The sequence below is a fragment of the Phascolarctos cinereus genome, unplaced genomic scaffold, assembly GCF_003287225.1.
Source record: "Phascolarctos cinereus isolate Bilbo 61053 unplaced genomic scaffold, phaCin_HiC Scaffold_4;HRSCAF=312, whole genome shotgun sequence".
NCBI lineage: Eukaryota > Metazoa > Chordata > Mammalia > Diprotodontia > Phascolarctidae > Phascolarctos > Phascolarctos cinereus.
In genome coordinates, this window is record NW_027555847.1 from 683,576,367 (window position 1) to 683,715,238 (window position 138,872).

Sequence of the window (138,872 nt, forward strand, 5' to 3'; positions counted from 1 at the left end):
AAGGCCTGGCTGGGCTGCGGTCTGCAGGTTCTCTTCCTCTGGGTGTGTTCCATCTCCACAGCCCGCCTGGTGTGCTCCTCAGGCAGGCCGTGGGCTCATAACTCTCCCCTGTGCTCCCAAACCCCTGGGGACACCACCTCAATCGGTGGCCATGGACTGGCTCAATGGTGGAGAAGCGTGGCCCCCTGGTGGCCATTCGGGTGAACAACCACCCAGTGCCTGCCTGAAAGGGTATTCAGTTACTCCACAGTCCTTGGGTCCAGGAGGCAGCAAGCAAGCGTAGAAGAAGCTAGGAGCATTTATTTGGGGGTTGGGGGGGAATAGGGGTCAATTCAGTGCAGGCCCCCCCCACCCCAAGGCAGCTCAGTCCAGTGCCAGGTCAGTGCAGGTGCTGAGGAGTGGTGGGGCGGGGCTGGTGCTTGGGGGCCCCACCCCCACCCTGGGCTACAGCCTTCCCTCAGCTGGGGCCCGATTGGCCCTGGAGTCACTCCCAAGACAGGAGGATGAGACCCCCTCCGGAGACGGCTCAGGCCTCTGCAGTAGAACCAGGGGGGTCCTGGGGGCGGCCTCTCCGATGCCTCAGACTCTTCTCCTCATCCTGTAATAGCAACAGCCCTATATAGGTCCTGGCCATGGCCAGCCCATAACAGAGCTGGGACAGGGTGGAGGGGAGACGAGGGACAGCTTGGGAGCAAGAGGCTCAGAAGTCTGAACAGAGCTGGGAGAGCTTAAGGGGAAACTTCGGAGGGAAACACTGGCTATTTCTACTCACAGTCTCAAAGGTGCTGCTGGGGGTCCCCCCTCCAGGGGAGCCCCCTTCATCTCGGGCTCCATCAGGGCCCCCGTCCTCTTCATACTCTGTCAGACAATCTGATTCCTCTCCTAGGATTTAGGGCCAGAGAAAGTCACAGGCTGACTGGACCTCCTCCGGCTCCCCACCCCCCAACCTTGTCCCTAGTCCCCCCAGGTCCCAGGTCTTAGTTTCCCCTCCCTCACCATCAGCATAGCTGTCAGACACATAGCTTTTGGTTGGCTCAATCCGGGACACGATCTCTGCTAAGTCAGTAAAGCCCGCACTGGGACAGGTCAGCACCTGAGGAATGACCATGGGAGTCAGTGTGTAAGTGGGGGCAGGGGATGGGGAGAGTCCACCATGGGCGTCAGTGTGTATGTGGGGGTGGGAAGGGTCCACCATGGGTGTCAGTGTGTAAGTGGCGACGGGGGATGGGTGGGAGTTCATCATGAGAGTCAGTGTGTAAGTGGGGGCGGGGGATGGGGGAGGTCCACCATGGGAGTCAGCTGCAGTAGTCTACCATTGGGGTGGAGTCCAGTGACTCACATCAGTGGTACGCCGACTCTCATTAAGGTCAGCAGAACGCCTGTCCCTCAACATCTTCTCAATGATGTCCCCACGGCTCCAGCCCCCAAACACCACCTTTCCATGCTGATAACCCACGTCCTGCAGGACCAAGGGAAGGCTGGGGGCAGGGGTTCAACCTGAGATCTTCCCCTCCTGAATCTACCCCCCAACCTTGACCCCATTCCTACCCACTGTTCCCACCCTCACCCCCCACCCTGACCCTCCCATACTCACATATATCTGGTCAAATTTGCCGAAGTCCATGGTTTTGAAGCAGTCTATAGGTGGGCGCAGATACTCACAGTACGAACTTGATTTCACTATCTCTAGCTGCCTCACACAAGACACATAGGCCAGGCGAGACTGGATCTCTGCCATGTCAGGCACCTACAAAGTAAGAGGGCCTCACTTAGCCCAGCCCAGCCCAGCCCCGATCCCCTGCCCCCAGGCTCTGAGTCAGGAGGCCCCACTCACCTTGACCTTCTCAGCCCAGGGGTTGAGACGTTTCCAGAGAAGCCACCAACCTGACAGACTGTCCCCATAGTTGCTCAGGTCAGTTTCATCCTGACTGCCTACATCAATGGCTATCACCGTCTTCGCCCCCATGTTCCGGGCAATGTCAGCTGTAGGGCAGAGATGGGGGAGTCAGCTAGTATAATGGAGGGCTGAGGGAGGACAAAGGGGCTTTTACAGGAGACAGAGTGTGTGTGTGTGTGTGTGTGTGTGTGTGTGTGTGTGTGTGTGTGTGTGCACGCGCACACACGCGCACACCTTGGTGTATGAACATTCAACACTTCTTTTTGAGGGGCTGGGAAGAAAAAAAGTGTACCCAGGAAATGGGGTCCCTCTACCAGACTGCTTCTGAACCCTACCCCAGGCCCACTGTCTCCAGGAGGGGCTACTCGAGGCTGGGGCCACAGGACAGGCAGGGAAGGAGCACCTTCCCTCCCACCCTGCCCCAAGCAGCCACCACAAAGGGCAAAGAACGCGGAGAAAGACCGAGATGGAGAGGAATCAGAGATGACAAGGCAGAGGAGGCAGCATGCCGCCACACCATTCACAGTCTTCCGGGACGCTTTTCTTTCCTTTGCACTCTGTGTGCCTGTGTGGCGTATGTGGAGCCACAGGTGACCTGCATGAGCCCCATGAGTCCAGCTCCTCAGGACATAAAGGGGGCAAACTGATGCGCCTGCACTTGGGGGAGAAGAGGTGAGGGCATGAGGCCGGTTATGAGGGAGGGAGCCCTGGGCTCAGCCTCAGAGGCCCAGGAGGGAAGAGAAAGGTCACTAGGTCTGGTCCGGAGTCACGGGTGCTGGAAGACTGAAGTTGATGGAAGACCGTCGCGACGTCCTCTGTGTTTCCGGGTCCCCAGGTGCCTCTCATGCGCACATCTGTGCCCACATACGTGCATGCCCATGCCCATTTGCACCTGCATGCGATGCCCTGCACCCACCCCCAGCCCGCCACTTGCCTGGCAGGTTGTTGATGTAGCCGCCGTCCATGAGCAGGTGGCCATCCTTCGGGTCACAGAGTGGGGGCAGGTAGCCCGAGAGCGTCATGCTCGCCCGGACATACCGCCACAGAGACCCTGCCCAGGGAGGGGGGACACCACGTCAGGCCCCCCACCCAAGGGCCCCCCCTCACCTGAGGGGGGGCCAAGAGCAGCGTCCCCCCGGTGCTGACCTGGGACATTGTTAACATAGCACCCATCCACCAGGTGGTGCCCATCCGAGGGGTCACACAGGGGGGGCAGGTACGGGCTGTAGGAAGAGCTGGCCCGGACATACCGCCACACGCTGCCTGCGGGGGACAGAGTGGGAGGGGAGTGTGAGAGGATAAGGGGATAAGGAAGTGACAGAGTGGGGCAGGGGTGAGGGAGAAAGGGGCAGCAGGAAAGGGATGGAGGTAGCACAGATAGGGAAGGCACTGGACCGAGCCACATGCTGCCTTCAGAGAAGAGACAAACCATGAGAGACAGAGCAGAAAGAAACAGGCTGCAGGAAGCACTAGGCCAGATGGGCCCACACTCCTTCCAAGGGGACAGAGAGGAATGGGAGCATGAAGGGGGAGGGAGTGGCGAGGGACCAGGGGTCGGGGGGCAGGCGGGGGTGCCTTCAGATACATGGAAAAGATGAGGGGAAGGAAGAAGGGACCAGGGACCTGAGAGGAAATAGGATAAGAACAAGGAGGGTGAAAGATGGCAAGAAGAGGACCATCCTGGGGGAATGGGGAAAGTGAGAAAGGAGGAAGAGTAGAAGAGGATAGCAAGGTGAACTTCCATCCTGGGGAAAGTAGGGACCTGTGGTGGGACCCCCATATCTGCTCCCAGCTCAGGGCCTGGGAGGCCAAACCGTCCAGAGGGTCCCTGGTGGGTTAGCAGGTTAGAGGTTAAAGGTCACTGAGGCTGGGGAACCCTGGCCAGCACCCCAAGGCAGACAGGCAGCTCAGCTGTTAACAATGTCCCAGACAGCACAGCCCCGGCCTCCCCTGCACCCAGGCCCCCAGCAACCATGGCCCCTTGAAGCTGAAAGCCATCAACACTCCCCCTAGTCCCTGAGAATCCACTCCAAAAAGAAGTACAGTCCAGCCCTCCTACACAAGAGCCCTCAAGTTACCCCAATGAGGGGGAACTTGCATAGGGACAGTGCCAAGGTTACCATCAAAGGGTTAGTGAGTGAGTGTTCCATCTGAGCAGGCCCAGGCACTGACACCCTCCCCACTCCCCCCACTTCCTTAGTGGCCAGGCCCCCTGAAGGGCAGTGAAGACGTGGGCCTTAGGAAAAAGAGTGGGGGGGGGGCCTACCGTCCTTGTGCACACGCATGGCTGAGGCAGTGATATCTGTGGTCACATTGAAGTAAGGCAGCCACAGATCCTGGGGGGAAGAGAGACAGTGATTGGTGGACAAAGATGGCAGACAGGGCACAGGGATGGCAACGGGAGGACAGTGATCAGGGAAGACTGAAGGGAATGCTGCTAAAGCCTCACTTTTCTCTTGGTAGGAATTACATCGAAAGAGTTTAAGAAGCATCATAATAATAGCTAACTACAGCACAGTAAGGCTTAACAACACTTTACAAACGTTTTCTCATATTTGATGCTCATAACAACTGTACCTTTAGAAGGCGCCTCTTCCTCTCCCTCCCTGTGCCCCCAGGAATAGAACCCCAATGGATAAGGTCCTTGGCTTACATTTCAGGAAGGACATTTACTCTCAGATAAACACCCAGACAATGAACGTCTTTATATGCTTTTTGTCTCCCCCAGCTCCCCTTAGAAAACAAGCTCCCTATGGGCAAGGACTGGTTTGTTCTTTGTACTTGTATCCCTAGAGCCTGGCACATAGCAGGTACTCAACAAATGCTTGTAGATTAATGGACAGACGGATAGCCGGATGGATGGATGGATGGGTGGATGGACAGATGTGGAGAAGCTGTTGGTATTCCCAGGGGTCCTTAACCTGTTTGGCCATCACTTTTGGGAAGCCTAGGGACCTCTTCTCAGAATCATGTTTTCAAATGCACACAATAAAACACACAGGATTACAAAGGAAACCAATGATGTTAAAATATAGTTATCAAAATATTTTTAAAAGACATGTTCACAGACCCCAGGTTAAGAACCCCCAATCTAACTAATGCATTGTTGGTACAGTTTTGAACTGATCCAATTATTCTGGAGGCCAATTTGGAACTATGCCCAAAGGGCTATAAAACTGGGCATGCTCTTTGATCTGGAAGTACCAATACTAGGTCTGTATCACAAAGAGATCAAAGAAAAGGGAAAAGAACCTATCTGTACAAAAATATTTATAGCAGCTCTTTTTGTGGTGGCCAAGAATTGGAATCTGAAGGGATGCTCATTAATTGGGGAATGGCTGAACAAGTTGTGGTATGTGATTGTGATGGAATACAACTGTGCTGTAAGAAACGATGAGCAGGATGGTTTCCAAAAAACCTGGGAAGACTTCCATGAACTGATGCTGTGAAGTGATGCCACAGTAATGGCAATAGTGTACAATAATCAACTGTGAAAGACTTTTATATTCTGGCCAAGACAATGACCCAAGACAATTCCAAAGGACCCATGATGACAAAATGCTATCCCCCTCCAGAGAGAACTGATGAACTCTTGAGTATAGAAGGAAACATACTTTTTTTTACTTTCTCTATTTTTCGTGTGTGTGTGTGTGTGTGTGTGTGTGTGTGTGTGTGTTTTCTTTTGCAACATGACTAATATGGAAATGTTTTATATGACTTCACATGTATAACATATATTGCTTGCCTTCTCAATGAGTAAGGGAGGGGCAGAAGGAAGGGAGAGAATTTGGAACACAAAATTTAAAAAAAATGAATGTTAAATTTTTTTTACATGTAGTCGAGGAATATTTAATGAAATAAATTAAATTATACTTAAGAAAAAAAAAACAACCACCTCAGTCTAAGCTGAATGGGCATAATCAGGGGAAGGATCGTCACCTCTGAAGCATGGGAGGTATTAGATAGAGAGTGGGCAATGTATAAGAGATCTGAGAGCCTCAAGACAAGAAATAGCAGAGATACTAAAAAGGAACTTGGGGAAGGGGAGGTGGGGGGAGGGGAGGTGGAGGAGCCCTCCAATTTCAGAACAGAAAGGATGCCTCTTCTCCTCTGGAGACAAGCAAGCACTGGTGGGAATATTCAAGGAGAAACCATGGGGAAAAGGGCTAAAATGGCAGCTGGGCTCCAGGAACTGGCTTGGTCTGATACATAGGGCAGCTATCTGGTACTTACGGGGAAATCAAGTGAAAGCTCCTGCCATGAGCAAGATGACAGTGTTGAATGAGAATGTAAAGATGAGAATGCACAAAGGATGGAAAAAAGAGTGGAGAAAATAGGCTGAGAATCAGAGGATATGCCAAAGAAGAGACAGGAGTAGCAATGTCCAAGTTGAGACAAGAGGGTCTGAAGTCAGAGTGAGAAAACATCTTCCATTCTCATGAAGGCTCACGTCCTCACTGCTCTCCAGGTAACCCAGCCTCATCTGGAGGGGAGGTGTCTGCTTCTCTGGGAATCAGGTGGGAGGCTCAAAAAATCTTAGCAGGAACCGCAGGCTAATTGTGGCATAACCTTAAGCCCATGCCCAAAGCCTCAGGGTACAAGATTGGGCCAGGGCTAAGGATGCTAGGCTGATATATCCTGATAAGAAGTTAATGACCACGATCCACAGGGTCAGATGAATGGTGGGCCCATGAAAGCCAGAGAAGACAGAAGAAGGGCAGGAGAGGAGGGGGAGGAGAACAGGAGCGGAGACAGTTTCTGGGGCTGGAGCAGCCTGCAGAGGAAGAGACTCCTCCCATAAGATGAAAACTGCTCCAGTCCCAATCACCTGGAGCTGTGCGCCTGGCTCACAGTGCCCAGACCCTTGCTCCCTTGGGGCCTGCTGCAAATTCTGCCAAGTTGGGGCCAGGAAATGAGTAGGGGCCATTTGCCAAATCCTCTTTCCCAGACAGAGAAAAGGAAAAACAGGGAGCGCACCCTCTACTAGGCCCTTGTGGCAATGGTAGAATGGGATGGGTGAAGAGGCCAGTCCCTGGACTCAAACCATGAAGCCAAATGCCTGAGGGTTTGATCCAAAGAAGGAGGTAAGGGAGAGAGCAGGCAAAGATGTCAGAGCATGGCAGGGGGGACAGAAGAGAAGAAAGAGGTCTGAGGATCAGGATGAAGGGAATGTGAGAGGTGGAGGGGATCCCGGAAGAAGAGCAGCACCTCGATCTGCCTGTCCTGGAAAACCCGGTGGATACTTCGGTTGAAGGCAGAGCCTGAGAACATGGAGGTGACAGGGTACGTGAGGTCCAGCACCGGCTCAAACACTGATGTCATGCTCTGTGGGAGACATGGAGAGAAGGCCAGGGAGCTTGACGCCAGGTGGTAGGGAGCATGGTTGCTGCTAAGATTCACAGGAGGATGCCAAGGGGGCCTGAGAGGTTTGGAGGGGGACACCAAGGGGGCCTGAGGGGTTTGTAGGGGGACACCAAGGGGGCCTGAGGGGTTCACAGGAAGTCACTGAGGTTTATTGGGGGGAACCAAGGGACCTGAGGCACTCTCACAAGGGAACACCAAGGGAGTCTGGAGGGTTCACAGGGGCCACCGAGGTTTGTAATAGGCATGAGGGATTCAAAGAGGGATCTCAGGGCACAGTGGGGAGGGGGGGGCAGGGAGAAGGTCCCGGGAGTACCTTGGCCCATTCCCGAGCACGCTGCTTAGTACGACTTGCACTGCGTTCTTCTGCATAAAGGGCCCCAATGAAGGAGCCAATGGACGTGCCACCCACCATGTCCACGGGCACACCAGCCTCCTCCAGCGCCTTCAGCACCCCAATATGGGAGCAGCCCCTGGAGGCCAAGGATCAATGATCAGCAGTCCCCAATCAGAAGCTGGCCTTTCTCTAGCCCCTTTCCCCACCACCTGCCTATGTCTGGAGCCATCGTTTACCTGGCCCCACCCCCTCCCAGGACGAGGGCGATGGTGTTTCCCGTCAGCACCCGGGCCAAGCGGGAGAAGTCACTGTGGCGGTCAGCATGGCGAGAGAAGACCTTCTCGTAGAGCTCTCGCTGGGAAGGCAAGGTGGGAACGTGCACTTGGCAGGGGGAGCGGGGGCCACGATCCTCAGTTCCATCTGCTTCCCCCATCCTCCCCGAGTCCCCCCCCCCCGCCCCGAGCCCAGCGGTACCAGCTTGGCAGGACTGCGGCGGGAGAAGAGCCGGCGTGGGCAGCGCAGGTGCAAGTGGCCTGAGCACCAGCTACGCATGTTGAGCCACTCAACGGTGCGGGCGGGCCCCGGGCCCTCCTCCCGGTGCAGCAGGACCAGCTGCTTCAGGGCCCGCACCGCCGTGCTCTCCAGCCTCTGCTCCAGCTGCGCAGGAAGCAGATCGGGTCAGACCAGGGCCGGGAGGCCAACATTCTGGGACGGGAGGGGCTGAAGGTCAGGGGTCAGCACCTGGCCAAGAGTGGGCTCCTGGTCCCCCAGGCCCACGATGAGGATGCAGTCAGCCTGGCGCAGGCAGCGCACAGTCCAGGGGGTGAGGGAGCCGTCTGTTTGGTAGAGCACGATGCGGTGTGTGTCCTCTTGCTGGGCCAGCCAACCGGACAGCCGGAACTCCTGGATGCTGCACGAGGTTTGAAGGAATGAGCAGCAGTGCCAGCGAAGGACCCTGGCCCCTAATCCCTCCCAGCTCCTTGTGCCTTCCCAGCCTCCCACCTGTCCAGCGCCGAAGCCCCGAGCCGCGCCCGGATGATGTCGCTGTTGAGGAGCAGAGTTGGGCCTGGAGGAAACAAGGGAGGGAATCTTAGGGGACATCCCCTGTAACTCCCCCCACCCCACCCTGCTCCATTCCATGGGTTGACAGGCCCAGGGACCCCTCCCCAATGCTGACCAAGGCACTCCTTCTTCCACACTGACCAATGGCTCTCAGAGCATGTTGCAACTCCAGGGTGAAGGCTACCATGGGCACCTCTGCACACACAGGCAGCACAGCCACTGTGGCCAGGTTACTGGCTGGGTTGGTAAGTTCCGAAGGAGGCGGCACACCAAGCCCTGAACCTAGGGAGAGACCAGGATACACCCTGACCCATCCAGAACCTCTACCATCCAATCCCTTTAACCCTCTGCCCTGTCCCCAGAGTGCCCCCAACCTTCCAACCCTCTGCTTGTCCCTGAAGTCCCCCCTTACCTTCCAACCCTCTGCCCTGTCCCCAGAGTACCCCCTCAACCTTCCAACCCTCTGCCCTGTCCCCAGAGTGCCCCCAACTTTCCAACCCTCTGCTTGTCCCTGAAGTACCCCTTACCTTCCAACCCTCTGCCCTGTCCCCAGAGTAGCCCCTCAACCTTCCAACCCTCTGCCCTGTCCCCAGAGTACCCCCAACCTTCCAACCCTCTGCCCTGTCCCCAGAGTGCCCCCTACTTCCAACCCTCTGCCCTGTCCCCAGAGTGCCCCCAACCTTCCAACCCTCTGCTTGTCCCTGAAGTCCCCCCTTACCTTCCAACCCTCTGCCCTATCTCCCTTCAGACTCTGCCCTGTCTCTAGACTCCACCCCATATCTCCAGACTGTCCCCGAACCCATAAGAGGTGGTGAATGCAAAGTGGGAAGCAAACAGGCCAGCTTCTTGGAGTCCAAGGAGAAAAAAGAAAGAGGCTAAAACAGGAGCACAATCAGCACCCAAAGTCTCCCAGTGACCCAAGTCAGAAGACTTGGCATCATGGCGAGACCCTATGCCACCGTGCTAGCTGGCTGTCGGCATTAAGGGGATCTGAAGATGCATGCACATAAGAGGTGCGTGCAAAAGCCCAAGCTGCTACACACCGGATGGGTCTCGGGCTGTTAAAGGCATGTCAGGTGCCTCTGAGACCGAGCAGCGAGGCTGAAAGCACCTCAAAACCCAGAGAGAGAGAATAAAACAACAAAATTCACGATGAAAGCACCGAGCCAAGGTAAGTTGGAAGAGAGGACAGACAGCAAAGGGCTTTGGATGGAAATCTAAAGACAGCAGCAGAGCAGACTGTGTCGATGGGTGAGAGAAGGGAGTCCCCTATTTCTATTGCCAGAGCCTGACAGACTGAAAAAACGACAATTGTGGGGGGCCAAGGCAGCCCAGAGAGTGCCAGGAAGAAGCCCTGAGGAGGAAACTAAAGGTTAGAGAAAGATCAGAGATTTAGGGTTAGCAGGGACCTTGGCAGCCATCTGCTACAAACTGCTCATTTTACAGATGAAGAAACAGGCCCACAGAAGGTGCCTTGCCCAAGATCGCACAGCCAATAAAATCGCAGAGCTGAGATTGGACCCCATGTCCCCAAACTCCAACTTCAGTTTTTTCTCCAACACTGCATGTGTCCAGGGATGTCCTGGGAAAACAGGATCCCTCTCTGTGACTCCTTCTCCATAGGGAGTGGAACCTGTGGTCTGGAACCTTGCTCATCCTGCTGCCCGGAATGCAGACAAACTGCTAAAGCAGCCCCAAGAGATGTCCGGCCCAAATCCCTAGAGCTGCCCAAACCACCCAGGTTGGGGGGAGCATCCAAGAAGAAATGAGGACGCAAGGGCTAGGAGCCTGGGAGTCCTGAAGATGGCTGGCAAGAGCTGCAGGAGCCTTCGCCCCAAGGCCAATCAAGACAAGAACTCTGAAACCAGAAGCATCGTGAGGAGACCAAGTCTGGAAGAAGGCACAGAGGGCCGACATTCAGGGAACTGGCTGCACCAGATGCCGGCGACTGCTGGAGAGATTAGGGAAGAGTGATCACCCTGCCCTTCCTTCCCCTCTCTGGGCTTGTGTTTTCCCATTTGGACTATGTTACCACTAAAGACCCTCTGGTCCACTGACTACCTCTCTTCATGACAACAGTTTTCCAGGACAGCAGAAAGGGAACATGGGGGCTCACTAGCAGAAGCTGCTGGAATACGTGATCAGAAAGACAGTGAAACTCACATTCATGGGAACTTGAGACTCCCCCAAAGCAGGAAATCAACACGACAGCTTGGTGTGGCCCTGGATCAGTCTCAGAGCTAACAAAGCCAAGCCCCATGAGAAGGAGCTTTGTTAGAAGGATAAGGCCAAGAATGCTGCTGCCTCCTTCACTGCTAAGCCCTTGGACTAAAGCTCATGCAAAGGCATTCAGGATGCTATTGCCAAGTCCTGGGAAGGCCCAGCCAGAGCCAACTGAAAGGCAATGTGGCATAATGTTAGATTTGAAGTCAGGAAGAGCTGGGTTCAAATCCTGCCTGAGATTAGCTGTGTGTAAGGGACACTCATTGGCAAAATGAGCATCCTCACTGTAGTGAGAAGGATCAACCGAAATGACTCCTAGAGCTCTTTTAAGGTTTACAAAGTGCTTCTCATCCAAATCAGTTAAATGAGTGATGAGACAAGAAAGTCACGACCATGCTGACTTGGGCTATCATCCATATGGTTCTACTGGAACCACATTATCAGGAGAGACCAAGGATAAAGAAAAGATCTGTCTGGGTCTGTTTCAGTCACCTGCAAAAGGGAGATGAGAACAAATTAAGAACACACCATACTATAGAGGCTTCAGTTATGGTCCTGGCAACAGACTGCATCTACTCTTTGAAAGCCAAGCTATGGTCAAAGCACGGAAATGCTCAGCACCAGGGAGCTGTCCACCAGACAATGAATTCTTGAGCCCAGGCAACCCAAGAAAGCAGAGAAAAACACAAAATGGTCCTCAGGTCTCAGTTGCCCCCATCAGCTCTGCAGTGATGGTAACAGAGGGGGCATAAGGGGTGGAGGACCAGTTTTAAGGCTATCAATCAGCATTAACTTAATTGTTCATGCCCGAACATAAGATGTTTGCCCAGTGAGTCAACATGCTGCTACAGGAAATGAATGGTGTCAATATTGACTTTATGGCATAAACCGAAACCAGAAGATAGGAGGAAAGTACAGTTTAACGCAAGGAGGGCTCACGAGTCCTCTTAAGAGAGACAAATAAAGGAACTGGGGGAGTTGTTTTTGTCACAGGCCCAAAAGGAACAAGAAAGAAACATCACTGAAGGGGCCATAGTGTGATCCCCCTTTGCAGTACTTGGGATGAGAACAAGCCAAAAAGCCCACCAAGAAGATAAGAGCAGCTTGTACAAGGAGGACATGGGCAGAGCAGCTCCCTCCACCTCAGGAAAGTCCTTCTAAACTGATGAAACACATCTCTGTCCTCTTGGGGGTGGGACGGGGTGGGGGTGGGGGGGCGGAAGAGATAACCATGGGCGTGGAATTCTCTATCAGATGTGGTTGCTTGGTCAGCAAGCATTGCTTAACTGTTTTTCTTTGCTACAAGGGAAGGTTCGGTAGGGAAGAGAGAGTACATAAGAAAATCACTGTAATGTAAAAAAAAATCCCCAATGTCATCCAATTTTTTAATGGGGGTGCGAAGAATCCTCCACATTAAATCAATATGGAAGCATGGATCTAGAGCTGGAAAAGACCTCATTTTTCAGATGAGGCTCAGTGACATATAGTAAAAACAAGCGACTTTAGTGCAAAAGTGGGTACAAGGAAAGATGGTGAAAAAAATACTGAAAAAAGTAATCATCCAGTTTCTGCATAAAGTCCTCCAAAGAGGCAAGCCCACCACCTCCAGAGATAACCTATTTAATTTTTCTACAGCTTTGGAAAGGTGGGAAGTTTTTTGTGACATCAAGCCTAAATCTGGCTCTTTGCAACTTGGCAATTGGTTGCTCCTGGTTCTGCAAGATGGGGCCAAACAGCGTAAGTTTAGTCCTTCTTGCATATGACCACCCTTCAAATGCCTGGACGTGGCAATCTTGTCTCTCCACTGTCATCTTCCCCCCCCCAAGATTCTGCTATTCTTTCAATACATTCTGCAGACCCCCAGCAAGCTCACACGTGGACCCAAGATCTCAACCGACTACACATGAAGCCTCACACTTTTGTAGCTTTCCATTTATTAAAAACTGGTGAAAGCCTCACCAATGAGTGCCAACGTTGTCCAATGCTTTTGGACAATCAATCTGAGTCTTGTTGTTTACAGTCGTCATCACTGACTTGTATGAACTGAGGCAGAGTGAAATGAGAAGAACCAGAAGACGTGCAGTAACAACCGTATCATAAAGACAAAAAAAAACTTTGAAAGAGTTGAGAACTCTGATCAATGCAATGACCAACCCTGTCTCCAGAGGACTGATGATGATGATGATGCACGTTACCTCTGCCTCCTGATGGAGATGGGGATGGACTCAGGGTGAGGAATGAGACATTTCCAAGGCCATTCTCCACAAAGCTGTCAAATGGATCTTCCTAAAGTCTGACCATGTCACGCTCCTACTCAATAAACTCCAAGGGCTCCCTATCACTTGCGAGATCAAATACAAAACCCTCTGGCATTTGAAGCCCTGACCCCTTTCTCCCTTTTCTGTCCTTTTACACTTTCCTCCTTTCATTCCCTTTTCCCAAACCCTGAATGTACTCATCGATCCAGTGACGTGGGCCTCCTGGCTGGTCCTTGAACAAGAGTCTCCATTTCCCAACTCCGGGCATTTTCACCAGCTGCCCCCCGTACCTGAAACTCTCTCCCTCCTCACTTCTGTCTCCTGGCTTCCCTTCACATCTCAGCTAAAATCTCCCCTTTTACAGGAAGCTTTCCCTAATCCCTGTAATTCTCGTGCCCTCGCTCTACTGATTATGTCCAATTTTGCCTGCACAGATTTTGTTTGTACATAGCTCTTAGCATATTGTCTCCCCCATTAAGTTGTGAGCTCCTTTAGAGTAGGGACTGATGATCTTTTGCCCTTCTTTGTATCCCCAGAGCTCAGCCCAGTGCCTGGCACACAGTAGGCCCTTAATAAATGTTCACTGACTGACTGATTGCTGAGTGTCTGCCTCCCTAGGTCATCACAGGGATCCATGGAAGGGAGCGGAGCGTCGTGGCTGTAGTCCACACACTGATGACAACAATCAGCTCTACTCCCACGGATCACCAGACCAGTGTTCTCTGGGTCCTCCTGGATGTCATCACCAAGGTTACGTTCCTGTTCTTCGATGCTGCTGCCTTCCCTTTTGCTTTCCCCCACATCTCCACTCGCTACAATGCCATCCCTCATTCAAGGTCTTTATCCAAAGCTCTCTCTTCTCTCCACAGTCTTCTTTGATCACCCCAACCTATCTTCAGAACCCCTACTCCTCTTTACAAAATCATATACACATGGTAGCTACAAAGCAAAATGGCGAATTAATGAACGGCTTATGTTTATTTTAACCTAATTTTAAATGCATTTCAGGGGAAAACCAAGCACCTATGAATGTGATTCAGGGAGTTCCAGTTTTCCCACGTAGTAAAAGGGATGAGAAGCATAAGACATCCTCTAATAGGTAAATGGTTAAAGGAATGGTCAAAAAGTCCTTCAGGAAAAAAAATACAAATTATTAACTACCATTGAAAGATCGCTCCCACATCACTAGTAATCAACTGCCCAGAAGCAAGGCCTCAGATGACCCACTTCCTTTGGGGCTCAGATGTGCTCCTGTATCACTCCACTGGAGGATAAGCCATTCAGGGTTAAAAATGAATGGCTGTGTTTAATTGCAAACACAGAGTCAGAGTTCAGGCTGTGCTTACACGAGGCAGGCCAGGCTCCTAATGTCCCGAAGCGATAGTCTTGGGGACTGAGAGAAGAGAAGGTGGAGCTCCAGAGTGGGAAAGGAGAATTCTCCCTCTGAACTGACACCGTGCCAAAAGGGCAGATGCCAAAGACAAAAAGCCTACAGATCGAGAGAGCAAGAAGGAACCTTAGAGACCATCTAGGCTGGGATTCTCATTTTATAAGGGGGGGGGAAACTGAGTCCCAGAGAGGAGAAGAGCCTTACTCAAGGCCACACAAAGAGTCAGGGGCAAGAAGAAGCAGAACTCAAACCCAAAGTGCTCCTCAGCTCAGTGCACCTCGCAGGGTCAGGCGTGGGCCTTCCTGGGAGTCCTGGTCACACTACAGGCTTACACACTCGTCAGTGTCCAACTCCTTCCCCCCATCTTCTAGATGAAGAAACTGAGGCTCACCCAGATAGTAACAGAACCTGGATTTGAACCCAGATCCTCTGGCTCTAAGGCCAGTGCTTCCCCCTGTCCTATGCTGCCTTCACTGACCTTTCCAGACTAACAAGGATAAAAAAAACCAGGCTTCTGAGCGCCTGCAGCTGTTTGGCCAACGCAGATCCAGCACATCAGGAAACTCTGTCCAGAGCACCCTTGAAATCCTGCAGAGCCTAGCCCTGGTCATGCCCAGGCAGGGCCCAAGGAAAGGACTGACAGCCTGAGAAGAAGAGAAGCTGGCAACAGTCCATCCACAAAAGCCTTGGACACAAGACATGCACCCCTGTGGTGCTTGTTGGGGGGAGCCCTGTGCTGGCTACCATGGCCAGCTCGGATTTCAGGAAGGGGAGAAGCAGGGGAGCAGAGGGGAAGGAAAGGCCCTCAGCACAGCACAGCACAAGACAGCACTGTCTCTGTCACAGGACCAGAGATTCAGGGAGGTCCTCTAGTCTCCTTCATTTTTACAGAGGAGGAAACGGAGGCCCAGAGAAGGGAGGTGACTTGCCAGGATCACACACATCTGAAGCAATATTTAGAATCAGATTTTCCTGAGTCTAGGGCTCTGCCCACTATAACACCTGGCTGTTTAGGACATTCTGCCCAAACTCTCAGCCAAGTAGGGAGGCTGTTAAAAATACAGGATATGTACCAAATGGTATAGCACCTAAATTTCTGAAAAAACTAAATGAGTTACAGGAGGAAACAGACAATAAATCTATACTAGTGGGGGACTTCAACTTTCCCCTCTCAGAACTAGACAATTTAATCAAAAAATAAATAAGAAAGAAGTTAAGGAGGTGAATAAAATTTTGGAAAAGCTAGATATGATAGATCTCTAGAGAAAACTGAATGGGAATAGAAAGGAATATACCTTTTCTCTGCAGTACATGCATGGCACCTACACAAAAATTGGCCATGTATTAGGACATAAAAACCTCACAACCAAATGCAGAAAAGCAAAAATATTAAGTGCATCCTTTTCAGATCATAATGCAATAAGAATTATATTCAATAATGGGCAATGAAAAATAGATTAAAAATTAATTGGAAACTGAACAATCTATTCCTAAAAAATAAATGGGTTAAAGAACAAATCATAGAAACAATTGATAATTTCATTAAAGAAAATGATAACAATGAGACAACATACCAAAATCTATGGGATGCAGCCAGAGTGGTACTCAGGGGAAAATTTATACCGTAATTGCTTACATCAATAAAACAGAGAAGGAGCAAATCAATGAACCGAGTGTACAACTAAAAAAACTAGAAAAAGAACAAATTAAAAATCCCTAATTAAACACCAAATTGGAAATTCTGAAAATCAGAGGAGAGATTAATAAAATTGAAAGTAAGAAAACCATTGAACTAATAAATAAAACTAGAAGCTGGTTTTATGAAAGAAAAAAAAACAATAAAACAGATAAACCATTGGTTAATTCGATTAAGAAAAGGAAAGAAGAAAACCAAATTACTAATATCAAAAATGAAAAAGGTGAATTCACCACCAATGAAGAGGAAATTAAGACAACTATTAGGAGATATTTTGCCCAATTATATGCCAATAAATTTGACAGTCTAAATGAAATGGATGAATATCTACAAAAATATAAATTACCCAGATTAACAGAAGAAATAGAATACTTAAATAAACCAATCTTAGAAAAAGAAATTAAACAAACCATCAATGAACTTTTGAAGAAAAAATCTCCAGGGACAGATGGATTCACAAGCAAATTTTATCAAACATTTAAAAAACAATTAATCCCAATACTACATAAATTATTTGGAAAAAATAGGCAAAGGAGTCCTACCAAATCCCTTTCACAACACAAATATCATGCTGATACCTAAATCAGGAAGAGCCAAAATAGGGGAAGAAAATTCTAGACCAATTTCCCTAATGAATATTGATGCAAAAATCTGAAATAAAGTACTAGCAAGGAGACCACAGAAATCAGTCACAAAGCTCATACACTGTGACCAGGTGGGATTTATAACGGGAACGCAAGGCTGGTTCAATGTTAGAAAGACTACCCGCATGACTGATCATATCAATACCAAAACCAACAGAAATCCCAGGATCATCTCAACAGATGCAGAAAAGGCCTCCAACAAAATACAACACCCACTTCTATTAAGAACACTAGAGTGCGTGGGAATGAATGGCGCTTACCTTAAAACGATAAACAATACTTATCTAAAGCTATCAGCAAGCACTATCTGTAACGGCGATAAGCTAGAAAACCTTCCCAATACAATCAGGACGAAGCAAGGATGCCCATTACCACCTCTATCATTCAATATTATACCAGAAATGTAAGCTATAACAATAAGAAAAGAAAAAGAAATTGAAGGAATTAGAAGAAGCAATGTGGAAACAAAACTATCGCTCACTGCAGATGATACGATGGTGTACTTAGAGAATCCTAGAGAATCAGCTAAAAAACCAGTTGAAACAATTACCTATAGCAAAGTTACAGCAGACAAAATAAACCCACACAAATCATCAGCATTTCTATATGTTACAAACAAAGTCCAGCAGCAAGAGATAGAAAGAGAAATTCCATGTAAAATAACTGCAGACAATATAAAATGCCTGGGAGTCTATCTGCCAAGACAAACCCAGAAACTATATGGACACAACTACAAAACACTTGTCACACAAATAAAGTCAGATCTAAACAACTGGAAAAATATTAATTACTTATGGGTAGGCCAAATCAATATAACAAACATGACAATTCTACCTAAATTAATCTGTTTATTCAGTGCCGTACCAATCAAACTACCAAAAAAAGTATCTTGTGGAGCTAGAGAAAATAATAAGGAAATTCATGTGGAAGAACAAAAGGTCAAGGATATCAAAGCATTCGATGAAAAAAAAGTGAAGGAAAGGGGTCTAGCTGTATAAGATGTAAAATTGTATTATAAAGCAGTAATTATCAAAACAATCTGGTACTGCCTAAGAAATAGAGTGGGGGATCAAAGGAATACATTAGGTACAGATTACATTATAGTAAATGACCATAGTAATCTAGCATACGATAAACCCAAAGATCCAAGCTTTTGGAACAAAAATTCAGTATTTGACAAAAACTGTGGAGAAAATTAGAAAATACTATGACAAAAACTAGGTATATGGGCAGCTAGGTGGTGCACTGGATAGAGTATCAGCCCTGGATTCAGGAGGACCTGAGTTCAAATCCGACCTCAGACACATAACACTTACTAGCCGTGTGACCCTGGGCAAGCCACTTAACCCCACTGCCTAGCCCAAAAAACCAAACCAAAACAAAAGGGTACATGATTTACACATAAAGGGTGATACCACAAGCAAATTAGGAGAGCATGGAATACATTATTTATCAGATCTATAGGTAAGGGAAGAATTTAAAAGGAAGGAAAATTAAAAGAGCATCACAAAATGTAAAATTGATAATTTTGATTATATTAAATTGAAAAGTTTTTGCACAAATAAAACCAGTGAAACCAAAATTAAAAGGAAAGCAGAAAATTGGGGAGGGAGGAAATTTGCAACAAGTATCTCTGATAAAGGCCTCATTTCTCAAATATACAGAGAACTGAGTCTAATTTATATAAATGCAAGTCATTCCCGAATTGATAAATGGTCAAAGGACATGAACAGGCAGTTTTCAGACAAAGAAATCAAAGCTATCCATAGTCATATGAAAAAATGCTCTAAATCACTACTGATCAGAGAAATGCAAATTAAAACAACTCTGAGGTACCTCCCACACCCATCGGATTGGCTAATATGGCAGAAAAGTAAAATGTTGAATGTTGGAGGGGATGTGGGAAAACTGGGACACTAATGCACCACTGGTGGAGCTGTGAACTGATCCAAGCATTCTGGAGAGCAATTTGGAACTATGCCCAAAGGGCTATCAAACTCTGCATACCCTTTGTTTTTTTTTCATTTTGTCTTTTGTTTGTTTGTTTTCATTTTGTTTTTTGTTTGTTTGTTTTGCTAGGCAATGGGGTTAAGTGACTTGCCCAGGGTCATAAAGCTAGTAAGTGTCAAGTGTCTGAGGCTGGATCTGAACTCAGGTCCTCCTGACTCCAGAGCTGGTGCTCCATCCACTGCGCCACCTAGCTGCCCCTCTGCATACGCTTTGATCCAGTAATTATCACCGCTATGTCTGTATCCCAAAGAGATCAAAGGAAAGGGGAAAGGACCTACATGTACAAAAATATTTATAGCAGCTATTTTTGTGGTGGTTAAGAACTGGAAATCAAGGGGATGCTCATCAATTGGGGAATGGCTGAACAAGCTGTAGTATATGATTGTGATGGAATATTACTGTGCTACAAGGAATGACAAGCAGGATGCTCCCAGAAAAACCTGGAAAGACTTACATGAACTGATGCCAAGCAAAGGTGAGCAGAACCAGTAGAAAGTGGTACCCACTAACAGCAATATTGTACAATGAAGAACTGTGAATGACTTAGCCATTTTCAGCAATACAATGATCCAAGACAATCCCAAAGAACTAATTATGAAGCATCCTATCTGTCTCCAGAAAAAGAACTGATATTGTCTGAATACAGAATGAAGCATGCTATTTTTCACTTTCTTTCATTTTTTAAAAATTTGAGTCTTCTTGTACAAAATGACTAATATGGAAATGTTTTACATGACTGCACATTTATAACCTATATATGATTGCTTACCGTCTCAAGGAGGGGAAAGGGGAAGGGGGAAAGGAGGGATAATTTGGAACTCAAAATTCTAAAAACAAATGTTAACAAATTGTTTTAACACACAATTAGGGAAAAAATTAAATATATTTAATTTTTTTTAAAAATACAGAATTAAGTTGGAGAAGACGTGTGCCTTCTTCCTAAAACTGAGCCTGGGCTGTCCTGGGAGACTCTATTACTTGTTGTTCAGCTGTTTTAATGTCTGTGTCAGACTCTCTGTGACCCCATTTGGGGTTTTCTTTGCAAAGATACTGGAGTGGTTTGTCATTTCCACCTCCAGCTCATTTTGCAGATGAGGAAACTGAGGCCAACAGGGTTAAGTGACTTGCTCAGGGTCACACAGCTAGTAAGTGTCTGAGGCCAGATTTGAACTCACGAAGATGAGTCTTCCTGACTCTCAGACCAATGCTCTATGCAGTATGGCGCCACCTAGCTGCCCAACTTTTACTTCCTTCCTAATAATCAGAGCTGTCCAACACTCTCAAAGGCTTCCTTGGACAGCAGGAGTTTCCCCCTTAGAAGTCTTCTAGGCAAGCTGAGATGACCATTTCCAGACAGTGTGGGAGCAGACAATCTGCAGGTAGGGATGGACTAGACTGCATGTCATCCAAGATTCTGCCATTCTGTGATTTTTAGGTGTCTGAACCCCAAAGGCTATTGAGAGCATCTAGGGAGATCCTCAATCTCCCTGGGAGGCCAGGGGCAAAAGGAAGCATGGACAAGGAAGAGAGAGAACCCCCTCAGAGACAGGAAGGCTGGGGGACACGGAAGAGTGGCAGGGTAGGCAGACATGGCCACTGAGAGCTGGGAAAGAGGATGCTCTGGGGCCGTGCTCCTTGACAATTTAAGAGGTATCACCCTGGTCTTTGGGAAGGAATTCTGTGTCACCGTGACTCTTCTTTTCTGTCTGGTCCCTCTGGCCCCTACCCCATCCCAAACAGCTGCAAGCATGGCTGCTCCAGAGAACGGGAGGGAGGGGCAGAGAGACAACCCCTGCATAGCTCTGGGCAGCAGCAGAGGTAAGGGAAGCGAAGGCCAGGCCTGCAACAAAGGGAGGCGAGAGAAGGGGGCCTGGGGCTCGTGACTACAAGGAATGAGGGGCTGTCTGACCCAGGACTGGAGGAGAAAAGAGGCAGCGACAGCAGAGGCCAACGAGGGCTCCTGGGACACACAGACGCTGACCTCACCCCGCAGCCCCAGGCTGCCCTAGGGCACCCCAGCTTCACTCCTTACCTGGGAAAGGTCCCTGCAGCTGCTGTAGATTCCCCAGGATCTTCTGGCTCAACAGGTGGATCAGCCGGGTCACAACCTGTGAGTGTTGTGAACCAGAGGTCACATCAGGCAAAAGAACCCCCACACCCACACCCACTCTGGCCTGGAGCATCTCACTAGAGGACGCCAGATCACCCGAGAAGTACCTGGAACCCCAATTCTCCACCTCATAACTAAGAGCCCAAAGGCGCCATCCTCCACCCTGAGGGATCCCTGGAATCCCCATTCCCCATCCCTGGGTCCCTTCCTAGAGCCCCCATACCTGCGGGTACCTCCTCTTAATGTGGCTCAGGGTCCCCTCAGGCAGCTTGGCAAGCTCCGTGTCCCGCACTGCATGCACTGTCGTGGCCCGGGGCTGCCGGGTCAGGGCCTCCACCTAAGTCCAACCAGGACAGGGGAGTAAGCTGCCTGCCCCCCAGGGGGCACAAGGCTGAAAGGCACATGGGTTAGATCACTACAGGCAGGGCCCAAGCGTTAGCAAGGGGGTTAGGATGCTGGAAGAGGAAAGGTAAACTGGGAAGTTAAAGCTGGAGGAAGCTCAAGGACAGGACGGGGACTCAGGATGGGAAACGGGGCATATCCAGAGCCAGGCTTAGGCAGGGCTGGGTCCTGGACAGGTAGCTCACCACCCCGATGAGATCCCCACGGCCATATTCCCCGACCAATTCTTTCTTGCCGCTGCCCCTCTGGATGACAGAGCGCAGGCGCCCATTGAGTACAATGTAGGTACAGTCTGAGCGGTCACCCTGTCTGGAGGATAGGGACACAGGGGGTGGGGAAGATTAGAAAGTGGCTGGTTCTCACCCAGAGAACTTCAATGATAAAACCAGGGTGGGGCTGGGAGAACACGGGGATTCATGAAAGGGTGGAGGGAGGGGGAGAGGAACACACAAAGAACCATCCATCACAGGGACCTTTGGGAAAAGCTGGGCTAATAAATAGCCTGAAACTGGGAGATCGGAGTTGAAGGATTCCAGGATTTGGGGCCTCTAATCAGAGGGAATGTGGATGGGGAAGTGGGTCACAAAGCGGGAGGATACCTAGGTTTAAGGTTCCAGGGATTAGGTCCCATTACCTATAGAGGGCGCGTCCAGCCTCCACAGACGTCCAGTCAATTGCAAAGTCCATCTGGCGTACAAATGGTGACATGCGGGCAGCCACAGTGTGGGCAGCACTCAGAACCACACTCGGCTGCTCCCGCATGATCCTGGGATGGGAAGAGGAAAACAGGGCAGCATGGAGACCCTGCTGGTCCCTCCTCACCTCTCCCTGAAGACTCCCCCAGCCCTGCTTGGCCAGCCTGGGCGTCCATACTCACTCATAGAAGCCCGACTTGGAAATACGCAGGAAAGTGCAGTCCCGCTGTGCCCGCAGGGTGAAGATGAGCGGCTCCCCCGTCAGCACAGCCAGCTGACCCACCAGCTCTCCAGGCTGGGCTACAAACAGACACACGTCTTCCGCCTTGTCGATCATGCGCTGGTACACGTGCAAACAGCCCCAGAGCACAAAGTGCAGGCTGGCATCCTAGGGGCAGAGCCAGGAGGGAGGGAGAGAAGGAGTGTGAGGTTGGAAAGATGCCTCCTTTTGGGGGGGCAGCTTCCACATGACCCTGAAAGGCCCTCAGGCTGAAGTGGCCACTGACCTAAACACCTGGGAATGGGGGTGTGGCTGCATGGCCGTGACCACAGAGAAGGGTAAAAGGACCTGAGAGGCAGGGGGCCCAGGCTCAAATCCCAATTCTACTAGAACAAATTCCTTCACTTTTCTGGGCCTCAGTCTGTCTCCTCATTTGTAAAATAAGAGGGTTAGACTGGATGATATCTTAGGCTCCTGCCAATTCTAAAACTTTGCTCTTCAGACTTAGTCGTGTCCATCAAATCTCCCTCAAAACAAAGCATCAATTGATAGAAACAGATGGGAATGAGGAAGACATGAGGTCTAGCACGGAAAGAAGGGCCCATCTTTTTGGGGTGGGGACAAGACAAGGTGAAAAGCAGATCTCCTGAAGAGAGACAAGACAGCAGTCTCTTGGTGGGGCCACCTGAAGCTGAATCTAAGTCACTTTCCTGCTGACAGAGCAAGAAGGAAGAACGCAATTAGCCTAAGAACCAGAAAATGACCAAGAACAAATTTTTTTAAAGACCCAGAAAAAGAACCAGGACACAGAAAGGAACTATGTTTGCATCAGAAAGAAAACAGGTAGCATACACCATAGATTTTGCTGAGGTTAGAAATAATAATAATATTAAACAATAAACAGGACTTACAATTACAAAAACACTTTACATATATAACTTCATCTGGGCCTCACAACATTGTAAAGTAGGTATTATATCCCTTAAAGAGGGGGAAACTGAGGCTGATGGGTGATGACTTGCCCAGGGTCACACAACTAGTAAGTGTGTGAGACAGGATTTGAATGCAGCTTTTCCTGACTCCAAGGCCAGTATTCCATCCCCTATGACACCTAGCCACCGAAGGAAGTGAAGTGAGAGGTGATCGAGTCTACTTCAAAGTCAGGGAAGGCAGCCTAAAACCAATGGTGTGGGAGGACACGAAGGTCCCTCAAGGGGGTGGAGTGGAAAGAGGGTTATGTCTGAAGCTAAAGGACCTGGGTTCAAATCCTATTTCAACCACTTGCTGCCTATGTGACTTTAGGTGAGTTCTTTAACCTCTCCAGGCCTCAGTCTCAACATCTGTAAAATGAAGGAGATGGACTAGAAAACCTCTCAAGTCCCTCTCTAGTCTTAAATCAAATGATCCTAAGGTGAAGACAGATGCCTAGTGAATGCCAACAGGGCTTAAACCAGTGAGAAGACCTGGGCCTTCTCGCTAAGTGCCAGAGGCAGGGATTGACAGGAGCTAGCCATGACCAGGGCTAGGGCCAAGAAGAGCTGACAAGAGGCTAAGGCCAGGTCAGGATGGGCCCGAGCTGCCAGAGACTCAAAGTGTACTAACAGGAAAAGCAGAAGCCCACGGCTGGCCACTTGAAGACATTTCCTCTGCTGGTTACGCCAGTCCCCTGGCTTATGCTGAGGGCCGCTGAAGCCCCAACAAGACTGCCTGTGAGGTCTTCAGCACCACAGAAGGGACAGTGAGCTCCTCCTACCAATTCTCCTTGGTAAGAGAGAAAGAGAGAGACACAGAGAGAGAGAGAGAGAGAGAGAGAGAGAGAGAGAGAGAGAGAGAGAGAGCAGATGCCCACCTCCTGAACACTGAGAAGGCCGACCAAGAAGCTGGCTAGGACCCAAGGCAGTTCATTCCACTGCAGAATGGCTCTAATTGTTGGGAAATTGATTCTCCTGTGAAAGGTGGAATCACGTAATGGAAAGAACTCAAGACATCGAGTCAGGAAAGACCCGGATTTGAATCTCACCTCTAACACGAGCAGGGTAACATGGACAACTCAATTACCTCCTCTAAACTGATTTTCTCATCTACAAAATGGGCATGATACTATCTATAGTATTTACCTCACAGAGCTATGAGGAGTAAATAGAATAACATACAGAGATTTGCAAACCTTAAAGCACTATTAAAAGCACAGCTATAATTTTTTTTAATTCAGCAGATATCTGTCTTCCTGTAACTTCTACCCATTGGTCCCAAGTGATACAGAACAAATTTAATTCTTTTCCTACATGGAACTCCTTTAGATTTGAGTTATAGTCTTCAAATCCAATACAGTCTTCTCATCCCTAGGCCAAGGCTCTGAATCTCCTTCCTGCATCCTCACTGCCCAGCTTGTCGACGCCTTTCCTAAAATGAAGTTCCCAGAATGTAATTTAACGCTCCAATTTTTATGATCTGGGCAGGGCAGAGCTTCATGAGACTGCCCTCACCCTTGTTTTAGAGCCCAGACTCCTGCATAAATGCAGCCTAAAATCACATTAGCTTTTTAGCTGCCCTGTAACTGGTGACTGATGACCCATTAAAAGTCTTAGGTCAAGAATAAAACAAAATAAAAGTCCTAGGTACTTTTCACATGAATGGACTAGCCGAGTCTCTCCTATCCTATATTTAGACAATCAATTAGGCAAAACTGGCCTTTCTGACCAGACAGAAAGATTTTATATTAACCCCTATTCAAAAGAAGAAGGGGATGGCAGAGGGTGAGATGGATAGATAGTGTCATGGAGGCAACAGACACCAGCATGGATAGACTTGGAGAGAGAGGGAAGGACAGAAAGAAGGGCCTGGCATGCTATCTTTGTCCATGGCATCACAGAAGAAACAAACACAACTGAACAACAAATTCAATTTCACCTAATTAGATTCTGGTTTGAAATCTGGTCTATCATTTTAGTTGTCAAGCTTACAACCCTGTCATCTAATAAGAGAATAAGAGACATTTATGTTGAACTTTCAAGTTTTTAAAGCACTTTACATGCCCTTTATCTCATAAAGCTTAAAACAACCCATGACATGGGCATTCTAGGTAACACTATCCTCATTCTATAGACAAAGAGGTTGAGGAGAAGGCTGTAATTCTCCTAGGGTCACACAGAGTGTCAGAAGCAGGATCTGAACTAAGGTCTTCCTGGCTCCAAGTCTAGCATTCCATTCGCTACACCAAGGGTGGGGAACCTGCGGCCTTGAGGCCATGTGTGGCCTTCTACGTCCTTGAGTACAGCCTTTTGACTGAATCCAAGTTTTACAGAACAAATCTTTTTATTAAGGATATTTGTTCTGTGAAGTTTGGATTCAGTTAAAGGACCACACGCGAGGGCCTGGAAGGCCACATGTGGCCTCGAGGCTGCAGGTTCCACACCCCTGCACTATACTTATATCCCTGCCAATTTTTAATCCATCACAAATTTGTTAAGCATGCTGGCTAAGCCTTCATTTGAGTCCCCAATAAAAATGTTCCAAGGATCTAGGAGAGAGTCCTGCGGCCATCACTAGGGACTTCCCTCCAGACTGGCACTGACCTATTAATTAACATTCTTTTGATCCAGTAATTCAGCAAACTTTGAACATTCTCCCTAGCCATAGCTACCCATTTGGTGCACAAGCATATCACAGGAAACTTTATAAAACCTCCTGCTGTAACACAAATGCATGAATGATGCCAATAATCCCCTGCTCTACCAGTTCAGTAACCCTGCCCAAAAAGGGAAATGAGGTTAGTGTGGCATAACCGGCTCTAGATGAACCCATGGTGACTCTCAGGAATCATTATTTCCCTTTCTAAGTGATCACAACTCACCGGTTTAATTACTTATCTTAGAATTATTCCTAGAGATCAAAGCTCATTGGCCAGTAGTTTCTGAAACCCACCCTTTTCCCTTCAGAACACACCTAACAGGAGGAGATGTCCAAGTCAATTCATCTTGATAAAGTGAGTCCACATCCACTTGGCTAAAGGCATAACTACTCTGCAATCACCATCTACAAAACGGACTTTCAGTCATGCAGAGACCAAGACAGCGGAAGGAATGCAGCCCAACCACGGCACGTTCTCACCCACTACTGCCCCCCAAGGGAGACAGTGATATTGAGCCCAGAAGAACAGCAGAAGCTTCTCTAGCCTTGGTGATCTTACCCAACTCCATAGTTCAGCCTGAGAAAAGTTATGGAAGAACAGGAACCCAGCAGTTTCACAGATGGAATGTTCAGAGAGAACTCTGTGAACAGAAATTCCCTGCCTTCAGCATCTGGGACCCCTCTTCCTCAGGTAGAGAGAGGGAGGGAGGTAGAGAGAGGGGGAGGGGGAGGGGGAGAGAGAGATCGAGAGAGACTGTGTGTATGTACTTTCAGGTCAAACACTGGCATCAGGAACACATTCACTGAGATGGAGCTGGCAAAACTGTGTACCCTCTGGCCCAGCAGTACCACTACCTAGTCTAGACTCCAAAGAGATTAAAGAAACAGGAAAAGGACCCATACGTACCAAGACAGATATAGCAGCTCTTTTTTCAATGGCAAAGAATTGGAAACTGAGATTGTGCCCATCAACTGGGAAATGGCTGAACAAATTATGGTACCTGAATACTATCTTGCTATAAAAAATGATGAAGGGGATGGTTTCAGAGAGTCCTGGGAAGACCTGAATGAACTGAAGAAGAGCAAAGGGAGCAGAACCAGGAGAACAATTTTCACAATAACAACACTGTGAAGCCAAACAACTCTGAAAGACTCAAGAACTCTGATCGACGAAATGACCAGCTGGGTTTCCTGAGGACTCAAAATACGTTACTCACCTCCTGACAGAGCAGATGGACTTAAAGGGCAGAACAAGACATACATTTTTGGACACAGCCTATGCAGAATTAGTGCTTATTGGTGACAAGGGTTTTCTTTTTCTTTCTTCTTCAATGGGGAGGGTTCAAGAGCAGGCTCATGAGATTCTTGTCTGCCTGGCAAGATTTCTTCCCGTTCCTACTTCCAAGGACTGCTGTGTGGACATAAAGCTGGTGCCCCACAAACTCAGTAACCTCTTAGGCTTTAGTCTCCCCTTAACCATGTTTTTCTGTGCTTTCTAGTTAGAAGATCATTTTCCTTAATAGGGAAGACTGAAGTAAAATAGTTAATAGAGGTTCTATTCATTCTGCATTCATCACTGTTGCACCAGCCAGCCTCAGTAACAAGCTTCTCTCTTCCTTGTCTTTTCCTGCCCTTGAAGCATCTAAACAAGGCCTCCATTTATTGAAAGCTTTAATTCATGCAGCCTGATGCTCTTCTCATATGATCCCCCTTTCAAGGCCTACTTGGCCTCAGTTATGTGCCCTCACTTGCTTCATTTTAAAATCTACCTCAACAGAGAGCTCTCGGAAAAAACACACTGCTCCCTTGAGATGCTCCTCTCTCCCTTTGCTTTCCCAGCAGAATGATTGATGATTAGGTCATCAGAATTTCCTTCTTGAGAGTCTCCCATCCCTCGGTAGACTTTGTTTTTAGCACTTCAGACCATGGGAGGAGACGTATCTTTACTCTGACCTTTCTGAAATCCATTTGTCTAGATTTCAGGGGACATGTGAGACTCTGTCCCACCCCCCCATATAATATGAACTCTAAAATGGGGGGGGCACTGCTTCCTAAGACTCCTGTCACTTTCACCAACCCTCCCCATCGTGGGCCAAGATGAAATCGAGGACAATACCTCCCATCACTGCTTCCTCTGAACACAGCAGCAAGACAATTTAAGAATTGACCAACAGTTTTGCTTTTAGGAGAAAGGGACTGTTCAGGGGTCCATATAGCCAATGCCTCGGTTGGTCACTCTTCCCTGTGGCTGCTGCATCGGCTTTGTGACCTATACTGAGGGCTCTTGTCTGCAGAGGTCCTCATGCCAAGTGCATCAAGCCCTAGAAACACTGCCTCTCCCTCAGCAGGTCTGTTATCACTCAGAAGAAAGAGCTCAGCTTAATTTTCCTCACACAAAAACCCAGATGGACAAAAAGAGAACACCCACTGTTCAGACTGTGAGATAGACACACAGGATGGACAGCCCAGAGAGCAGGCCCCACGGTGGCTAGATCTCACACAGCCGTGGAACCGGGCCCAGAAGAGAATTGGAGAGAAATCACCGAGTGTTTTAAAAGGCTTCAAGCGTCTCTCTGAAATAAGGCCCCATCTTTTAACAACATTATTCTTCCTCCAATGATGCTCGATAGCTGAGTCATGAAATGAATACAAATGTCTAAAGGATGAAAGTTGTGGGTCACCCAAAGGACAAAGAGAATGAAGGGACTGCAGAATATTACCAAAGAATCATTCAGGAGGAGTTGTGCAAAGGATGCTATCAGAAAGATTCTGGCTGTAGAGGGGGCAGGCTGGTCACAGTTTAAGAGAGGGATCATTTCGCGTCCCCTTGCTTCCATGGGAGATCAAAGGATCTAGATCAGGTATCCTCACTTGGAGTCTGTGAACCTGAGCTTTTTAAATATTCTGATAACTATATTTCAGCACATTTGGTTTCCCTTGTTTTGTTTTTTGGTTTGTTTTTTTTTTTTTTAGATAATTGGGGTTAAGTGACTTGCCCAGGGTCACACAGCTAGTAAGTGTCAAATGTTTGATCTGAGGCCAGATTTGAACTCAGGTCCTCCTGACTTCAGGGCCGGTACTCTATCATTGCGCCACCTAGCTGCCCTTATTTGGTTTCCTTTGTAATCCTATGTATCTTATTTTCCATACTTAAGAACCTCATTCTAAGGCTGATGATATGCAAAAAAGATTGAGAAGCCCTGATGTGGAGGAAGGACACTGAGGGGACCCTCCCATGTTCCCACAGATGACAAAACTGCCCAAAAAGAAAGGGTGCCCCCTGAGGGTGGGCTGTCCTCAGCACTGGATGGTGCACTTACACTGACGAGCTTCCTTGAGCCAAGCCAACAAAGGCGGCAAAGCAGGAAGAATGCAGGCACCACTCTCCCTTTTTGTATTGTCTGTCTTTTTGCTTTTCTGTGGCCTCCCAGTAAGAATTAGGTGCTTGTCAGTGCCTGCATCCTGACGATGCAGGAAGGCGAGCTGCTGGATCCCAAGTGGTCAGCAGTGTCAGCACCTGGGCCAGCACCAGGCCATGGGATAAGAATGGGGACCCTGGGAGATGATGAATGAGAACCACTTTGAACAGGGGCTCATGGCTGAAGTCAGGCTACTATCTTTCTAATGTCTCCTGGAAAAACCAGCGTCCTCCCTGTCTCCCTGGGGAGGGGCTGCAGGAAGATCAAAGGGGAGACAAGCCCCAGCATCTGGGCTTGAGGAGCTGAAAAATGTTACAGAAATCACTAAGGGACAGACCTGTGATGGGAGGAGAGGAGAGGAAGGCCAGGCTAGGGCTCACCTGGTCACCCTGGCGGGCAATGACCGTGCCAGCCTTGGCATGATGTAGCAGCACTCGGCTATTCAGCAGCGTGGGGTCCTGGAACAGGGAAGGACAAGAGGGTTTTCAGGATGGGGTCCCATGGCCTTCCTTCAAACCTCCTTGCCTCTTCTCCCCTCTCTGCCTACCTCAATCTTCATCAGCTTCACCAGCTCCCGCTTGGCCGCCTCAATGATGCTACTGGTCTGACGGCCTTGGTAGGGCCCAAAGGGGCAGTCACCCCCAGCTGACTCATCTTCACAAAAGCTGTACTCACAGGCCCCCGCCGGCTGTTCCCGAGGCTCCTGAGACATTGACTGGGTGGAACCAGGAAGTCAGGGAGCCCCCAGCTCAGACTTCCCTCCCCCCAACAACATTCTACACACGCAGCCTCACAAACTCAGAGAAGACTGCTTAGACCTAGCTGCCTGGACAAAAGCGTAAAGCCTCAGGTGGGCTTGGGGGTTGGAGCAAAGATGGAGGTAGGGCCTCACCCGGGGCATGTTGGGTAGTGGGCTCCCTGAGCTCTCCTCCTGAAGAGACACAGAAATCCGGCCTCGCTCATAGGCCATGTCAAAATCAGAACGTGGACCCCGCTGCAGCCCTGGAAAGGGATGGAAGAAGGGAGGCCTTGGGGTCAGTCCCCCATCCCTATCCAGATCTTCTCCTCTTCCTTGACCCTTACCAGAGATGTCCACAGGCATGGAGATACACCTACTCAGCAGGGGGGCAGGAGGGGGCTCCAGAGAGGCCGGGGGCTTCACAGGATCCCCTGGAGAGGGAAGGAGGTGTGGTCAACCCTGACGGCCCCTCCTCTGCAACTCTACCATATCTGTACCTATGTCTGGGGAATCAAGGAAGTACAGGCCAGAACAGGTGGAGGGTTCTAGAAGGAGCAGGTAGAGTGAGGGGCATCACAACAAATTCCTTCCAGCTTGGGACACAGGCTGCCTTGACCTCCAGCCACCACTGGGGGAAACGGCGGTGGGGGGGGGGGAATTGGAAAGCCAATCAGAAAGGCCACAGTGGGAACAGAAGGCTAGGTGTACACACAAGGTATACTGAGAGCCCACCAGGAATTCAGGCTAGGAGAGTACGGAAAGGAACCTGGGGGGCCAGGAAGGGGGGCTCCGGTAGGGTCCAGGGGCCGGGCAAGAGGATCCCGGGGTTCTTCAGCGGTAGAGGCACCGATGACACGTTTGGGACCCCTAACGGGGCTGGTTCGGGTTGGGAGGCCAGGGCTCGGGAACAGGCGCAGAGGCTGCATCTCCTGAGGGTGTGCGGAAATGCTCCTTTCAGAAACAACCCTGCCCAAGCTTGGTCCCACAGCAGCTCCCCCTCATCCCTCTCATCACTCACATGACTGAAGAGCTCATTGGTCAGGCCCAGGTAGTTGTGAAGAGCCAAGAACGTCACTCGCTGCAGTCGAACCATGATGATCTGCAGATAAGCAACAGAACCAGTGTCAGGGCCCTCAGACAGGGACTGAGAAGGGGGCAATGAGGGGCCCCAAAGTAGGAAGGGAGCCGCTCTCAAGCCCCGGAAGGCCTCGGGGAGAAGGAACAGACCTGCACAACTCGCACGAGGCTCTCGGGGTACTTTGCAAAGACAGCAGAGAAGGCTTCGACCGGCAGCCGTAACACGGTAGAGTCTCGGGAAGCCCGGGCGGAGACCGTCCTGTACGGCCGCTGGTGACCCTGCAGGGAGAGGTAAGGGAGTGAGGAAGGCGGGCACACCCTCCGGGCCAGCTTCCTTCCCCTCTGAGCCCCTAGAACTCACCGTGATGACATCGAGGATGCTCAGCAGGCTGTTGACACTGTCCCCAGGGAAGACCTCCTTCACCACACACTCCTTCCCATCCTAGAAAATGATAGCTGCTAGCCTCCAAATGCCAACACTTGACCACTGACCCCGACCCACTGAGCCCCTGATGGCCCCTCTTCCCTGACCCTCTAACACCGATACCCACCATCCCACAACCACTGCCCTTGTCTCCCGGTCACCTCCCCCACTCTGACCAGCCCTGCTCACGGGGCCTGGGAGACAGAGCTCCAGCTGCCCATCCTGGACCACGTAGATGCTGGCGTCTGGTTGGCCTGGGCGGAACACATAGTCACCCTGGCTCAGCCGCTGGAACACCATGTGGCGACAGAGCTCCAGGAACAGCGGCTTCTCAAAGTGGCCAAGCACCCTGTGGAGGGGGGGGTGTCAGAGCAGCCCCCAGCTCTGAGCCCCGACCCGCCTCCCCAACCCCACTCACCGCACATTCTTCAGCATGTAGAGCACCTCGGAGGGTAGGTGCGAATTGGCCACATCAAACTCAGTGAGGTCGGCCTCCAACACAGAGGGAGGAGGCTCTTTTCGCTGCAGGGTCGGCGTCTCTTTCTGGATCCGAAGGATCCTGGGGGTGCAGGCATCACGTGTTGAGGGATGACAGACCAGAACAGCCCCCCCACCCTCCACTCCCCACCCTGCCCCAGGAGGCCTGGGCTCGTGGGGAGAGAGGGAATCCTTACTTCTTGGCAATGTTCAGCATCTTGAGTTTCTTCTTCATTCGGGGCCGAGAGGCTGTGGAGATCGTGGTGTCCACCAGGGAGGAGGTGGACTGAGAGACCTGAAGCAGGGAAGGGGTCTGTCAGTAGGCCCTAAGTATCCATACGCCCTCCCACCAGGCCAGACCAGCAGGAAGGGAGAGAAAGCAAGGAAGGAGGGAGGAGAAGAGACAAGAGGGCAGTGAGTGGACTTCAGGAAGGGCAGAACGCACAGGGAAGGCTCAAACCTTGCGCATGATCTTGCGTCCATAGAAAAGGACCTTGTCCCTCTTGCGGAATCGATACTTGGGAGTCTCCTGGGCCTGAACCTCTGGGAAGTACAAGCACAGACCCACAGTGACCCCACACTCTCTCCATGAGGTCCATAGCCCATCCAAAGGGCTCAGCCCAGGGTCTCTCAGAACTCCAGCCCACATCCCACACGTGCCCAGCCCCTCCGCTCCTTCTGCCCCCGGAGATGCCAACAGAGGGCCCCAACTCCTGCTGCCCCGAGAGAACCCTGGGAGGTAGCCTCACTCTTTGCACGCAGTCTCCGGACCAGTACGAGGATGAGGGTGGCCATGAGTAGCACGGCGGCCCCTATACCAATCATCATTCCCATCACCTGCAAAGAGAAACACCAGCTGTCCAGTCACACCACAAGATTCCAGGGAAGGGGAGCAGGAGAGGAACGAAACAGTTCACCCTCAGAGACCTTTGCCAACAAGAACCCTCCCCTACTCACTCCATCTCCATAACACCCTTCACCTTGCAAACTCTCTCTTCTGTAGCTATCCAAATCTCTTCTGGGCTTCAAGGCTCAGCTAGCCTCACCTCCCTCTCAGAGCCTTCCATCACCAACCCAGCCCACAAGGATCTTCAACATGGACCAATTCAGCACCTACCACCCCCACGTGGCATTAGTGGGGTTCCCCTCATTCTCACGAGGCTCACTCTCCCACCAGATTGAGTTCACTGAGGGCTGGGGCCACCCTGACTCTCTCTGGACACATGCTAACCCAGAGGACTCCATCACTCCTATGGCACAGCTGGCTAACAGTCACCCCAAAGGAGGCTCTGTGAAACCTGGCTGGCTGATCAATAACACTGACGATCCCACTTCCCTCTGAGAGAAGATGGTCTTTGAGGACCTTGCCAGCTCTGTACTTCTGTTCATTTGCTTCCAGGCCCCTGCACCAGAGTTCAAGCAGCCAAGACTTCGAATCCCCAGCAGAGCCAGACTGAAGGGAGCCAGGCATGCTGGAAGCTGTAGTTCCTACTGAGGCCGGCTAGGAGCAGTGTACTTGGGAGTCAGGGCCACTGACGCCTTGGAGCTGTCAGACTCACCAGGCTGGTCTGCAGTGGGTCCTCCACCAGCAGCTTGATATTGGGTAGCATGTCTGTCAGCGCCGCATCCTGGAGGGCAGAGCAGGGACAGATCCTGGGGGAAGACAGCCTGAGCCTCTTCCCGTGCCCAGGAGCCACCCCACAGCCAGGAGGGCAATGATAAACACCTGCCCTCGTCCCCCCAAATCCTCCAAGTCCACCAAACCACCTACCTGGGGCGGGGGCTGGGGCAGCTCAGATTCATTCTGGCCCATGTCTGCAGCTGGCTCTGGGGCTGCCTCTGAGGCCCGGCTGTGGCCCTGTGGGGCCCTGGGAGTCCAGGGGACAGGACAGGTGAGACGGGGAAGCTGGGGCTGGCCCCCCATGGCTGCCCTAAGCCCTGACACATAGCTAGAGGAGCAGCCCCAGGATGTGTGGATGGGGAGGGTGAGGACAAAGGCCAAGCAAGTTAAACGGAGGGTGGGGCTGCCCAATACGAGTCCTAGAAACCAGAGGCAACACGCCAGCACATGCGTGAATCTGTCTCAGCTGCAATTCAAGTTACCCTACACTCCTCCCACCCCTCCACTAGTCCTAGCAGCTAGGGGCCTGCTCTAAGATCTCTAATCACCCTAAGACATTTCCCTCTCCTAGAACACAGGACAATGGAGGCAAGGAAATTGGAGGAAGGAAAAGGAACCCTGGCACTCAACCTCCCAACACTGCTCCTTCCAGACATCCCCAGCTCTCGAGGCCCACGAGGAACAAAGGGGCACAGGATGACACTGCTACAGGGCTGAGGTAAGAAGTCACTTCCTCCCAGCCCCACACTTCTTCTGATCCACCCCAGGACAGCCCCAGGACGGCTGTGGAAAATTCCCAGAGCCCAGAGCTTCACAGAAACATGGGGGAAAATTCCACCGGGGCCAGAACCCCAACTAGCCTCTCCTGCTCTCCCCAACAAGCAGGCTAGCCCTCCAGGAGAGAGGCCATAGGAGACTCTTTCTACATTTTATATAGTTTATATTTTACCCCAATCCTGACCCGTCACAAGAAAAACCAGCACAACACACACACACCCCTCCTTCCCCAGCGAAGAGGCGGCCTCAGGTGAAGAACAATCTGGCCTCCGCCCTAGCTTGTACCCAACCCCCACCCTTTGTAGGGCTCCGCCCCTTTCCCCTTCCCCTTGTCAGGAAGACAACCCAAGCAAATTACTGGGGGACACTGGAATATCACTGACAGACACTAGGATGTAAACAGGGGTCACTGGTGGATCCTGGGAGACATTAGACCATTACAGGGAAGCACTGGGGCAATACTGGGGTCACTGAGGACCACTGGGATGTTTCTGAAGAACAACAGAACATGCTTCTTGAAGGGCATAATCCAACAGTCATCATAGCTAGCATTTCTACGGCCCTTTAAGGTTTGCAAATGACTTTACATGTGTTAACTTATTTGACTGATCTTCACAACTCTGTGAAGAAGGTGTTATTAGTATTTCCATTTTACAGATGAGGAAAATGAGGTGAAAGGTAGCAAGTGACTCATCCAGGGTCACACAACTAGGCAGTGTCTGAGGCAGGCCTCCTATTTGGGTCTTCCTGAATTCAAGTCCACTTTCTCTCCACTGGGTTACCTGGTTGATCACTTATTCAAAAGAACAATTAAAAAACAGATGAAAAGGGGTGTGGAAATAGCAATCTATATTAAGAAGATGAGCTCAGTGTGAGGAAATTCAGGAGACAGAATGGAGAAACATGGTGGAGAACAGATGGGTGAAGATCAAAGGAGAGACAAGAAAGCAATATTGTCACTGGGTCCCGCTGCCCAGGAACTCAGGAAACCCATCACAGATGGGCCCCAGAAATGGCGTCATGATGGCGAGGGGTTGGATTGCAACCATCCACACATTTGCCCTCTTTGCCAAAAGCCGGGCAGCTGACAAATTCTTCACTTGTCCTAATGATAATTTCATTCTTCAAAAAGTAAAGGAATCAAAAGGAGGAATTACTATAATGGCCCTGACCGACCTAACAAGATGAACCAGTTGCTAAAGAAGCACCAGACCTGTTCCAGCTTGCAGTTTATGTCTGAGGAGGAAAAGGAGGGTAAAGCAGAACAGGCAGCCTAGACTTGGAGACAGCGGCTTTCCAAGAGGTCAGAGAAGGACAAGCAGGTTCCTCCAGAATACAAATGCTATGAGGGAAATCGGCCTGAAAGCAATGGGAAGTGACTAGGAATAACATTGACAGGATGCAAACACAAATGATTCCTGTCTAAAGGACAGAAGCAAATGGACATGGCACTAACTCATCAACCCAAATGCTTCAACAGAGACCTGACAGCAAAAAGCTAATGAATCTTAGGCAGCAGGGAGGGAGATGGTGGCTCTCAGGAGCAAAATGATGATCCTGTTGTACTGTGCATGGTCCTAAGGTGGGAGGCCCACACTTTAGGACGGATCATCGATAAGCTAGGCTGGGTTAAGAGGAGGATGACCAGGACGGTGACAAGACCAGAGGGCACGCCACATGAGGACTGGCTAAAGTAACAATGGATGTTCAGTCCAGAAAGGGAAATCTTGGGGGACACTATTTAAAGGGCTGTTGTAGAAGGAGGGTGGGAACGGGAAGAAGTGGACAAGAGGCAGGTTTGGGGCTTCAAATAAAGCCTAGAACAAATGAATGAATAAAATAAACAAAGCCTCCCTCCTCATCTCAGCCTTCTGGCTTCCTTCAGGTGCCACTTTACAAGAAGACTTTCTGGACTGCCCTCAACGCTGGTGCCTTCACTGCACTGATTACGTCCGGTGTATCTGTAGAGGTCTTATTTGTACATAGCTGTTTACCTATTGTCTCCACCATTAGACTAGGAGCTGCTGCTGCTTTTCTTTGTATCTACAGTGCTTAGCACAGTGCCCTGTGCCTGGCACATGGAGACGTTCAACCAGCAGAGCGGTCACAAAAGAGAGTCTGCTTTTAAAAAGAGTCTGCTTTTGGAAATGGTAGATTCCCCCTCCCTTGAGGTCGTGCCAAATAGAGATTTGGGGACCACTTGTCAACGGTTTCATAGAGGGAATTCTCGTTTGAATACCAGTTGGACTACAGGGCTTTGGGAGGTCAACATACAATTTTGATATTCTAGGATTCTCAGAAAGGGGCTAGGAAAGCTCCAGGACTTAACGATGGCTAGGAGGGACTGAAGGTGCTTAAGACACCAAGGGTAGTCAGGCGGTTGGGCCAAGGAGATGGACAGAATGGGGAGCTAGAGGGAAGGATACAAGGCAGAGAAACTAGGTGTTACGAGGCCTGGGGAGCTGGAAGACTGAGGATCTGAGGAACTGAGAAGCAGAATTCAGCAGACTGAGAGGGCTGGAGAGACAGATGGGACCATGAGATGAGGGAAGTTGAGAGGACCAGGGGCACTGTTCCTGGTCCCTTTCTTCCTCCTTTTTTTTTTTCCATGACCCTCCTCTCCTGGTTCTCCTCATAGAATCACAGCATCTTAGAGTTGGAAGCAACCTGCAACTAGAGGTCAGACTAGAGGTCATGTAACCCAACCTGTACCCAGACAGAAATCTCTTCTACAACATCCTCCTGCCTGTCTGACCATCCCTTCTCTGGATCATCAATCCCTGTTCCAAACCTCCTAAATGTAGTTAGTTACCTCACAAAGCACTAGCCCTAGTTTTTCTTCATACTTTATATGTAATTTGTTAGTGATCTCATTCACTTCCACAGATTCAATTTGACCACCTCTAACCAGACAAATCCCAGATCTACGCATCTTGTCCTGATCGCTTGTCTGAGCTCCAGTCCTACTCGATCCATTCATTACCTACGGGACATTCCCACCAGGATCTTCTGTAGAAATCTCAAACTCACCAGTTCAAAACAGAACTTGTTATCTCCATCGGCCCCACCCTCCAAATTCCCCTAATTTACCACCATCTCTCACGTCGCTCAGGTTCACAAGCGGAATCATCTTAGTCTCTTACCAGTTGTTGTGTTTTTGTTGATTCTATTTCCACATCCTTTCTCAAATTCATACCTTCTTCTCTGCTCACACAGCCACCAAACCCCTTATCCTCTCTTTTGTGGATTTTTTTTGGGGGGTAAGTATGTAGGAGGGAGGGCGAGACCAAAAATGGCTATTAGAGAGCTGACATCCCTAGATAACTATGAAAAAGCAAAAGCACACCAGCTGTCCTTGAGGACCTCAAGGAACCCACCCCAGGTGAACTCTGTCTCCTTGGGTAATGAACGAATAGGCATGTGTACTTTCAGACCCATTGTCAGGGCCTTCAAAGGACACCAGAGGGGCAGGTTAATGAGCAGGCATCAAGAAGACGTGGGTTCAAAGACTTCCTCTGACACAAATTGGCTGTCACTTAACCCCCTGTGTCCCATGAAATTCTCTAAGGTCATAAACTGCAAAGCAGGCCAACTCATACTGGTAGAAGGTCCTCACCAGAAGTTCCCTAGGTCAATTAAATCACAGGCCCAACTTGGAGGAAAAAATGATATGGAAGATGACATGTCACAGACCTAGCAAAGGGTGAATGTAAAAAAGAGAGAGAGAGAGAGAGAATGAGTAGGGTTTCCTAAACATAAACCTATGGCTTGGGAAAATTCTAGAATATATTACTAAAAGGTGAACATCTAGAAAATAAAGTGGTGATCACAAAGAGCCAACATGGCTTTGATCAAGAAGAGTTCAAGTCAGGCAAACCTTATTTCCATTTTTGACAGCGTTACTAGCCTGGTAGGTCAGTGGAATGATACAGATAGAGTTGACCTAAATGTTTGCAGAGCATTTCATAAAGACTCTCATACTGTTCTGGTGGGAAAAAAGAGAGAGGTATGGGCTAAATGACAGCACAAGGAAGCAGATCTGGAACCGGCTGAAAGGCCTAAACTGAAGAGCAGTCATTAATGGTTCAATGTCCTCTTGGCAGAAGGGCTCCAAGCAGAGTGGATCAATGATTCTGCTTCTGGCAATCATCAATGACTTGTGTGAAAACATCATCGGCACGCCTACAAAGTTTGACAATAACCCCAAGCTGGAAGGGGTGATCGAGGGAGCGCTGATACAACAGATAACAATCAGGATTCAACGAGCCGCCTGGGAAAGCAGCAGGCTCTCTCACTTGGGAAGTCTTCGAGCAAAGGTTTCACGACTTGTGACTGTAAAGAGGAGATGACTCTTTTTCAGCTATCAGATTAGAAAGACGCTTAGTCTGTTCCTACTCTGAAATACCTTTACTCTGCGATTCAGTAAACTCATAATTAAATATACTTTTTTCTTTGTGAAAAAAATCAGTATTTTTAAAAAAATCTTGCTGAGCTAGAACAGAGTCAAACATGATAAGAAACTTAACAGGAACAAATGTGAAGTCTTATACTTAAGCTCAAAAAACTGAACTTTGCAAACACAAAGTGACAGAAGCACCGCCCCACAGCGGTCTGTGGAGAAAAGATACGGGTGCTTTGGTGGCCAGTGAGCGCCAGGTGAAAACGGATGTGATCTCTGGCTGGACTGAGAGGTATCCTGGACTAAAGAATCACAGCTCTTCTACACTCTGCCCATCAGACAAGGGAAGTGTTATCAAATCAAGTATTCCGTGAAGTTCTAAGGACAATTCTGAGGACACTGATAAGGCAAGGAGCACCTGGAGGAGGGGAACCAGGGCATAAGGTTCATTCTCATCCATCCCGGATGCCACACGGCTGCCAAAGTCGTCCTCCTTAAGCAGACATCTGACCGTGGCACTCCCCAGCTCAAACTCCAGGACCTCCCAAGGGCACAGCATCAACGCCTCTGTCTGGCTTTGACAGCCCCTCACAACCTGGGCCCCTGCCCCTCTTCCCAGGAGATCCTCGGACCAGTCCAACTGGTCTTCTCTCTGTTCCTCACAAGAGGCTCTTGTCTTCCCGTCTCCACGCCTTTGCACTGGCCGTTCCTCATGCCTGGGATGCCCTCTCTCCATCACCTCCTTTTCACAGATTCTGCAGCACCTCTGGCGCCCAGCCCTCTTCCCTACCTTGCATTGATTCTGCCTATGCTTCCACATGCACAAGTCCCAAGCGGTGAGTTCTTAACGTGGTCTTTGCAGGCTCACCGCGGGGCCCTAACAGGACATTACTGGCTGAAGCGCTGATGCTTGGCCTGGAGAGGACCTCCAAGCACGGGCGGGGAGAACGGCCTGGCCCCCGGGAAGTGGCAAAGGCTCCGGTTAAACCAGACAGGGGACGGTTCGAGCAGCGCCGGCTACCTCGGGGGCCGGGGGGGCTTCCTGCCCCGGACGGTGCCGGGACAGGCGGGTCTGAACGGGCATCCAGATCCACTGCCGCGCCCAGGCCTGGGATTCACCCCCGCCCCCTTCCCCGGGGAGGCCCCTCCCGGCCTCCCCAGAGCCGGGTCTCCGCCAGCCGCTGACGGCCGCTCCTTCCCCCGGTACTTGGTGGTGCCAGGTTCTGTGCCCCCCCAGGACAGGGGGCTCCTGCCTGGAGAGAGGGGACTCCCGGCTTCTGTTTGCTGGTCTTTGCATCCCCAGCGTCGGCATATAGCAAGCGCCCCATAAAGGCTTCGGTTGAATTAAACTGTCTCAGGGAACCGGGAAAAATGAGGAACTTGGGGGAGGGCGGGAAATGAGGGAATCTGAAGGGACAAGACAGGGACGTGGGGGATGAACTCTGGGGATCATCCCAGTCCTCCCGCTGCCAGGGACACCGCCCCGGGATCTCGCGCCGGGGGCCCGGACTCACCAGGGCCCGCAGCCGGCTCAACTCCGCGGCGTCGCCGCCGCCCGTCCCTCCACCACCGCAGCTGCAGCGAAGGCGCGGCCCCTTTAAATTACGGCTCCCGGCGCGCTGCGATGACCTACGCTTCCGCCCCGCCCCTTCTCGGCCACCGTACTCCGTAGCTTGCTCGGAGGGGCACGGCCCTGTTAAAAATGGCCTCAAAGACTAGGCCGTTTCAAGCGCCGAGAGATGGGCCCCTGCCCACCCCTCCAAGCCTGAGGCCGCTGCTCCCCGCCCCCCACCCTTAGCGGAGAGGGCGCCTGAGGCTCATCTCTGCCCCTGCCGTGACGCAGACTCAAAAACCAGACATGGCGGGCGTCCCGTGTTCATCCTTTATTGTTCCCCCCCCCCCCGCCGCCCAGTCCTGCTACAAAAAGGGCCCGGCCCCGACCCGGCCCCGCCCCCCGCCCCGCGGAGGGACTCCCAGGCGGGAGGGGCCGAGCCTCGGAGACCGAAGTCCCGCTGCGGGGGAGGGGTTCCCGCGGTCCCAGGAGTCACTTCCTAAAAGCAAACCCTAAAACCATAAATACACCGCTGGAAGCATCCAGTCCAATCCCACGAGGGGCTAAAAACCTCGCGTGCCTTTTCCGCGGGTCAGTTCACGAGCAGGGAGTTTTCCTGCAAGGGTTCCCTGGAAAGAAGCAGAAAAGCAAGGGTGGGAAGAGGGAAAGGAAAGGTCCCCGGGGAGCGCCCCCCCCAAACCCCCCTCCAGGATCGGGGTACCTGGAGCAGCAGCAACACAGGAGGCTGCAGGCGGTGCCGCTGCCGCGCCGGAATTTGCCGGAAGCGGGGCTGTCCTGACACTTAGCGATGTAGGCCTGCAGCTGGCTGCCCTGGGCCTCACCCTCCGACTGGTGCTGCTGTAACACGCAGGAAGGGCCTCCGTGAGGGTGTGTGTGGGGGGGTGCCAACACGCGTGTGCACAGGGTAGGGCGGCTCACACTCGACTGCACGTAGTTTGTATGTGCCTGTGTGCACGCGCAGGTGTGCGCAGAACTTGGAACGGGACCAAGAACAGGTCACTGGTAGGTGCCCCATAAGCATATATGTAAATACACGGACGTGAGATGAGATGCCCCTACTAGGGCAGGGCCCTCCCCATCCCAGAGGCCGAAGGGACCAGGACGGAGGGAGGGGCCGAGGACTGAGGCAGAACTCCAAGTGCAGAAGGGCCCTACCTTGATAGTCTCATAGGAGCCAGTGATGAGAGCAATGAAGAGACTGAGAACCATGTATATGAAGAGGCTGATGAAGGAGTAGAGATAGAGCTGGGAGAAAAGCCAGACCAGGCCACTGTGTGCTTGCATGGCCGCAAAAGTCACAAACATGTCATCCCCATTGATGAGTGAGAACAGGCACTCGGACACCATAGAGAGGGAACGGAACTGGAAGAGACCAAAGACCAGAGTCAGGGCGGAAGAAGGGGGGGGGCAGTTCCAAAGTAGACAAGTCTAAAGGGCCCTCTCTTCTTCCAACTGTTCTATTTCTCCCTTTTATCTTCTGCAAAAGTCCCAGACCCTAAGCCAGGCTCAGAGGCACAGAACTGCCACCCAAAAAACCCTCCCACCAGGACAGGGCCCAGTCCTCATTCCCTTGCTGAGAACCACACCAGATGTCCCAAGCACCTTCATATGGTATGGCCCCAATACTATCCAGCCACAGAAACAGTAGCCTAGGTAGATGACAGCCACGCAGCAGCAGAAACGCATGACACTGGGCAAGGCCACTCGGAGGGTGGCAATGAGGATCTGGAGGGGACAAAACGTGGACATCAACGCTACCCCAAGGACTGGCCGGCCCTAGCCCCTCTGAGATTGGGAGGCCAAGTACTGGGAGAGGTCAGGGTTCACCAAGGATGCAGGTCTGCCAGCCACTCTCTGTTCAAGATAGGGAGGAGGCCTGCTACAAGCCTGGCCTATGGTCACAGCCCTTCCACTGGCTGGGGCAGACAGGAGGGCCTGGGCAGGAGCCAGCCTTCTAATGTGGAGAGCAGGGGAGGGTAGCAGGGTCTGGGCTCACGCTGTATTTCTGGCCTCAGCACCTCTATGTTCAAGATAGAGAAGAGGCCCAGTACAAGCCTGGCTCATGGTCATACAGCCTTCCCAAGGGGTGTGAGGGGAGAGGGGCTGGGCAGGAGCCAAGGCTACTATGGAGGGAAGGAGAGGGCTGCAGGGTCTGGGCTCACATTGTATTTCTGAAAGAAGGTAAGATACCGGATTACGCCAACCCAGACAAGCAGAGTGGAGGTGCCTAGCAGGATGCTGCAGACGTCATAGCTGGCCAAGTTCTGGGGGCACAGGGTACTCCATCAGCTCTAGGGGGACACAGCCTCTACCTGATGCAGGTGTCTCCTCAGCTGTTCCCTTGTGCACTGGCCCCCATCCATCCTGTGCTGTATGAATGGGTGCTTGTGTGCGCACGCATGTGCATGTGTGTGTGTGTGTGTGTGTGTGTGTGTGTGTGCGGCGTGCGCGCACTTACTTGTGGACTTGAAGACAAAAGAGCAGAGTCAGATGGGAAAGAGGGCAGTGCCCAGGGGTGGGAGGAGCAGGAGAATAAACAGGATAGGTCAAGACTTCCAAGAGAGTTGCTACCTCAGGCCCCAGAGGACATGCATGGAGACACAGTGGAGAGAAGATGCAGGGACAGGGAAGTGGGGCAGGGAGGGGGATGGCCCACACGGCAGACACCAGAGGGGACAGACTCACAAGCATGGAAACTGAAGGGAAAGAGATATGAGAAAGACAGGGTTTTCACAGAACAGGAGCAACAAAGATTTCTTGGGAGACACAAGCCTGGGCCAGGAAAAGGAGACAGACCTTGGGGATGTAGCAGTCCCACCTCGAGATGGCTCCAGAGAGAACCCGGGCCCCCACAAAAGGAAAAGAGGGGCCTTTCACCCCAGACCATGGCCTGCTTGCAAGGCCCTACTCTGAGGTCAGTGTGGAGCAGGGACCCCCAGGAACAGTGGTGGAGCCCAGTGTTTACTCTCCCCCACTCCCCTATCCAGCCTTCAGTTCCCTTCCAGACCAAAGTCTCCCCTCCTCCCCACATGACTTTCTCCTATACCCTGAGGACACTCACTCCCTCCCCCTCTTCTCTCCCCTCCCCCCAGCAAGGGGACCTGCCTGACTTCTTGGGACTGGGAGGCTGTATCCCCCAGCCCACCTTGGCCTCAATGCCAATCTTCATGATAGTGCCAGATATGGTGAGTATGTCACTGGCCACAAGAAGGATGTACCAGCCATTTACAAACTCCAGCCGCTCCCACAGGCTCAAGGCATGCCCCTGGCGTCGACGAAGGAAACGGGCAAACTCCTGGGAAATGGGAGAAACCCTTCAAAATGCCACCCAAGACACCTGGATTCCCTTCCCTCTCCCCAGTTAAACTTGCTTTGGGGGCACTCCCAAGACTATGAGTGGTGGGAACTTGAATGATGGGAGGGTGGTCCCAAGGCCTTGAGCAACAGAAGGCAGCAGCAGTTAGGGAGAAGGAAGAAAGGGTGTGTAATCCTAAATCTCACAGTTTGCAGCAGGAAACCACGAAGCAGGGAACGGGCACAGAGCAGGAAGGACAGGGCGCAAGTCAGAATCACGACCACATCGAAGAAGAGGCGAAACCGGTTGTCTCCTGGAGAAAAGATGGTGGATTGTGGGAGGCAAGAAAGTGGTGACTTAGGGAAACCAAGGAACAGAACAGAGGGGAGGGAGAAAGGCAGAGAGCAGGGGGGTCCAAATCATGGAGGAAGCTTGACATACAGAAGTGAAGGGAGAGGAGCCAGGGTATCAGATCTTACCGTGCCCAAAGACACTGGGGTGTTTACATTCTTGAATGTGGGCACTGGTCTCTAAGCTGATAGGGACTCGCCCACTGTGGGCTTTGTTGTCAAATGTAATCTGGAGATAAAACAGAGTTATCATTGTGACAATACATGTGAGGAAGACTAAGAAACAGAAAGACCTGCTTAAACTAATTCAGAATGAAATAAGCAGATCTAGATATTCATCATAGTAACAGCTAACATTTATTTTTTTAAGAGTATTTTATTTTTTCCAATTACAAGTAAAGAAAGTTTGAACATTTACTTATATAAGATTTTGAGTTCCAAAATTTTTTTCCCCTCTCTCCCTTCCCTCCCCCTCCCCAAGTCAGGCAAGCTATCTGATGTAGGCTAAATATGTACAATCACATTAAACATATTTCCACATTAGTCATGTTGTGAAAGAAGAATCAGAACAAAAGGGAAAAACCACAAGAAAGAAAAAAAAGAGAAAACAGCATGCTTCAACATGCCTTCAGCCTCCACGGTTTTCTCTCTGGATGTGGACAGCATTTTCCATCGTGAGTAACAGCTAACATTAACGTAGGGTTTACTATGTGCCAGGCCCCGCGCTAAGGGATGTACAATGATCTCACCTGGCCCTCACAACCCTGGGAGGCAAGTGCTATTATCACCCCCTTTTACAACTGAGGAAACTGAGGCAAATGAAAGTTAGTGAAGTGACTTGCTCAGTCACACAGCTAGTGAGGATCTGAGTCCACATCTCCAGGTCTGGCGCCCCCTGGCGGCCGATACACTGAGGACAAACAGGGAAATGAAGTGGACAAGACTGACCGAGCCTGGCCCTTGGGGGTGAGGAAGTGCCCCACAGGGTAGAATGGGGAGGGTCTTCATCAGCACCCCCACTCCAGGCAGCTCCTCAGGAGCTCTTTCCCGAGGGCTGAAAGAAAATGCCTTTCCTTCCCCAGGCCCACCTGCCTCAACACAGCAGCAACAGCTCTCATCAAAGTGCTAGCCTCACACACACGTGGGAGGCAGCAGTGAAAGCTGACCCCATGTGAAAGAGGGGTCACATGGCTTGTTGGGGGCACAGCCTCCTGCCCCCTCTGACTCGGCAGCTCAGGAGGAGACCGTGGCCCTGCCCGCTCACAGGGCTGCAGGGGGTCTGCAGGGGCTCTGCACAAACTTTTAAGGACACAGTCCAGACTCCTCCTCCTAATCGCTAAGACCCTCCAGGGTCAGCTTGGAGACAAGCCTCCTCTTCCCTCCTGTCTGAGATCCTTGTGGGCAGTCACGGAAGGGCTCTCCCACAGCATCCGTTCCAACCCTCTCATTTTACAGAGAGAACAATGAGGGAGGCTTAGAGAAGTAAGGGATTTGCCCAACATCACACAGCTATGAAGGAGCAGAGGCTGCATTTGAACCCAGGTCCTCCATAAACCCACATCCAGTCTTTTCTCCACCACACTCTGCTGCCTCCAAGTTCCAGCACCATTTTAAAACCAGGCTGATCTCTTCACTCTCCCTGCAGCACACCAGGCTCCAGCTGTCTCCCCTACCTGTAGTTCTGTCCAACCAAGGGCTACCCATCCCCTAATCTTCCAGAAAACCTACCCAGCCCACTCTGGGCTAGCCATCACTCAGGCTCCAAGGACAGCTCCTCTGTAAAGCCTCCTACCCCTCCACGACTTACAAACACACAGCGTGGGAGCACAGGATGAAGGTGCTGCCCTGCCCCAAAGCTCACCAGGATGGTGAAGGTATAACAGTCCGGGATTTCATTGTTGATAATGGTCTGCAGGTTGATGGTCTTGAGCTGGAAACGGATGGTGACGTTGATCAGCCTGAGAGGTGGAGTGGGGGAGATGAGGTGAGGGAAGATGGGGACAAGGGAAGCTTCACCTCTTCTCCCTCTTGGCCCATCAGCACCTGCTGCCTCCTGGGAAAGCCCAGCTGGCCCTGCTCTTCTGGGGGGAGGGGGCGCTGGGCAGCTCTGGTGACTGCCGTTGTTGCTTCCTGACAAAATTTTGAGGAAGTCTATCTGCAGCTGGAGTCAGTCCACATTGTCTCCCTTCCCCTGGCCTTCCTTATTGGAAGGGGGAGGGGGTAGCAGACAAGACAGTTAGGAGACTCTTTCCATAGACCCACATAGAGAAGCAGCAGAAGCTGCAGTCGGGGGAAGAAGGGGAATACAGAGGGCAAAACAGGGATCAAGGAGTCAAGTACTTGTGAAACTTGAGTGTGAAGTTCTTGTAGCTACTGCCTCGTGATGGGGACAGAAAGAACTCCTGGTCTGGGGGCAGAGGGTACCGCTCTGCAGGGTCCACCCCGATGCAATCTGGGAAGAAAGGATGAGAATCAGACAGGCCCTCTGTGCCCCTGCCAGAGAAACCTCCGAGGGAGGGAGCAGGCGGTCTCTCCACTGGAGGCTCCATAACTCGGATTTCAAGCCTCCAGACCTCCAAAGCCCGTGAGTTCAAGTTCCAGCTCTGCCATTTAATAACTGGGGAACCCTGGGAAGTAACTCACCCAATCTCTCTGAACCTCACTCTCCCTCTCGGTAAAATGAAGAGACTCATAACTTGTATTCCCTCCCTCACAGGACTGGTGTGAGCAGAGCCTCACAGGACTTCAGAAATGGAAGCTATCAGGATTATAGTGGAGGAAGGGATTCCAAACACTGAACAGACCAAGGCAAGTTCCAAGGAATGGAGAAAACTTTTGTTAAAAGATTCAAGAGACCCTGGTGGCCCTGTGACATCTGTCACTATGGGTCCTTTTACCTCTGCTTGTCTGATGTCTTGGGGAGCAGGAGACACACTTCCAGGGTCAAAGGCCTTAAGGAAAGGAGGGGAAAATCCAGGAGAGTAAAAAACAGGTCAAAGAAGAGGGTGGGCAGGCCCGAGGAGGGGGAAGGACCAGAATGTTCCTGGGGTGGTAGGCCCTGGTGGGAGGCCCCAGGGGTATTCCTGAAAGGTGTCAGCCCTTTTCCTTCACTCTACCCCTCATCTCCACATCCCCCATACATACTAACCGGTGACCACCATCGGATCAATGTTGAAGGTGTCGTTGGCAGGGTCGATGTGCCCATGGCGATAATACTGTTGACACAAAGCTAGGGCAGAGCCGTTTGCCCCGGGGCCTCCCCCACCAGGCACATAGGCATATCTGCCCAGGGACTGCTCAGGAATCCGCAAGTACTGGTAAGTGACAAAGAAGTGGGCAGCGGGAGGAGGGGAAGGAGTCATTACCTCTCCATCCTGAGTTCTGTCCCTACCCCTACAATCCCCAATCCCAGATGACTTATTCCCCTCAACATCTCCATATACTCATACCTGGTCCACAGCAAAGATGATGGACTGGTTGAGGTCAGCCTGAGTGTAGACAGCATAGCTATCATCAGCCCCGTCTGTGTAATCCTTGAGGAAGAGATGCTTGAAAGCCACTGTGTTCTCCTCTCGAAACATCACCACAATCTGGTTACTGAGCCCAAACAGGATGAGCTGCCAAGGAGGGGGCAGAGAAGAGGATGCCAGGGATGACACTGAGATAGAGCCCCCCACAGGCTGTGATTCTGACTTCACATCCCCGAGTCTCAAAGCACAACTTCCTTCCCAGACAACTACATCTCCTTTTAGTCCTGGATGAAAAGGGCAGTGGGGGTAAGGGAAGGAGAGAAAGAAGTCTCCTCACTCATGGGAGACGACTAGGGCCCTGGGAGAAGGGTAACATGGGGCACCCGAGACTGAAAATGAGGATTTCACCAGGGCTAAGAGCGTGGGGAAGAAGAACAGCCTTCCCTCTTTCTCTTCCCCATATCTTGAGTGCTGCCTCTCCTCTCCCCGTTACCCTTAGGTAGCCCCCAGGGGCACCTGGATGGTGACGATGAGGATCTTGGCAACCTGCAGCATCAGCTTGAAGGGCTTTCGACCCTTGGCCCGGAACTTGTCACAGGGACTCATAAAGAAATACTTGAGACGCCGGCGTAGGTCTTCCTCCTCGCTGACAGGTAGGGAGTCTCCCTGGGACCCACAGCCAGGACCAGAGCTGGCACTAAGCAATGGTGCTTGCTCTAGGGTTGGAGGGAAAGGGCCCTTAGAAACTGTGACTCTACACTCCCCAACTGATAAATGACCAAAAGGTGCTTTTTAAAGGAAGAAAGCAAAGCTATCAACAGCTATATGAAAAAAATGTTCTAATAACTAATAATTAGAAAGATGCAGATTTTTAAAACTCCCAACTTCGTACTCATTCAGCCTGGCAAAGTTAACAGCAAAGACAAATGAAAAATGCTGGAGGGACTGTAGGAAAATAGTGTATCAGTCCAGCCAGTCTGGAAAGCAGTTTGGAATAACACCCCAAAAGTTACTAAATGTAAGAATATCCTGCAACCCAGTAAAACCAGTTATCAGGTCTATACCCCCAAAAGATCAAAGAATTAACAGACCTATGTGTACAAAAATATTTTTATTAGTAGTGGCAAAGAACTGGAAACTGAGGGGGTATCCCTGAACTGAGGAATGGCTAAACAGGTTATCGTGTATGAATGTATGGTGATGGAATACTACTATCATGCTGTAAGAAATGATGATAGGGACTCTGTCAGAGAAACCTGGGATAACCTGTATGGACTGATGCAGAGTGAAGTGAGTAGAACTAAGAGATCAGTTTCTACAGTAACAACATTACTGTCGGATAAACAACTTTGAAAGAACTCTGATTGATGCAATGACCAGCCACAATTCCAGAGGACTCATGATCAAACATGCCATCCACCTCCTGAAAGAGATTCCAGTGAAAACTGAGACATATATGTGGGGGCGTGGACAATGGGGCAATTTATTTTGCTTCATCACACATGTGTATAAATAGTTCATATTTCTTTCTCAGCAGGGCAGGGGTGGGGATGGGGAGGAAGGGAGGAGAAAGAAAAGCTGGATTTTCACTGATTGAAATAAAAAAAATTTTAAACAAAATAAAAAAGAAACCATGGCTCTCTACCTCAAGGGCCAGCCCTGCCTTTAAGGGTATCTCTGATGCCCGGCTTCACACAAAAGGAAACTCAGACTTTCAGTCTGAGACAGCTACTGAATTCCCTCAGCGTCGAGAAAGAACCTTCTCCTTCTCAAGTCCAAGAAACCCCTAGATGCTTCTCACCACATTTAAGCTCTCTGGGCCTGTTTTCCCACCTGTAAAAATGAAGGAGTCACTAGATGATCCCAGAAGAATGTGAGCAGGTCACATCTCTGTTACTTAATCCTGGCCTGACTACAGTCCCCCTCTGCTAAGTAATGAACAACAGGAACAATCTCATTCCCATTGTGCCTTAAGATTTAGACCTCATTTTTCTTCAGAACTGAGTTAGAAAATGCAAATATTAACCGTCCCCATTTCATAAAGAAACTGAGACTTAAAAAGGTTAAGTGACTAGCTATGGATTCTACAACAAGCATCTCCATTAACTCCACGTTTTTATCTATGAAGTCTTGCTACCTCTCCAGTCTGGGGCTCAGTGAGCAAACCTGGCTGTATAGGCAGACAAGGCATAGGCTGGCAGGAACCTTGGGAGAGAAGGGCGTCATTCCTGGGAGTCGATGTCCCTCTTAAAAGCTTTCCCTTTCAGCTATCAGGCCTTCTCCATAATAAATTCCTAAAAAGGGTCATTTCCACTCGTTGCCTCTCCTCCCTCACCACCCACGAAGTACTTACTATATGCTAAGCACCGAAGATGGTCACTGCTCTCGGGAGCTCTTGTAATCTGACTTGACCCTAACACTTAAATAAAACTCTTCTCACAAAAGTTGCCAATAATCCGCCTGGGTAAACCTGCTGGCCTTTCCTCTATCTCTTACCCCCTCGATCTTTCCTTGGTTTCCAACTCCCCATCACCTTCCTGCCCAGGACAGCTTCAGGAGTTTCCTCACTGATCTCTCAGTATCCAGGCTCTCCCCTCTCCCAATGCTCTTGACAGTTGCCAAATGAGATTCTTCACACGTAATCCTGAACTCATTGCTCTCCTGCTAAAGTACCTTTAGGGGTTCCCTAATGCAGCTAGGCTAAGATGCCAATTCCTTCGATTAGCACCGACACAGCTGAAACATGGCTTCATGACAAACTGTAGCTAGGGAATCCTGAAGGAGGCAGCGTTGGAACTGAGCTCAGAGTCATTTAGACTCAGAAAACTTAGACCAAGGAGTCTAAGAGGTAGAGGTCAGAGCAGAGTACAGCCCAGATCTAGCAGACAGCATGCTCAAAGGCAAGGAGCCTAGAGATAGATGGTCAAACAGTAAGCAGCCTTGCCTCGTCTGGCTGGACCTTAGGGCCCAGGGAGGGAAGTAACATGCAATAAGACCAGAAAGGGAGCTTGAGTCGAAACTTGAGGGCTTGAAATGCCCAACAGAAGAGTATTTTATTTAATTCCAGTACCTCTGCACAGGCCTGGAGGTGAAAGACAGACTCGAGTGTACCTCGAGAAGGCAGCCAGAAGGCAAAGGCCATCGGCCAGGAGAGGTGACGAGGGGGTGATCTAAGAGAAGGGAAGGGGAGAGATGTGATACATATCTCAGAGATGAAATCAGCAAGATGACACCTGATAACTGGGGGCACTCGGCCAAAGGTCTCATTTTCAACATATGTAAGGAACTGCTTCAGATGCATAATAATGACAGTCATTCGCTAAGTGATAAAGAATAGCAAGATGGCACAGTGGATAGAGCACTGAGCCTGGAACCAGGAAGACCTGAAATCCAGCCTCAGACATGTTCCAGCTGTGTGACCCTGGGCAAGTCACTTAACCTCTGTCTCAAAACCTAGGGAGGATATTCAGAAAGAGGGAGTGGTCAACAGAATGAAATGTGAAATGTTGCAGGAAGTCAAGAAGGGCGAGAACTGAGAAAAGATCCTTGGATTTAGCAACTGAGACATCATACCTAAGATTGGAGGTGAGAATCCAGACTGGAATGGGTTGAAGAGTGGGAGGAAATAAAGTAAAGGCAAGAAGTGTAGTGGCTTTTTAAAGATTCTGGCTGTGAAAGAGAAGAGCTTGAGGGAGTACTGTGGGGTCAACTGAAAAGTTTTTTAAAGGTGGAGAGACCTAGGTATGTCTATAAACAGCAGGGAAGAAACCAGTAGATAGTGAGACAGAGGGGAAGTGACTGAAGGGGCACTGGGATAAAGGATGAAAACAAGTACTATAGAAGGCTGAACTTGAGCAAGAAGAAATACTTCTAAGCAGGAGAGAATGGTGGATGATTTGGAGCCATCAAAAAGGGACCTCCGAATAGATAGCCAGTCAGTCAAGTTGAAGACAAGGTCTCCCTGCCTAGAAGAAGGGAGGGAGCAGTGGGGAGGGCTTGAAGAGAGAACAGCCACTTTGGGGCTTTCCAAATTTATTTCCCATTCTTCCCTTCCCAAATGACATTCCAGTTAAACCTGGCCTCCTAGATGCTCCCAGCCTCAGCATTCCATCACAGGCCTCTGGGCTTTTTTGCACAGACTGGAATGCACTCCAATTCTACCTAAGCCCCTTAGAATCCTTCACTTTTAAGGATTTAAAAGGTGGTACCTTTGAAAAGAAGTCTTTCCTGGTTTCCTCAGTTGTTAGTAACCTCTCACTTCCATGACTGTTGACCTGTCTTGACAATACTCTCCTCCCTTGCAATATTGCTTTCTCCTTATTCTCCTCGTCCCCGTCTGAGCAATCCTCAGTCCTCTGGGTTGGTTCACCACCCTACTCCCATATTCTAAGTATGGGTGTCTCCCAAAGTGCTTTGTCCAGAGCCCTCCATCTCCTCTCCACATTCTGCCTTGGTGATCTTATCTGTTCTCATGAATTCAATTATCACCTCTTCACAAATGACTCCCAAATCTTGAAATCCAGGGCTGCATCTTCAACTGCTTGCTGAACATCTCATCGGGACTTCTTGGCAATTCAAACTCCACATGTCTAAAGCTGAAATTCTATTTCCCCCTAAACTTGCCCCTATCCTCAACTTCCCTATTTCTGTGGATGACACCACTGTCCTCTGAGTCCCTCAGCTTCAAAACCCTAAAGTCATGGTTGAAAGGAAAAGTTCTCCTTTCCTCCTCTCATATTCAATCAGTTTCAAAATCCTGTAAATTTTTCCTCCAACACTGCCCTCACATGTGCCCTCCTCTCCATTCACCCAGCATCACCTTAGTTCAGAATACCATTTAATCTAGACTATTTCTTTTAAACTCCTCTCCCTCCTTCCAGTCTCTCCAATTTCCAGTGCATCATTCTTGGTTGCTAGAATAATCTTCCTAAGGCACAAACTGGACCATGTCATTCCTCTGCTCAGGAGGAACCTTTAGCAGTAGTTCCCTCTAAGACAGGCATTCTCTTTTTTTTTTTTTTTGGCTAGGCAATAAGATTAAGTGACTTGCTCAGGGTCACACAGCTAGTAAGTGTTGTGTCTGAGGTCGCATTTGAACTCAGGTCCTCCCAAATTCAGTGCCGGTGCTCTATCCACTTCACCACCTAGCTGCCCAAAACATGCATTTTTAATGTTAGGTCCACAGATCCCAACACATCTTTGAATAGATTGCAGGAAACCTGCAAACGTGGATGGATAAGAAATTACAACCTTATTTTTACTCATCTCAAACTGAATTTTAGTATTTCCTTCAATAATTTAAAAACTTTCTTCTGGAAATGCCACCATGGGCTTTACCAGACTGCCAAAGGCGTCTATGACACAAAATACATTATGAACCTGTGCTCTGGGATTTAGGGCCCTCTGCAGTCTAGTTCTAACCTCCCTGCAAAGTCTTATTTCATATTATTCTCCTTAAAGACTCCACACTCCAGCCTAACCAGAGTACAAGCCTTCTCCCACCCACAGATATTTTTGACAGTCCTACCCCACCCCAAACAGGCAATCTTCATCTCAGTTTTTCAAGATCCTTATCTTCTTTTGAGGATCAGCTTAGGTGTTACCTACTCCTTAAAGCTTTTCCAGATCCATTTGGCTGGAAGTATTCTCTTCCTCTTCAAATTCTCCTACAGTACCTTGCTGTGATCTCTTTCTGACCCCATCGATCTCGATATTGCATTATATACTCTTCTTTGTCCCTGCCAGGACATTCTTGCCCTGAAGAATGTAACTCTATTTAAGGGAGGAACAGTAACTTGTCATCATATGGGGAGTGATGGGTAAAGAACTTTGACCTGGGAGTCAGAAAGACCTAGCTTCTGAGGCATACTGTGTGGCCCTGTCCAAGTCATAACTTTTCTGTGCTTTAGTTACCTCAACTGTAAAACATGGATAATAACACTTACAGTACATTCCTTCAAGGGTATTCATGAGGATGAAAGGAGGTAATATACAGGGTGCACTAACACCACTAAGACTTTTGGGGGCACCCAGTATGTAAATAGCTGTGCAAACTCAAAAATGCTTTATAAATGTTAGTTGGTACTAATCATTATGACCGAGTCTCAAACAAATCAAACTGGCATTTTATTAGGCTTCAACTACATGCAAGAAACCTGTACTAGACACACCGAGGATACAAAGATAGTTTTGGCCTTTAAGAGAAAGGAGGAACACACAACATGTCAACAGGAAAAGTATATACACTCCTCAAAAAGTACTAGTATCTAGCACCTCTCTGAGGTGCAGTGGAAAGAATATTTGCTCTGGAGTCAGAGGGCCAGAGTTCAAATTATACCTCTGACACTTCTGTGATCTTGGGCAACCCCTCTGGGCTTCCTTTTCCCCATGTCTCAATAAGTCCTTGGCAGCCTTCTTACACCTTACTCTCCCCGCCCCCGCACCCCCCCCACACTATTAAATCCAGGGCATTCTCCCTGCCTGTCCCCCACGGCTGGCCTTCTCCCCCTCCTCATCTCTATGTCCTGGCTTCTCTGCTTTCTTCAAGTCTCGGCCCAAGTCCCACCTTCTGCTAGAAGCCTTTCCCAGGCCACGTCTTTCCCTCTGAGACGATCCTGTCTAAGTCTGCTTCGTACCCTCTGCCAGCAGACCAGGAGCTCCTTGAGGGCAGGGCCAGTCTTTGGCCTCTCCTTGTATCCCCAGCGCTTAGCCCAGTGCCTGGCACACAGCAGGCGCTAAATAAGTGCTCGCTGACTTGCTCGGTAAGGACCCTCCCCGACTCCAGTCTATCAGGACCCTACGACCTCCTCTGCGCCGATTCCGAACTCGCAGCCCAGGCCGGCTGAATGAGACCGGGGAAGCTCGGGGCCCTTGGAGCCTGGGGGCTCAAGGGAAGCCGAGGCTCCGGGGGTGCCTGACATCCCCCGTGCCCCTTACCTGAGCCACTCCGGCCCGTGGGGTCCGCCATGCCGGGCCTGCCCGGGGCCGGGCGAGAACCGCGCCGCAGGGAGAGAACTACTCCCGGTCTCTGACAGGCGCGGCTTCAAACCCGCCGCGTCAGCTGACCCAGGCCCCGCCTTCGGCACGTGATGCGGAAATCCGTGCGGACCATCCCGACGACGCGACGCGCCCACCCCGCCCCTTCCGCTACGAAGCGGAAGTGACCATGGAAAGCCTGGCACGTGACGCACGCTGGCCTCTCCCGCGTGACCGAGAGGCGGGGCCGCCCCGCGCCCTTGTCCGGGAGGCTGGCGAGATGGAGGTCGTTCCGCTTCGGCTTTCTCCGCTCCGGTGCGTGTGTGCGTCCCTACGTGCACGCCTCTCGATCTGGGGCCCTCCACGTGTCTGCACCGGGGAACGCGTGTGCTTGTAGCCCCGGGCTCACGTGTGTCCGTGCGTCCACGCGGAGGTGGCCTGGAGTTGCCTCCATACGTTTTTGCGTGGGCTCTCGTGTCATGTGTAGGATTCTGTCCAGTTTGCACGTTCACAGCTTTACACACGTGTGCCATCAGTTAGCATGCTCTTGTGTATAATTTATGTTGATCCAGACACATGTATGACCAGTGGATTGTGTGTATGCGGGGCCTGAAGTCTCTCGAGGTCAAACACCCCCCCCCCTTTTTAGGAACCCTGATCTTCAGAGTATGGGACATCCTTTGACCTCTCATCCAACCTTGGAGCCCCTGGAGTCTTACCAGTGAACTGGGGATTGGGAGGGAGAAGAGATTAAGGGGGGCAGGGGAGGGAAGAATCATGGGACCTTTCGGGGCTTATGCCCTAAGATACTACCAGCAACATACATCCATATGTGCACATACACACAAATCCCACAGGCCAGGCCAACAGGCCCCAATCAGCCCTGAAAATAATCTCCTAAAGTGGAAAGGGGGATCTTCACTGTCGTATCTCCAGGGCCCTTCTTTACTATCGCTAGTTCAAAGTAACCTAAGGTAGGTGAGAGTTAGTTTCAGCACCGAGGGCTGAGACCCAATTCTTAGATGGGAGAGACATTCCCACCCCAAGAGCCAGAGACAGTTAGAACAGAGATAAAGTGTATGGGGGGGGGGGGGGTGAGGCATAGACATAGTGACAGAGAGAGGGACAGAGACAGACCCAGAAAAGAAAAAAAAGGCAGAGAAAAGTTTAAGAGGCCAAAAACAGGTAGAGAAAGACAAAAGCAGAGACAGCGCATCTGGACACAGCCACAACAAGGACCCACAAGACATTAGTGGGAGGATTTTACTAACACCATGAGCCTTGGACAATACATGCCTCGACCCCATTGCCAGATTCCCCTCCCACTCCAGACCAGAACTTCCCCAACTACAGCCCTCAGGCTCCCAGTCCCACCCCCCCACCCACCCTTCCCCCAAACTGGCCCTCACCCCCCAGGCCCTATCACTGCCTCTTCCTCCTGTCCCCAGCTGGGCCCCTGAGCAAGGGAACTTCAGTCATCTCCATCATCGCCATCACTATTGCCATTGCCATCGCCATCACCACCATCATACTTGCCACCTTCATAGGTGGCATCATCATCGAATTCATCACCACAGTCACCACCTCTAAAGGTGGCATCATCATCGAATTCATCACCATAGTCACCACCTCCAAAGGTGGCATCATCATCGAATTCATCACCGTAGTCACCACCTCTAAAGGTGGCATCATCATTGAATTCATTACCATAGTGACCACCACCATAGTCATCTTCATTGTCTTCATCACCATAGTCACCACCTCTAAAAGTGGCATCATCATCAAATTCATCACCATAGTCACCACCACCATAGTCATCTTCATTGTCCTCACCAGTAGGAGGCAAGGTGGAGGGTGCCCCTGCAGAGGTCTCATGGATTCCCTCTTTGTCAACCTCTTGGATGTCCTTGTAGATATCATCCTGGACTCGCTCATAAATTTCATCTCGATCACCCCCATAGACATTGTCCTGGGCATCTTTGTTTACATCCTCTGGGATGCTATCATAGGCATCATTCCGGGCACTCTTATAGACATCATCTCGGACACCTCGGAAGACATTATCTTGGGTATTTTCACGCACACCCTCCTGCATTTCCTCGTATGTATCATCATGGACCACCTCATAGACTTCATTTTGGACACTCTCATAGATGTTTCCCTGAGTACTCGCCTGGATGTCCTTGAAGACATTCTCCTGAAGGGTTTCATAGATAGCCCCTTGTCTGCCCTCATAAACATGATTCTGCATCCCCTCATAAATGCCTCCCTGGACACCATCATAGATGCCACTCTGACCCTCGTGGACCCGTCGATGCTTGGTGAGGCTGGAGGCCTGGCCAAAGCCCTTGCCACAAATTCGGCAGCGGTAGGGACGCTCACCAGAGTGCACATGGAGGTGCTGCAGGAGGGCAGAACTTTGGCCAAAGGCCTTGGAGCAGTGAGGGCAGGCATAAGGCCGCTCGCCGGTGTGTGTGCGCAGGTGATGCTGCAAGTTGGAGCTCTGGCCAAAGGCCTTGGAACAATGTGGGCATCGATAGGGGCGCTCGGCTGTGTGTGTGCGTTGGTGCTGTAAGAGGGCTGAACTCTGCCCAAAAGCCTTGCCACACTGGGGACAGGAATAGGGCCTCTCACCTGTATGTGTACGCAGGTGTTTGAGCAGGCCAGAGCCCTGCCCAAAACCCTTGCCACAGACTGGACACTTGTGCGGGCGGGCACCACCATGGGTGCGTAGGTGCTGGGCTAGCAGGGAGCCATGGCTGAAAGCCTTGCCACATCGTGGGCACAAGTGTGGCTTTTCACCACTGTGGCTGCTTCGATGCTTCAGCAGTGTGGAGCGCCAGCCAAAGGCCTTGCCACAGGCGCTACATTGGTAGGGGCGAGCACCAGTGTGTGTGCCACGGTGTTGGGCCAGCGTGGCTCCATGGCTGAAAGACTTGCCGCAGTCAGGGCATCGATATGGCTTCTCCCCGCTGTGCGTGCGACGGTGCTGGCTCAGCCCTGAGCTGCGACGGAAGGAACGCCCGCAGTCCGGGCAGTGGAAGGGCCGAGGTGGGCTGGGTGGTCGGGCAGCACTGCCATCACCAACACTGATGCCAGAAAGGCCTGAGCCTGCTGCCCCAGGAACTAGGTTTGCCAAACCTGGGGTGCCTTCAAGCCCAGGGAGGAGGCCCCCAGTGCTAAAGTCGCTGTCCTGCCCTGGCAGATCAGACTGAGTAGAGGCAGGGGCACCATCTGGGTCAGGGATGCCTTTGGGGGAATAGGTAAAGCCTTTGAGGCCCTCAGGAGCAGGGCTAGTGCTGGGACTGGCAGGTGAAGTGGCACCCTCTGGAGTAGGGAAGCGGCCCTCTGGGGTGGGGGTCCTGTCTGGGCCAGGGAAGGGGCCTTCAGGGCTGGGAGTATTGTCCAGAGAGCCCTCTGGACTGGGGGCTCTATCTGGTACTGGACTGTCTACCACATCTGTGGGAAAAAGAGAAAGGGTAATCAGGAGCACAGGAATTTGGGGAGGATATTTCTCACTCATGGTGAGGACTCTTCCCCACGGAGTTGGAATCCTGGATTGCCTGCCTCCCTCCCCAGTGGCCTGAACTCCTGGATCATAGGGTTTCAAGTTAGAAGGCATCTTAGAGATGATCTGGCCCAATCCCCTAATTTAAAAAATGGGGAAACTGAGGCTTAGAGAGGAAAGGGACTTACCCAAGGTCACTCTATCAGGAATGGAATTTAAACCCAGCTCTTCTGGCTTCACATCCAAGGCTCTGGTTGCCACTACTCACTAGGTACCCCGGCTTGTCAAGTCCCCTCCCTCCCTCCCTCCCTCCTCCAGGGAGCAGGACTGGTCACCACCTTGCAGACCCTCCCCACCCCTCACCTGCAAAGGGGCTTAAGATGCAGCTGTCTTCTTTGTCGCTGTCCAGGGTCTCCCTCGGGGCCCGGCCCCGCGGCTTCACCACCCCTCTCTCCATCCGGGCGCACACCCCACCCGCCTGGAGGACGCGGCTCTGGCCAAGAAAGGAAAGCCGGGCTCAGAGGGAGGAGGGCAGGGGGAAGGGAGGCTCGGCAAACACCCACTCAAGTCCCCCAGGCAGTCCGAGGGGACGGAGCGCCCCCTCCCCGAGCGGGGGCGGTGCAGGGAGGAAGACAGGCCCGGAGCGAGCCCGGCCTGGGGCTCCCCTCGCAGGGCCTCAGTTTCCCCCCCACCCGAGGAGGAGGGCTGGCTTCAAGGCCCGGAGATCCGGGAGACGAACTGGGCCCGTCCGTGGGGCTTCCCCCCCCCAACTCCCCCACGGGAAACCCCAGGCCGGAGTGAGAAGACTGGGGGGGGAGCCCCACCCGCGCCCCCTGCCCCCGCCCGCCCGCGGCCGGATTTCGGCAGATGAAGCGGCAGGCTCGGGCCCTGGGGGCTCGGCTCCGGCCCTCCCCGGCCCCTCACCCCCCCATCCCGGGGCTGAGAACTCACCGCGGCCCCGCTCCCAGGGCTCCGGCCTCGGCCGCCCGCCCGCCCCGCCAGCCGCCCGCAGCCTCCCGCCGCCCCGAGTCCGAGCCCGAGCCGAGCCGAGCGGGAGCTGCTGGGACTTGTAGTCCGCCGGGCCGGCCACTCCGCTCGGCCGTCCGTCTGTCCGCGGGCCTGGGGGCGGGGCCGGCTCCGGCAGGGTCACCCCGACCGACAGCCCGTCCGAGCGAGCGCGGGCGGCGCCGGCGCTCCAGACTCCGCGGCCCCTGCCCCTCCTCCTCCTCCTCCTCCTCCTCCGCTCGTCCGCCTCCCCCCGCGCTGGCCCCTGGCCCCCGGCCCCGCCCCGCGCAGTCCCCTCCCTCCCTGACCCCTCCCGGCCCCCCGCGCTGGCCCCGGCGCCAGCTCCCTCCTCACCCAGCGCCGTCCCCTCCCCACGTGGTGCACCCCCCCACACTCCGGCCGGTCTCGTCCCCCCTTTCCCACCCCCGCGCCCTTCCCGGCCCCCTCCCCGCCCCGCTCGTCCCCTCCCTCCACCGATCCTACCCCCAGCCGGCCCCAGCCGGCCCCACCGGCCCCTTCCCCGCACCCCCAACCCCTGGCGCCGGCCCCCAGTGCCCCCCCGCCTCCTTCCGACGCCGCCCACCGGTCCTGGGGCCCCCTGTGGGGGAGGGGCCGCTCCCCAGCTCTGGCGAATGTGGGAAAAGGAGCCGTTTTCTGGAGTGGTTCGACTTCTTTGTCCTGCCCGACCTCGCTCAGGCCAGGAGCCGCCCCGGCCCCACCGGGCTCCCGCGCCCGGACCTCCCCTAAGGGCTAAGGAGAGACGCCCCCCCCCCCAATCGCGCCGAGCTGCCCCCCCCCGGCCGTGAAGCACACAGAGCGAGCCTAGGCCCCCCTGCCCCCAGCGGTCAGTGCCTACAGTGGCCGAGGGCCAACGCGATCAGTTTCTGGAGCACTCAGACGCCACCGCGGCCAGGGCGACTCTGTTCTGTTTCAGGGCCAGACATTTCCTCTGGGCAGGCCTAGAAAGTCCTTCCTTCCTGCAGGTGCGAGGCTCTCCAGGGTCAGAGGGGTGCACACACAGGCCAGGAGCCCGCGCTCAGCCACCGGTCCGGCGGAGCCCCAGGCCCAGCCCCCAACCAGGCGCCGTTTTCTCCAGACGTCCCCAGCCCGCTCTGACCCAGGAGAGGCCCCCGCGGAAGCGGATCATCTCTTCTTGTTCCTCAATTCCCCCGCCAGCGGAACTCACTCCTCCCGCTTCTCCTTCTCCCAGTAGCCCTCCCAGACGCCTCGACTGCCCCCTGATTTCTCGTTCCTCCCCCACTCCTTGGCTCTGGTGCAGAGAGGCTTGTGTCCCCGGGCAGGTGCCAGCAGCCCATGCCATCTACAGGGCCCGTGTCAGCAGGGCCAGCAGCCCGGGGAAAGGGGGGGAGGCTCATGAATTTGGAGTCAGAGGACCTGGGTTCAGATACTTGCTCTTTGCAACTTCTGTAGTACCCAGGTGATGGCAAAGAGCCTGTGAAACTGAACCTTGAACCTTGCCACCACAAAAGTCAATTGGAAGACACAGTAGTTACAGGTGACCTATGGCTCCAGTCCCTCTATCACAGAAGCGGGGCAAACACAATCAGCCCCCTGCCCCCTGCCGCACAGCTTACAGAAAGCTCCAGGTATTACCATTTTCCCCTACCTGACTCTGAGACATTGTTTTCTGCTTTGAACACTTCTGATGACTGTACCCCTGCCTCTGATCCAGGCCTCTTGCTTTCTCCTCCTGGCCCACCAGAAATGCAGTTCCTCTGCCGAGCTCAAGGCTCTAGCTGTGCAGAGTTAAGCACAGAGTTCCTTTTAACCCTCGTATCCACCGGGCCTTCCTCAGCATTACCCTGGGAGTTCAAGCATGAGAGTCACATAGGATGAGTGGGCTCTGAGGTGTATCATTAGAAGAAAAGCCTGTATCACTGAGACCTAAGATCCTTTGGAGAACCTATGAAATACCTAAAAATACAAATCGGCCCTGAAACCTATGTTGCCTCTTGCTGCTTTCCCAGTGACTGTGGCAATGTCCTGGAATGGGATGCTGAATCATGTGGTTTTTAAACCTTCGGTGAGGTCGGACTCTTTATGACCCCATTTGGGGCTTTCTTGGCAAAGATACTGGAGTGGTCTAGCACCTCCTTCTCCAGCTCTATCCACTGTACCAAGAAACGGCCTAGTATGGAGAATACTGTACAGTACAACAAAAGAAAGAAAAGAAAAAAGAGGAAGGGAGGAAGAAATTGGCAGTCCTAACAGAGGAAAGAACCTAGTAATGAGGTAGTTATTTCTGAATCAGGTTGTTTGCATCAACTGACCGTTGGGACCTGGGTCATTGTAGGCAAGTACTTCACTCTACCTGGGCCTCCATTTCCTCACCTGTAAAGTGAGAGTCGAACTAGATGACCTTTATGTTCCAGATAAAGATCTATATTCGATTAGATAAAAGGTCAAAAATTAATATCAAATTAGAAGAAAGAATAAATTTGAAAAGGCACCATGTACATTGTAACAATTTCAAACTGAACTATAAAAATAAGCTCTTGACTGGAAAATGGATGAAATCAAAGATATTGATTTTCATTATGGACACTTCTTTTAAAAGTTTAACCAATGTAAATCAATCACTGCAACAAGGAAGCCAAAGAGCCCAGAAACTAGAGTACAAGCTCATTAGCAAAACATTATAGGGGCGCAGGGGATGACAGAAGATTATGAGTAATATTGTCTCACGAAACAGGGAAAAGTAGTAAAAGGGAAAACAAATCTGTACTGTTTGGCAATGCATTTTTTTAGATTCGTGTAGAAAGACAAATATATATATATATTTTTAAACATTTTTATTTTAAGTTTTGAGTTCCAAATTCTATCCTTCTCTCCCTCCTCCCCTCCTCCCTGAGATAGTAAGCAATCAGATATATGTTATACATGTGCAATTATACAAAACATTTCCATATTAGTCATTTTGTACAAGAAGACTCGAATAAAAGGAAAAAAAGAAAAAGTGAAAAACAGCATGCTTCAGTCTGTATTCAGTCAATATTAGGTCTTTCTCTGGAGGTGGATAGTATGCTTCATCGTTGGTCCTTTGGGATTGTCTTGGATCGTTGTATTGCTGAGAATAGCTGAGTCATTCACAGTTCTTCAGCATACAATATTGCTGTTGGTGTGCACACTGTTCTCCTGGTTCTGTTCACTTCAGTATGTATCAAGTCATGTAAATCTTTCTGAAATCATCTTGCTTGTCATTTCACTTAGCACAATAATATTCCATTGCGATCATATACCACAGCTTGTTTAGCCATTTCGCAGTTGATGGGCATCTCTTTGGTTTCCCATTCTTAGCCACCACAAAAAGAGCTGCTATAAATATTTTTGTACAAGTAGATCCTTTTCCCTTTTTCTAATGTCTTAGGGGAGATATAAACCTAGGGTGTGCACGGTTTTGTAGCCATTTGGGCATAGTTACATGTTGCTCTCCAGAATGGTTGGATCAGTTTACAACTCCACCAACGGTGCATTAGTGTCCCAGTTTTCCCACATCCCCTCCAACATCCAACATTTTCCTTTTTTTGTCACATTAGCCAATCTGATAGGTGTGAGGTGGTACCTCAGAGTTGTTTTAATTTTGCTTTTCTCTGATCAATAGTGATTTAGAGCATTTTTTCATATGACTATAGATAGCTTTGATTTCTTTGTCTAATAACTGCCTGTTCATATCCTTTGACCATTTATCAATTGGGGAATGACTTGTATTTTTACAAATTTGACTCAGTTCTCTATATATTTGAGAAATTAGGCCTTCATCAGAGAAACTTGTTACAAACATTTTTTCCTAGTTTTCTGCTTCCCTTATAATTTTGGTTGCATTGGTTTTGTTTGTGCAAAATCTTTTTAATTTTATATAATCAATTGTCTATTTCACATTTTGTAATGCTCTCTATATCTTCTTCTGTCCCAAATTCTTTCCTTATCAGTAAATCTGACAGATCAACTATTCCATACTTTCTTAATTTGCTTATTGTATCACCCTTTAAGTATAAATCATGTACCCATTTTGACCTTATCTTGGCATATGGTATGAGATGTCAGTCTATACCTAGTTTCTGCCATACTGTTTTCCAGTTTTCCCAGCAATTTTTATCAAATACTGAGTTTTTCTTCCAAAAGCTTGGATTTTGAGGTTTTCATATACTATTTTAGTATAATGTAATTTGTACCTAATCTATTCCACTGATGTACCACTCTATTTCTTAACTAGTATCAGATTGTTTTGATAATTACTACTTTATAATACAGGTTAAGATCTGGTATGGCTAGACCACCTTCTTTGGCATTTTTTTCATTGATTCCCTTGATATCCTTGAGCTTTTGTTGTTCCAGATTAAATTTGTTATTATTTTTCTAGCTCTATAAAATAATTTTTGATAGTTTGATTGGTATGGCACTGAATACATATATTAAGTGGAATTGTCATTTTTGTTATGTTAGTTCAGCCTATCCACAAGCAATTAATATTTTCCCAATTGTTTAGATCTGACCTTCTTTGTGTGGAAAGTGTTTTATAGTTGTGTTCATATAGTGATTGGGTTTGGCTTGTAGGTAGATTCCCAAGTATTTTATATTTTCTACAGTTATTTTAAATGGAGTTTCTCTATCTCTTGCTGCTGGACTTTGTTGGTAGCATATAGAAATGCTGATGATTTATGTGGGTTTATTTAGCATTCTGCAATTTCACTAACGTCGTTGATAATTTCGATTAGTTTTTTAGTTAATTCTCTAGGATTTTTTAAGTATAACATCATGTCATCTGCAAAGAGTGATAGTTTTGTTTCCTCAGACAAATATATTTCTAGGTTAAATTAGTAAGATAACAAACAGGAAATTGAATAGATTTTCCAGGAGTTTCATGGCAATCTCATCATTGGTGACAATGGATTCAAACACAATTTAGCAAAATCTAAAAGCTTCAAGAAGAATCATTGTAGAATTTTAGGAGGTGAAGGATGCTGCCTACCTCCCGACAGAGAAGTGATGGAATGAGACATATACTTTTGGCCAAAGCTAATGTGGACATTGATTTTGCCTGATTATGCATATTATGAAGGTTTTGTTTTTGTTTTCCAATTGGGAGGCTATCACTAGGTTGCCCCCCAAAAAAAAACAAATGAAGGGTCATTGAAGCATTTTTTTTAGTATACAGAACAAAATATACAGAGAACTAAGTCAAACTTGTAAGAATACACGTCATTCTCCAATTGAGAAAATGGTCAAAGGATATGAATAGGCAATTTTCAGAGAAAGAAATTAAAGCTATCTATAGTCATATGAAAAAATGCTCTAAATCCCTATTGATCAGAGAAATGCAAATCAAAACAAATTTGAGGTACCACATCACCCTATCAGGTTGGCTAACATGACAAAACAGGAAAATTATAATAAGTATTGGAGAAGATGTGGGAAAATTGGAACGTTAGTACATTGTTGGTAGAGTTGTGAACTGATCCAACCATTTTGGAGAGCAATTTGGAACTATGCCCAAAAGGCTATAAAATTGTGCATACCTTTTGACCCAGCATAGCATTTCTAGGGCTGTATCCCAAAGAGATCATAGAAGTGGGAAAAGGACCCACATGGACAAAAATATTTATAACAGTTTTTTCTTTGGTGACCAAGAATTGGAAGTTGAGGGAATGCCCATCAATTGAGGAATGGCTGAACAAGCTGAACAAGTAGATGAATGTAATGGAATACTATTGTGCTACAAGAAATGATGAGCAGGCAGACTTCAGAAAAACCTGGAAAGACTTGTATGGACTGATGCTGAGTGAAGTGAACAGAACCAGGAGAACGTTGCACACAGTAACAGCCATGTTGTGTGATGACTAACTTTGATAGACCTAGCCCTTCTCAGCAATGTAAGGATCTAAGGCATCTCCAAAGGTCTCATGATGGAAAATACTATCCATATCCAGAGAAAGAACTATGGAGTTTGAAAACAGATTAAAGTATACTATTTACTCTTTTTTTTCCCTCTGTTTTGTTTCTTCTTTCTTGTGGTTCCTCCTCTTGGTTCTGATTCTTCTTTACAACATGACTAATGTGAAAATATGTTTAATAGGAATGTATATGTAGAGCTTATATCAGATTGCACAGTCTCTTGGTGAAGGAAGTGGGGAGGGTGGGGGAGAAAATTTAAAACTCAAAAGCTTATGGAAGTGAATGCTGAAAACTAAAAGTAAATTAATTAATAAAAATACATTTTATTCAATAGGGAAACAGGAGGGAAAGGGGAAAAGGGAGGGGGAGAATTAGAAGGAAGATACAATAAGGGAGGGGTTATTCCTAAGCAAAACAAATTCAAACTAAGGATGAACAAAAATATTTACAGCTCTTTTTGAGACGGCAAAGATTTAGAAACTAAAGGCGTGTCCATTAATTGAGGAATGGTTGAACAATTTATTGTGTATGAATGTGATAAAATGCTGTTATGTTATAAGAAATGATGAAAGGGATGGTTCCAGAGACACCTGGGAAGATTTGTATGAACACGTGCAGAATAAAGTAAGCAGAGCCAGAAAAATTATGCAGTGACAATAATGGTATAAATACAAACAACTTTGAAAAAGTCTCATGATGGAAAATACTGTGCACATCCAGAGAAAGAACTATGGAGTTTGAATGCAGATTGAAGCGTACTATTTGCTATTTTTTTCCCTTGTTTTGTTTTGTTTCTTCTTTCTTGTGGTTCTTCCTATTAGTTCTAATTCTTCTTTACAACATGACTAATGTGAAAATACGCTTAATAGGAATGTATACGTAGACCTTATATCAGATTGCTTGCCATCTTGGGAAGGGAATGGGGAAGGAGAGGGAAAAATTTAAAACTCAAAAGCTTTTGGAAGTGAATGTTGAAAACTAAAAATAAATTAACAAAAAAAAATATACAGAACAGAAGGAAACAAGAATGAGCAGAACAGTTTTGAAAGTGGTGTATTGAAGTTATTATGTACTTAAAGAGCAAGCTATCCTAGAAAGAGATTGGCAGTTTGGTATAAAATCCTGTTTCTCCGTTCTAGTTTGTATGAGGAAATCATTTTATTTGGTGTTTGTTAAATTCAGAAATTTTTTTTCAAAATTGTATTGTGGCTGGTTTGTTTGTTTTGTTTTAAAAGTCAGTTTGTTGAAGGCAAAAAAAACATCGGACTGGGCTGAGCGAAATGAGGGCCTGAAGGCTGTCCTTCACCAAGGTACAACCACAGAGAGAACTTTGTTCCGTAGTCTTCTGGTTATTGATGTAATACAGTTATCCCTCCCACATCGTGACTTTCCCCATCACAGTTTTGCTATATTGCAGGTTGGCATAAGAAATTAAGTGGGAATTTGGGGGGAGTTTTGAGGAAGCCTCAGACTACACGCAAAGGCCAGCAGACAACATAGGAAAAGTTTAGAAACTCAGAAATGCATAAAATATACGGATAGTATTCTATAATATCTACATATTTTATCTTTTGATACTGTAACAATTCAGATTTCTCTGGCATAAAGGGAGGGCCAAAAAATTTCACACAAATTTTCCATCTCACGAGGGTGCCACATCCCTAACGCTGGCACTGTGGGGTAACTGTGATAGCTAACATTTATATAGCACATACTCTGTTCCACACACTATGCTAAGCATTTTACATTTGATCGCATCTCATTTAATCCTCACAACCATCCTGGGAGGTAGGTACTATTATTATCCCTATTTTACAGATGAGGAAACTGAAGCAAAGTGATCATAGCTTGTCTGAGGCTGGATTTGAACTCAAGTCTTCCTGACTCCAAGCCTAGTACCTTACCCATTGCATCACCTACCTTCCCCTATTAAGTCAGACACAATGTAGGTAAACATATATGCCCACCCAGGATGTTTGCCACTGTTACAATATCCTATACAAAATCGAAATGGAAGAGGGATCTTTTTTTTTTTAATTTTTTAGGCAATTGGGATTAAGTGACTTGCCCAGGGTCACGCGGCTAGTAAGTGTCAAGTATTTGGTCGGAGGCTGGATTTGAACACAGGTCCTCCTGACTTCAGGGCCCGTGCTTTTTCCACTGCGTCCTGGGATCTTCTACAGATAAGGAGATTCTCTGTTTTGATATGAAGATTACATGCCTCCAGCTCAGGACAGTCAAAATTGTCAATCATTGATGTAGAAGGGACATCAGAGCCCCTCCCATCCAACTCCATCTTACGGAGGAAGAAAACGAAGCCTTAGTAGGTTAAGTTCATTCAGGTAGGAAATGTGCAAGGCAGGATTTGAACACAGGTTTTCTGACTCCAAGCCTTACTGCTATTTATGCTTCATCTTGCTGCTATCAATAACCCAGTCTCAATGGAGCCTGTGAGCTGGTCGCACCACAAGATGGAATAGGTGAGAGGTATAAAATGCAACCCTAAAGAGGTAGGATGGTCTTATAATGAATGAGGTCAAGGTATGATAATGTCGTGTTCCATTATTGCATCAGCGTCCACAGAATAATGAGAGATACAGAGAAAGGCCTCCAGCACATTGGGTAGAACATAGAACACCTAGGAAGGATTTGTAGAAGGATGTTGACAAGAATTGCCAGAGATGAGATTGCCTGGACTGTTGCCAGCTGCACCAGTAGAGAGAATGTGAACACCAATGAGGTCACACATTTATTGAAGTGTGTTCTAAAGACCCTCCCAGCTCTGACATCCTGTGTCCTAAGGGCCCTCCCACCTCCCAGCTCTGACATCCTGTGTCCTAAGGGCCCTCCCAGCTCCCAGCTCTGACAGTCATTCTAAGAATCCCCCTAGCTTCAACATAACACTGCCTTGAATTTGCTGTCCTGTCATCATCAGCCTGCCAGCTCCTCAGAAATATGCCATTTCCCTTCTCTATCTTCCCTGTTAACACAGCCTAGGACACTGGGGGTGGGTGGGTGGGGTGTCTCATAAGGCAGCCTCTAGCTGGGCACCTCAAGCAGCCTTCCTCACTCCTCCTAGAATTACAGTCACTCCGAGCGTGAGCTCAGTCAGAGTTCAGAGGTCTCCAACTCAAGCTCCTTCCAGGTCAGGGAGGATCTCTTCCAAAGATTCCCTGACAGGAACTGGTTCAGCCTCTTCTTGGATACCTCCAATGACAGACAGCTCTTAGTAATTCCCTCCTTATTTGGCACCAAAATGTACCTCTCTGTGTCTTCTCCCAGGGTTCTTATTTCATCCCCCTAGAGAAGCCAGACCAGTCTCATCCACCTTTCAATTACTCAAAGGCAGTTCTCATGACCTCCCTGAGCCTCTTCTTCTTCTTCTTCTTCTTCTTCTTCTTCTTCTTCTTCTTCTTCTTTTTAGGCAACTGGGGTTAAGTGACTTGCCCAGGGTCACACAGCTAATAAGTTTCAAGTTTTGATCTGAGGCCGGATTTGAACTCAGTTCCTCCTGACTTTAGGGCCTGTGCTCTCCCCTGTTCCACCTAGCTGCCCCCCTGAGCCTTCTCTTCTCATCCCAATTTCCTTCAACAAGGTCCCACATAACATCCCCTTATCAATGTCCTTCCTAAAAGATGGCCACACCCACACTGTCCAGGGGGCTTCCTGCTCACTGAGATTGCTGGGGATGCTTTAGTAATTACTGGGTATAAGGAGAGATGCAGAAGGGAACAGATGATCTCATTTAAAACAGCATTCCCAGGAACTGAACTGGGCAGTTTGCATGAGGAAGTTCCCAAGGTTGCCTCTTCCTCTGTCACTAATTATATACTCAGGTCACAACTCTTAAAATTAGAGAAAACCTTGTTTTCCTTTTGCTCTAAGATGGGGGGCACAATCTGTGGCTGGACAGGGCAGGGGCAGGTGTCTGGAATGGAACACAGGTAGGTAGAATCGGTGATGGGCAGGGAAGGACAATGCCTGAAGCAGCAGGGCTGGCCCTCCTCAACAGGGAATCACCACCTCTCTGCCTGACCAGCGCTTCTGCAAGCCCAGGGGTAAACTGCTTTCTTGAAAGTTGCGAGTCGGCAGGACCAACGGGCCGACATATTTGAATGGGTAGCTGTCGTTGTATTCGGTGGAAAACTCATGGTCGGGCTGAGGGGGCAGGATGTGGGCATATTTAACCTAAGGAGACACAGAAAGATCCCCTTATGAAGTCAAAGATTCCCCATACCCCTTCATTTCGTCCCCATAATCAGACACAACCTTGGCAGTCCCCAGCCTCATCTATGGCCATTGTGAACTCTGGCCAGGGCAGTGCTGGGAATCGGGGCTGAAGAGGTCCTAAGGGACAAATTTGTGAATGGAGAAGGGAAAAAGAGCGTGATGGAGGTGATTTGAGGTCCCTCACCCAGCCCACCTATAAGACTCGGTAATAGATTTGAGTTAATTGCTAAGAGATCTTCCTAAGTAGGGACTAAGGGATGGGAGTGTTTGGGGACAATGGGAAGAATGATCCTCTGTCCTTCCCTCCCTCTTCCCCAAGGCCCTGGGCCTGTTACCCTCTCCTTTATCTCCTCAGGCACTGGATTCTTCTTGACTGAATGAGGTCTCAACTGCCTCGAGGTTGTCAGGAAATCCATCTCTGTGGGCAAGAACAAAGGGTGAAGAGAGGGCTTGAAATCTTAAAGATAGGGAACTGACCTAGGGGCCAGAGGCAAGAGGAGCGCTAGGCCCATATCTCCAAGCCTCAAGGTTAGAGTTGTCCATAAAAACCCAGCCTCCCAGGAACCCAGCTGGAGGCCCTAGCCTGAGCAGAGACATTGAGCCCCTCAGTCCAACTGGGCCCTTTGTCACAGCTGTCTGGAGAGTCGGGGCAAAGCAGGGCACTCAATGACCCTGGCAGACCAACTCCCATAGGTTCTATGTCCTCACCATTGGTGCCCAACTTGATTTGACTTTCAAAGAGGGAACAACTCTTAACTATCCCTGATGAAGATGGCTCGGGGTTTGAGAAATACTTCTGGTGTGTGGTGACCATGACTTCTGACTTTGGATTTCTCTCCCCCAAGATCACATGACTTTTCAGTGTGTTGACTGGTTCCCTGGTACTTTCTTCAGGCTTCATCTAGGAGGGAGCAGAATGGAAAACAAGCCTCAGGTGCTGAGGAGAACATAAGGACACTGGCCTATTTGGAAGGTAGAGCACATTTGGGCTAGCTGCAAGGAAAAAAGAAGTCAGTCACCTGAAGGAAGGTCTTGAATAGCAGGGTAACCATTTTAGGAGGTAAATAGCTCACTAAAAAAATGGTATCTGAGGGGCAGCTAGTTTGCCCAGTGGATAGAGCACTAGAACCTGACTTCAAATCCACCTTCAGACATTTACTAGCTGTTTGACCCTGGACAAGTCACTTAACCCCAATTGCCTAAACAAAAAAAAGAAAAAAATATCTGAGATCATCTAGAATTTTTAAAGCAGCATGGTACAATAGAAAGAGTGTGGCTTCTGAAATTAGAGGGCCTGGATTCAAATCTCTCCTCTAGGGGCACTAGGTGGTACAGTGGATAGAGCACCCAGCCTTGGAGTCAAATCCGACCTCAGACACGTAACACTTGCTAGCTGTGACTTGAGGCAAGTCACTTAACCCCAATTGCCTCATCAAAAAAAAAAAATCAAATCACTCCTCTACTGGCTCACTAACTGGGTGACCTATGGCCAGGGGTATACTGGTAAATATTAAATGTGGGGGGGGGGCTTCCAATACAATTGTAAATTTAATCTTCATTATTACCATTTTCTCCATTAGTTTAAGTCTAGACTATGAATAAAATTAACAAGCCCTGATTTGTAGCAGTTGCAGATTTCCAAAGTCTAAATGCTCATGTTGAAAACTTAACAATTAGGTTAGATCTGGCTCCGGCACACCCTGCCTTGGGCCCTCAGTTCCTCCATCTGTATAATGAAGAAGTGGTTACAGGGGTGGGGAACCTATAGCCTCGAGGCCATACGTGGCCCTCTAGGTCCCCAAGTGCAGCCCTTTGACTGAATCCGTATTTCACAGAACAAATCCCCTTAATAAAAGGATTTGTCCTAGAAAACTTAGACTCAGTCAAAAGGCCATATCCAAGGACCTAGAGGGCCACACGTGGCCTTGAGGCTAAAGGTTCCCCACCCCTGGAGATGGCCTCTGAGGTCCCTCTCAACTTTAGATTTTTATTTCTTTTTTTAAAATTAATTTATTTATTTTTAGTTTCACTTCCATAAGATTTTGAGTTTTTAATTTTTTTCCCCTTTCCCCTCCCCAAGATGGTGTGTAATCTGATATAGGCTCTACATATACATTCATATTAAACGTATTTTCACATCAGTCATATTGTAAAGAAGAATTAGAACTAATGGGAGGAACCATGAGAAAGAAGAAACAAACAAATGAAAAAAAGAGCAAATAGCATGCTTCAATCTGCATTCAGACTCCCTAGTTCTTGAGGCAGCTAGGTAGCATAGTGGATACAGCACTGGCCCTGGATTCAGGCGGACCTGAGTTCAAATCCAGCCTCAGACACATAATACTTAATAGTTGTGTGACCTTGGGCAAGTCACTTGACCCCATTGCCTAGCAAAAAAAAAAAAAGACTCCCTAATTCTTTCTCTGGATGTGGACAGCATTTTCCATCGTGAATCTTTTGGAGTAGATTTTTTATTTCTATGACTGCATGAAATGGATCTATAGAGACCTATTAAAAATATCTGCCTAAAGTTTGGTTAATTTGAACAAAAAGTCCTCAAATTGAAAAAAAGGGAGAGGCTTGTTCCCAAGTTTTCAGTCAACAAACATTTATTAAGTACCTACTATGTACCAGGCACTGTACTAAGAGGGAGAAACCAATTAAAAAAAAAAAAAGACAGACAATTTCTTCCTTAAGTAGCTTTAAATCTAATGGGTGAAGACAGCATGTAAAAGGAAGCTGAAATGGGGAAGGGGTAGGGGGAAAGAAGGTATCTAACCTATGAGCATTATGAAGTCCAAAGAAGCAGAATCAGGTGGAAAACGAAGAGATTTGAGAAGACGCACGCCACCAATTTCTTTTCAGAGGCAAGGGAAGGGAGAAGGGGAGGCTTATTCCTGCCTGCAGAAGATTGCTTATGATGCCAGATTTGCTGAATCTGTTCTTCCTTGTGACTCTTTTTCATTTTCTTTTAACCCTTTGTTATAAAGGATGGCTTTCTGGTTGGGTGCAGGGGAAGGAGAGGGGTACAAGGGGAAATCTAGGTAACAGAAATGGAAGATAGCTAGAAGAATCTATTTAAAAAAAAAGAAAAGAGGCCAAGATTAAAAACTACTTGTGTGTTCTGTCAATCCAAATATCTAAAAGTGTAGCAGGAGAAAGAAAGAAAGAAAGAAAGAAAGAAAGAAAGAAAGAAAGAAAGAAAGAAAGAAAGAAAGAAAGAAAGAAAGAAAGAAAGAGAGAAAGAAAGAGAGAAAGAAAGAGAGAGAGAAAGAGAGAAAGAGAGAAAGAGAGAAAGAAAGAAAGAAGGAAAGAAGGAAAGAAAGAAAGAAAGAAGGAAAGAAAGAAAGAAAGAAAGAAAGAAAGAAAGAAAGAAAGAAAGAAGGAAAGAAAGAAGGAAAGAAAGAAAGAAAGAAAGAAAGAAGGAAAGAAAGAAAGAAGGAAAGAGAGAAAGAAGGAAAGAGAGAAAGAGAGAAAGAAAGAAAGAAAGAAAGAAAGAAAGAAAGAAAGAAAGAAAGAAAGGAAGGAAGGAAGGAAGGAAGGAAGGAAGGAAGGAAGGAAAGAGGGAAGGAAAAGATAGCAATATCAAGGATCAGAATTTCACAGAACCATGGTCAATAAATATCTAAGAAGGTGCCCAGTAGTAAAATTACCCACAGCCTAAAAATAGTGTGATACAATGGAAAGAATGCTGTCCTCAAGAAATTCACATAACTTCCCATGGGCTTCAGCCATCAAGGAAGGAGGTTCAACTAGAAGACCTCTGAAGCCCCTAAGTTAAAATCCTGCCTTAGGATTTACTTACTAGCTTTGTGACCCTGAATAATTCACTTCACCTCTGTTTGCCTCAGTTTCCTCATCTGTAAAATGGGTATTATAATAGCACCCACCTCTCAGGGTTGTTGTGAGGATCAAAGGAGGTAACATTTGTAAAGCACTAGATAAATGTGCACTATTATTGCGATGCTGTGGGCTCCCTACCTCCTCCCATCCCCACAGTGATGTACCAGTAAGAGCTCTGAGAACCAGAGCCCAGCTGGATGCCCCTAAGGGTGGTCCCTTATTGTTCCTTCTCAGGCACAGAAACTGGGTAAGGAAGGATTTTCCTCCTTCCCCAAGGCCCTGGCCAGGACCTTTCCCCAGATGCCAAGGTCAGGAGTTACATTCAGGGTGGCTAGAGAGATGAGGAGGGAGGCAAGCAGGTTTGCACTCTCTCCCGGTTCTCTTGTACCTCTCTGACCACTCCTCCTCTGTCTCCTTTGCTGGATTCTCCTCCAGATCATCCCTCTAACCAGAGGTGTCCCTCAGGGTTCTGACCTAGACCCTCTTCTCTTCTTCCTCTACACTACTTCACTTGGTGATCACATCATCTCCCATGGATTTAATGACTATCTCTAACCTGTTGATTTTCAAATTGACCTCTCCTGCCCCAACCTCTCTGTTGACCTCCAATCTTGTATCTCTGACTGCCTTTCAGATACCTCAAACCAGATGTCCAGTAGACATCTTATACGCTGATCCATACAAACCAGAATTCATTATCTTTCTCTCTAAATCATCACCCCTTCCTGCCTTCACTAATACTGTCAAGGGTAGCACCATCCTCTCATCCTCAGGCTCATAACCTAGGAGTCATCCTGGACTCCTTACTAGCTCTCACCACCCACGTCCAAGCTGTTGCCAAGGCCTGTCAATTTCACCTTTGCAACATCTCTCAAACATGTTTTGTCTTCTGACACTGCCCGAACCCTGGTCCAGGTCGTCATCACCTCATGCCCAGACTATTACAAATATCCTGTTGGTGGGTCTGCCTGCCTCAAATGTCTCCCCCACTCCAACCCAACCTCCCTTCAGCCACTAAAATAGGGTTCCTAAAGCTCAGTTCTGATCACGTTACCCCCTACTCAACAAACTCCCTATCACCTCCAAGATCAAATACAAAATTCTCTGTCCTTCATAACCTTGCCCAGGCCTGTCTTGCCATCTTCTGACACCTTACTCCCTGACATGTACTTTTTCATCCAGTCATTTTCTGTGGTTCTCTGCCATGCCTGAAATAGTCTGGCCCCTCTGCTCTGACTACAGGCCTCCCTGGTCTCCTTTAAGTCCCAACTAGAATCATACCTTCTATAGGAAGCCTTCCGCAGCCCCTCTTAATTCTAGTGCTTTCCCCCAATTATTTCCTATTTATCCTATATATTTGTTTGCAAGTGGTCTCCCATTAGACTGTAGGCTCCTAGTGGGTAAGGACTGTCTTTTGCTTCTTTTTGTATCCCCAGCAGATAGCACAGTGCCTGACATGTAGTAGGTACTTAATAAGTGTTTACTGATTGGTTGCTTGTGCAATAGACAGAACCCTAGACTAGGAATGGGTAGATCACTGTTGTTCTTCCATCTTTTTTTTTTCTGGGCTAGGCAACGGGATCAAGTGACTTGCCTAAGGTCACACAGCTAGTAAGTGTCAAGTGTCTGAGGCCACATTTGAACTCAGGTCCTCCTGACTCCAGGGCTGGTGCCCTACCCACTGCACCATGTTCTTCCATCTTTCCCACTCACTTATTGCGTGACTTTGGGCAAGTCTTTTCTCCTGTCTGGGAGTTTCCGATAAGGATTTTACAGATCTGGGGGTTACAGATAAGTTTCTATAATGAGAAAGGAAAGTGATCCCTGCCCTGCAGCTTTCTCTTCCCAACTCCATGGAACCAGTTGTGCACTGAGAAGATCATTAGGGAAAGTAGAGATTGTCACCCCAAAAGCTTCCACCTTCAGGAGAATAGGATCCCTGTTGGGGAAGCAGGGACTGACCCAGGTAAAGGAGTGGTGATTTGTGGTGAAGTTGCTTCTTTCCCGGCATCTTTCAGGGTCTTGGTCTCCCTTCAGTAATAATGAATCGGCTACAGTTTGATGCTTGAAGACTGGCTCTGTTTAGGGGAGACATATGTGGGTCCACCTGTCAGATCCTGATTTGTCATCTCCCCATCAGCCTCCTCTGTCCAACAGGGACTGTATTCCCCACCCTCTCCCATCCTTGTCTGTCACTTTCCCTGCCTCAGTTCTATCTCTGTCCTTGTCCCTAATCCTGACTCTCTGCCCTGCTCTGCCCTGGTCTGAACCCAGACCCTGCCCCTGCCCCTGCCTACCAGATGTATTCACAGAAGCCATATCCTTGTAACCTGGGAGGTAAGCATGGAAATGGCCATCCCCAGGCTGGATGTGCACCTGGAAAATGTTGGCTACAGCCTCTTTCTTGTTATACCTGTCATGGAGAGATGGAAGGAGAGAGAAGGGCAAAGACCTTTGGACCAGGCAGAAGAAGCACCTAAGTCCCCCTGGAGTTCTAGGTCCCACCAGGTGCCTACTGGCCCAATTCACTCCCCAAGTTAGATCCACACCCTCAACTCTCTTCAGCCATCCTATGGTGTAGTGGGTAGAACTGAAATGGGGGGGGGCAAATCACACCTCAGATACTGGCTAGTCACAGACTCCAGGAAAGTTCTCATCTGTAAACTAAAGACTCATTCCCTAAGTTCCCAGGTGGTTCTAAACACAAGATCCTATGATCCTTCCTATCCTATGCATCACCTCCAATCCTTCCCTGAATTATCCCATCACTACTCATCTCTTTGCAACCCTAGCCTGGATCACTCCTACCAATCACCTCCTTCATCTACTCCTATTCACATGCTGCTAAATGGAGCTGGAGGAAGTCACATAACTATGGGGACTAGATGACACATGACCAATTCATGTTCTCCAACCTCAGCTGGGTCCTCACTGCAGGAAGGCATTCTTCTTATTCCTCCTTAATTGATTCCCTGTCTCACTCCCCACAGAAGCTATTCCAAACCTTCTCTTCACTCCTCAAACCTCCCACGTTACCCCTTCCACTGTCTCTTACCTGAAGACCTTGCTGAGGCCATTCATCAGGATCTCCCTCTTCTCTCTACCTCAAAACCCTTTGACATTATCTCCTACTCTCTCTCCCTTTCCACCAGTTTCTGACAAAGAAGTTGCCCTTTTCCTAGCCAAAGATGTCTCTTCGTTGCACTTGCTCCCATCCCCTTCCAACGTCTCCAGCAAATTGTAACTTCAGTCACATCCCCCCTCTTCTCTCTTCCCTCCAATTAAAAAAAAAAACCCTTCACTGGATCCTACCTTCCTCTCATGTTATTATCCTATATCTGTCTTCCATTTCTTAGACAAAATCCTTTAAAAAGTTGTCTACATTTACGGACTCCATTCCTCTCCTCTTGCTCCTTTATTAGTCTTTTTTATCAATATAATTTTAATTTTTCCTTTTTTATTTTAAAATATATTTAGACACTTTTGGGGCATTTATTATCTCTTCCTCCCACTGCACCCCACCCCAACTGAACAATAAAAAGACTTAACCCCAATTACCTCACCAAAAAAATTAAATTAAATTAAATTAAAAACCCATAACAAATATGCATAGTCCAGCAAAACAAATTCCCACATTGGCCATGGGCAAAAATGTACGTCTCATTCTGCATGTTAAATCATCATCTCTCTGGCAGAAGGCAGGTGCCATTTTGCTCATTCCAATCCCTTCCCTTTGCAATCTGGCTTTTAACTCCATCACTCAACTGAAACTGCTCTCTCCAGAGTTACCAGTGATCTCTTGATTGTCAGCTTTGATGGTCTTTCCTCATTCTCATGCTTCCCTGCCTCTCCACCTCCTTTGGTCCTGTTTGACTGCTTCTTCCCGCTGGACATTCTTTCCTCTTCTCTACCAGTTTTTGTGATGCTGATCTCTCCTGATTTTCCTCTTGTATGACTTCTCACTCTTCTTTCTTAGCTTATCTTCCATATCATGTCCCCTACCCATGAATGTCCTGCATGGCTCTTCCTTAAGCCTTCTTCTCTGCTTTCTCTGCACTCTTTCTCTAGTCATCCTCACCAGTTCTCATGTGTTTAACCATCATCTTTATGCAAATGGCTCCCAGATCTAGGCATCTGAGCTTTCATCTTCCATCACCAAATATCTATGGGGCATCCCAAACTCAATATATTCAGAACTGAACTCATTATTTTCCCCTACAAACACTCCCCTTTTCCAAGCTTCTCCATTTCTCCTGAAGGTACCATCATCCTTCCAGTCTCCCAAGTTAGTATTTTTGACATTATCACATATTCCTTCCTCTTCCTCACCCAGCATATTCAAGCAATTGCCAAACCTTGCTATTTTTATTCATACATCATCTCATCTCTCTGACTCCTTGTCCCTACTCACACAGCTAGCTAGTACCCTGGTTCAGACCCTTATCACCTCTCACCTAGATTTTTGCAATATCCTCCTACCTGGTCTCTCACCTTGCTGGTGCATCTATACACTAAAGACAAAATTATTTTCCCAAAGAGAGATCCGATCATGTTTCTCCCTTAATCAATTCTGGTGACTTCCTTTTGCACCCTCTGTTCAAATAAACACTCCTCTATTTGGCTTTTAAAGCCTTCCACAACCCCATCCCAATCTATCTTCCCAGTCTCATTGAACATTACTCCCTCTCTCACCATGTTCCTTCACACAAACCACTAAATCCACCTCTCTGCCTTTCATGGCTAGCCTTCCTGTCTGGAATGTACTCCCTCCTCACCTCTGGCTCTCAGAGTTCCTCTCTTCTTTTAAGATGCTGCTGAGGCACCATCTTCTGCACAAAACTTTTCCTGATCCCAAATGCTAGTGCCCTCCCTTCCAGGCTACCCTATATTTACTTTACTATGATACTCTTTTTATTTTTCCTATGTCCTTATATATTTACTTTGTGTCTTCCCCCATTAACTGTAAGCTTCTAATGAGGAGGGATTGTTTCATTCATTAGGTTTACATCTCAGCTCCTAGTACAAAGCTGGCCACATAATGGGCACATTATACATTTGTTGTTTTAAGTGATAAACATTCCCCCAGAGGGCCTGGGAGGAATAATTCTGTGTAGTGGGAGGGATGAAGAGCAAGAGGAGGAAATTATAAGCTGGAGAAAAAATAAAGGAAAAAGGAGAGAGGAGATAGGAAAAGAATGATAAGGAGGAAAAAAAGGAAGGTGGAGGAGGACGAAAGGAAAGGGTAGAGGAAGAGAAGAAAAGGAGATGCATGGAAGGAGGAAAGAAAAGGACAGAAAAAGAAAGAGAAGGATAGCAAATGAGCTGAGAGAAGGGGAGGAGAAGGGAGGAAAGAGAAAGAGAGGAGAAGGGAAGGAGGAAAGAGGAAGGAGAGGGGAAAGGGGAATGGGAGGGAAGGGGAAGAAGAGGAAAGGAAGAGAAGAAGAAAAGACAAAGTAGTGAAGAAGAGGAAAAAGTAGGAGAGAAGGGAAGAAAAAAAGGAGAAAAAGGAAGAAAATGAAGAGGAAAGATTCAGAGAGGGAAAAGAGAAAGAAAGAATGATGCCGAGAAGAAAGGTGGAAAGACTAGCAAAAGACTAGCCAACAAGAGTGAATTTGAGGCCTCTGCCAAACATTTGTATGGTTGAGGAGGAGAGGGTCATATCGCTGCAGCTCTAGGGTCCCTTCTAGTTCTGACAGCATAAATTTTGTAATGGTGGAATTTCAGGCACTGGCTTTTGGCAGGAAGGACCATCAGCCTCCCCAGAGGAAATGCCTGGGAGAGCTCCCCAAGGGGGTGTGGTAGTAATACTAGTGTGGGATGCTGGGGCCCCTTCCCAGCTTGAACCAAGTCATGGGCTTTCTCATGATGGCTCGGGCAGATTTCGTCCCTCCATTTGGGACTACTTCCCAACAGGATCTTAGCCATACCTGGGCTGGGGCAGACACTGAGGAGTATAGGCATTCTTCTGCTCTGAATGGATTCCTTCTAGACCAATTCTGGAGTCTCCTAACTGCAGGTGGGAATTCACCTGCAGACACACAGGCATGAAGTCAGGGTGAGTGATGAAGCCAGAGAGGGCTTACCACCTACCCCTCATCACTGCACTCAGTGAGGCAAAGGTTTACCTTCTCACAGAGGTGGATAGGAGAAATATATTTTCCTTGGAATTCCTCTCGATAGGAGGTATCTGGATAAGGCTCCATTCCCCATTTCAGGGGAGAAGGTCCTCCTAGCAACAGTACAGGTGAAAGGGTATGAGGAGGAACAGAGATCAGAGCAGGAAGAGATTTTTGAGGAGAGAAAGGGAGGCAGGGTCAGAGAATCAGGAAAAAAGTGGAGGCCAGGTGAGACATGGAGAGACAGAATCAGAGAGAGACATCAGAGCAAGAATAGTTGGAGGGCAGAGTAGAAAGAACAGAGAAACAGAGACAGAGAAAAAGAATAAAACAGAAATCAAGAGACATGAAGACAGAGCAGAAGAACAGAAAGAAAAAAAAACAGAGACAGAGACAGAAGGAAGAAGACAGAGACACAGAAGGGAGAAGGGTAGTTAGAGAAAAATGAAACAAAGAAAGAGGGGTACAAAGAAGGGAGGAGAAAAAAAGAGCCAGAAACAGAAACAGGGGAGGACCATGACCAAGAGAAAAGAGGAAGACGGAGAGGAGATGGATGGGTAGTGAGAAAGACACACAGAGACATTGTCTACCTTCCAAGATCACAGTAAAACTGGGAGCAAAGGAGGATGGGGATTATTAGCTTCATTTTCACAGAAGGGATATTGCAGCAGTGAGAAGGATGAGGATGCACCCAAATTCACTGAGTAAGACAGTAACTAGGCTGGGGCAAAAACCCAGGTCGCCTGACTCCCAGACCCGGGGTCTTTCATTGCAGGAGATGTGCGTAAGGTGTGTGGTCAGGGCAGGTGGGGGTAGAACAAAAGTGAATCTTCCCATGATGAAAGCCCAGCTTAGGTTCTGGTGAAAGCTGTGGTCCTCCCTGAACTTTCCCCACTGCTGACTCAGACCTGAGAAAGGGGTTTAGGAAGTCAGGTGTGGTTGGATCTCCAGGGAGAGGGAAGTACTTCAGCTTTACCATCCATTGCCCTCTCCTGATCTCCTTGGGAGCCGGGGACAGGAGGCAAAGTGGGGCCAGGGGAGCAGGAAGGAGAGAACCTGAGACTATGGGCCCTTTAAGGCTAGGGTTGGGGCAAAGTGGGAACCAGAGCCCATGTAAAGACAGGCCATGGATAGCGGCCACACTCCAGGGCTTAGAGCTGAGGCAGAATTAGGGTGGCTGTCCCCCTCACCCAGGTGCAGGGAAGGAGCTCGGGGTTGGGGGAGCTGGTGCTGGGGCATGAAGACCTGGCGATTGTGAGTCAGAGGGATCCCCAACTTGTCTCTGTCTCCACTGGGGAAGCTGTCTTTATCAAACTGCCTTCGGGCTTCCTTGGTGAAAGCATTGAAAGCCTCAGGTCCCGGGGAGGTGTACTTCTCTTGGAAAGTGGTCTTGAAGACATCGATTCGGGGGTCTCCGTGCATCTTCAGGCTGCTGGTTTGCATCAGCAGGTCAATGCTTGATTGGGAGCTGTTCATGGCACGGACAGGAAAGGCTGTGTGAGTCTCGCTGTTTATCTCTCGGATCTTCTCCAGGTCCTGATGGAAGAGCCCCTTGCTGGGGCCTGGAAGGAAAGGGGCTGCTGCGTGGACGCCCCAGTGGGCAGGGAACCAGCAACCAAAAGCAGTCTTCATACATCCTTTTGGGAGGCGGGGGTCAGGCCCAATTTTGAAGTGAGAGGACTTGAGGAACTCAACTCTGGGGAGGGGAGCAGGAAGGAGTTTTTGGGGTCTGTCAGCCATCCTGGTCTCACAGAATGAGCCAAGCGGCAGTTTGGGCCCAAGTCAAATTTCAGGGGCTATATACTGCTGTCCTGCCAATGGAAGGAGAGAGCAAATGGTTAGCAACGTTGGATTTCATTTGTTAATTTAATCACATTCATTTAACACACATTTATTTAAAAGTTACCTCTTTAGTACAGAAGAGGAGGAGGTGTAACAACATTTATATAGCTCTTACTCTGTGCCAGGCACTGTGCTAAGTGCTTCCCAATGATTATCTCACCCTTTCCAGCTTTCTTTTAAGTGTTGTTTTCCTCATTGGAAGGTAAAGTTCTTAAAGGTCAGAGATTATCTTTCTTTCTACTCAAATTTGTGTGCTCAGGTCTTAGGCCAGTGCCTGGCACATAGTTAAAAATATAATAAATGTTTGTTGACAGACTAACTAAAGGTTACTGGGGCAAAGAGTTCTGGGAGAGATACAAAGTCTAGATAAGACCTGGTCCCCGCCCTCAAAAAGCTTACAGTCTAGTAGAGGAAATGATTCCAACTGGTAACTATAATGTACAGTATTATATACATGCAATACAGAAGCAAAAAAAAAAATGCTGGGGTTTGAAGGGGAAGGTCCTGAATGACCCAGACTGCAGCCCAGCCCAGCTTCCTTGCTGTCCTACCTTCTGGAAAAAAAAAAAGTTTGGCCCAAGCGGTATTAGTAAAGGGGCCATAGCCAGTAGGACCAGTCTGAAGGGACTTAGGACCCTAAAATCCTTATCCCCTACCCAGACTCTAGAGGAACTAGAAAAATTCTTCTTTGGAGTTTTGCAATTTGGGCTTAAAAGACTTTAATTTGTTTGGATAATTGTTTGTTGAATTTATTTGAACTGAGGTAAAATGCAACCCTTCCCAGCAGGTCAGTGGTGCAGCTAGGTGGCACAGTGGATAGAGCTCTGGGGCCTGGAGACAAGAAAACTCAATCTGGTCTCAGATACTTCCTAGCTGTGTGACCCTGGGTGAGTCACTCAAACCTGCCTGCCTCAGTTTCTTCATGAACTGGAGAAGGAAATGGCAAACCACTCCAGTATCTTTGCCAAAAAAAACCCCAAATGGACAACAACAGCCCAGGAATCAGTAATCAGACACCGAGTGAGTAAGTTTATCAAACCCTAAGACCTTGACTTCAAGCTCACAGTAATAGAATCGTGATACAAGTCTGGATGGAATCTCAAAGGTCAACCAGTGCTACCTTGACTAGGAATCCCCTCTACAATATTTCCAACAAGTGGACATCCAGCCTTCATCGCTCCCTTTAAGACAAGGTTCAGGCACCAATTTCTACAGGAATCCTCTCTTAAATCCCCCCCACCCCTACCCTATCCCAACTGTTAGCATCCTTCTTCCCACACTACTTTGTAATGAACTACTTTGTACATATTTGTACTCCTTAGCTTTATGTTTCTGCTGTATATATTTATATATGTTGTCTCCCCATTAGTAAGTAAGATCTTTGGAAGTAAGGATTGTTTTATTCTTTTTTTTTTATTTTTCAAAATTTTTAAAATTTTTTAAAATTATTTTATTCTTTGTACCGCCCTCCCCCACAGCCTGATATATAATACACCTTCAATAAATACTTGATGATTGGCTGATTGAAGATTTCCTGTGACTTGGCACTTAACTTCTTTCAGAGGAAACCCATTCCATGTTGGGACAGCTATGTAGGGAAACTGTCCATACACAGAGCCTAAACTTGTCCTGAGTCTAATGATACTCATCAGTGTGCCACTAGATAGAAACTCCCTCCCACTGAATCAACTGAATTGGTCTTAACCATTTCGGGTATGGTTTACTAGAGGCATCATGGCATGTAGTAGGAAGACCTGGGTTCAAATCATATCTCTGCCCATATACCCACTGAATGACCAGCACAAGTCATTGAGCCTCTCAAGGCCTTAGGAAGTCTCTCTGAGACTATAAATTTCAGACCCTCATTAGTAGAGCAAAATTCCTTCTCTGGGAACTCCAGGAAGGAACAAATTCACAAGTAGAATCCATATCTGTATTATTTTTTAAATCATTAATTACAAAATCAATTTGAGAACAAATTACATGCCTCAGGTACCACATTCTAATTATAGCTTTACTGGTCCCTCTTCTTTGAGGCATTCCATATTGTCACTGTCCTTCCCAAGATTTGACTCTAGAATGATTCTATCTCCTTGGTGGCCTAGTGGACCATTTAAAGGTCTCTGTCTCCTCCAGAGGGAAGGCAAATATAAAAGAAGCCTTCTGTATCCTAACCCAGAGTGGCCTCTGGCTCTTTCAAATGCAGTTTTACCAAGGCTGAAGAAAGGGAGAGCACCAAACAGCAGGGAGGTGATACAGCCAGGTGTGATACTCACATTCATTGACCACCTGGTGTGGATATTTGGGGGGGGGGGCAGTGACCAAAATGGCAGAGGGCTCTGAGTCCACACCATCCATGAAGGAACTAGGGATATCTAGGTTGGAGAAGAGAAGACATGATAGCGGTCTCCCAAGTATTTCAAGGAAGAGCAAGAACTAGATGGAATTTAGGCTTGAGGTAAAAGAAAAGTCCTAACAATTGGAGGTATCTAGTGGATTAGGCTGTCCCTGGAGGTTGTGGATTCCTCTTCCCACCAGGCCTTCCCTCAAAGAATGGCCAAGGACTCTTATCTGGCTCAAGGCTGAGGAAATTCTTGTTTGGCTGTGGGGAGGATTAGCTTGCCTTCTAGCTCTGAAATTCTGTGACCTTATTGGGGTCAGGAATTTTGTGTCTTAGAATTTCGGGCAGCAGGAGTTCATTCCTGATTTAAATCTCCTAGACCAGTGATGTCAAACTGAAATAGAAACAGATCCCTGCAGGCCATATATTGACTTAGAAAACCACAAGCTAACATTATCTATGTAGTATTATATTTTTATTGATTTTTGTTGTTGTTAAACATTTCCCAATTAATTTTAACTCTAGCAGCCCACAGGGTCTATTTAACAGGCCTGTTCTAGACTATTCTAGTCCCATTTTATAAAAACAGAAAACCTAAGGAATGATGGTGCTCAGGGTTTTAAGCTGAGACCCTGTCCTGAGCCCCCTCCCTGGAAACCTCCTCCTTTTCCAAGGCCAAGCACTCACCTCTCCTTCCACCACAGTTTCAGGGCCTGGAGGATAGCAGCTCCAGGATCCCACTGACACTTTTGTGACCCACGAACCCCCTCCTGCCAGCTACCTGCTCATGCCACCTCCCTCCTTCTCTGTGAGACAGAGCCCTACCATATCACGATGGATCCTTGGCAACCTTTAGCTACAGCATGAAAGAACTCAGCGCCAGGAAGGGGTTCAAGTCTCTGTCCCAGTCTCCCTTCAGGCTCAGAATGCCCCTTTTCAATTCTGGGTTTCCATTTTCCTCTGGAAAGTGTGGGAAATAACACCCCCCCCAACCCCCATCTCCAGCTTTTGTGAAATGTGACTGGTAAAACTGTTAAGCACCTTCGGAATCAGAGCTCTTAATATTCTGAGTACACAGTCTGCAGAGAGCCCTGAATTGAGGGTCAAAGGTAATGCCATCACCAGGTAATGGTTTGTTTTGTTTTGTTTTGTTTTTCACCTGAGGCAAGACTATAACATTCTCTGGCTCACTTAGCTACCATCCTAGTTCTGTCTCTCTTATGGATTCTAACAAAATGAGTCTCCCTGTCTCATCTTTCCCTACTCTGATCCAACCTCCACGCAGCTCCCAGAATGATTTTTCCTGAAGCATAGATCTGCCCAAGATGTCACATTTCTAACTCAGTAAACCCTAGTGGCTCATTATTACCCCCAGGATCAAATAGGAAGTTTTTGTTTGGTATTTAAATCTCTTCCCTGGCCAAAGAATATTAAAACAAAAAATCCCTTCACAAGCAGGCCTTCTTCTACCCCAGTCTTCTTTCAATTTGTTCCTCTCCAGAACTCTACAATCTAGCCCCTGAGGTTAAGTGACTTGCCAGGGGTCACACAGGTAGTGTCTGAGGCTGGATTTGAACTCAGGTCTTCCTGACTCTGTTCACTGTGGTGCCACCTAGCTGCTCTGAAGAAGAGACCACAGCTGTTGAAAATGAATTTCCCTTGCCCAAGATATGGTGGTAGTTGGGACATTGATAGAATTCCTGCAGAACCACACAGGAATCACAAATATATGCATGTACAAAGCCTGAGATGAGAGGGATGCCTCCAGACTTTAAGTGTCACCTGCTGAATAAGCTCCCAAGACTCAGGTTCAAAGAATTCCCCAAGTTCAAATGTTCAGGCAGAGAGGGATGTTTGGATGTAGCAAGCATGGTCCTTGGAGAAAAAGAAGAGGATCATTCACACAGCTCTTCTATAGCATCTGAAAGAATGCTGGGTTTGGAGACAGAAGCCCTACATTCAAAGTCTGGCTGTGTGACCTTGGGCAAGTCACCTTAACATCTCTGGGCCTCAGTTTCCCTCGGTTGTAAAAGTAAGGACTTGGACCAGCTGACCATGAAAGTCTCTTCCCTCTCTGAGTCTATGCTCTAGTGAATTATTCAGCAGTACAAGTGAATCCAAGGTGAAAGAGAGTGGTTATTAAGAGCACCCCAAGGGTGTTTTCCTCTGAAGGGGGGTGGGGAGCGCATAACGAACTCTTTGAGTGCTTTATCAAGTTCCTATGTTTGTCCGTGGACCACGGTGCCTCGTTGGGGTCCTATTCATTTCCTGAAGGGTGAACTAACTCTTCTGTCAAATGAGCTGGAGAAGGAAATGGCAAACCGCTCCAGTATCTCTGCCAAGAAAACCCCAAATGGGGTCACGGAGAGGCGGACACGACTCAAACAACCGAACAACAAAAACGGGTGAATTAAAAGCTGTCCTGAGCCCATAATCCCCATGCTATCAACTGAAGTGCCCATGAGGGAGCTGGGGGCTTTGTTACCCGTATTTGGGGAAACCTAGAACTACATCTAAGCTTTATTTTAAACATTTTCCCCCCGAAGTGAAAGTCTAGAACTTACAAACCAGGACACCTAAGCTTGATTTTGGAGATTTGGAGATTTGCCCTAGTGCAGCAGCAGCGAGCCAAAGCTGGGCCTTGACTCCTTGAGTCCAGACAGGGCCCCAGGCGAGCTTTACATTAGCAAGGCTAGTGCGGAAGAGGTCTTTCTTCCAGCGTGATAGTCCCCCTCTAGGGTTTCACAGATTGCCTCCTTCTGGATACCCACTGACCCTTTGACACCCCACTGAGGATGACTGATTGAACCACAGCTGAGTCAGCCAGAGAGCCCCTGCTGGGAAGCAAGCCATCCGAGAAACCTGGGGCCCCTGGAAAGGGGAAGCCTTGAGGCTCCAGAGATGCTAGCAGCAGCAGTGGCCCCAGCATCCGACGGACTTTGCTAGAGAGAGGGAGAACCAGAGGAGGCCCCACGGCATAGTGGGGAATCAGAGCACCAGGGACTGAATCCTGTCTCTGTCCCAGCCTACCTCTAGGAACTTGGAAAAATCACCAAACCTCTTGGGGTGCCTTGCTTTCTTCATCTGCAAAATATTCAGCTCAGACTAAATGCCCACTAACATCCAGCTCTAAATCTATGGTCCAAGACTGGAACAGAGCAAATATCCCTATTTAAAAAAAATAAAGGGAAGAGAACAGAATTTACAAATCAGCTATCTCTATGATAATCTGTTTGGAATTTTACCAGAATTCCAGTCAAGCTCCTTTGCCTATTGTTTGCAAACTCTGCTCTCTTCCTTTTTTTTTTTTTTAAATTGGGGCAAGCCTGGGATGGAGGAGGCCTAGATTTGACGGTAGTTTGTCTGAAATAGGCCTCTGAGTAGATTGCAAACTCCAGATAAGTCCATGGTCAGTCAGCCAGCCAGAAAAGCTAATTCCATCTTGGGAGGCATTAAGCCGAGCATAGCTTCAAGAAATAAGGAGGTGATAAACCCTTCATAATCTGGATCCTCCTCCCCGACCTTTCCGGTCGTCTTTCTTACACTCCTCCCCCACTGACCCTTCGACCCAGTGGCACTGGCCTCATGCAAGATGCTCCATCCAGGAATTTTTCCTGGCTGTTCCCCAGGCCCTAATGTTTTCCCTCCTCATCTCTGCTTCCTGGCTTCTTTAAGACCCTGCTAAAATCCCACCTTCTACCGGAAGCCTTTCCTTATTCCTCTTAATCCTATTGCCTTCCCTCTGTTAATTATTTCTAGTGGATTCTCTCTATATCTTGCCTGGACATGTTTATTTGTTGGTTGTCCCCTCATGGGAGGGGATCTTCTTGAGGGTGAAGACTATCTTTTTATCCCTACCTCTAAGGTAGTGCCCGGCACATAGTAGGTGCTTAATAAATGTTTATCACTGACGCAATGAGAGGCCTTCTGCATTCTGTCCTGCTTAGAGCACATCTGAATTTGGTTCTAGGAAATATTCACGTACTGATAAGCCGGAGAATGTCAGAGAGGAGTAGCCAGAATCTCCAAGGGTTGCCTGAGCCCAGGAATCCGTTGAAAAAACTGAGACTGTGTAGCCTGGAAAAGGGAAAGACTCAGGGGAGACCCGATAACACTCTTGAAATGTCTGGAGGGCTGTCATATGGAAGGGCGATTAGATTTGTTTTGCTTGGTCCCAGAGGACACAGGAGCAAACTGACAGAAGTTGCAAAGAGACAAAATTAGAATCGGCGTCAGGAAAAACTGCAGAGCGCTCAGAGCTCTGCTGAAGTGGAGTAGGTTGTCTCTGAAATCTCCCCCTGGCAGCTCACACCTTGCCAAACCCCAGCCCTGGGTCACCCCCATCATCTGCCTCCCCCATCACATCAACTCCTGAAGTGCTGCTGAACAGAAATGGATGAAGTCCTACAAATGTCAGTTACAAATCCAAGTTCTCTATTCTCAACTAGGCCCTAGCTTCCTCTCTCCCACTCACCACAAGCCCTTTTCCAAACTTTCTTTTCTTTCCTCAAATGTTCCATGGCTTCTGGGATGTGCTGGTAAATATTTAACAACTGGATCTCTGAGGGGGAAAAATACTGCACTTTCAACGTGAATTTGCATTATTAACATTTAATCCACTACTTTCTTAAGTCTAGACAATTCACAAACCAAACATGGATTTGTAATTCTCACACTGAAAATGTAACCATCTCTTTGGAGCCGGTAGGAGCTGTCTTCAGAATACCCCTGAGGTCCTCTATGAGCTCAGCAATGCTTTTCCCCTCTTTTCTTATTTCAGAACTATTTCCTCCTTTACTCCAGTCTCTGATGAAGAGATTACCCTTCTCCTCACTAAGGCTGGGCCTTGATCCCTCTTTTCCTCTCATCTTCTCTAAGCAGATTGTCCCACTATTACTACCCACTTCTAATTTTCAGTCTCTCTCTCTACTGGTTCTTTCTCTGCAACTCACAAACATCTCTCCCATTCTTAAAAACAAACAAACAAACAAAATCATCTCACTAGATTCTATCATCCTTGCTAGTTAATGTCTTATATCTCTCCTCCCTTTCCCAGATAAACACCCTGAAAAAGTTATCTGCACTCAATCTACACTTGGGGCATTCACTTCCTTGTTGCTCACTCTGCCACCGTCATTCAGCTGAAACACTCTTCAGAGTAGCCCAGACTAATGTCCTTTTCTCATTCCTCATCCTTCTTGACCTCTCTGCTGCATTTGGCTCTGCTGACCTCATTGTCTTCTTCCTCTGGGGTTTTTGTAGCCCTTCTCCTGGTTCTCCTCCTCTGTGACTGCCCATTGCTGACCAGTCATCTTTGCTGGGCCGTCATCCAGGTCGTGCTCCTTAACTCAGGGTGTACCCCAAGGCTCTGTTTTAGGAACTCTTCTCTCTCTCTCTCTCCTACTAGCTCACTTGGTGACCTCATTATCTCCTCTGGGTTCAGTTGTCATCTCTATGTAGATAATAATAATACTAGCCAGCATTTATATAGCACTTTAAGGTTTACAAAGCACTCTATCTGTGTTTTCTCATTTGAGCTTCACAACAATCCTGGGAAATGGGTGCTATCATTACCCCCATTTTGCCAATAGGAGAATGGAGGCAAACAGGGTTAAGTGACTTGCCCAGGGTCACACAGCTAATATCTGAAGGCTGTATTTGAACCTAGGACTTCTTGACTTCAGGCCTAGCTTTCTCTCCACGAACCATCGTGCTGTAGGACTCATACGACTTTGACCAAATCACTTCCCTTTGTTTGGGCCTCAGATTGGGCCTCAGAAAGTTTCTGCAGCTGTCAAACAAAAGGGTTTGGACAAGATGTGACTTCTAAGGTCCCTTCCAGATTTCCAGTCTCTGATCCATAAAATGCTAATAATGCCTGTAGTTCTGACTTGGTAATGGGGCTGGAAATCTACAGTGAAATAATAATGTATGTAAAGTGCTTTGTAACCTTAACATGGATTTGTAAATTTCAGCTGTCTTGACACTCCAGGGCCCAGCCAGCACATGGAAGGAAGGAAGGTCCTCTGCCTGCCCCAACGAACCCCAGCCACTGCTTGCTTTGCAGAGCAGGAAACTATCTGAAGAGGCCCTGCTGCTAACAAGCCACAGGCCCCTCCCTTGAGTTTCCAGCCTTATTTCATGTTACTTCTCTAATTACTCTCTCAGTTTCAGCCAAACAAGGTTACCATCTGTTCAGTCTCCTGTCACTGCATCCCACCAAAGGCTGACATTTGCACTCATGTCTGGAATGTTTTCTCTCTTCTTCTCTCTGCCTCTTAATTAATATCCCTCCTACCCAAAGCATTTCCTAATGTTCTCAGTTATTAATACTGGCTGCCTCTTGAAATTTGTATTGACGTAATCTAGGTACTCATTGTGGTCCCCCAGGAGAAGCTCCTTGAAGGCACGGGCTGTTTTGTGTCCCAGCTGTCCAACACAATGCCTTGCAACAGTAAATACGTAGTAAATATTTGTTAGTACATATGATATTCCTTAGTAAATATTTGTTGAAGTGAATCAAATTGAATTAAAAGTGAGGCACTGTCATGTGGAAGAATGATACTAATAACAGCTAGCATTTGCATAGCTCTTATTATCTTGTTTTAAACCCTGGGAGGCAGGTGCTGTTATTATTCCCATTTTACAGATGAGGTCCTGGAGCAAGGCACTTTCTGGGCCTCATTTTCCTCATCTGTAAAATGAGGAAGCTGGTGAAGCTGGCCTAGACGAACTCTAAAGTCCTTTCTTCCCCGCCCCATCCCCCCAGTCTTTAAATCTAGGATGATGGAAGTTTAAGAGGTTAGGAAAGAGGGGCCCAGGTTAGTGCTGGCCAGAAAGCTACACGGGGCGGGGACTTATGAATGGCCCGCAAGGCCCGCCTCTCCGCACTAGCGTTCCCTCTCCGAGGGCCCGCCCTCGCGCAGCGTGCTGACGTCACCACTTCCTGCCCGGAAGTGTTGCCATGGCGGCGCTGAGCGGCCTGGTGTCTTCGTTGGAGTCCTATAGAGGCCGGGACCGCTTGGTGAGGCCCGGGCGGGCTGGGAGCGGACCTCGGAGGCGGGGGAGGGTGGCGTGGCGGCGAGCTTCTCGCTGTGCCCTCCTCCTCCTCGTTCCCGAGGGTCAGCCCGGCCCGACTGAGGGCTCCGGCCTGGCCCTTGCTGTGGGCCCCGGGTTCCGTGGGCGGTGTGGCCCTGCAGGCCCGGTCCGAGCAGCCAGGGTCCGAAGCAGCGAAGCCCCTCTTTGGAAGGCGTGGGGGCCTCCCCGCGTTTCTGCCCCTAAGGCCTCTGGGAACAGAGAAGATGTGGGCTCGGACCCCCATCCCTGCCACTCCCGAGCTCTGGGGCAGGACCTCGCTAAAGCAGCACTGCTCTTGGGGCCTCAGTTTCCCCATCTCTTCCTTGAGTGGTCAGACAGTTAAAATGTGAAGAGCCCTCCCAGGACCAGGATTCCTGGAGCCCTGGATTTGGGGCTAGAGGACCTTGGTAAACAAATCTCAAGTCAAGAAACATTTATTAAGCTCCAGCTGTGTGCCTGCATTGTTCAAAGTGCTGGGATATAAAGAAAAGCAAAAGACAATCCCTGCCCTTAGGGAACTCCAGTTAGAACCCTAGATCTGATGCACCCACCCTGTGACCCTGACCAAAGTCCCTACTTTTTTTTTTTTTTTTTGGTGAGGCAGTCAGGGTTAAGTGACTCGCCCTAGGGTCACACAGCTAGTAAGTATCAAGTGTCTGAGGGTGGATTTGAACTCAGGTCCTTTTGCTTTCAAGACCAGAGCTCTATCTACTTCACCATCCAGCTGTCCCCAAAGTCCCTAGTTTCTCTGGGCCTCATTTTCCTCACCTGTAAAATGGTGTTGGACCAGATAATGGGTTTTTAATTCTGGGGTCCATGAACTTAGTTTTTCTTTTAAATATTTCAATAACTAATTCAACTTAATTAGTTTCTTTTGCAATTGCATAGTTTTAAAAATTCATTGAAAAACATTATTCTTCAACGGACTGTCATAGGGATCCGGTGACACAGAAAAGGATAAGGGCAGCTCGATGAGATGATCTCTAGTCTCTTCCAATTCTAGGTTCAGTGATTACAAGCTTAGAATTGGAAGGCATCTTGGAGGCTGTTTGGTCCAACGTCCTCATTTTGTAGATGAAGTAGGCAAGACCCAGAGAAGTAAGTGACCTCAAACTTACAATGATATTTTAAGTGGGGAATACAGGGGGTTGAATCTAGGACTTTTGGATCCAATTCCAGCCAGCTTTCCACTGCACTGAACTGCATTGTCATTCGAATTCTAGCTCTGCCACTTTCAGTGACCTTGGGTTAATGACTTCTCTGGGCCTCAGTATCCTCATCTATAAAATGAATAGATAAGAAGAGATTATTTCTAACATCCTTTTGAGCTTTAAATCTATAATCCTATGACTAGACAAATTTAAATTTTCTTTTGGCTCTACGAATCTCTGTAATCAAATGAAAGCTACAGGGGTTATGCTGATGAGGGGCCGTTATATATCTGCTGCATATGAGACTTGAACCCAGGCCTTTCTGGTTCTGCACCTCTCTGACATACTTTGTGACTTTAGGCAAACCGCCTAATTTTTCACTTCACTAGATAATTCTTTTAAAACTTTTAAGCTGCAGAGGCAATGCAGACCTGCATTGGTAAGAGTTTCCTCATGTAGGAGTTTCCCATACCTATGAGATCACAAATCCAGTCAGTTCCCTGTCCCTATTGCTGCTGTATGCAGAGCCTGTACTCCACAGAACACAAAAAATAAGGCCGCTGCTTTCATGGAACTCACCGTCTAGTGGGTGACCAGGTCATGATCTAAACTAAAAATATTTTTTCTCTAAAAGATCAATGTTACTTGTCCTGAATTTAATGGTTACAAAATGGTGTTTTTGAATTTAAAAACTGGTAGCTTTCTCTTTAGGAGAAGGTTGATTAGAGTTCATGTCTCCTGGCTCCCTAGCCCCAGCTCTGTCTTCCATAAAGTGCTGCCTACATTTGTACCATTTATCATGAAATATTTACTGTTAACTTAAAGCTTTAGAAAAGGCCTTCGCCCTAGGCTTTTCCCAATTTTCTGTAATTTTGTAGCAGTGAGGGAGAGTAAAGAGTCCCTGATACTATAGGCAGAGGTGACAAGACTCTATCTTTCAGTAAAGTACAAATCATTTTGGAGAATTGTGTCATGAGCTTGAGTGTCTGATATATTTACTTGCCAAGAGAATGTTAGACTATTACTGTGGTAGCCTGAGAAGGCTCCAAAATGTTCACCATCTATTTCCTGGCCATTTTTGAGGGTGGTATGCTATACATATTGCGGCTAGGTGCTTTTTTTTTTGTTTCTCTACTTCCTTTTTATCCTACCTATGTTCCAGATAGGTGAGCATACAGATATCCTCTGGTTCACACTTATCAAGTGACACTGAAGTAGTTCTTTCTCCTGGGGGTTGGTTTCAAATTCATATCTCCAGTGCTTCCCAGGCCACCTGAGTCCCATTTTCCACTTTCCAGTAACACATGAGCATTGACCTATGTTGCTTTAACCTCAGATTACAGTTCCACCATTTTAAATTTCTACTTTTTAAACTCAAAATTCATTAGTTCAGTCTTGTCACCCATTACTAATACCAGCTAGGGGGTTTTATCACGATAGTATGAATGATCATATTTGAAAAATAAATTTTCAACATTTTATTGTAATACTGTCTATTTAGCAAATATGATGTGCCCGGCACTATGCTAGCCACTCTGGTGGATAGAAATGAAGTACTGTATAAGAAATAATCTTTGTTGTCTGGTTGGGGACAGAAGACCAACACATATCATGTAGCTGAAAACCAAGATAGTAATTAAAAGTGATAGCTGGTTACGACAGATAAATTGATGCAATCATAAATCAGTGCCCCACTTTCTCATGCTTGCTGCCTCTGCTTTGCTACAGATTAGGACTTTGAGTTATGGCTGTCAGTTGATTGGTGGGCTCCTGGCTGAGCAGTCTTCTGTCAAATCTGAAGTAGGGAAGAGGCTTCTGGTGATATCTGCACAGCTCAGCCACTGCAGGACCGTCTTGCGGTTGTTTGATGACCTGGCTATGTTTGCATACAGCAAGCAGTATGGCCTGGGTGCTAAGGTAACCACATCAGAACTATTGTGTAGAAACATGATGTTTTAGATTGGGCCTAATCAGAAGACTCTTATCATTAAAAGAGGCTGCTTGACACCACTCTTGGTTTTTACAAGAGCTCGTAATATTGCTTCCTCCTTTGGGAGAAGAGTAAATGTAAGGATCACGGAATGAGTGGACTATGACAAATTAATTTCCCCGTGGGCCCTGGAGGTATCTTGTTGGAGATAAATGATTTACCATGAAAGACTATGGTGTTTGAGATCACTTCCAGCTTTAAATCCTAGGATTTAACCTGTCGTGGTGGTGGAAAAAAATGAGGAGTCAAAGGGTCCAGCACTGAAGCCCACCTGCGCCATTTCCAGCATGACTTTGGGCGAGTGACATCAGCTCACTGAACCTCAGTTTTCTCATCTGTAAAATGAAGGGGTTGGACTAAATGGCCTTTGAAGGCCCTTCCAGCTCTAAAGCCTTTGTTACCTGGTGATAATGGTGAGCCCTATGTTGACTGAGGGTAGGGGGTACAGAAAACTGTAAGATACAGACCCTTCCCTGGCTGAACTCACAGTCACGTTAGACATATAAGCTCACATTCCATTGGATATCTCAGAAAAATATAACTAAGATGACTTCTAAGGGGCCAACTTGGGTTTCATAATCTTATGCTTTCTCACATTCTTCCATGGCATGGTTTTAAGTCTGTTTGCCATTGTGGTCATCCTCCCATGGACTTGTTCCAACTTGGTAGTGTCTCACCTAAAATGCTTTTCCATAAGTGCAACTTCTTGTAAAAAAAAGTTTTATTGGCATATTTGTTTTTATATCATAGATGTTTTTGGATATAGCCTCCCACCCGACCCTGTTAGCCCTCTTATGTAACAATAAAAAAATAGTTGGCCAGGGCTAATCAACTCAGAGACCACCTCTGTGTGCAGCATTCCATGCCCACACTCCTACCTTTGTCTAGAACCAAGACTGGTCATTCTAGTTATTCTGTGTTTGGCATTTTTCCTCAGTGTACTTCCTAAAACATGACTCATTCCTTCAATCCCAGCTTCGTCCTGTCTTCCGTAGTTACAGTTAGTCCTAGCAGCAGTAGCTCTGTAGAGTAGCTCCATAAGGAATTACCTGTAGTTATGAGGCCACACATTTGCATTACAAGGTATTTTAGGAGGCAAGTATTTTCCTGATCAGAATCGAAAGAGCTATAAAAAGACAGTCAATAGATGTATCTGACAGGTCCTTTTTTAGAGGCTGTGTCCTGGTGAGGTCAAATAACATTTGGTGCCCTCTTCAGGCTCAGGAATTCAATTTAACAAACATTTATTAAACTCTTGGTATACGCAAAGTAGTGTGGCCTAGTAGACAGAGCTGGCCTCCAAGTCAGGAAGACCTGAGTTCAAATCCTATCACTGACTCTTACTGGCCTTATGACTTCAGGCAAGTCACTTAACTTAGTGCTCTAGTCAATTTTCTAAGCCTATAAACTGCAGAGAGGTGCAGGTGCCAACCTGTATTGGTGGAGGGATTTTTTTCATCAAGGAGCTCCCTATAACCACATCAGCCCTTAGCCCTGTCCCTGTATGCAAAGTTTCAGAAATGCAAAGATAGCAAGTGACACAGTCTCCATATGAGTGAATGCAGGGAGTGCATGGAGAGGACAGAGGAGAGCTTCAAGCAAACTACTCCAGAAAAACTGGAGGAGGGCTTCACTAAAGAGTTGGCAATTGAGCTAAGTCTTGAAAAAAAGGCAGACACTGAAAGGAAGTGGTGAAGATCGAGGGCATCGTGGGCCCCAGGGATGGCTTGTCTGACTCCACTGGCACAGCAAGCTCAGGAGCTTGTCGAGGCAGGTGTGTGTGGTTTAGTGTGGAAGACAGAAAGAGAAGCAGGAGGGATGGTAAACGCTAGGCTAATGGGGCTGTGTGAGGCTGTGTCTTAGCCACGTGCCACAGGGAACCACCAAGTTGTTTTCTGGCAGAGAAGTGAGAAGGTCAGACCTTAGGAGGGTTATTTTGATGTCTGTGTGAAGGATGAATTGGAGACAAGAAAGTCAGTTATAAGCTGGTTAAGCATCACAAGCAAGAAATGAAACAAGGCCTGGTTTAGGATGGTGAAAGTACAGTATAGATGGAGAAAAGGTGGCATTGTCTGCACATAGGAGGTGCTGAATAAATGCTAGTTGATTGGCAGATAGGAGAAATGGTGGTGTTAGAATCAACAGAACTTAGCAACAGATTAGATTTGGGGAGTGAAGGCAAAGGAAGAGTCATAGAGTTCAGGTTTTGAGCACAGGTAACAAAGAGGATGGTGATGTCAACAATAGAAATAGGGAAGGTGGGTAAAGGGTTAGGTACAGGGGAGAAGATGATGAGTTCAGTTTGGACAAGTGAAGTTGGAGAGGCTATGAGTACACTCAGGTAGAGATGTCTACCAGTACAGTTGGAGGTATAGGACTGAATTCAGAGGCAAAACTGGGCTGTCTATGTAGATTTGGGAATCATTTGCTAAGGGTTAATAATTGAGTCTATGGGAATGAATGAAATCAATGGCTTAGAGGAAAGAGAAAGAAGAAAAGAGGGCCTATGATAAAGCACTGGAGGATACCAGAGAAAAAAGGATGATGTGTGAAGGAGCAGGCAGACAGGAGGAAGAGAACCAGGGGAAAGTGACCTGGCATCAGAGAGCTTACCACTTACTGTCTGTGTGGTCAAAGACAAGTTACTGCCTTTCTCTAAGCCTCAGTTCCTTATCAGCTGAATGAGGTGTGGGACCACATGGCCTCTGAGGTGCCTTCTCCTTCCAAACCTATGATCCTTTGAATTGACTGAAAAGAATAGTGTATCCAGGATGATGGGATGTGGGAATGTGGGATGCTCCATCTGGGCAGAGGATGATAGAAAAAAGGCTCTGAGGTTTACTGGGGATGTCACTGGGGATGGAGAGCGTTGAGAATTAGGTGAAAAAGGTAACTAAAATGTCTGTTTCCCTTGACCCACAGGTCCGTTGCTCTTGGTCATCCCAAGGGTGTCAAAGACAGAAAGAAAGGTCTCACATAGACCAAAATATTTGTAGCAGCACTTCTGAGGTAGCAGAGAAGTGGAAAGCTGAGAGGCAGGGGGGGTGTAGTGGATGTGGCCATTAGGCTGTAGCTGACTTTAAGCCAGACCTGGGTTCCCCGTTCATCCCTAACACACGGGCTTTGTCACTGGACAAGTCATCTTACCTCCTAGAGCCCCAGGCAGTTCACTAAGATCAGCTCTTAATCTGCAGTCCATGAACTTGTTAATATTTTGATAAATGAATTTCAATAGAATTGTTTCCCTTGTCATCCTATGTGTTTTTTTAAAAACATGATTTTGAGAAAGGGTCCATCCATAGGCTTCACCAGACTGCCAGAGGGGTCCAAACCACAAAAAGGATTCCGAAACCCTGCCCTAAGACTGACCCTAACCCTGGGTAGGAAGGGATCTACCTTGGTAGAGGGAGTGCTTCTCCATTTCCTACCAATGAAATCATATGATTGATTAAAAAAAAACAATAACAAAAAACTAGAAACCATCGATGCCCATTGATGGAGGGATTGCTAAATTGATTGTGGAGTCCATTAATCACGTAAAGGAGTATTACTGGGCCATAAGAAATGATAAATATGGAGAATTCAAAGAAGCTTGGGAAGACATAGGTAGTGATACAGAGGAAAGTGATAACAAAGAAACACATAGTAATCTAAAGGGAAGGAGAAGGAAAAGAAAGTAAGCGCTATAGTTACAGTGACAAAGCCTGGCTCCTGGAGAAGAGTTGGGAAAATGGGCTACAGGCGTGGGATATTGCTCTCACAGTCAAGCCAGGCTGGTGGGTTAGCTTTGCTCATGTGGTTTTCTTTCCTTTAAAATCTTTATTACAAAGGATGGCTCACTGGGTAGGAGGTGGCAATGAATGCGATGTAAAAACAAAAGATAGCAGTAAGAACAAGGTTTTAAAAAGAGCAAGAGATTGTGGTGACTTTTGAGCAGTTTCGGTCGGCCAGATTGGAAGTGGTTTAGCTAGGAAAGAATGATGAGGAAGTGGAGGCAGCAAGGGGTGTAGGTTCCTTTTTCTAGGAGTTTAGTGGTGAAAGGGAAGGGAGATACAGAAGCATTGTTAGAGGGGGTGGAAAGGTGAGAAGAACTTTTTTTTGTTGTAAGAATGAGAAGATCTCATTTGATATCCCTCTCTAGGGAACTGATTCACACTGATGAAACTAGAGAGAGACTGATTAATCACGAAACCTTTATTAATTGAAGTCATTCAGTTCAACAAATATTTAATTAGCATCTGTTTACAGGGCACTGTGCTAGATGCTTAGATTTTAGTCTAGTAGAAAAATAAAGATGCAAACATATATAACTTTTAAACAACATTACATTATGTATGTATTAGAAACAAGTAAAGTGCTAAGGCTTCATGGAGTAGATGGCTTTTGAGTTGGTTTTTTGAGAGTGGGTAAGAGTCCAACAGGTAAAAATGGGGAGAGAACTCCCTTTAGGCCAAGAGTTTTATGAACTTTTTAAAAAAAAAAAAAGATTTTAACTGTTTCTTCAGTGTAATTGGTTCCTTTGTAATCTTGTGAATTTTTAATACATTTAAGAACGTTATTTGAGAAGAGGTCCACGGACTTTACCAGGCTGCCAAAAGGGTACATAAAACAAAAAAAGTTTAGGACCCCTTGCTCTAGGCAGAGGGAATAGCGTGAACCAAAGGTACATAGGTGGGAATGAACAGGGTACAAGTAGAGGCCAGGGAATAGTGCAGTTGTTTTTTGGGTTTTTGGTGTTTTTTTTTTTTGGCTTTTAGGAAATTGGGGTTAAGTGACTTGCCCAAGGTCACACAGCTAGTAAGTGTCAAGTGTGGTGCTCTATCTACTGCACCACCTTGCTGCCCCTAATAGTGCAGTTTTGTATGGAGGGTAACAGTAGGAGAAATCAGGAAATGTAGAATTGTGCCAAAGTGTGGAAGATCTTGAATGACAGTTAAGGGCTTTGAACTTTAGTTGGGAAAGAGAAGGAAGTCACAGGATTTTTCAGCACAGAAGTGACATGGCCAGGTCTTCTGTGGCTAGAAGCAGGCTCCCATCGCAGATGTTCCCATCCCCTACTCTCTCATTTGAAGAATGATGTTTTCATTAAGGCAAGTCGAGAATTTCCCAGTTGTTATAGACTAGTTAACCTCTTTAGTCCCTTCTAGCTCTGAGTCTTTGATCCCTTGGGCAGCAGTGATGACTTCATGAGAGCTATGCCTCACAAGACAATTGGTCACAGCTCTCTGCTTAGTACCTTTCCTACTGGTAGGTAAGGCCATCCTGGAAATCCAGTTACAAAATCAGAAGGTGCTTAATGTGTATGGGATCAGAGCAGAGGCCTTACGTGTTCTCGGGGCTCGGGGCTCTTTGAGCCCTCTACTTTTCTAGGAGAATCTCTTCCCAAATAACTGATCCTGGCCACTGAGATTCTGAATTCACTTTTCTCTTGATAGGGCCAGAGGTGCAGTGACATGCCTGATTCCTCTTTGGCCTCCCTTTTACAGACTCCATGCAGATCTCACCGCCTTGCTAAGGCACCATTCCCTGGGACAAGTCACAACACAGTTGAATAGAAGACAGCTTTCTTTCCCACCCGGTACATTCCAGACATTCTTTCCCAAGGAGATCTGAGGAGATGTCTTGCCAGTTTCATTTTGGAGACTGGTCTTCTAAATAGATCATAGTTTGTTAGGTGCCCCCACCTCCCCCCACAAAAGAAAACCAAGACCCAATATTGCCACATATTACAGCACAGTAAAGGAGACCACAACCTAGTATGTCTTTAGTTACAATAGGTAAATGTTTTACAACAGCCCAATCCTACACCATTTCTTAGCCCAGTGGGTTGGGAGTGGGGGGTGGTTTCTCCTGCCACTCACCAACCTCCTATGTTAGAAGGATGACATTTCCCGACCTAGGGGTGCTCCCATGCTCTGACCACAGAAGGCAGCTCAGGCTGAAAAGCCCACAAGTACTCCATGATTTCAGATGAGGAAGTGATCTCTGTGGCCTGAGGTAGTGGTGGAAAGGCTCCAGAAGGAGGGGGGCGTGAGCAGAGCTTTGACACATGCCCAGGGTTCAGAGGGGTGAAGAGAAGTCATTTGATGCAGCAAAGTACATCCTGTCCTTTCTCCCATCTAACAGTTGCTGAGTCCTGTCCATTTTATTTCCACAATGTTTCTTGTGTCCATGCCATCCTTCCATTTCCCAGGGCTGCCACCCTCATTCAGGCCACTCTGAGGTGGTCTGTTAAGACCAGGAGTGTAAGCAGCCTGGCTAGAGCAGAGGGCTGGTAAAGGCCACAAGCTAGGGTGGGGCCTCGGATGCCAGACTGCACCGCTGGCATGGACAGTGCTTCTGCTTCAGCCTGTGAGCTGGGCTCAGCAGGGCCTTTTCAGTATGAGGAGACAGAGAGGGAGGAGGGCTAAGTGGACCCACTCAACAGCACCGCTGCTCCGAAACACAGGGTTTGTGCAGAAACGATTCCTGAGGGAGAATTAGCTGCAGCTGCAGGACATGGTAAAAGCCAGCTGTTGTCTTCATAAGGAAGCATTGTTTCTACTGTCAGAAAGACTCAGGGTGCTTTAGGCTTTTTGCCTGAGCTGTTTGGCCTGGAGAGCTGGCAGGGAAGGAAAGAAGCACTGCCTAGTGAAGTGGCTGACTTAACTGCAGAGTGTGCCAGGGAGGCTGGAAACATACTCTTGACCACTGGCCTCCCCTCCCCTCTACTGCCCTCCCCTCCCCTCCCCTCCACTGCCCTCCTCTCCTCTCTTCCCTTCCCCACCCCCTCTTCTCCCTCCCTCCCTCTGTGTCTCTCTGCAGGAGGAAGATGCTATCATCCGCTGTCTGTCTGTCATCAGTAACCTGGCTGATCAGCTCTATTACCCCTGTGAGCACATTGCCTGGGCCGCCGATGCTAAGATTATTCACGTCAACTCTACCAGGTGGTGGATACTAAGTACGGCCCTCTGGGGCCTTTCACTTCTCCTAGGAATTGGACGGTGAGTGAAAAGATTGGATTATTTGCCTGCTCCAATTTGAGTTAATCTCCAGGAGGAAACATGTGACTTTAGTTCAGAGATTTCTCTAATGGTTCCACCAAACAAAGGAACACTTGAGCTGACAGCCCCAGTGGATGAGGCTGCTGGTGACACATGAGCCATGTGAATTAGGAAACCCTCTTTCTATTGGTCAAGGATGTCCAGGTGCCTGGAGACAGGCACCGTCATCTGAGCAGGGCTTTAGCTGCAGCCTCTCTTCTCGGCCTGCTCCTTAGGGAGTTTGTACGTCCTTGGCCTTCTTCTCTCTATTCATGATGAAATCAGACCTTTCCCTCTCTGACCTCAGGAAGGAGAAATAATTCCAGAGGAGCTGGCTGCTCTGGTTGTTTCTAAGGGAGACAAGCTCCTGCAGAAAAATCTCTTGTGTCCTGCTATATTCTTAGCAAAAATGCCTACATAAGACTATCAGGTGTTTACTTGTAAGTTGAATTCATCCAAAAGACTTCAAAGTAGCATTTTCCTTGTAAATCTCTTTATGCTAGCAGAGGCGCTAAATGCATTTTAAAATTGTTTGCTGCAGAATACTAGTGGGAGAAAAAACGTTTCCCCTTTCTAGACTTCTAGTAATCACCTTGTTTGGATAATTAATCATTTGGAAAGGACTTTATAAAGCCTTATTTAAAAGTAAAAGTCTTTGTTTTAATCTTGGAGTATTTTTAGTGAGTTACCTTGTTTGTTGGGAGCACAGTCTCCTTGGCCCTCCCAGAAGGCCATTATAGTAAAAGGACCAAAAAAATCACTTCATAAAGAAGATCAGAAGAGTTTCTCAGGAACAGCTTCTGCCTTCAGCAGCAAAGCAAATGTGGAAATCAAAAGTATTCTGCTTGGTAAGATGTGCAGATGGATGCTTTTTGTTTCAGGCTCTGCCTACAGTCTTCAGAGATTATTATCTTTTGGAAAAGGAGGATCAGGGTTTAAATCCCACCTCTGCTCCTTGAGACCTGTGTGACCTGAGGCAAGTCACTTCTGTTTTCTGGGCCCCTCTAAAATGAGGGGTTGGGTCAGATGACCTCTGCCCTCTGAGGTCCTGAGATCTACTTCTCTACTTCTTTGAGAGATAGACATGGCAGCCAGCCACCCACCATGAATGTTTTTCCTGATATTTTTTTCTGGTTTTTGTAGATCACTGAAGATTATACTGAATCTGAGAAGGAAATTGAGAAATCCTGAAAGAAGATCTGCTAGGTATGATTTCATCCCCTTTCATATTCTTTCTCTCCTAGGAAAATTAGATCATGGTTCAATTACATCAACTAATTTTCATTTCAAGTAGGAAGCACCACAAGAGGGACAGAATCATGAGCAGATCAGTCTAGTTATCTGAAGAAGTTGATAGAATTGCTTTTCCTATTGTCATCACTTCATAATGAGAAGGAATATTAATTCCTGAATGCAGTCATATTCTGTTAAATGTTTAACAACCAGATTTGGGGGCGGGAGGGGGACATCCATGACATACTTTTAAGTTTAATATTCATTATTAATATTTTCTCCATCATTTAAATGTAGACCAACAAAAAAATCAGGACCTGGTTGTAGCATTTGCCAATTTCTGCTCACCAGCTGAAGAGCTGGTTTGAGCTGGCTGCAGCATACCCCTGCCTGAATTATTTCTTAAGACTATGGCCCATGGGGTCATGATTATTATCATGACAGAGAACATGCAAAGTCAGTCTGTAAGGGGTTTTTGAGACTCCCTAAGGACAGGGGCTCTTAACCTTTTCTGTATCCTTGACTCCCGAGGCAGTCAGTCTGATAAAGGATATGGAGACCTTCTCAGAATCAGGTTTTTAAATGCACAAAATAAAATACATAGAATTACAAAGGAAACCAATTATGCTGAAATATAGTTATCAAAATATTCCTTAAAAAAAGTTCATGGACCCCAGGCTAAGAAAACCTGATCTAAACCAATCTCTTCCGTCTGCAGAAGGGAAAATTGAGGCTGTCAGAGGGGGAAACTGAGGCTCAAAGAAGGGAAAGGACTTGCTCAGAGCCCCTGAGCTGCTCTGTCTTTCTGCATCCTGCCCCTGTCTTCCCCTCCAAAGCCATAGAGCCAGTATTTGAGAGCTTTATGGAAGCCCATGTCATCGTCCTAACACTCCAACTGAAAACACAGCTTGGTTGCACTTAGGCCTACAGGGACAAAGCTCAGCCTTCTAGCACCAAGGCAGGGCCTGGCACCCCACAGCCCAGTGTGTGATCATGCACAAAGTTCTGGACTTGGAGCCTTGGCTTTCTTAGCACTTATCGTCTGTGTGGCCCACAGTGGGGCACCTGATTCTGCCAAGTGTCAGTTTCTTCATCTCTAAAATGGGGTTGAGGTACTTGCAGGGCTGTTGTGAGGAAAGTGCTTTGTAAGCCTTAAAGTGCTATAGAGATGTTAGTATTATTATAAATACTTGTTGAATTGAGTAGCAGAAGAAATAATGACTATAATGATGAAGTAACTAACTCATTTATGTATCAGTGATCTGTGATTTCATCTGTGTGGGAACTGTCTCCTCTGAAGCCAACTTCAATCCATGAGTAACTTGCTAGATAAAGCCCCTTCCTTGTGCTCATGGGCCCTTTGTCCTCGTTCAGGGCCTCATTACCTCTTACAGGCACTATTGAAATAGCCTCCTAATTTGTCTCCTGCCCCTGGCTGTCACCTATTCAAGCCATCCTCCATACAGATGTCCAGGTCTGACCAGGTCACTCTTCTGTTCAGGAAGTCCCAGGGGCTCCCTCTGGCCTCTAGAAGAAAATAGAAATTTTGCTTTATCTTTTGAGGCCCTTCATCATCTAACTCAAGTCTGCCCTGACAAGTTCTTTGCATACTACTCTCATTTACACATTTAGGTACTGGTCACACTGACTTTTTGCTCTTCCTTGTACTTGAGATTCCATTTCCCATCTCCATGTCTTTGCCCAGGCTCTCCTCTCGACCTGGAATTCACACCCTCTTAACCTTTGTCTTATAGAATCTCTAATTTCTTATAAAGCTCAGCTCAAGGACTGTCTCCTACAGAAACCCTCTCCTGGCCCCTCCTGAAATGACTTTGTACCTCTTGGCTATAAGCATGCTGTTCCTTGTTCCCTGCCCCCTAGAATGGAAGTCAGTTAGTTCTTAAGGTCAGGGCCAGGATAATGCCTAGTCCATAGTAGGTGCTTAATAAATGCTGGTTGAATGAATCAACTTGCTTGTTGAACAAGCCTCAGAGAATTGCCTTAGAACCTGAGAAGTCATGTGACTTGCCCATAGTCTCACAGCTAGTCAGTGTCCAGTATGGATTTGAACCCAAGTCTTTCTAACTCCAAGTACTTGATTATGCCAGAATTATACTTGAAATTCATTTACATAGTGTTTTAAGGGTTTACAAAAGAATTGCCTCATAATAACCTTATGAGGTTGGTAACATAAATATTATTCTCCTGAATAATAGTCACTAATACTACTAGTGTCAGACCTTGACAAGTTCTTCTGACTCCAAGCTTAGGGCTCTTAATTTTTTTTTTTTTTGGCGAGGCAGTTGGGGTTAAGTGACCTACCTAGGGTCACACAGCTAGTAAGTATCAAGTATCTGGTCTGAGACCAGATTTGAACTTAGGTCCTCCTGACTCCAGGGCCAGTGCTGTATCCACTGAGCCACCTGGCTGCCCCCTAGGGCTCTTTCTACAATTACCAGTGCCATCTCTCAAGTTGGTCAGTGGAAAGGTTTTCTTTTCTTTTCTTTTTTTTTTGGGTGAGTCAGTTGGGGTTAAGTGACTTTCCCAGAGTCACAGAGCTAGTGAATGTTATGTGTCTGAGGCTGGATTGAACTCAGGTCCTCCACTGCTCCACCTAGTTGCCCCAAGATTTTTTAATTAATTAATTAATTTAATTTTAGCTTTTAACATTGATTTCCACAAGATTTTGAGTTCCAAATTTTCTCCCCATCTCCCCCCTTTCCCCACCCCAAGATGGCATGCATTCAGAATACCCCTTTCCCTAATCTGCCCTCCCTTCTATCTCCACCCCCCCCATCCCCTTCCCCTTCTATTTTCCTGTAGGGCAGGGTAGATTTCTATACCTCATTGCCTGTATATCTTATTTCCCAGCTGCATGTAAAAACAATTTTTAACATTTGTTTTTAAAGCTTTGGGTTCCAAATTCTCTCCCTTCCTCTCTCCTCACCTACCCTCATTGAGATGGCAAGCAACTCAATATAGGTTACACATGTGAAACACTTCCATAGTAGTCATGTTGTAAAAAACTGTTTCCCTTCATCCTATCCCAGCCCCCCCCATTTATTCTATTCTTTCTTTTGATCCTGTCCCTCCTCAGAAGTGTTTGCTTCTGATTACCCCCCCATCTGCCCTCCCTTCTATCATCCTCCCCTCTCTTATCCCCTTCCCCCCTAATTTTCCTGTAGGTAAGATAGATTTCCATACTCAATTGAGTGTGTATGTTATTCCCTCCTTAAGCCAAATCCAATGAGAATAAGATTCACTCATTCCCTCTCACCTTCCCCTTTTTCCCCTCCATTGTAAAAGCCTTCTCTTGTCTGTTTTATGTGAGATAATTTACCCAATTTTACCTCTCCCTTTCTCCTTTTTCCCAGTATAATCCTCTCTCACCCCTTAATTTTATTTTTTAGATATCACCCCTTCATCTTCAACTCATTCTGTGCCCTCTCTCTATCTATATACACATATATATATATATATATATATATTTTTTTTTCCCCTTCAACTACCCTAATACTGACAAAGGTCTCATAAGTTGCCAATGTCATCTTTCCATGCAAGAATATAAACAATTCCACCTTAATAAGTCCCTTATGATTTCTCTTTCCTGTTTACCTTTTCATGCTTCTCTTGAGTCTTGTATTTGAAAGTCAGATTCTCTATTTAGCTCTGGTCTTTTCATCAAGAATGCTTGAAAGTCCTCTATTTCTCTGAATGCCCATTTTTTCCCCTGAAGGATTATACTCAGTTTTGCTGGGTAGGTGATTCTTGGCTGTAATCCTATCTTCTTTGACCTCAGGAATATCATATTCCAAGCCCTTTGGTCCCTTAATGTAGAAGCTGCTAAATATTATGTTATCCTGATTATGTTTCCACAATACTTGAATTGTTTCTTTCTGGCTTCTTGCAATATTTTCTTCTTGACCTGGGAACTCTAGAATTTGGCTAATATTCATAGGGGATTTTCCTTTGGGGATCTCTTTCAGGAGGTGATTGATGGATTCTTTCAATTTCTATTTTACCTTCTGGTTCTAGAATATCAGGGCAGTTTTCCTTGATAATTTCTTGGAAGATGATGTCTAGGCTCTTTTTTTTATCATAGCTTTCAGGTAGTCCAATAATTTTTAAATTATCTCTCCTGGATCTGTTTTCCAGGTCAGTTGTTTTTCCAGTGAGATATTTCACATTGTCTTCTATTTTTTCATTCTTTTGGTTTTGTTTTACAGTATCTTGATTTCTCACAAAGTCACTAGCTTCCAATGCTCCATTCTAATTTTTTTTTTTTGGTGAGGCAGTTGGGGTTAAGTAACTTGCCCAGGGTCACACAGCTAGTAAGTGTCAAGTGTCTGAGGTCGGACTTGAACTCAAGTCCTCCTCATTCCAAGGCTGGAGCTCTATCCACTGCGCCATCTAGCTGCCCCCTCCATTCTAATTTTTAAGGAAGTATTTTCTTCAGTGAACTTTTGGACTTCCTTTTCCATTTGGCCAATTCTGCTTTTTAAGCCATTCTTCCCCTCATTGGCATTTTGGACCTCTTTTGCCATTTGGGTTTGGCTGTTTTTTAAGGTGTTATTTTCTTCAGTATTTTTTGGGGTCTCCTTTAGCAAGCTGTTGACTTATTATTCATGATTTTGTTGCATCCTCTCATTTCTCTTCCCAGTTTTTCCTCTACTTTTCTTACTTGCTTCTCAGAATCCTTTTTGAGCTCTTCCACGGCCTGAGACTAATTCTTATTTTTCTTGGAGGCTTTATATGTATGAGCTTTGGCTTTGTTGTCTTCTTCTGGTTGTATGTTTTGATCTTCTTTGTTACCAAAGTAAGATTCTGTGGTCTGACTTTTTTGCTCAGTTTGCTCATGTTCTCAGCCAATTACTTGAGTTTTAAACTCTTTGTTAAGGTAGGGGTCTGCTTCCAGTGTGGAGAATGTACTGTCCCAAGCTTCAGGGGTTTTGTGCAGCTGTTTCCAGAGATACTTCTAGGAACCTGTAAATTTTCAGTTCTTCCAAGGTGGTATGATCAAGGGCGAGGTGTTTACTTCTTTCCTGGCCTATGCTGTGGTCTATAAGTGACCACAAACACTCTGCCTTGGAACTGTGAGGACGATTCTCTCTTCACCACCACCACCAGCTCCACCACACCAGCTCTCCTCCTTGCCCCAGGACTGCCACCCAGTACTAAGACCGACGTCCAAGCACTGGCAAAGCAGGAGAATCCTGCCTCAGCACCAACAAAGAGGTCCCTGCAATCCCCCTCTGATCAGCTGCTTGAAGCCCCCTCCGTCTGTGGGCTGAGAGCTCTGGAAGCAGCTGCACCCTGGGGCTGCGCTGGACCAGGGCTGGACCAAGCTTCTCTCTCACCAAGGTTGGACAGACCTTTCCTACTGACCTTCTAAGTTGTCTTTGGCATTTGTGGGGTTGAGAAGTCTGGAAACCACCACAGCAAGATTTTATTTTTTTTTCATGAGAAAATGTCCAGGATCACCTTAGAGAAAGAGTTGAATGCCAAAAGACTCAGGTTCTAATTCTGACTCTCTCACTAACTGCCATGTGAATTTGAGGAAATCCATTAACTTGTCTGTGCCTCAGTTTCCTTATCTGTAAAACAGAGAAAGTAATACCTGTCTCAACCTTTTCACAATAGCATTATGGCACCTGAAGGAGATAACTGTTGGGAAAGGACTGGGAAGAGTTAAAAGTCTTATGTAAATATAAGATATGATAATGTCTCCAAAGACAGAAGAGCTCACATCTCTAGGACCCTAAGGTTTGCAAATGCTTCCACCACAATAGCCCTGTGAGATAGAAGAGTAAATTGAGCTTTTAAGAGGTAGAGCTGTATGGAATCACACAGTAAGTGTCTAAGTTGGCATTTGAAGCCAGGCGATGCTTTGCCAACAAAGAGTCTCCCTACCTCCCCACCCCCAGCTCTGCCTTGGAGTATGACCTTTGGTCCTGGCTACTTCACCACCCTGCCTCCCTGTGGGATCCCTTACCAGGACAGAAGCGTGGCTGCCTCACACTTGTTTACGTCTTTCTCTAGCCCTTAATACAAGTGGTCTGCAGAGCTCCCCTGGGCCTTGGGGATAGGCCAGATTGATACAATTAAGAGTGGCTTATCTCCCCTGTGTAGTCTGCTTTGGTCAGGCCACATGAGGAGAGCAGTCAGAATCAGCAAGGGCCTTGTGAAGATCAGGTCAAGGAACTGGGGACCTTGAGCCTGGAGAAGAGAAGGCTTAGGGGGAAGACAGTAACTGACTTTTCCTACTTAAAAGACTCTTGTGTGTGTAAGTTTGTTCTTCCTGGGCCCGTAAGACAGGTTCTGGAGAAGAAGCTGCAAATTGCCAATTGAGGCTGAGTGACAGGAAAAGCTTCCTAACCAATAAGAGTAGACCAGAGGTAGACTAGGTAACTTTTGGAGGTGGCAGCGGTTTTCGAACAAAGGCTAGATAAATCCTGCTTGGGTGTCATTTTTGGGCCTGGTTTGCATTAGATGGCTGCTGAGGAGGCCCTTCCCAACTTGGAAATTCTGTTTCTGTGACCCTGTCTCCTATGTCAGTGATGATATAATGTGCTATCTTTTTTAAAATTAACTAATTTATTTTTGGTTTTCAACATTCACTTCCATAAGCTTTTTTTTTTGCCTTTTGTGTGTGTGTAGGCAGTTGGGGTTAAGTGACTTGCCCAGGGTCACACAGTTAGTAACATGACAAATGTTTGGTCTGAGGCTGGATTTGAACTCAGGTTCTCCTGACTTCAGGGCCGGTGCTCTATCCACTGTGCCATCTAGCTGCTCCCGTAAGCTTTTGAGTTTTAAATTTTCTCCCCCTCCTTCTCCTCCTCCCTCCCCAAGATGGCGTACAATCTGATATAGGCTCTCTCTATATATTCCTATTAAACATATTTTCACATTAGTCATGTTGTAAAGAAAAATTAGAACCAATAGAATGAACCACAAGAAAGAGGAGAGGAAACAAAACAAAAGAAAAAAAAAGAGCCAATAGTATGTTTTCGATCTGCATTCAGACTCCATAGTTCTTTCTCTGGATGTGGATAGCATTTTCCATCATGAGACTTTTGGAGATGTCTTAGATCCTTGCATTGCTGAGAAGAGTTAAGTCTATCACAGTTGGTCATTGCACAGTGCTGCTGTTACTGTACAAATGTTCTCCTGGTTCTGCTTACTTCACTCAGTATCAGTCCATACAAGCCTTTCTGAAGTCTGCCTGCTCGTCATTTCTTATAGCACAATAGTACCCCATTACATTCATATACCACAACTTGCTCAGCCATTCCCCAATTGATGGGCATCCCCTCAATTTCCAATTCTTGGCCACCACAGAAAGAACTACTATAAATATTTTTGTCCATGTGGGTCCTTTTCCCATTTTTATGATCTCTTTGGGATACAGACCTAGAAGTGCTATTGCTGAGTCAAAAGGTATGCACATTTTTAGAGCCCTTTGGGCATAGTTCCCAATTGTTCTCCAAAATGGGTGGATCAGTTCACACATAGTGTGCTATCTTAGATATGACTTCTGGAGTAAAAAACATAAGCATTTAACATCTTTTCTTTTTCTGTCTTCCACAGCAAATCTTTTAGAAGAGAAACAAAAATGATTGAAACTCAGGTGAAGTCAGAAATTTTAACCCTTCTTAGCAATTTGGCTGATCTAGCCAATGCCATCCACTGGTTGCCTCCAGGATTCCTCTGGGCAGGACGATTTCCTTCCTGGCTGGTGGGTCTCATGGGTACCGTATCCTCTCTCATTAGTGTGTACCAAGCATCTGGGCCTCACTCTGAAAAGTCTGATGACTCTTGACATTGATGACTGGTTTGAGGAACACATGAATGTGACTGAAAACTCTTGATCAAAGCAGGGGGTTATTAGGATAAAGGCTGGGCTTTTAATTGCTCAGAATAATAAGATGACTGGGAAATTTAAGAAAGAGATCCAAAAATTGCTACTGCTGGAGGGGGAGGAACAGGGCGGGGCTTAAGTTTAATTTAAAGGAAGAAGACCAAGGGGAGATGTGTGGGCCTGAGGGGTATTTCCGATAGGTCAGAAGAGAGACATCTTTTGGCCTCTTGTTTTGCAAAACTCCAGCAGTGTCACAGTGGATTCAGAGGGATAGTTCGGCTTTGCCACCTAAGGAAACAACCTTGCTATTCATAATCCTTGGAGAGGGAAAGTTGGGAACCTGGCTGAGCAGGTTCTGGTACCCCCAGGTCTCTGGCCTTCTCTTTCCCTCAAACCTCAGAGCGCCAGATTTTTTTGTTGGTGGGGTATTGTGGAATTGCCACTATTTATAGTCAAAGGCTAGGACTTCCTAGCTGTCCAGGGCTTGCCCTGCAGAGGGAGGACCAAGTAAAGTTTTCCTCAGGTCAGCTTAAGTTTTAAACCTTGGCAAGCCCTCATAGGGATTTAGCTTTGTGAATGGTTGGGCTGTTCTGCAGACCACAGACTTCTCAGGGATCAGCCAATGTTAGTATCTAATAGGCTGCTTTTGCCTTACCTTAGATCTGTCTTCAAATAATAGGTTAGGAAGGGGGATTTCTTTTAGCTTGGCTGACTGAAATTCAGTTCCTTCTCACTTTTTTGTCAGACAACAGGAAATGTATCTTTTGCTGACATTTGAAAAGCTCTGAGATGTAGCAGGAAGCACCCTGGGCCTGGGAATCAGGGGCCTTGGGCTCCTGTGAGGGCTCGGTGCATTCACTGAGCCTCTCCAGGCCTGTATGCTAGCCTATAATAATATTTGCTCTACTTTCTTCGACAAATATAACAAAGATCAAATGAGGTATCTAAAACACCATACTACTGTGAGGCAGTATTACCCTTGGCATCTGAAAGCAAATCAACTAGATTTTGATTTTGAAAATAAGTTTTTCAAATATTATGTGCTAATGACAGACCAATGAAACTTTGCTCTGATATAGAAGAATCATCTAATATGTATCTAATAATAAAATGGAAATAGAAGATCAAGCTTTGCCTGGCCTCCCACTGTGGTCTGCTGTTACATGCTGCTGTTTACACACAAAGATGTGGCTAGTGACCGTCACCCATAGGACATCTTATCTATTCAACAAGCACGCATTAATTCTGTTCAGTTCAATAATTATTTCTTAAGAGCTTCCCTCGTGGGGATTCAAAAGCAAAAATGAAAACATCATCTCCTATATGCAAAGTTCTGTGACTCAGGATCTTAAGATAAATAAGACAAAGTGTAAACTCCTTAAGGCATTTACAGTCTTGCAGGGGAGATAAAACACAATAAACCTAATTCCACTGAGAGTATGATACATGCACAAGAGGCATCCCGAGTGATCCGAGGTCAGGTGAGGGTTAGAACAGCCCTGACTCGAAGGATCAACAAAGACATCATCACGTTGTGTTTGTGACAGGCCCTGAAGAATGGACGAGATGGCAAGAGACAAGTAGGTGCAAAGGGAAGCATGTGTACTATGAAGGGCAACAAATTTGGAGCTAGGAGATCCCCGGGTCCAGGCTCTGCCACCTTGGGTAAACATCAGTCTTCATTGCTTGAGTGGTGACAATAATGCTTACATTACATAACCTCCTGGGTCAACTCAATTTAATTAGCATTTCTTAAGTACCTAGTATGTGCCAGGCACTGTGCTAAGTGCTGAAGATACAAAGAAAGGCAAAAAAACAGTCCCTACCCCTTAAAAGCTCATATTCTAATGGAGGAGACAGTGTATACATTACAAAATATATACCTACAGGGTAGATGGAAGGTCATTTGGGGAGGGGGGAGGAAAGAGGCGCCAGGAAGGGCCTCCAGCAGAAGGTAGCCCAGCTTTGAGTAAACCTTGGAAGCAATGCAGGGAAACTTGAAAGGTGAGGGGTCAGAGCATTCCAGACTGGGGCATAGCCAACAAGCATTGCAGTGCCAGGCACTGTGTCAAGTGCTAGGGATACAAAGAAAGGCAAAAAACCTGGCTTCTGCTCGGTCGGAAGTGCACAGTCCAATAGGGGAGACAGTATGCAACCAACTAGGTACATACAAGATAGAGGCAGAGTATGTTGGACAGGAAGACAGAGCGTCATGTGCAACAGACAGCAAAATGTCCAGTGTCACCGGAGTGTAGAGCATGTGGATGGGAGTAGGAGGTAAGAAGAAAGACTGAAGTTATAAGGGGCAGCTAGATGGTGAAGTAGATAGAGCACTGTCCCTGGAGTCAAGAAGACCTGAGTTCAAATCTGGCCCCAGACACTGACTAGCTGTGTGACCCTGGGCAAATCACTTAACCCTGATTGCCTCCCTGACCACCCCCCAAAAAAAACATAAAAAGCTTCACGTGCCAAACAGAGGAATGTGTATTTGATCCTGGAGGAAATAAGAAACAAACCACTGGAGCTCAGTGAGCAAAGGGTGTCACAGTCAGACCTTCATTTTAAGAAACTCACTTTGATAGCTGAGCAGAGGAGGGATTAGGATGAGAGAGACCTAAAGGCAAAAGTTGGAATTGTCCAGGTGAGAGGTGATGAGGGCCTGACTCAAGGCGGTGGTGGTGTGTGTGAGCGTAGACAAAGCACACATATAAAAGGTGTTCTGAAGGTAGAGATCATGAGATTTGGTGAAGGGCTGGATATGTGTGGTGAGAGTGAGAGTCAATGGTGACTTCAAAGTTGCAGGCCTGGGTGACTGGGAGGAATGTGGTGCTCTGAATAGTGCATTTTGGAAGGATGAGGGTTGATGATAAAGATGAGTTCTGTTTTGGACATGCTGCATTTTAGATACCTATATTATATCGTGTTTGAGATACCTAAGAGGCAGGGGAGATGCATAACTAGCTGAGTAGAGAAATCAGGGCAGATCATATATATCTGGGAATTATATGCTTGGAGATGACAATTGAACCCCTAGGAATTGACAAGTTCATCAAGCAAGATGATGTAGAGTGAAAAGAGAAGGAGGCCTAGGGCAGAACCCTTGGTTAGTGGATAAAGATCCTGTGAAGGAGATTAAGAAGGAACAGAGTAAAAAACCCAGTAGTCTCATGAAAACTAGAGAGGAGAGAATATGCAGGGAAATGTGATGGGCAGTGTCAAATGCTATAGAGAAGTCAAGGAGGATGAGGACTGGGGAAAGAATTAAGAGACCATTGTTAACTTTGGAGAGGGCAGTTTCAGCTGAACAAGTCGGAAGCCAGTTTGCAGGGAGATTAGAAGGCAGAAGAGGAAGTGGAGACACTAATTGTAAACAGCTCTCTCAAAGGGTTTAGCTACAAAGGGAGGGAGAGATGTAGCTGGCGAGGGTGATAGGATCATGTGAGGGTCTTTTAAGGAGATATGGGCATATTTATAGGTAGTAGGGAGGGAGCCAGTAATGGGAGAGATTAGTAGGAGAGATTAGGGATAATAGCAGAGACGATTTTCTGGAGAAGTCAGGAGGGGTCAGGATCAACAATACACATAGAAGGGTTTGCCTCTGCAAGAACCATGAAGGAGAAAAACAGTGGAGTAAGATGTGTAAGGTGAGATGTGGAGGAGGGGAGGAGTGAATGATCTCAATTTGAGTGAATAGTCTCAATTTTTTTATGTGACGTATGAGGTGAGGCCCTCAGTAGAGAAAGCTTTGGGGAAGAAATGCTGTGCGAGCAGAGATTTGGAACAGCTGCTGTGGAGAGCAGGCTTGTGAATTACCTTGCCTCAGTGAGGGCCCAGCTGATAGATAAATTTGTAGTCAGCCCCGTCAGCATGGTTTCCTGGTTTTGCTCAGAGAGTTAATACTATATGTACATGTGTGTGTACACATGTGTATGTATGTGTGTGTATGCATAAAGTAACCCTAGCTAGGAGAACACCAACAGCTGGGCAGCCGAGATGGCATTGGATCTTGACCTTAAAGGGACACAGAGATTCCAAAAGGTTGAGGTGAGAGGGGAGAGCGTTCCATGTGTGGAGATAGATAGTATGTCATGTGGGGAGAAACAAGGAGACCAGTTTGGCTGAAGGTAGAATTGGTGTGTGGGTGGTTGGGAGGGATACTGTGAAACCAGTCTAGAAAGACAGACTGGAGTCAGATTGTAGAGGGCTCTACATACCAAGCAGAAGAGTTTATGTATTATTCTGGAAGCAAGAAGGAGCCATCAAAAGTATTTAGCAGCTGGATGGAGGATCACCTGGAGAGAGAAGCCCTTCCAGAGGCTCTTTTTGAAAGAAAGTTACCGCAGTCATCCCAGAGGTCTGAATTTGAGTGGTTGTCAACAAGCATTAATTTCACCCACTACAGCCAGGCACTGTGCTGTGTTCAGTGAGTGGCAAAGTGGAGAGATATTCTGGGGGTAGACTCAGTAAGACTGGATATGGGGGTTGAGGTGGAAGAGCTGAGGATGACTCCAAAGTGATGAGCCTGGGTGACTGGAAGGATACTGGTGCTTTGGATAGAAATAGAGAAGTCGGGAGGAGGGGCACGTTCCGTTTTAAGACTGTGTTTAAGATCCAGGGGATGTCCAACTGGCATTCTCAGGAAAGAGATGAGGGCTAGATATGTAGACATGGGGATCATCTTCATAGAGGGGACAGCTGAACCTGAAGGAGTGCTTGGTGCTGTCATCTTTCCTAAGCAGGATCACAGACTTAGAGCTAGAAGAGACGTGAGATCATCTACTCCACTCATCATATTCTGTGGATGAGACCAAGTCCAAGAGAGGCTTGAAGTGACCTGCCCAAAGTCACATGGACAGTAAGTAGAAGAGCTGTGATTACACCCCAGTCACTTGACAAGAGATCCGGAAAGCAGGGCTGATATTACTAAGATAGAATAATACTCTCCACTCTCATGGAGATGATATGGTTAAGAAGTATAATGATACATCTCCAATGCTGAACTCTCTTCTGAGCTCCAGGCATACATGCATCTCTCATGTCCTTACAGGATGTCTCCTCCACCTGGCTCTCCTACTGGCACATCAAACTCAACATGTTAAAAGTTCACTATCTTCCTTCCTAACCCAGCCCTTCCTTATGACCACACCATCTTCAGCTGTGGTACTCTGCTCCTATATTTGAAAACTTAGAGGTTATTTTGGAATGTTTCCTTTCCCTCACAGCTCATTTCTAGTTGCATTACCAAATCCTTTTTTCCTCCTCTGACTTTACAGTCTCATTCCTAACAGATCTTCCCACCATCATTCACTGCCCCCTTGAATCCATCCCTGCCAAAATATTTCTTATGCATAGATGTAGCTGTGGCCCTCTTCTGCTTCCCAAATAATATTCAAACTCCCGCGGCTGGCATTTAAGGCCCACCACAACCTGGCACCATTCTACCTTTCCAGTTCATTCTATACTCCAGCCAAAATGTTGGACAACTCCCAACCCTCTCCTGCCTCTGGTTATTTCCTAGGCCTGGAATGCCCTTCCTCCCCCTCCTATGCCTACTGAATTCCTGTCTGTCCTTTAAAGCTCAAAACAGCTGCCTACTCTCACTGTGTCCCTTCATAGTATGGGGCTTCTACCCATCTCTGTCTTCAGTGCACTTAGCATTGTAACAGTATGGATCAGGGTTATTTGTATTTTTGCCTCATCTACCCACCAGACTCAAGGCTCCATAGAAGTAAACTTTATATCTTATCTAAACTTTTTTATCCTATCCTAGGGCAAGGCTCTCTGTAGTATACTTAATAAATGTTTGTTGCTTTGTAGTGGAGTGGATGATGGATGGAGCAAGGTCACTGAAGGGGCAGCAGAGGGTGGGGTGGGTTCAGGGCACAGGTCAAGCAGTGAATCCTGGTTGAGCAACTGTTATTAACCTGCAAAGAGTGGATACATTGCATGTCTAAAAAGAGTTTGGTGCATCCGAAAAGTAGTTTTCTTTTTTCCAGTGGACTAAAAATGTGTCAGATTTTTCTATAGTATGACATAGCAGCAGAAAAAGGTCTTTCGATGGCAGACTGCATAAAAGGAGGCCTGGTGTCCCCAAGAAAGAAGTTGGCACAGCTGTACCTACTGTGCCCTAGCCAGTCCACATTTGGAGCACTGTGTTCAATTCCAGTTACCAAGTTTTAGGAAAGACATTAATAAGTTGGACGGTTGTAGAGGAGCACAGGCAGAATGGTGAGATTGTGTCCTACAAGGATAGGGAGAAGGCACCTGAATGCTTATCTTAGAAAAGATTGGGGTCCGGGGACACCGTGCCTAAATATTTGAAGAAATGTCACGTGGAAGAGAGATTACTCTTCTTTTGTTTGGCCCCAAGGGTGGAAGAAAGTGCAAAGGGTATAAATTCCAGAGAGGTATATTTAGGCTTCTTTTCAGGAAATATGCCAAACAACCAGAACCGTCTCATACTGGAGTAGACTGCCTTGGACGGAAAAGGGGTTGGTTCCGGCTCATTAGGGTTCTTCCGGGGCAGGTTGGAGGGCCTCGGGTCCGACCGGGAGTCGGACTACGCGACCTCTAAATGCGCCCCACCCCTAGAGGCCTCACAGCGAACGCGGGAGACTACATTTCCCAGAACCCTCCGCACGCTCCCTGCGGCCTGCGGACTCCATTTTCGGGATTCGCCACGAGGAGGGAGACGGTCTTGACCCCAAGGAATCATTGCCCGAGCCAACCCCACCTCTCTCAGCTTGTTTCCCCATCAGTAAAATAAGGTGGAGTTGGACTCGCTGACCCCTCTGAGCCCTAGCGCTGGGGTCCTTCTGGTTGGAGGCGGATATTCCAAGAGTCTGTCCCTCCCCTCCCCCACCCACTGAAGGAACAGGTAGATTGTAGAACCAAGTGTCGGTATCTCTCCCCGGGGTGTTATTTTGTCTTCCGCCAGAGTTTCCCTCGGCTTCCTTAAGAGGCCCAGGCCTGGTCTGGGTGGAGGAAGGAGGTTGCCATGGAGACACATCCCATAAACTGGGCTCGAGTGTAGAAGAGAGTGGGCACACTCCCCTCCCCCTCTCGGCAGGGCAGCACAGAGAATACTGGGAACGGTAGTCACAGGGCGCTTTCTGCGCAGGCGCACTCCAGATGGGCGTTTGCACGCCTGGTTCCCTAACTCGTGTGTTTGTGGTTGTGGCCTTTGCGGACCCTGTAAGGAGCTGGCCCCGACTTTGAGCCTTCGGAACCTATGTAGACTGTTTTTTCGGCGGAGGCCTATGGCCCCTAGCCTTCGGATCAAGGGCTTGGGGGCGGGGCCGTGGCGAGCTGGGGGGGAGGGGCTGAGGGGTCGGGGCCACGGTCTGGGGTGGGGTGAGGCGCCCCTCTAGGGGCTGCTTCTGGAGGTTCTGGAAAGATAGTCAAGCATTTATTAAGCGCTTATTCTGTAACTTGCTCTGTGTTCGCCCTTGGGGGCACCATCATCCCCTGTCCTCAAGGAGCTTATATTCTAAAGAGAGACAGCCATAACTGGGTCCCTACAGGTTGGCGAGCAATAAATAGAAGGGTATCTCAGGCCCGGGGAGGAAGGGGAAGCACTCCAGAAAGGGAAATCCCCTCCCAGGGCCGTTGGGGTGGGGAGCGCCAGAGAAGAACGGGGCTTGGGGTGGAACCCCCTAAGAGTGCTCCCCAGAGGAATTGGGGAGGGGAAACCCACCTGAGGGCATCTAGACTAGTCTGAGATACTGGGGATTGGAGGGGCAGATCCTTCCCTCCCCCCCCATCTTTGGCCCTTTTCCTGGTTCTCAGCTTGAGATTTGGATCCAGGACCTTTTCTCCCTTCCCACCAGATTGACCCCATTTATCTTCCTCTATCTGATCTTGAATCTCTCCCTGTCTGCTGGCTCCTTCCCTGTGATTTACTACAAACACATAATCTGTCTTCCCACCTTATCATTCCACTGAAACTGCTCTCCCCAGAGTCACCAGCGATTTCTTAATTGCCAGATCCAGCAGTCCGCACCCTTCTTGACCTCTCTGCCACCTCTGACTTTTTCTAGGTTTTCATGACAGTTGTCTCCTGTTTTTTCTCCTACCTGTCTGACTGCTCCTTTTCAGTCTCTTATGATGTGTCTTCATCCAGGTCATCCATACAACCACTGCTGTCCTTCAGGGACTCCGTCCTGGGCCCTCTTCCCTCTATGTACTGAATTACTTGGAAATGTCATCAGCTCCCATGAGTTTATTTTTTCTATGCAGATGATTCCCACATATCTATATCTATATGTATCTATATGTATCTATCTAGTAATAATCTGTCTCTTGATCACTAGACTCATATAACCAAGTACCTTTTGGATATCTTGAACTGGATAACCTGTAGACATCTGAAACTCAACATGTTCAGAACAGAATTCACTATCCTTCACTGGGCACCTCTCCAAAAAAACCCTCCTTTTAAAATTACCAATACTCGACCTCAGACGTTGACACTGGTTGTGTGACCCCAGGCAAGTCACTTACCCCAATTGCCTCACCAAAAATAAATAATAAAATAAAATAAAATTACCAATACTGTCACTCAGGCTTGCCACCTCTGTGTCATTCTTAACTCTTTACTCACACTCACTCCACCCCCTTGTATCCAATCCTCTGTCAAGTCCTGTCTTTTCTATTTTCACAACATCCAGATTCAGCATCTATCTGCTGCCTAGTAGGATAGTTCTGGACACTAGTAAGTTCCTGTCCTCAAGGAATTTTTGATTTTGGGGAAGTACCTGGAGTGGTGAATATAATATATGGGTGGAGATGCCAGGGGATTCCAGGAAGTAGAGAGGACTAAGAGCTGTGGAGATGTGGGCAGATGTTCCGGAGGAGTTAGTACCAGGCCTGAGGATTGAAGGAACAGAAGAATTCTAAAGAAGAGGAGACCCAAGACCAGAAAAGTTGAATTTTGTATACAGTTCATGTGTCTGAGACACTGTCCCTTGGAACCCCACTATTGAGACAAAGGAGGAGTCAGAACTTGAGATGGTGATATTCCTGGGAGGTTGGGGATCTGCTCCTTTGCTTCCCTTGGCCTCCATCGTCACTGAGAGCTTGAAAGGTTTTACTCAGGTGACATTTCTAGCCTGGTCTGCCTGAGGGCTACAAGGCAGGATACAATCTCATTTCAGTTCAACAGCACACAGTTAGTGAGTGCTACTCATGCCCAAGAAGAACCTGCGCATTGTTCTGTGGGCACAAAAATAAGTGTCCCTTTCCTCGACGAGCCCCTACATCGACACTGTGGCAGTCAACCCATGAGCATTTATTATGTACCTTGCTATGCTCTGGGGGTACAAAGAAAAGCTAAATGCGGTCCCCGCCCTCGAGGAGCTCACATTTTAATGGGGGAAACTACGCAAACAATTTCATATATAGATACATACAGATGTAGGTGGAGGGGCTCTAGTATCTGGGAGAACTGAGAAAGTTCCCTTGTGGGAAGGTGGCTCTTAAGCTGAGCCTTGAAGGAAGTCAGGGATTCTTAGAGGCAGAGGTGAGAAGGAAAGCATTCTAGGCATGGCAGGCAGTGTTGTGTGAGGAATAGCATTTAGGCCAGTGTGGCTGGCCTAGAGGGTGTGGAGGGGAATAAAGAAGTAAGAAGACTGCAACCAGAGGAAGGGACCACGAGCAAGTTGATAGAAGTAATTTGAGGTGGTAAAGAGCATTAACAGATGTGGGGGATCAGAGAAGACTTGGCGGAAGAGGCGGTTCCTGACCTAATTAAATCCTTGTAGGAAGACAATGATTTTTAGAGGCAGAGTTGAGCAGGGGGAGCATCTGAAGCGTGGCTTGTGTGAATGCACAGAAGTGGGAGGCTGTTAATTTTGGGGAATAGCTAGTACAATTTGGCTGGTATGTAGAGTTCATACGTGAATTCAGTTTAATTATACAAATGTTAAATACCTCAGATGTATCTAGTGATGTCCTGGACACTAGGGATTTGAGGGGATGGGGACGAGGCCTGTGATGTCCTTGGTCAAGGGAGCTCTCCAGTGAGTGAGCCTCCTCTATCAAGATCTCTTAACTACTTTGCAGTTTGTCATCTTAGGCACTGAGAGGTACAGTGACTTGCCCAGGGTCACACAGCCAGTGTATGTTAGACTTGAACTCAGGTGTTTCTGCCTCTGAGGATACAACAAAAACGAAGCAGTCTCTGCCCTCAAGAAGCTTCCCTTCTGGTTGAGGAGAGAGTATGGCTAATGTGAAATACTCCTCACCAGGGATCTGGATTATGGAAAATGTGAGCTCCTCGAGGGCGGGGACTCATTTAGCCTTTCTTTGTACCCCCAGAGCATAGCAAGGTGCAAAATAAATGCTCATGGGTTGACTGCCACAGTGTCGATGTAGGGGATCGTCGAGGAAAGGGACACTTATTTTTGTGCCCACAGAACAACGTGCAGGTTCTTCTTGGGCATGAGTAGCACTCACTAACTGTGTGCTGTTGAACTGAAATGAGATCATCAGTACCACATGAGGAGTTTCTATTTTTCCCTTAAAGCAATCTAGCCACTGGAGGTTTTTGAGTATCAGAGTTTTATGGTCAGATTGGTGCCTTAGGAGGAAGATGCTGGGAGGTAACGGGGAGGTAATTGTAAGGGCCAAATCCAGGGGAGAGGAGAGATCCTGGGCTCCAAAGTCTAGATGGATGAAGGGAGCTTGCCTTGAGCTCGAAGAGAAGAAGAAGGTATAAGGGGCACCAATGTCAGAAGGATGATGCAATAAAGTGACAGTGAGGCAAGGAAGGAGGAAAGGTTGAGCTAAGTGGCTCGTTAGATCTGAAAGCCTGGGACCATCTGAGATTGCTCCTTGTCCCCACCGCGATCCCTTGAGCTAGCTCCAAGGATTCGTGCTCTGCTTGTTGATCTTCTAGTTGAGTATCTCGTGGGACATTTCTTCTTTAGCTCCCTAGGGATCGAGCCTGAACAGCATGGCCCTTGAGAAAGTATGCCGGGTTTTGAAATTCCTGTTGCCAGGGAAGGAAAAGGAGCGTGGATACGCTTGGGAATGTGGAGTCCAGTTAGAAGTCAATGCTGACTCCTTGGTCTATTTGTTAAAAGAAAAGACACGATGTCCTATAGGAAGTCATGAAGGGAGATGCTAGGAAGTCCCAAAATGCTTCAGGAAGATTAGGGCCACAGATCCTGGGCCTCCCTCTTTACTTCTCAGTGTAGCAGGCAACTCTCAAAGGCTCTAGTTTGTTGAGTGCATGTGGATTTGCACTGGTTGGATGGTGTGAACCTTTGCCAAAGAAATCACAAGTCTGTGCAAACAATAACAACATCTTAGAGACCCTGTTACACTGATGAAGAAAAGTGTGTAAGATCATGGGACCATTGATTTGGAACTAAGAGGTCATCTAGTCCAGCCCTATCATTTAGAGATGAGGAAACAGATCCAGAGAAAGTGAAATGATTGGCCCAAAGTCACACAAGTAATAAAAGTCAGGCAGATTTGGAACCCTGGTGCTGTGCCTCAGGAGCCATGCTCTTTCCGCTATGGTAGACATTGCCCTAGCAGAGTGATGGCCAAGAAGAAGACGAATGGGGCTCTCTGTCTTAGTAAGGTAGAGTCCTATAACTTCTGTTATAGGGTTGTTGTGGAATTGGGAATTTGAGCAGAACTCTCAGTGGCCAGTGAGTGCTCTGACAGCTGGTGGTTGTTAGGGTCATTACTGCCAGGGAATTGGTGTCTGTAGAGCTCCTTCTAACCTCTACAGGTTATGTAAATCCTGGGACTTGGAGGATTGATGGTGAAAGGCATACCTTTTACCACAACAGCTTGGACAGGCAAGCAGAACTATGGATCCTAAACAATTCCCAGGGGCTTTTTCACTGGCTGTCCCCCGTGCCTAGGACCTGCCCTGCCTGATCAGAAGAGGTAGATTCCCCCCACTGGGGTCCAACATTCTCCCTCAGCCCCAGATTAAGGTCCTTGAGCACAAGGGCTGTTTCCTTTGCTGTTTCTGTGTTTTTATCTTTGATAGACTCGGCCATAAAGCTAGGAAAGTTGGGGGACATGCTCAAACAGACTTAATCTGAACTACTCAGAAACTTATTAGAATGACCGCCTGTCCATCTTCTGAGTGCCGTCGCCATATATCCTGCTCCTCTCTGTATCACTTAGCATGAGTCAGGATGTATTTGGTAACATCAGTGACATTCAAGGCTAAGGTCTTTGGGTGTTATTCAAGCAGAGTGGGCACAGCCGGGCACACTCACAGGGATCTGTGCAGGCTTATGCTACTGGAGAGCTATAGGGACTTGGGAATTTTAGGTAGGATCCGTTTTTCTTTGTAACCAGACATTCTCTTTGGGGTCATCCTAGGAAATTCCTTATCAAACACTGTGAAAGGGCATTTTTTAGTACTAGCTTACCTTATGTTATTAATCTTTTCTACCTAGAAAATAGGAAGGAGACTCTCCCTCCTCACCTTCTATTCTTGGCTTTCTTCAAGTCTCAGCAAAATTGTCATCCTCTACAAAGCCTTTCCTGGTCTGATCCAGCCATCGCCTACTAGCTCCTTGATTCTGAAATTAACCTGTTTGAATCTTGTAATGATGTACTTGTTTGTTTGTATGCTGTGTCCCCCATGAGGATGTGAGCTCCTTGAACAGAGAAAATATTTTTGCCTTTCTTTGTATCCTCAGAGCTTAGCACAGTGCCTGGCATACAGTAAGTGCTTAATAAACGCTCATTGATTTGTTCACTTGGAGAAATATATGAATAACTTGTCATGTGAAATACTGAATAAATCAGCATGGTTTCTAGGTAAATTTGCAATGGATTTAATATCAGTTAAATATTAAATTATGTTCATTAATTTATATTTGTATATTATTTAAATTATATTTAATATCCAGCTCAGTATGGTTATTTGCTTTTCTGTCACAAGGTTTCCTATCTTACTTTCTAAGAAAACTTTCCAATATCTGGTCAATATTGAGTCAATGTCTGATGAAATTCCACTTTTTCAAACTCATGGAAAGACACATGATCTGATGCAGAGTAGAGAAAGCAGGGCCAAGAAAACAATATATACAATGACTGCTAGCATGCATTTGTATAGTACTTTAAGGTTTGCAAAGCACTTTACATATATTATCTCATTTTATTCTCTCAACAATTCTGGGAGCTATTTATTATCCCCATTTTATTGATGAGGAAATGAGGGAGACAGGGGTTAAGAGACTTGCCCAGTGACACACAGCTAGGAAGTGTCTGAGGGAAGATTTGAATTCAGGTCTTCCTCTCTCCAGGTCCAGCACTCTATCCACTATGCTACATAGCATTAAAAATGTTATTTGTTATATGGGAGGGAATAAGAGGAGGGATAGTGGGGGAAATTCTGGAGATTAAAAAAAAAAGATTTCAATGAAGTTAATTTTTTAAAAATGCATGAAAATTGATGAGAGGAAATGGAATGACTGTTCAAAATGCAAATGATACCAAAGGGAGAAGGGGAAGTCACCCATGCCTGGAGTGCTCTTCCTCCTCCAACCACTGACTTCCCTGGCTTCTTTTAAATTCCAGCTATCATCTCATCTTTTACTAGAAGCCTTCCCCAACCCTTCTTAATCCTAATGCCGTCCTTCTATATAAATATTTCCTATTTATCCTGTATAAAGCTTGGTTCTACCATGTTGTTTCCCCCATCAGATTATGAGCTTCTAGAGGGCAGGCACTGTCTTTTGCCTCTTCTTGTATTCTCACTGCTTAGCACAGTGCCTGGCACATAGTAGGTGCTTAGTAAATGTATATTGATTGATTGAATAAGGAGTAAAGGATAAGAGAGGGCAGCTAGGAGTATTAGCCCCTCCCTGGAGGAAGCTGGGAAGGGAAGAAATTAAAGTGAGGTTTTAAAACTCTCCAGAAGTCAGTAGGAGAGAGACAAGCAGAGGGAATATATGCCTTTTGGGCATATGGAATATATGGATTTGGAATTATATATGGAATGTATATATTTCGTACACACACATATGGAATATTTGGAATATATGATATATGCCTTTTGAAACTTTGAAGTTTGTTGTCTCTCTTTACCACCAGTTTTCTGATCTTCGTTTATCTTAAAGTTGTTTTTAAGCACTTAATTTGTGCTCAGTGACAGCAGATACAGGTAGGCACAGGGGTATTCCTGTTGGACCTTAGAGGCAGGGAATTCCTGAGAGGCCTGGGTGGCAGCTGCTAGCTCTAACCTTGTGATTTCCATCCTCATATTATAAATTTACTGTCAAGGTCTGTGTCAAATACATCCATGTGTTGCTGATATCTTGAACTGGTTTAATCCCCAAACATTAGAAAGGGCAACTGGTGAGTTCAGGCTGCTAGTGGATGGAGATTACCCAGAGCTAGACAGATATGGAATGAAGCATTTTGCTGGCATCTTGACTTTCTCCACTGTTAAAGGTCTCTGAAGTGATTATCAGAGATGTGGAAGGACTAGGGTTTCCTGATGCTTTTGGGGCCACAAGAAAGGATATTTTTGTTCCCACTTCCAAGGCTGTGTTTTTCCCATTCTCTTCTCTTCTAGGTCAAAGAGCGTCCCCAAAAGGCCTATCACGGCCTTAGCACTGTGCTAAGCTCTGAGGATACAAAGAAAGGCAAAAATATCACAGACAAGTAAGTTTTCCATCTCCCAGCAGGGAGAGCAACAGTGACATTGTCATATAAGCTTAGGTCAACCTAGTGACCTCTCTCCTCCATCTTTCCTGGATATACTACCCTCTGGGCCTTCCTGGCATGTCCTCCTTTCTCTGGGGAAAAAGGAACAAGAATTGCCTTCTGGAATAGCTTTGTCTCTTTCCAGTTGCCCATTTTCCATTTCTTTTTCCACAAAGAGAAGTTCCCACTTCAACAATGATTCAAATGGAATCAAAGCAATGTACCATGAATGCCAGAGAGAAGAGCCTCCAAAGGTAGATCTGTCCAGGTAAGTAGATGAGAAGTAGTTATTGAAAACAAAGGACCAGCTGATTAGTTGTCATTATGTAAGCTCCTAGACAGCTAGGTGGCTCAATGGATAGAGTGCCAGGTCTAGAGTCAGAAAGGAGTTCAGATCTGGCCTCAGACACTTCCTAGCTCTGTGACTCTAGGTGAGTCACTAAGCCCTGTTAGCCTCAGTTTCCACATCTGTAAAATGAGGTAGAAAAGGAAATGGCAAGCCACTCCAGTATATCTGCCAAGAAAACCCCAGATGGAGTCATTGAAGAGTCAGACACTACTGACATGACTGAACAACAACATAGGGAAAACCATGGTCCTAGAGAATAGGGATTGTTCAATAAATAAATGCTTGTTGGGTAGTTGATTGAGTGAGAAAATCTTGGTCAGGAATATCCCTAGCTCCGTAAAGAAGTGATCAAGTTGCCCGAAAGAAGGTGTCCCACTTGTCTTTATCTTCACCTTGCTATGTCACTCTCCCAATATCTCGCCTCTCCTACTTGTGGCTCCAAGAGGTTGTAGAAAGCTCAGAGGCCACACCCTCATAAAATCATCCTGACAGATGGGCTAAGCCAGGTTGAGGGTAACTGATAGGTCTCAAACCCGTTGGTAAGTTAGGGGGATGTCTACCTAAAGCATGTGAAGACTTGCCCCTATGGAAAGGATGGATGAGAGAAATTTGTTCCAAGGCCATGCAGGCAGCTGATGCTGTGGAGTGCTTAGAGCTTGGTCAGGCATTGAAGATGCCAAGGTCATCCTCTGCATCCTGAGTCATCCCCAGTCATTTTGACTTTTGTCTTGCCTCTGGACTTTGATGGTTGTGCAAGAGAGCAAGGCTTATGACTGCAACTCTGCCTCACTTAAATCCAATTCACTTGCAAATCAAGACATCACCCCATGATGTCATTGGATCATTCAAAAACAAGATAAACAACAGCCTCTTATACTTACCATCGATCAAAGTACAAACATTTATTAAGTATCTGCTGTGTGTCAGGCACTGTGCATAAAAAGACAAAAATTAAATTGAAACAGTTCCTACCCTCATGGAGCTTACATTCTGTTGAGGGACACAACTTACACAAAAATAAGTTGATAACAAATAAATATAAGGTCACTTTTTGGGGGGAGGACACTAGCAGCTAGGGGGATCAAGAAAAGCTTTATGAGGAAGATGTCACTTGAGTAGAACTTTGATGAAAACAAAGGATTCTAGGAAACAGAAATGAGAGAACTCTCAGAAGAATTAGTATCCATTCTTCCCTCTAAGAGTAATCTTGAAACCTATGTTCCAGGATCCATCTCTTTCTGCTACCTCAAAGACATTGCCTCCATGCATCATCATAGAATCCCAAGAGTTGGGAGGGACTTGAGATTGTCATCTACTTCAACCTTTACCTGAAGGATCCATCTCCTTTACAACTTGCCTAAGAAATGGTCATTGGACCACTGTTGGAGACTCTCCCTAGGCATTCCATTTTTCCGTTTTGGACAATTCTACAATACAGTTCCTTGTATTGAGCTGAATTCTTCCCTGTAACTTCAACCCAATGGTCCTTGTCCTTTCCTCCGTCCAAGCATGATATGCCTGCTTGTTCTGTATGACAACCCCTTAGATGTTTGATGATGGTGACTCTATCTCTTCTCTTCCCATCCCCATAAAAATCATCCCTTGGATAAGCTTCCTAAATTTCTTTAACCTTGGTTAAAGTTCCCTCACCATCCTGTTAGCTTTCCTGACATATTCTGCCTTGTTAGTGGCCCTTCTAAGATGTGTTCAGAACTAGATCTTCAGATATCTGACCAGGTCAAAGGATGGTGGCACCATGGTCTCCTTTGTTTTGGATACTAGCCATTCACACATCGTAAGACCAAATTTGCTTTTAAAAAAAATTTTTTTTGGCTGCCATGTCATCTCCTGACTCATTGAGCTTGCAGCCTACTAAAACACCCAATTTGCTTTTGTATAGATTGCTTTTTAGCCATAGCTCCTGAATTCCGTAGTTGTGTAATTTATCTCTTTTAACCAAAGTGAAGGATTTTATGCTATTAAATTTCATAGTATTAGATGAGGATCATTGTGCTGGCATCCTCCTGTTATCTAAAACAATAACAGAAAAAGCTTTTTTAAATACTACTGAGATCTTTTTGGATTTCCATCCAACAGATTAGCTTTCTCTTCTAATCTTGTTTCATCTGTATTCTTGATAACCTTGCCATTTCTGCCTTTATTTGACTCATTGATAAAAACTGTTGAATGAAATGGGGCCAAAGACAGAACTCTGTGTAGTGCCATTAGACACCTTCCTCCAGGTGGTCATTCATTCATGAATTCTTTGGGTCAGTCCATCCAACTAATGGCAAACCCACCTTATTGGACTGCCATTTAGTTTACATCTTTCTGTCTTGTCCTGAAGGAAGGACAATAGATGAGGCCTTGTTAAATGCTTTGCTGGAATTTGGATATAATATGTCTCCAGTATTTCCAAGATACACTAGTAAGAACTCTGTCAAAAAAGGAAGTGGGCTTAGTCTGACATGATTTGTCCTCAATACTCCTCCAAGTAATTACTGCTTCCCTTTCTAAAGTGTTCACAGACCATCCATTTAAGAATCCGTTCTTGAATTTTGTCAATCAAGTTCTTAGGATCCTGTGATCATAGATTCATAGCTGAAAAGGACCACAGAGGTCGTTCAATCCAACGATGTCATTTTACAGGAGAAACTGAGGCTTAGAGAAGGAGGTGACTTCCCAAGATTTCACAGAAGTCAGTTGTGGAACTGGGATTGAAATCCAGATCCTCTATTTTTTTTTCAGTGTACTTTGCTGCTATCAGACTACAATTTGCAAAATTCAACAATTCCTCGAAAATCAGAATAAGATTTGCCTATTCAGGAATACATTCCATCTCTTTCTTGTTATAGCTGCCTTTTGTCCTGTTTTCAAATATGCACAGGCGTCTTCAGTTCCTCTAATCTGGTTTTTAAATATATTATCGTAAGAAAAATTGCTCTTAAAAGTTACCACTGAGTGGTTTGTAGCTGCATCCAAAAGATTTTTCTCATTCTTGTTATTCCCTAAACTCCTTTGCCTTATTGGATGGCATTGACCATCCCATCTGGAATCTGTGCCCCTGTGGCACTACCCTTTTTCTCTTTTTACTCCTGTGATTGCTTCTTCTGTTTCTTTCCCTGTCTCTTCTTTCTTCTTCTGTCCATCCAACTGTGGCCAATGTGTCAATTGTCCCTCAGGGCATTCATCTTTCTCTGCCCTTTTCTTTCTGTACTTACTCAAAAAAGCCAGTCCTTTCAGAGGGCTTTGGTTGTTCCTTCACTGCTGAGGGAATGGTGTCGTCAGGAAGGTCTTTAGGGAGAGAAGCAATGTCAGACAGGCACTAGTGTTTATAGCTTATGAAGGAGTTGAGGGGCCATAGTCTAACGTACTGATTAAAAAATAGACCTTTTGACATAGGAAGTGTAAGTGTTTGATTTATAGGTAAGTTGGGAGCTGGGAACTGGGGATTTCTAAGTAAAGTAGTGACATGATAAATTGTGGTTCCTGGAAGATTAATCTGGTGGCCTTGTGCAAGATAAATTGGAAAGGGCAGGGGGGACCCTGCAGGAAGGGAAAGCAATTAAGGGCCTTTTGCAATAAGCAGGCATGAGTTAATGAGGACCTGAATTCTGATCCCAGCCTTTTCCACTAATCTCTGCTTATCCCTCTGATAGTTCCTCTTATCCCCATTACCTCAGCTTAGACTATGGCCCTGCTGACCCCTTCTTCACCACTCTCTGGAGGGCTTTCCTCACTTTCTGTGTTTCTTTTTTTCCTCCCCATATTTACTTCACATTGTAAGACTGCATGCCACAGGTCTCAGAGCCATCTACTCCTTGTATCTCAGTTCTTCCTATTGTGGGTCCTGACTCGTTGGCCCAGAATTCACTGTGAACGTTTTTGTACTTTGGCTTTAGACATGAATAGGTGCTTAGTGTTGGTCTCTTTTAATGTGGGCTCTCTCCTGCTTTTAAATCAGGAGTTCTTCATATTTTTGTGTCCTGAATTTACATCATTTTTTGTTCTTCCTTATGGGAATTCCATTTCTTTTTTTAAATTTTTATTAATTTATTTTGATTTGCGAACAATCACTTTCATAAGCTTTTGAGTTTAAAATGTTTCTCCCCCTCCTTCCCTGACCCCATGATGGCATGCAATCTGATATAGGCTTTACATATGCATTCCTATTAAACATATTTTCACATTAGTCATGTTGTAAGGACGAAGTAGAACCAATAGGAGGAACCACAAGAAAGAGGAAACAAAATAAAACAGAAGAAAAAAATAGCAAATAGTATGCTTCCATCTGCATTCAAACTCCATAGTTCTTTCTTTGTATGTGAATAGCATTTTCCATCATGAGACCTTTGGAGATGTCTTAGATCTTTGCATTGCTGAGAAGGGCTAAGTCTATCAAAGTTAGTCATCTCACAGTGTGGTTGTTACTGTGTACAACGTTCTCTTGGTTCTGCTCACTTCACTCAGCATCAGTCCATCCAAGTCTTTCCAGGTTTTTCGGAAGTCTGACTGCTCATCATTTCTTATAGCACAATAGTATTCCATTACATTCATATACCACAACTTGTTCAGCCATTCCCTAATTGGTGGGCATCCCCTCAATTTCCAATTCTTTTTGACCACAAAAAGAGCTGCTATAAATATTTTTGTACATGTGGGTCCTTTTCCTATTTATATGATTTCTTTGGGATACAGCCCTAGAAGTGCTATTGCTGGGTCAAAAGGTATGCACAATTTCTAGCCCTTTGGGCATAGGGGAATTGCATTTCTTTGCAAGCATCAAGGTAACTTAGCATGAGACAACTGCTCCAAATAGATCTAGAGTGAATCCTGATCAGGAAATCCAAGAAATCACTTGCTGTGATTTTTTTTTCCAGAGCAGGTTAGAATAGAGAGACAGAAAGACTGAATCCTGGCCAGGAAATCCACAAAATCACTTGCTGTGATTTTTTCCAGGCCAGATCAGGATAGAGAGATAGACAGAGAAATTTGCAGATACTAGGGAAAGTATTTGGCCAGGAACACACTAAATGCAGGGAAAGGCTGTGCACCAAGGCAAGAAGAGGTCCAAGACTCATACAGAGGGGACCTAAACTTGTGAAGGATGTAGGAACATAGGTTTCAACATGTAGCTGTTACTTGCTACCAAGTTCCAGATCAAAGATACGGGGTGGACTGAAGAGGTGACCTGTGCTTTAGAGGTTTTATTCTAGGGTGAGGAGTGGTCCAGGCCCAGGCTGGGGCCCAAGCAAGGAGCAGACTCAGAAGTCAGCAGCAGCTGTGTGGTTCTGACCCCAGGAGCAGAATGGGATCTTCCACTTCCAGCTGTCATCCTAGTCTGGAGTCTGCAGAGGAATAACAAAGGCAAGAGTCTGAGACCAAAGGGAAGACTAAAGTTCTGTCACTCTGAACCATCAGAATTTTCTAGCTGGCAATTAATAACCAAATCTAGCATTCGTGCACTGCAACTCTGACGGGCAAAGCCACAGGCATATTGCCAGTCCCAAACCCAGGTCAGGACTTGAAGAACTGAGACCAGGGGAGCAACAATCAGACCTTGCCCTGGATCACACTACTTTGGGAGCACTGGAAGCTTGTTGGTCCCCAGCCTGAATTTTTCTCTGAGATCTTGGAGTAACATGTGAAATTGAGTGCCCCAAGAAAGTAGCAGTAGGACCAGCCCAGATATTCCTTCCAGAAGTGTACAGAGCCTGGCTCTAACATAAAGTCCAAAGTTAGAAAGGAGGTTGGAAGAACGAGCAAACAAACAAAGGCTCTTATAGTGACAGGGACAGTCAAGACACTCACAAAGAGAATTATTCTAGAACATCTAGGAAAGTCCTCAAAGGAAAACACAGCTTGAGCACAAACTCAACTAGGGTACCTGGAAGAGATGAAGCAAGAGGTTTTTTTTTTACTTAAAATATTATTCTTTTACAAATGAAATGAGAGTGCTAGAGGGAAAAAAATGGAAAAGAAATGACAGTTGTGGAAGAAAGAATTGGAAAGATAATTAACAGCTTGGCACAAGAGAAACAAAATCTTGCCCAGGCAGCAAACTTCTAGAAAATTAGAAGAGACCAAATGGAAGCTAATGACTCCTTGGGATAAGAAATATTAAAATAAAATGAACAGACTAAAAAAAAGAAGAAAATGTAAGGAATCTTGTTGCAAAAACAACTAACCTAGAAAATAGATCAAGGAGAGAGAATTTAGGAATCACTGGATTTCTGAGAAGTCATGAAACTCAGAAAAGAGCCTAGACAGAAGATTTTTTAAAAATCATGAAAGAAAACTGTCTATATCTCTTAGAACCAGAGGCAGTGTAAAAATAAAAAAGAATATGCTGATCACCTCCTTAAAGAAACCCCCAAATGAATTGGGGTTAAGCAATTTGGCAGTACTATTATATGTAAAGGAGCACAGAGCTTGGAATATGATGTTTCAGAAGGCAAAGGATGTAAGCTTACAAGCAAGAATGACATATTCAGTAAAACGGATTATAATCTTACTAGGGAAAAAAATTGAACCTTTGATGAAATAGAGGATTTCCTGATAAAAATCTTTACTCATAGAATTCCTGAGACATCAGAGCTTCACAGAAACTTTGAAGTTCAAACACAGGATTCAAGAAAAATAAAAAGATAGGCATGAATGAAGAATCACAAGGGACTAAACAAGGATAAACTATTTACATTCTAATATGAGGAAATGATTCATGTGTCCCCTCTGAACCATATCATCATCAGGGGTCAAAGAGGGAGTCTAATTAGACCGAAGGGAGTAGTTCTGTTATGTCTTAATGATCATGAAAAATGGAATAGGAGGGGAAGAGGAATACCCTGAGGGATGGGAAAGCTGAGGAAGGTTAGGGGAAATTATATAATTGGGGTGAACAAGTCTATACAAAAACTGAGAAGTAGGTCAGGGGAGCAACTGACACTTGAATCTTACTCTCTTGAATTGGTCAAAGGAGGGAAAAATATAATCTCATCACCACACACACATAGCTGGGTAATGAAATACGTTTCATGACTTGTATGGACTGATGCTGAGTGAAGTGAGCAGAACCAGGAGAATGTTGTACACAGTAACAACCACATTGTGTGATGACTAACTTTGCTAGACTTAGCTCTTCTTAGCAATGCAAAGATCTAAGACATCTCCAACGGTCTCATGATGGAAAATGCTATCCACATCCAAAAAAAGAACTATGGTTTGAATGCAGATTGAAGCATACTATTTACTCTTTTCTTTTCCTTCTGTTTTGTTTCTTCTTTCTTGTGGTTCCTTCTATTGATTCTGATTCTTCTTTACAACATGACTAATGTGAAAATATGTTTAATAGGAATGTATATGTAGACTATGTCAGATTGCACAGTCTCTTGGGGAGGGAAGTGGGGAGGAAGGAGGAGAAAATTTAAAACTCAAAAGCTTATGGAAGTGAATGCTGAAAACTAAAAGTAAATCAATTAATAAAAATATATTTCATTCAATAGGGAAACAGGAGGGAAAGGGGAAAAGGGAGGGGGAGAATTAGAAGGAAGATACAATAAGAGAGGGTTATTCCTGAGCAAAACAAATTCAAACTAAGGATGAACAAAAATATTTATAGCTCTTTTTGTGGTGGCAAAGATTTGGAAACTGAAGGGGTGTCCATTAATTGAGGAATGGTTGAACAATTTATTGCGTATGAATCTGATGCAATGCAATTATGTTATAAGAAATGATGAAGGGAATTGTTCCAGAGAAACCTGGGAAGATTTGTATGAACATGTACAGAATAAAGTAAGCAGAACCAGAAAAATTATGCAATCACAATCATATTATAAATACAACTTTGGAAGACTTAGAAACCCTAGCAATGACCAACCATAGTTCTAGAAGGTTCGTGATGAAGCAGGCTGTGTACCACCAGATAGAGAGCTGAAGGACTCAGTGTAGAATGAAATACGCACTTTTTTTTTGGTTACAGCCAATGCAAAAATTTGTTTTGTTTCACCATATGTTTGTAACAGGGATTTTTCTTTCTTTCTCAATTGGGAGAGAAAGAAGGCAAATTTTTTCTGATTGAAAAAATATTTTTTTAAAAGGCCATATAAATATCATAGAAGAAATTTGGCAGTATCTCTTCCTTTTTTAAATAAAGAATGAAGCATGCAGAACCAGGAGAGCAATTTATGTAATAACAACTACACTGTAAAATAACTTTGAAAACTGTAAGAATTCTGATCAATGCAAGCCCAGCTTGTCCATGATTCTAGGGGCGCAAGGCTGAAGGATACTATCCATCTTTTGAAAGAGAAGTAGTGAACTGCCTATACCCTTTGACCCAGCAGTACCACTGTAGGTCTGTTTCCAAAGATGATTAGGGAAAAAGGAAAAGAACGTATATGTTCTAAAATATTTGTAGCAACTTTCTTTGTGGTGGTAGAGAACTGGAAAGTGCAGGGATGCCCATCAATTGGGGAATGGCTGGACAAGTTGTGGTATATGATCGTGATGGAATACTACTGTGCTACGAGAACTGGTGAGCTCATTGATTTTAGAAAAACATGGAGAGATTTGCATGAAATAATAAAGAGCAAAAGGAGCAGAACCAAGAGAACATTGTATACAGTTACAGCAATATTGTTTTAAGAACAACTTTGAGTAACTAAGTTATTTTGATTATTATGTGTACCTAAATTAACTGCAAAGGATATACAAAGGAAGATGTTATCCACCTCCAGAGAAAGAGCTGATAAATAGAAGTATGCATAGAATGATTTTAGATATGTATACATATTTGTGTCTAATGGTAGCCATCTCTAGGACAAAGGGGGAGAGAAGAAAAAAAAGAAGTTTACATGATAGCTATTATATGTTTAAGAAGAATAGTAAGTTGTACATAGTAGATTCATAGTTTCATGTGCAATCATCATTTTATCTACTGTTATGGAAGTGCTTGTTGCATAAATTAAAAATTAAAATAAATAAATTTTTTTTAAAAAGAAAGAGGTGATAGATTAGGGTTTGGAATTATACACATACACGCACACATATATACACATAGATGTAGATAGATATATGGATATTGCTATATATATAGCTATACACATATATACACACATATATAACATGCAGCCAGTGAAGGAATTTGTTTTGCTTGACGTGCACATTTTTTTTGTTTTGTTTTTTTGACTAGGCAATGGGGTTAAGAGACTTGCCCAGGGTCACACAGCTAGTGAGTGTTATGTGTGTTATGTGTCTGAGGCCGGATTTGAACTCAGGTTCTCCTGAATCCAGGGCTGGTGCTCTATCCACTGCACTACCTAGCTGCCCCCGACATGCACATTTGTTACAAGAAATTTATTTTTCTCTTCTCTTTCTTTTCAGTGGTATCTGGGGCAGGGGGGAGAGAAAAAAAATAGATTTCTGCTAATTTTTTAAAAAAACATTTAAAAAGTAGAGAGGTTGGGGGTATGCTATAGATGTGAATGTTGCTTTCAGGTGAAAGGATTATTTTTAGTTTTGCTTAATTGTTTTATTTCGTTACAAGAAACCTCCCTGAGGTGAAGTAATATGCATGCAAATATATGTAATGTAAAAATAAAACACATCAATAAAACTTTTTAAAAAGATGTAACAGGATGAAAAATTGAAGTTTATCCTACACAACAAAGGATACACAAAGGTTTCATATTCAAGCCCATAGATAGTGAAGGAAAACTTTCCCATCTGATTTCCCTAGCTTTCTTCAAGACTCCACTTAAATCCCACCTGCAAGAAGCTTTCTCCCTCCTCCTTCATCTTATTGCCTTCCCTCTAAGATTATCTCCAATTTATCTTTTATGTATCTTGTTTGTAGGCTATGAGCACCTTGAGAGCAGGGACTGTTGTTGTATTCACAGTGTTTAATGAAGTGCCTGGCACACAGTAGGCACTTAATAAGTGCTTGTTGAACAAAACCAATGCAGTCAAGATTAGAAGGAAAGCAGGAATCTGGGGTGGGGAATTTACAGCAAGTTTCTCTGACAAAGGACTCATTTCTCAAATATATAGGGAACTTAGTCATATTTGAAAAAAATAAAAGTTGTCATACCTATCAGATTGGCCAACATGACAAAAGAGGAAAATGATAAATGTTGGAGAAGATGTGGGAAAATTGGAATACTAATGTATTATTGGTGGAGTTGTGAACTGATCCAACTATTTTGGAGAGCCGTTTGGAACTATGCCCAAAGGGCTATCAAAATGTGCATACCCTTTGACCCAGCAATAGCACTTCTAGGACTGCATCCCAAAGAGATCATACAAATGGGAAAAGGACCCACATGTACAAAAATATTCATAGCAGCTCTTTTTGTGGTTGCAAAGATTTGGAAATTGAGAGGATGCCAATCAATTGGAGAATGGCTGAGCAAGTTGTGGTATATGAATGTAATGGAATACTATTGTGCTATAAGAAATGATGAACAGGCTGACTTCAGAAAAACCTGGAAAGACTTATATGGACTGATGCTAAATGAGGTGAGCAGAACCAAGAGAACATTGTACACAGTAACAGCCACGTTGTGCAATGACTAATATTGATAAACTTGACCCTTCCCAGCAATGCAAGGATCTAAGACATTCCAGAGGCCTCATTATGGAAAATGCTATCCACATCCAAAAAAAGAACTATGGAAGTTGAGTTGCTATTTTTTTTCTCTTCTGTTGAGTTTTGTTTCCTCTTTCTGATGATTCCCCTATTGGTTCTAATTTTTACTTATAACATCACTAATGTGAAAATATGTTTAATAGGAATGTAAATGTATACCCTATATCAGATTATGTGCCATCTTGGGGACGGTGGTGGGGAGGAAGGGGGAGAAAAAATTTTCAACTCAAAAGCATATGAAGTGATTATTGATAAATCAAAATAAATTAATAAAAAAATTAAAAAACAAATATAAAAAAAGAAAAAATAAGAGTTGATAAATGGTCAAAGGATATAAATAAGCAGTTTTCAGAAGAAGAAATCAAAGCTATAAATAGTCATATGAAAAAATGCTCTAAATCACTATTGATTAGAGAAGAGTAAATTAAAACAATTCTGAGGTCCTACCTCACACCTGTCAGATTGGCTACCATGACAGAAAAGGAAAACAACAAATACTGGAGGAAATAATAGAAAAATAAGTACACTACTGAACTTCTGGTCCAATCATTCTGGAAAACAACTTGGAACTATGCCCAAAGGGCTATAAAACTGTGCATAACTTTTGACCCAGCAATAGCACTAAGAGGGCTGTATCCCAAAGACATCAAAGAAAAAGCAAAAGGACCTATATGCACAAAAATATTTATAGCAGCTCTTTTGGTGGTGACAAAGAATAGAAATTGAGGGGATGTCCTCCCATCAATTGGGGAATGACTGGTATATGATTGTGATGGAACACTATTGTGCTATAAGAAATGATGAGCAGGATGATTTGAGAAAAACCTGGAAAGACTTACATGAACTGATGCAAAGTAAAGCGAACAGAACTAGGAGAACATTGTACACAGTAATAGCAATATTGTTATGATGATCAGTTCTGAAAGACTTAGCTGTTTTGATCAATATAATGGTCTAAGACAATTGCAGAGGACCCGTCATGAAAAATGCTATCCACCTCCAGAGAGAACTGATGAACTCAGTACAGGTTAAAGTATTTATATCTTTCATTTTCATTTTCTTTTTTTTTTTACAACATGTCTAATATGAAAATATATTTGGCATGATTTCACATGCATAATTGCTATCATATTGTTTCTCTTCTCAGTGGGTGAGGAAGTGGTGAAAGGGACGGGGAGAATTTAGAACTCAAAATAAAAAAAGTTTAAAATATTTTTAAAAAATGCTTGTTGATATGCCCAAAGGGCTATAAAAATGTGCATACCCTTTGATCCAGCAAGCATTCCCTAGGGCTGTATCCCAAAGAAATCATAAAAGTGGGAAAGGGACTCACATGTACAAAAGTGTTTATAGCAGCTCTTTCTGTGGTGGCAAAGAATTGGAAATTGAGAGGATGCCCATCAACTGAGGAACGGCTGAACAAGTTGTGGCATATGAATGTAATGGAATACTATTGTGCTATAAGAAACGATGAGCAGGTAGACTTCAGAAAACCCTGGAAAGATTTGTATGGACTGATGCTGAGTGAAGTGAGCAGAACCAGGAGTATGTTGTACACAGTAACAGCTATATTGTGTGATGACTAACTTTGATAGATTTAGCTGTTCTCAGCAGTGCAAGGATCTAAGACATCTCCAAAAGTCTCATGATGGAAAATGCTATCCACATCCAAAGAAAGAACTATGGAGTTTGAATGCAGATGGAAGCATACTATTTGTTCTTTTTTTCCCTTTTGTTTTGTTTTGTTTCTTCTTTCTTGTGGTTCATCTTATGTGCTCTAATTCTTCTTTACAACATGACTAATGTGAAAATATGTTTAATGGGAATGTACATGTAGAACTTATATCAGATTTCATGCCATCATGGGGAGGGAGGTGGGGAGGGAGGGGGAGAAAATTTAAAACTCAAAAGCTTTTGGAAGTGATTGTTGAAAACTAAAAATAAACAAATAAATAAATAAATAAAATGCTTGTTGACTTGACTCCTGGACCTTTTAGGTAGTCTGATGAAACCTATGGACCCCTTCTCAGAATAAGATTTTTAAGTGCATAAAATGAAATACATAAGTTTCCAAAGAAAACCAATTATATTGAAATACAGTTATCAAAATATTAAGCAAAAAACAAAACACATTAATGGTCCCCTGGTTAAAAACCTCCTGCTTTTAATACTATTTGGTGAGTTACCAAGCATGTAGTTACACAGCACTTGTACCCTTCTTAGGGTTCCCAGAGAGAGAACCTTGAAGAGCAGGCAAAATCTGTAGACTCAAGAGCAGGGGCTTCCATAGGCTTGCTCTCTAGTCATTGATCCCAAAGCAATGATAGTGGCTGCCCTTCCACCTGCTTGTAGCCATTAAGAAACAAATTAAGGACTGATTGATTTCCAAATAATGAAACTCAGAGATATTGAGGCAGTGAACCAGGACTTTCTGTGGTGGATGGAACAGTAGATGGTGCTCATAGTTCTCCAGAGCTGTTATTCACTCTTCATTTTTTGAAGAGGACCAAAACATCATGGTTGATATCTTGACTTATTTCAGGAACTGGATTTAAGTGAGGCAGAGCTGCACAAAGTCATCAGCCTCACTCTCTCTTCCAGAGTCATCAAAGTCCAGGGGCAGGACAAAAGTCAGAACGACTGTCAATGGCCTGGCATGCAGTGGATGACCTTGTTGTGTTGGATGTCTGACCAAGCTCTGAGTACTCCACAGTACCTGCTTCAGCCACCTTCATGGCTAGTGGAAAAAATTGTTTTCATCCATCCTTTCCACAGGGAGAAATCTTCACATGCTTGGGGTAGATATCTCCCTAACTCACTGATAGATCTGTTGGTTACCCTCAATCTGCTTCTTGTAGGCACAGGTGAGAGTTGAGTGACAGGTGAACATCAAAGGTAGGTGAACAGAAAGACCTGAGTTCAAATCCTACTTCATCCACTTACTAGCTGTGTGATCTTGGACAAGTCACTCAGTCTCTGCTTTAGTTTCTTCATCTGTAAATGCATAAAATAAATGTAAAATGGAGATAATAGTAGCACCTACCTCCTAGGACTGTTGTGAGAATCAACTGAGATAATACAAATACAGTGCTTTGCAAACCTTAAGGTGTTATTTAAATGTGTTTTTTTGTTAAACATTTATATAGCACCTACTATGTGCCAAAGACTGTTCTAAGCACCTTACCAAGATCTAATTTGATAAATATGAGTTATTATTATCATTATTATCCTTGGATCTTCCAGAAGACTGGACAGAGAGCAGCAGAGTGCCAGAGAGCTGGGCAGATAGGGAAGCCAACCTCGTTTTACAGATGAGGAAACTGAGGCCCACAGAAGGGAAGACAGGGGTACACTGGTAGTAAATAGCTGAACCAGTTGAACTTGGGACTTCTACCTCCAAACCCAGTGTTCTTTCTACTTTGTCCTACTACCTTTCATGTTTTCTCCTTTTTGAAATCAACATGTTTGCCCAGTTCAGATCTTACAGGACTTTTCTGTTCTCAGTTTCTTCACAATTATTGTCTCCTGCA

At 46.6% G+C, this 138,872-nt stretch overlaps 5 protein-coding genes across 17 annotated transcripts; 1 reads left to right on the plus strand and 4 right to left on the minus strand.

Annotated features, from left to right (window-relative positions):
• Window positions 1-280: 280 nt before the first annotated feature.
• On the minus strand, window positions 281-40,624 carry PNPLA6 (patatin like domain 6, lysophospholipase). Of its 7 annotated transcripts, none has more exons than XM_020979865.2 (37): window positions 40,383-40,624; window positions 33,843-33,939; window positions 33,631-33,699; window positions 32,821-32,908; window positions 32,532-32,614; window positions 32,269-32,366; window positions 32,013-32,153; window positions 31,784-31,943; window positions 31,532-31,612; window positions 31,321-31,449; window positions 31,112-31,192; window positions 30,860-31,022; window positions 30,438-30,524; window positions 30,247-30,356; window positions 29,902-30,069; window positions 29,735-29,812; window positions 22,268-22,473; window positions 22,025-22,156; window positions 21,576-21,699; window positions 21,212-21,325; window positions 20,911-20,986; window positions 8,799-8,939; window positions 8,598-8,661; window positions 8,337-8,505; window positions 8,070-8,252; window positions 7,832-7,950; window positions 7,575-7,731; window positions 7,106-7,222; window positions 4,164-4,233; window positions 3,044-3,160; window positions 2,832-2,948; window positions 1,835-1,983; window positions 1,595-1,747; window positions 1,340-1,459; window positions 997-1,093; window positions 773-882; window positions 281-598 (listed from the first exon to the last, which is right to left on the minus strand). In XM_020979865.2, exons 2-37 carry the CDS (start codon window positions 33,882-33,884, stop codon window positions 527-529), a joined length of 4,185 nt encoding a protein of 1,394 aa, XP_020835524.1. In that variant the 5' UTR covers window positions 33,885-33,939; window positions 40,383-40,624; the 3' UTR covers window positions 281-526. The 7 variants fall into 7 exon arrangements, with proteins under 7 accessions (XP_020835524.1, XP_078010365.1, XP_020835521.1 ...); XM_078154239.1 differs by lacking the exon at window positions 40,383-40,624 and adding an exon at window positions 38,347-40,372 and having other exon boundaries at window positions 29,902-30,057; XM_020979862.2 differs by lacking the exon at window positions 40,383-40,624 and adding an exon at window positions 38,347-40,372.
• A 124-nt stretch (window positions 40,625-40,748) lies between these two features.
• Window positions 40,749-54,633, minus strand: MCOLN1 (mucolipin TRP cation channel 1). Of its 3 annotated transcripts, XM_020979868.2 has the most exons (14): window positions 54,493-54,632; window positions 48,073-48,272; window positions 47,536-47,703; window positions 47,235-47,400; window positions 46,427-46,538; window positions 45,948-46,044; window positions 44,216-44,315; window positions 43,943-44,049; window positions 43,587-43,736; window positions 42,604-42,705; window positions 42,044-42,166; window positions 41,597-41,803; window positions 41,142-41,278; window positions 40,750-41,049 (listed from the first exon to the last, which is right to left on the minus strand). In XM_020979868.2, the coding sequence occupies exons 1-14, from the start codon at window positions 54,521-54,523 to the stop codon at window positions 41,013-41,015; spliced, it is 1,737 nt and encodes a 578-aa protein (XP_020835527.1). In that variant the 5' UTR covers window positions 54,524-54,632; the 3' UTR covers window positions 40,750-41,012. The 3 variants fall into 3 exon arrangements, with proteins under 3 accessions (XP_020835528.1, XP_020835527.1, XP_020835529.1); XM_020979869.2 differs by lacking the exon at window positions 42,604-42,705 and having other exon boundaries at window positions 40,749-41,278; window positions 54,493-54,633; XM_020979870.2 differs by lacking the exon at window positions 48,073-48,272 and having other exon boundaries at window positions 40,750-41,278.
• A 1,280-nt stretch (window positions 54,634-55,913) lies between these two features.
• ZNF358 (zinc finger protein 358) lies at window positions 55,914-60,761 on the minus strand. Of its 4 annotated transcripts, none has more exons than XM_078154244.1 (3): window positions 60,672-60,761; window positions 58,403-58,532; window positions 55,914-57,990 (listed from the first exon to the last, which is right to left on the minus strand). In XM_078154244.1, the coding sequence occupies exons 1-3, from the start codon at window positions 60,684-60,686 to the stop codon at window positions 56,003-56,005; spliced, it is 2,133 nt and encodes a 710-aa protein (XP_078010370.1). In that variant the 5' UTR covers window positions 60,687-60,761; the 3' UTR covers window positions 55,914-56,002. The 4 variants fall into 4 exon arrangements, with proteins under 4 accessions (XP_078010370.1, XP_078010371.1, XP_078010372.1 ...); XM_078154245.1 differs by lacking the exon at window positions 60,672-60,761 and adding an exon at window positions 59,901-60,240; XM_078154246.1 differs by lacking the exon at window positions 60,672-60,761 and adding an exon at window positions 59,628-59,736.
• A 7,663-nt stretch (window positions 60,762-68,424) lies between these two features.
• SAXO5 (stabilizer of axonemal microtubules 5) lies at window positions 68,425-84,345 on the minus strand. Its single transcript, XM_020979879.2, has 9 exons — window positions 84,155-84,345; window positions 80,337-80,957; window positions 79,156-79,259; window positions 78,958-79,058; window positions 75,328-75,443; window positions 74,993-75,108; window positions 69,896-70,088; window positions 69,523-69,605; window positions 68,425-69,145 (listed from the first exon to the last, which is right to left on the minus strand). The coding sequence occupies exons 2-9, from the start codon at window positions 80,884-80,886 to the stop codon at window positions 68,963-68,965; spliced, it is 1,446 nt and encodes a 481-aa protein (XP_020835538.1). The 5' UTR covers window positions 80,887-80,957; window positions 84,155-84,345; the 3' UTR covers window positions 68,425-68,962.
• A 5,915-nt stretch (window positions 84,346-90,260) lies between these two features.
• On the plus strand, window positions 90,261-110,788 carry PEX11G (peroxisomal biogenesis factor 11 gamma). 2 transcript variants are annotated; one of them, XM_020979859.2, is made up of 6 exons: window positions 90,267-90,353; window positions 91,410-91,504; window positions 93,286-93,474; window positions 100,352-100,530; window positions 101,713-101,775; window positions 109,390-110,788. In XM_020979859.2, the coding sequence occupies exons 3-6, from the start codon at window positions 93,436-93,438 to the stop codon at window positions 109,619-109,621; spliced, it is 513 nt and encodes a 170-aa protein (XP_020835518.1). In that variant the 5' UTR covers window positions 90,267-90,353; window positions 91,410-91,504; window positions 93,286-93,435; the 3' UTR covers window positions 109,622-110,788. The 2 variants fall into 2 exon arrangements, with proteins under 2 accessions (XP_020835514.1, XP_020835518.1); XM_020979855.2 differs by lacking the exon at window positions 91,410-91,504 and having other exon boundaries at window positions 90,261-90,353.
• Window positions 110,789-138,872: the final 28,084 nt, after the last annotated feature.

Bases quoted from the DNA above. Each gene is read 5' to 3' on its own strand.
- PNPLA6 (XM_020979862.2), bottom strand. The intron at 31,944-32,012 runs GTGAGTGGGGTT...CCCCCTCCACAG, and splicing joins TACATGCTGAAGAATGTGCG to GGTGCTTGGCCACTTTGAGA. The intron at 8,940-20,910 runs GTAAGGAGTGAA...GTCTCTCCCTAG, and splicing joins GCTGCAGGGACCTTTCCCAG to GTTCAGGGCTTGGTGTGCCG.
- MCOLN1 (XM_020979868.2), bottom strand. From the start codon at position 54,523: ATGGCGGACCCCACGGGCCGGAGTGGCTCAG. The intron at 44,316-45,947 runs GTGAGCTTTGGG...TTTTATCTCCAG, and splicing joins GTTATACCTTCACCATCCTG to ATTACATTTGACAACAAAGC. The intron at 41,279-41,596 runs GTAGGGCCCTTC...TGCGTGTTACAG, and splicing joins GCTCCTATGAGACTATCAAG to CAGCACCAGTCGGAGGGTGA.
- ZNF358 (XM_078154244.1), bottom strand. The intron at 57,991-58,402 runs GTGAGGGGTGGG...TTTTTCCCACAG, and splicing joins CATCTTAAGCCCCTTTGCAG to ATGTGGTAGACAGTCCAGTA.
- SAXO5 (XM_020979879.2), bottom strand. From the start codon at position 80,886: ATGGCTGACAGACCCCAAAAACTCCTTCCTGCTCCCCTCCCCAGAGTT. The intron at 75,444-78,957 runs GTATGGCTAAGA...TCTCCATGACAG, and splicing joins CAGTGTCTGCCCCAGCCCAG to GTATAACAAGAAAGAGGCTG. The intron at 70,089-74,992 runs GTCAGTCCCTGC...GCTCCCTCCTAG, and splicing joins ATCACCACTCCTTTACCTGG to ATGAAGCCTGAAGAAAGTAC.
- PEX11G (XM_020979855.2), top strand. From the start codon at position 90,294: ATGGCGGCGCTGAGCGGCCTGGTGTCTTCGTTGGAGTCCTATAGAGGC. The intron at 90,354-93,285 runs GTGAGGCCCGGG...GCTTTGCTACAG, and splicing joins ATAGAGGCCGGGACCGCTTG to ATTAGGACTTTGAGTTATGG. The intron at 101,776-109,389 runs GTATGATTTCAT...TGTCTTCCACAG, and splicing joins CCTGAAAGAAGATCTGCTAG to CAAATCTTTTAGAAGAGAAA.